The sequence below is a fragment of the Symsagittifera roscoffensis genome, chromosome 7, assembly GCF_963678635.1.
Source record: "Symsagittifera roscoffensis chromosome 7, txSymRosc1.1, whole genome shotgun sequence".
In the NCBI taxonomy this organism is placed as follows: Eukaryota; Metazoa; Xenacoelomorpha; order Acoela; family Convolutidae; genus Symsagittifera; species Symsagittifera roscoffensis.
The window spans coordinates 31887103-32031281 of NC_087068.1; the positions used below are offsets into that span (position 1 = coordinate 31887103).

The 144179-nt window shown below is 38.5% G+C and overlaps 6 protein-coding genes and 2 non-coding genes across 9 annotated transcripts in view; 3 read left to right on the forward strand and 5 right to left on the reverse strand.

Moving 5' to 3' along the window:
- LOC134851995 (uncharacterized protein DDB_G0271670-like) overlaps positions 1–1439 on the reverse strand; it is a 6680-nt gene extending 5241 nt beyond the window's left edge. Inside the window, exons 1-2 of the mRNA XM_063868271.1 lie at positions 711–1439; positions 83–455 (exon numbers count right to left, since the gene is read on the reverse strand). Of these exons, the coding sequence (XP_063724341.1) occupies positions 83–455; positions 711–1241 (904 nt within the window). The 5' untranslated portion in view covers positions 1242–1439. The remainder of the gene's footprint in view (positions 1–82; positions 456–710) is intronic.
- Positions 1440–3689: 2250 nt separating this feature from the next.
- Positions 3690–4793, forward strand: LOC134851996 (serpin B11-like). Its single transcript, XM_063868272.1, has one exon. The coding sequence runs from the start codon at positions 3690–3692 to the stop codon at positions 4791–4793; it is 1104 nt and encodes a 367-aa protein (XP_063724342.1).
- Positions 4794–40226: 35433 nt separating this feature from the next.
- On the reverse strand, positions 40227–42316 carry LOC134851146 (E3 ubiquitin-protein ligase RFWD3-like). Its single transcript, XM_063867100.1, has one exon. The coding sequence runs from the start codon at positions 42142–42144 to the stop codon at positions 40336–40338; it is 1809 nt and encodes a 602-aa protein (XP_063723170.1). The 5' UTR covers positions 42145–42316; the 3' UTR covers positions 40227–40335.
- Positions 42317–46451: 4135 nt separating this feature from the next.
- Positions 46452–96929, reverse strand: LOC134850896 (protein cereblon-like). 2 transcript variants are annotated; one of them, XM_063866673.1, is made up of 3 exons: positions 96180–96929; positions 95055–96107; positions 46452–46774 (listed from the first exon to the last, which is right to left on the reverse strand). In XM_063866673.1, exons 1-3 carry the CDS (start codon positions 96887–96889, stop codon positions 46579–46581), a joined length of 1959 nt encoding a protein of 652 aa, XP_063722743.1. In that variant the 5' UTR covers positions 96890–96929; the 3' UTR covers positions 46452–46578. The 2 variants fall into 2 exon arrangements, with proteins under 2 accessions (XP_063722743.1, XP_063722742.1); XM_063866672.1 differs by having other exon boundaries at positions 46453–46774; positions 95055–96929.
- Trnag-gcc (transfer RNA glycine (anticodon GCC)) lies at positions 46848–46918 on the forward strand. The gene has a single exon. It is a non-coding gene; the product is annotated as a tRNA-Gly (tRNA).
- On the forward strand, positions 47708–47789 carry Trnal-aag (transfer RNA leucine (anticodon AAG)). Its single transcript has one exon. It is a non-coding gene; the product is annotated as a tRNA-Leu (tRNA).
- Positions 78967–80851, reverse strand: LOC134851267 (protein cereblon-like). The gene is made up of 2 exons (XM_063867269.1): positions 80102–80851; positions 78967–80029 (listed from the first exon to the last, which is right to left on the reverse strand). Exons 1-2 carry the CDS (start codon positions 80809–80811, stop codon positions 78967–78969), a joined length of 1773 nt encoding a protein of 590 aa, XP_063723339.1. The 5' UTR covers positions 80812–80851.
- A 4527-nt stretch (positions 96930–101456) lies between the features above and the next one.
- Positions 101457–104898, reverse strand: LOC134851109 (EF-hand calcium-binding domain-containing protein 6-like). Its single transcript, XM_063867040.1, has one exon. It carries the CDS (start codon positions 104226–104228, stop codon positions 101523–101525), a length of 2706 nt encoding a protein of 901 aa, XP_063723110.1. The 5' UTR covers positions 104229–104898; the 3' UTR covers positions 101457–101522.
- Between the last annotated feature and the right edge of the window lie 39281 nt (positions 104899–144179).

Here is a 144179-nt window from a genome sequence, read left to right on the forward strand (position 1 = left end):
CTACAGTTCTCAAAGTACTTCGAAAAAAAATTAAAAGAAACAAAATACAGAACAATTGTTCAAGATGTAAATGACTTAGAACCTTCTGGCTTTGATGATGTATGGGACGTTGTGGCCATCATGTGTTGCGTGTGCTCGTAATGTATGGCTGCGGACAATGACATCATCTGCTGCTGCTGCTGGAGGTGATAATGTGCCAAAGAAGAAGAAGAAGAAGAAGAAGAAGAAGAAGAAGAAGAGCAAGAGGTGAGAAGAGGAAGAGCAGCAGCTGACATCTCATTCAGATGAGACTGTGCAATCTGACTCAGCTGCTCATCACTGATTGGTGAATGCAGACCCCCAAGTGTGTGACTTTGGTTCCTAGAGACAGCAGTGTTGGCGGCGGTGTTGCCTGTTATTGAGTTCACGAGACGACTCCATTCAAGCAGGTCCATGTTATTCGGCGATACCATCATCTAATGAACATTAATTTCAATGAACATTAACTTCTAATGAACAATAATTTCTAATGAACATGAGTTATAAAAAAGTTTATTTGGGAATACTTTTTCAGCAAAAGAATTTTCACGGAAGACGTTGAAATTCGGGATTTTTCTGGAATTTAGGATTGAAATCTATATAATCGAAAAAAGCAAGATGTTCAGAAAAACAACGCCATTTTTTTAATCTCTGATTTTGCAAGAATTCGTGCCCTAAATGATATAATTTACCTGATGATTACTGGCTATCTGATTTGAGATACTAGTAGGAACATTTGGAACAAAAGGTGCTGGAAGCGGTTGGCTGTGAAGACCCATGTTTATATTTGGAAGAAAATTAGAAGAGTTGTTGCTTGGAATGTCTCTTTGGAAAAGGCCCATCAGAGCCGTCAAATCGGAGATGCTTTTTTGTGGGTCGAGCCCTGGATTGACCCCAGATATCAACCCGGAGCTCGAATCTGGCATGAAATTGTTGAATGATTGTCCTGAAAATGATCCCTGCAGCAGATTTTGTAAATTGAGCAAGTTGAATATGGAATGCATGTTCGAAGAATCTGCGTCCAAGTTTTTCAAACTCTCAACCAGCAAACCGGCAACACTCACAGGAAGATTGAGAAGGTTGTCGACTACCTTCAAGTTCAGAGGCTTCGTCGGCGACAAGAATTCTGACTGGATGTTTCGAGGAGCCGGAGGATTTGATCCATTGTCCGAAATTCCCAGAAGATCTTTGATTCCAAACGATTTTATTGGACTGGCTGCCATGTTTCCAGGAGAGAATGTTTTATGACTTTGAACAATTTTTTGCGATAAAAAAATCGAAGTTTATCTGAGAAGTTTGGTGTAATTTTTATGAATGAGCAAAAGGAAAAATTGTTTTTATCGCTTATCAAGATCAACAACAATTTTTTGTTGTTAAAGTGAATTGAATGATTGTTTGCTTTGGTATCCAAAAAGTGATTTGACCAGTCCAAATTATCCGGACATGAAGATTTTTAGACTAAAATGCGCTAGTTAGACGAGAACAACTGACCAATCACAGCGCAGTATTCTCAACTGCCAATTATATGTCAAAGATTGCTAGTGGCAATGTCTTTGCATTGGACTATTTAGACGTGCATTCGTATCGTGGGGCGATTGTTTAATTGAAAAGGGCAAAAAACACAAGCTGAAATTAAACACAAGATTTCAGGCAGCTAATAATTACTTGCTTGTTTACAAATGCTGGCCCAAGTTGCAGTTAATTACAACACCTTGCCACTGCCAATGTAAATAGCCGCCATAACAGGACATAACCGGCTAGAAGGGGGGGGGGTTGGAAGGACCGATTCACACAAGGCAATTAAACATTGTTGCCATTCCCATTCAGACATTACAAACATAGATTCCAGAAGTAAACTCAACCCAATCTGCACGTGAAGTGGGTAATAGCAGGGCTGGGTCATGTTTTTAAAATAGCAACGAAAGAGATCAATGAACACTTTTCCAGTGGGAACAACGAAATATTTTTTCTTGCTATTGCAGCTAAGTTACTTATGCATCCTGCCTGCTTATTTACTAGACTAATAAACTTAATTGGAGCCACAAGTTAGACATGATAAAGATCTTTCAATCCTAAATGAATTAAGCTTTAAAGTTTGCATTGGACAGGAAAAAAGCGTTTAATTATTCGCTTAAAGATTCCATTTCCCGGTTTGAATATGAGCTTAAACGTAGGATGAGCGAAAAACTTTTTCGCTCAAAACAAAGCGTGGAAGGCGCAGAGCTTACGATTCCCTCGGCTTTTTTCAATCATTTCATTTTAAAATTATTCCTAAGTTAATTTTGTTTAATTTTACTTCAACAACCAAACAAACAAAAATTTCTTCACTTTTTTGTCGTTTTCTCCTGCAGCTATTTAAGATATTGGGTTCAAATCAAATTCTATTAGAAGGAACTAGCCAGATTAATAATTAGATTAATTGTGTTTTGAAGGCGTTACATAGTCAGAAAGTCATACCCAGTTCCATATGTGTGCTTTTTTCTGGAAATATTATCTTTAACACCAAAAAAACGAATTTACGTGCTCAAATTGGTTCTTTGGAAAATTTTGAGCAATTTTGTGCAGAAAATGCTCAGAAACTAGTAACACCTGTGAAACTAGTTATGATATTCTGGCTAGTTTACATTTTCAAAACACAATTTTTTATTTTTGGTCCGGCTAGCTCCCTCCAAAAGTCCAAATAGTTTTATCTAGCATGTATTAAAATTCCAAACCTATATAAAAAATTTCGCTCTTTGAAATCAACAAACTGATTTCAAAATCCCAAAAAAAAAAATTCTTTTTGTGATTGTACTTGTGATGAGCGGGTTCCAATTTTTTCATTAAAAAAAGCATTCTATCTCCCAAATTTTTAGACTGATTTAAGTGCAAGTGATTTTGGCTCTTTTTCAGTTTTCCACCCCGTTGTATATGTAGTTGTGTTTGAAAAGTGTTCATCTGTGTATCTGCAAGTTAGAAATTTGTTAATTTGTTTTTTTTTTTGCAATTAAGACGATCAAAAGTTATCTTAAATGGGCTTTCGTAAAGTGAATTTGGCTTTTTCCTTTCCCCACCACCTCATACGAGCTTCAATATATTATTGTAACGAGAGGTTTTACGAGGTTGAGTATGAAGACCAAATATGTTTGTCGTGCCCTTATTAGTCTGTATGTAAATTTTCATAATAATCGGACAATGTGGTCAACAAATTTACATGTAAAAATTTGCAGGTGGGGGGGGGGGGAAGGAAAAAGAGCCGTGAAAGAACCAATTTTTATATTTTTTATATCAACCGCAAAAATGGCAAAAAATACAGATAAAAAATATTGCAGGTGGGAGAAAATTAAAAAGAACCGCCGAGTGTTATATTGAGCGAAATAACCGTTTTTTGAAAATGAAAATTTCGTTTTTTCGTATGAAAATGAAAAGTCATTTAGAATGAACATTAATTTTCTGGCAAAATTATAGCTCAAAAACGGACCTTAAAGTTTTAGGAAGTTGAACCTTGAATCTAGCAATGGAGATTAATTGTCGAATAAAAACTGAGGAATTAAAAAATCACGTGCTGACTCATTGACTGTGACTTTAACTACGAAGCACGACGACAACACCAAGCAAGATAACAACAAAAAAGACCGACTCCAATTCAAAAAGTATTACAAAAATTAATGAATGACTAATAGACTATAACTATGTCAGACAAGAAAAGACCCAAGAGTGCGGACCCAGGTAAGTCCCAGCGCTCTCACAGATCCAAGAGACCCCACTCGGCCAGACCGGCGAGTGGAATGAGCGGGGGGAACGATACGAGTGTGAACACAAACTTCTCCAAGACCCCCGACTTCAATAAACCCAAATGCAACGTGGCAGGCTTCTCTAAGACCAGTGACTACGAAAGCTGGCTCCATCCGTCATTGCATAAATTCTGCCACGAGATTGTCGCTAAGTTATACAAAACCAACGCAAATAGGAATTTTCTTATGTCTCCAGTAACTGCTTATATTACGGTGGGTATGTTGAGTTGTGGCGCCAAAGGAAAAACAATGGAGGAAATTTGCGAGCTACTTTGTGTCAAGGACAATATTCAAAAATCGGTGAAGGAGTCTGCGACTATTTTAGAACATATTACAACCGATAAAGAGTTTCGAGTACATAACACTGATGGAGTATTTGTTCACACAAAATACCCGGTGATTCCCGAGTTTAAAAGAACCATTGAAAAAAAATTCAAGGCGGAAGCTCACCACGCAAATTTTGATTCGAGAACAGAAGCTGCCGAAACCATGAATACGTGGCTGAAAAGAGCGACAAGAGGGCGAATTCGAGAGATTGTCCACGAGACTCAGAGTGACTCCCTTTTGTATGTCTGCAACACAGTTTACATGAAATCGCAATGGGAAATGGAGTTTCCGAAGAAGATGACAAAACAAGGCACTTTTAACGCCTCTGGCAAAACTGTGTCTGTAATGTACATGAACAAAGCGGACACCTTTGAGTATGTGGATAACTCAAAACATGGGTTTGAGGTCATTTTCCTGCCTTATGAAGGACAAATTGAGAGAGATAGATGGCAGATGGCCATATTTCTACCCAATAGTCGCATCAACATGGCTCAGTTGTCACACTTCATTAAGTCAAAACACTTGAGACGACTGAAGAAGAAAGTGAAGCATACTGACTTGGATGTGAAGTTGCCTAAGTTCAAGATGACGACCACAATTGACCTGATGCCGCTTATGAAGCATTATGGGCTGAGAAATGCTTTCGACTCGAAAACTCGAAAACTGCAGATTTGAGTGGACTGAGGTATGCGTTTCAGTTGAATGCTCTCAATCTCTGTGACATTCAAATGAGGGTCTTTTCCAACCCCTACCCCGCGCCACCTTTCAAAAAATCGACTTTTATGTTTTTCATTATGGCTAAATAAGTGATGTTACGATTTGAAGTTTGAAGAACAAAGCTGTTCACAGTTTTCAGCTTGTTCCCATGCCAAATTTCATTGCATTAGGATACGCTAATTAAAACTTTCAAAACAGAAACTGAAAATTGTTTTTATCAATGCAATTATCTTTTTCTTTGGCTCTATTCCACTTTGCCCCATATTTGAAAAAATCACTTTTCCAAAAATTAATTTACCGTTGTCGTAAGCTATGAAAATTTGTAAGGTGAACATAATAACTACTTTTGGCTCTTTTCTTTTCTCCCCTTTCAAAATACCGAGTTTTATTGTTCCGACTTTCGATACGAAAGTAACGGAATATTTGTGCTCGGGGTGGGTTTTTTTCTTCAGACAAATTTCAACTTTTTAACTAGCCATTTTGGACGGAATTTTTTAAAAGATATTTTACCTGTGATCATTTTTTGTAAACTTATAGGGGTTTAAAAATTGCCATTTTGGCCAATTTGAGACAATTAACGCGCGATATATTTCGCGCTATTAACTAGTAAGCGGAGAGTTAATCCGTCTTAGAAATCGTTCCAAATTGGTTAAAGAAGCTAATTTGCTATAATTGATTTGTTACAAGGAGCGAAATCTATCTTTTTGTACTTTATATGGCGTGTGGGGGGATGATTTTCATAAAAAATTTCAATTTTTAGAAAAAAATTTTCATTTTGATTTTTCTTATATTTAATTTTTTAATGTTGTTACTGCTCCAGAAAACCTTAAAAGGCAGTCGGAACATTCAGGGCTTCGCCCTGATACGAGCAGTCTTGTATTTGTTATACGTGTTATTACGGCTAATAGCGTGATGTTACGCTGTAAAGTATGAAGAACAAATTTGTTCAGAATTGTTGGCTCTTTTCCAGTTCCCCCCCTTTCAAAATACCGAGTTTTATGTTTGTTTTACGTGTTATCACGGCTAAATGCGTGATGTTACGCTGTAAAATATGAAGAACAAATCTGTTCACAGTTGTCGATTTGTTCACCACGCCAAATTTCATTGCATTATAACAACGTTAAATAAGCTTTTCAAAATTGAATTTGAAAGGGGGGAACTGGAAAAGAGCCGAATTGTCGATTTGTTCTCCACGCCAAATTTCATTGCATTGTGACAACGTTAAGTAGACTTTTCAAAATTGAATATGAAAGTGGGGACTGGAAAAGAGCCTTACTTTTGTGTTTCTCCCCACCTGCAAAAATGTCAACTGTAAAAAATTGTGCTCATGGTAGCCGTTATTGAAATCAGTTAACGTGGGCATATTGCTATAAAAATCAGCAGTCATATATCAAAATTGTTTTAGTCACTTTTTGCTTTGATTTACTTTCATGGCGTGTTCCTTTTATTATCTAGGTATGTTTTATTTTCTTATTCGATTAGTTGTGTCTTTTGGGTCTGAGTGTATTTTGTTGTTCCGACTTTCGATACGAAAGTAACGGAATATTTGTGCTCGGGGTGGGGTTTTTTTTTCTTCAGACAAATGTCGATTTTTTAACTAACCATTTTTGATAGAATTTTTTAATATCATTCGAAAGCTATTGTTGTCCTAAGCTTAAATTTGAAAAGATATGTCACCTCTGATCATTTTTTGTAAAGTTATGAGGGTTTAAAGATTGCCATTTTGGCAATTTTGACCAATTTGGGACAATTAACGCGCGATATAATTCGCGCTATTAACGCGTAAGCGGAGATTTAATCCGTCTTATAAATCGTTCCAAATTGGTTGAAAGAAGCTTCTTCGCCATAATTGATTTGTTATAAGGAACGAAATCTCTCTTTTGTATTTTATATGGCGTGTGGGGAGATGATTTTCATAAAAATTTCAAATTTTAGAACAAAAATTTTTGTTTCATTTAATTTTTTAAATGTTATTACTGCTGCTCCATAAACCTTAAAGGCAGTCGGAACATTCAGGGCTTCGCCCTGATACGAGCAGTCTTGTTCTATTTCAAACGAATTAACGTGAGTACCACTCGTTATATGGCGCAGTCAGCATCTGAGAATTTGATGCGTAATATGATGAAAACGTTTGCTGAACAAATGGAATATCGAAATAAATTGATAGAGGGAATTTGGACAAGAGTCTGAAAAAAGTAAACGATTGTCAGCGAAAAGAGAAGAGACGCTGAAAAAACGTTTGAAAGACCTTACTCTTCAACAAATCCTCCGAAAAGAACTATGTCAGCGCGCCCAATAGAAAGTAGGGTTGCGCCTAAACTAAAGGCAAATGGTACTGTGATTGATTTTTTGGTTGTATCGGCGTTGGCTCGATTTTTATGCGTGCCAAAACTTAGACAACCAAGTGGAAGAAGCATATTGTTGTTGGCGTAGAGATAGCTGCCCAATCAATTGCTATTCGAAGACGCCTTTTTCTCAAAGAGGACTCTTATGGCGCTCAAGTTATTGCCTGAAAACTGGCTTTTCCACGAGCAGAGTCCAGCCAGATTAAATATTTCGAAAACAACTCTAAGCCAGCCTCCTTTGGTCTCTCAAGTGGAAGAGGACAGAAAAACTACTATCGGGTTCTACCGATGTTTTTGATGACAACGGTGATGACTTAGATGTGATGGCAAAGAAACCAGTTCACATCAATTCGAAGAAAATTGCAATGCTCTTTTAAATAACAGTGGCTAGAACAATTCCTTTTTCTACCGCGAGCAAATTAAATTTTAACTTGATCAAATGATTGAACAGAAAGTTTTTGCACCCAACGAAATCTGCACCCAACGAAGACGCCGAAAGCTGCCATCACAAATACGAATGGTACTGAATACTTTTCTACACTCGATGCTACAAAAGTTTCTGAAAAGCTCCTCTGCACGGTGAATCTAAAAAACTGATCACTTCCGTCACACCTTGGGGTTGATATTTGTTTCATGAATTACAATGGGTTGGTTATCAGTCAGCTGGCGTTGAGTTCAATCTACGTATGGATAATGCGTTAGAGGGAGTTCTCAGACTTGAAAAAGTTGTAGACTATTGCGTCGTGATTACTCATTCATAAGAAGATTACAATCAGCTGATGCGTGAAGCTCTAGAACGTTCCTGCAAACTCGAATTGACGTTATTGGTAAGGAAAGTTATCTTCAGAAAGCCGGAATTAAGTTTCTCTGACTTTATGTCGAATAAAGCTTGTTGGTCGATTGATCCGGCGAATACAGGACTCCGAGAATTTCCGACTCCCGCAATCAAACACGCTTGAGAAGCTTTTTTAGCCTTCTACTGCAGTTTTTTTTCTTCTTCAATTTTTAGGAGACATTGCGTCCTTTCGAACCTTTGCGTCCACTGATAGAGGACTCCAATTGTTTTAGGGAACCTAATGGGAACCTGTCTAACCAGAAGAATTCATAAAAGTATGCAAAGAGCTCACAAAGCCTCCAGTCTTGGCTGTTTTTAAAACCGGACTTGTATATCAAAAACATGTCGCGGATCATGTTATCAAAACTTTTCGGTATTAATTTTCCAATGTTGGAGTTGCTAGTTTTCTTATCACAGATGGATATGGAACAAAGTTTGTGTCTTTGTCGCAATTGGATTTTTTTTTGTACAGGCGTAGTTTACAGGCGTAACAGGAGAATTTTGAAGAACCGGTTGCTTCTGAACAATGTACCGAACCAAATTCAGCTAACTCTGAAAATGTGGCTCCAAACAAGAGCAGCTTAATTGGGGAAAAATTTGGTTCAGTCAGTGTTGGAAAAAGATACCCGAACGAGCCTTTAAAAAATTTTAATTTCAGGCCAATATTATATAGCGGCTTGACTGTGGGGAGGTGGTGGGCATTAACAAAATCAGTTAACGTACGCCGTTTACTATCAAAATCAGAAGCCGTATATCAAGGTGGATTCAGTAATTTTTAGGTTTGATTTAGTTTCCTTGTGCGTTACTTGGTAGATTTTACTCTTTCATTCGATTACTTGGGTCTAGTGGATCTGCTCTGAGAACTGGCGCAATGACTCACTAGCCCATGACTAACATGTTTAATCGTGTTTTCCCATTCTTCTCTACTACTAAATTGAGCGATGCATGTTACGAGCTATGTATAGATGAACAAGAGTGCTCGTATCAGGGACCATGCAGATCAAGAGATCAATCTCTCGAGTGACCAAAGAATTGTATGAATAAAGACAGAAAAAATTGCCCTGAGCATATTAGTTCCTCATTTTTTTCCGTGCTATTTTGCCGTGCTTGTATAGTTGTCTTTATCGGTATATAATCAAATGGGGCATTAGTAAGGGGTACACTTTTTCGCGCCCATATGTGCTAATTTAGAAGGGGAGCACTAGCCAAAAAAAACGCGATTTTTATCGATAGTGGGGTATGGCTGAACATTTTTTCTTTTTGTCCTTTTATGGCTGATTGAAAGTGTAATGAGTGATGTCGTGTATGCGTGGTTTTACAAGGGCATGTGCGGGTTTTTTCCACTTCCCCCCATATTCGGTTTTCATTTTTGAAAACTATTTAAGTATTGTCATAATGCAATGAAACTTGAACAACTTGAATAACCTAACCATTGTGATCAATAGTTCACTACATTGCATTGTAACATCACGCATTTAGTCATAATAGTCAGTTCAACAAACATAAAAAAAGACATTTTGAAACAGGGGCGGATCTAGGATTTTCTCGAGGGGGCGGATTTTCAACTTTTGTCGACCTTTTTATTGGAAAAAATTGACAAAAAAGTCCGCGCTTTTACCTCAAATTTAGTCTATTTTGGCGCCACAGGCGTTTTTAGAAAGTTTTTAGGGCTAGTCAACCAAAATTGGATATCTCAAAATAGTACGAAGGTGTGACCCTTTGGGTCGGCAAGGGGTCGAATCCCTGAAGAGGGCTCCGCCCCCCGCCCTTAACCCGCTGGTGTTTTGAAATGTGGGAGAAAGTGGAAAAGAGCCCATGTGCGAAGAGTAATTTGTACTCATTTAACGAGGACGCATACATTTTTTTGTTAATAATCGGAGACATTCAACCCAAATTTTTTCAATAAAAAACTGAAGTTGTGGGGGAAGAAAAACCATGTATAGCCATCACAGCAATTGATAATTTTGAATACAAGCGGAAAATTCACAACTCGAAAATTATTTGCCAATTGCAAAACAAAATATCAAACTTTCCATTTTTGCATGTTTTATGTCGCTCAATAGATCAACGCTAAAGCAGGTTTTGGCAATGAATCAATGAATACTATTATAGTACGTAGAACAATTATTTTTTTTGAGCTATTCTCTAGTTTCCTACTGACACGCTTGTTTTATATTGCTGTAAAAATACTGCTGGGTTTTGCTGTTTTAAATAAACGGTTTTAAACTTATGCTTTTCGTTATGCTTTTCGTTACTATCAGGGGCTGCATTGAGAACAAATAGCTGTAGCTATCTTTGCAAAAAAGAAAACCAATAGGAGGGGTAATTTTGGCTCTTTCCCATCATAGCCCCCTAGCCTAGCAACGAAAAAATATAGCCCAATCAAAGAAGGGTTCTTCTATTATTTGATAGCTCAAACAGGTCTTCAAACTAGGTCTCTTGTCCTTTTGATCTGTCAACTTTCAAGCATTTGCAAAAAAAGTTGCTTCCACATTTATTTTCCAAGAAAAAACTGATTTTGATTGTGAAAAAAACTGCTTGTTTCAAAAATACAATCATCTGCGTTTTTATCCAACTTTGTACGTTTTTGTTTAAGAAAACTGTAAAAAGTTTCTAGCATTTTCCCAGCCAGACGCTTTTTAAAGTCACAAGCTAAATAACTTGCAATTTAATATTCTCAAGTCGTGCAATTTCATGTCCCCATTTTTACATCAAACAATTCAAATTTAATTGTCTATTTTTGATTCGGAGCTCAAGTCATCCACAATTTTTTAGGATAGCAGGTTGGTGTGCAAGTGGCACAGAATCTTCCGACCATAGCGAACACAAAGAAGTTTTTTTTTCGAATATGTGTCGTTTTTTCTTCGTGTCGAGTAAAACTAATTCTTCACGGCTTAAAGTGGACATAAATAAGCTATTGTAAGCCTGCACGCTCACCTCATCAAATCTGCTCATGTTTTGCGGATTTTCAAAAAAATAAAATCTTCATTGATCTTTTTTTTAGGTCGGTCGAATTGTTTTTCAGAGCTCTCACAAATCACTAAAAGGAATAGCGACCCTATTTTGACTAAACTTTCTGCGCCGCAAGAAAATGTTTGAAAAAGGCCAACGAACGCAATTTTCTAATCTTTTTGTCTTTATTAGAAAAAAAAGAACTATAAAAAAGTCCTTTTAGTGTTTTCGGAGAGCTCGGAGAATATAATTAGTGGACATAAAAAAGAAGTCGACAAAATTTTCAAAATTTATTGTAAAAGTGTAACATGCTTCAGCACAAAGGCTGGTCTGCACGTGGACCACTTGATCCAGAAGTGCTACATCTCAGTGAGTGAGGACGGGACAGACGTGGCAGCGAGGCTGAAGCAGAGCCAGGCCACTCTGAGGGACACTCTGGAGATGAAGAAGCACTCCAGACCCTTCTACGTCACACACCCGTTCGCCTTCTGTGTCTTCCAGCCCCACAGCGGCTTCATCCTCTTTGCAGGCATAGTGGTGGACCCTCACATTGCACACCACAAGCCGGGACAGTCCAAGAAACGATAGTCATTGGGACAATTGAGTTTCTAGAAATTTAGACAGAATGTTATGAGAGGCATCCCTCTAACTCTCAGTTCCACTTTTATCAGCCCATTCTCTGGCTTTTGTGGATCAAACGTTATCAATCATAAATTGTTCATATCTTTCAGCTGTATTTTAAATGTTTCTCATTCAATTTGGGAAAATGGAAAGTGTATAGGAAAAGATTAATAAAAAGTTCTTCTGAAAGATTTTTTTTCGAAACAGGAAAGGGTAAAAAGCATGCGTTCCTATAAACATTTTTTACTTTCAATTAAAATAATACACAGAAATATACTTCATTAGAACGTCAGAGCAGATTTTATCTAAATTGAAATATATTAAATATAGGTTACGAGTTCCCATGCATTTAAAAACGAACTGATCATCATTAGCAAACTGATATTAATGGTTGGAACAAAATCTTGGACTATGTCGGGTTTTGCTGTATTGGGGGGTTTAGTTGTAATTTTTGAGCTTTTTGTTACTTTTGTTTTGTTTATTGTGGTTGTTTTTGTAGTTATAAGCGGTACGTCAGCGTCAATTTTGAAAATTTTCCACACTTCAATGGGAGTTTCGTCTCTTTTACAGATTCGAATACCCGAATAATTTCTAAACATGCTAATCCTAAATCGGGCAGCAACAGTTCTGGGAATTGGTTGAATTTCTCGCCAAAAACATCGCCTTTGTTAACCGGTTGGTGCATCAAACACCACTCGCATGTTTTTCCTGACAATTTGGTGCACTCATCTGATTCCATGTAATCTTTGAAGTTGAACAACGCGTCACATTCTACAAGTTGAAAAGATCCGAACTCTTTGTCGGGCAGTAAACATTTTGTTACAAAATTCCAAACAAACTGACTTCGAATAATAACTTAAATTTCTATTTGGACCAAAACTATACCTCAGCATTCCCTACTATATGTAATAGCTTATTTTTAAACATATATTTGCGCAAAAACAACAGCTTAAACTTTGAATAACTAGATTGCATTTTCAAATAATTCCGGCGGTTCGATAACGTGCATGACTGTTGGACATGGTCTGGTCATATTTTGTGGCCACTTCCATGCCAGATTCAAGGTATATTGACCCGAATTGCGTAGGTTTTGACCATCTTGACCAAAAGTGGGCATGTTTTGAGTTTCTCGAGCGATGAAAAAGTTACTTGACTTCGTTTGACCCCAGTCATATATGTTTCGACAGTGCTCGACCGAATTGTCTCGAAGCATCTTTTTTACTGCGTATGTTTTTTACTGCTTTGTAAATTTTTTTTTGATTAGTTCTTTTCCTACCCCACGACCCTTAGATATAAAAATCTCGGAAACAAACCCCTGATGCTCCTATTTGCGATTTAAAAAACTCAAGTAAAAATATTAATTTTTGCAGCATTCAGTTTTTTAAGCATCGACAGACATCTTAACTGAAACTTTCAACTAGGCGAGAAAAAACTGAATGGCACTGTGCTCGACTTTAAATACCTTTTACAATTTAATATATAGATGTTACATTGATTGTCTCAAAAAAGTAACTTCTTACAAGAAACTAAAGTTATCGTTCATCCCATACTCTAGACAAGAACAATATGGCCCTAAAGTCGGAAATACGTGCATTTTTTACTTTAAAAAAATGAATGAATAGGATTTAAAACTTCCAAAGCGGAGTAAAACTATTGGTCGGCAAAACAGACGCGATAGGAAACCTCACAATACCAAAGATTGTTTCAGAACTTCGCGCATTTTTCGTGACGATAAACCAATACTTCAATTTCGTTCCAATGTTTTTACTTCTTAGTTCCCACTCCGGCCTCGTTCGAACATAAAAATGTTTCACGGTTAATAAAACGGTACAAATTAGACTTATCATTGCCAACATCTCATTTATTTTTTGAGAACCGTTGCTCAATAAAACTTATCCAAATGATGACAAGGATAATAAAATCGATTAAGACTATTTTTGATAAAGAAAAGCGGCCGACTAAAACGAATTGACGGATTGTCAAAAAAAAATCTCGAAAAGGATCTCAACATCGAGGAAAGTTTCAAGGAGAACGCACTGGTTGCGCTGGCAGCTATTCGAGACGCTTTGACTTTAATACTCCAGAAGATCCATCCCGCCAATTTATTACCACGGCAAGTCTTGCAATCAGTGCTCTTAAAAACCGTTAGGAATTTCAAAGTACTGTAAATAACAATACAATATCTAGTTCTGTCATCTCAGTTTTGAACGACTATTGTCGTCTTCATAGGTTGGCAATAAAATTAGTTTCGATTATGGGTCAAGCTTTTTATCTCACAATTTTAAATACAAATTGTTTAAAAATTCAATATTGAAATTTTTTGTATGATGGGAGACCATAGATCCAATGGACTTATAAAACGCTCTATATTTTTGATAATTGTTTATAATTGCCATGTCATTTAAGTTCTTCAATCGAGAAATTTTTTGAAATTTGAGGATTACCAAACTACCATTCATCGGCTGAACCCCCTTCGAGAAACACTTCAGGATGCTAGCCCCACTCAGACGCCAGCTGGAACCACCGTTGTTACCGAATTGCCCGAGGACCTATCAAATTCCTCCACTTCACTAAATGTTGATATTTGGGATAGGTTAACCAATGACTACTTCGACGACGCACCCTTATTAGGAGAAACGATTGGCAATAGAGGAAACGATGTCAACCCGATATAAAATACACAGTAAGATGACATCGCGCTTGAAATCAAAAACAATTTTTTACTTTTGAACATTCCACATTAATAAAACAGAACAAGGTACATTTATAATCGCCACTTTTAAAATATCTTGACATTGTCTCATTTAATTTCTAAAAGCCATTCTGAAATAGGAATTGACGGATTTTTTTGAAAAATTTGGAGAAGGATAACTACATCGAGAAAAGTCCGTTTTTCGCGGAGAACAAAATAGTTGTACCGGCAGCCATTCGACGCGCTTTCAGCTTAATGCTCCAGAAGATGCATCCGGCCAATTTGGGAAAGATGATGGCAAAATACATTTAACGAAAGAATTATTACCATGGCAAGTCTTGCAATCAGAGCTTCAAAGCTGTTAAGAAACTTAAAGTAATGTAATTACCAATCTAGTGCTGTCATCGCATCTTTATAAGACTATTGCCGTCTTCATGGATTTGCAATAAAAATTAGAGTCGCCCATGGGTCAAGCTTTTTATCTCACGATTTTAAACTCAATCTTGAACTTTTTTGTACAGTGGGAGACCATAGAACCAATGGGCTTGTAAAAAAACTCTGTGCTTTTGTTTAATTGTAGTTCATTGCCATTTCATTTGAGTTACCACAAGCGACTCTTAAGTCCTCAACCAAAAAATTTATTCGAGATTCGAGGATCACCAAACAACCATCCATCGGCTGCACCACCTTTGAGAAACATTTTAATTGAACAGGTAATAGACGCTGTAAAAAAACTTGTTTTCTTTCGACAAAAACTTAGACAGGGAAAAATTTAGACAGGGAGTGGCACGATCGCATTTTAAAAAATGAGCTTCGCTTTAAAAGGCAAAATTCTTCCATATCTTTCAAAAACTGTAATAAAAGCGGCAACCAAGAGGGTAAAATACTAGAATTTCAACTGGTTTAGTTGGAAAAAAAGCTCGAGTATAACGGCCACAATTGCTAGCTCCACTCAGACTCCAGCTGTAACAACTGTTTTTCCCGAATCGCACGAGAACATTTCAGGTTCTTCCACTTTCCTAAATTTTGATACTTGGGAGATCTTAACCAATGACTACTTCGACGCCGTTTTGAACAATAATGCAGCTATTTGCCACATTCAGGACATAATACCAAAACCAAACTTTGATTAGAGTTTTACAGATGCCAACAAGATTACTCAGAACGACACAGCCCTGACAGCTCTGCAGGGGAACCATTGCTCATCTCCATCCTAACAAGGCCCTCTAGACCAAGAAAAAACACGAGACCCCACAGTTTTATGGCGAGCGCAGATTCGTGGACAATGTCTCCGAAAAGTTGTCTCTAATACTGGTAGCGGAGACAACTTGATTTTGGTAAAACACTAACACAGTTCCGTTGGATGCGATGCAAAAAACTTCTCTTCAACTAATATTGGACAAAACTCTTAAAGGATCTATTCCATCTTTACCTCCAGAACACCGATGTACGAGAAAGAATCAGTCACCTTAAGTAAGACTTTTTGTCAGCCATTAACGCAGAATTGAAATATAGGTTGAAAGATATCAATTCAAAGTTCAATTAGAATATTTCATCAATGAATTGTTTTTAAATTTTGAGAAAACTGGAAAACTTTTTGAGTTTGTTTTCTTTTAAACAATGGAAATGCACTGAACTTAAAATCACAAGTCAAACCGCGAAAAATCATATATGAGCGAAAACAATTTTTCAAATTTTTCCCTGAATTTATGGCACCATTTGCGCGAATTGTTGAAGTTCTGCGAATATGATATCAGTTTGTAAACAAAGCACGCGAAAAGAGCGCTGTTTTGAAACACCTTATCAAATTTTATTAAACTAAAACTTTGCAGAAAATGATACGTTCAAGTTTTGCCACACCAAGTGTTTTCACACCAAATGAAAGTTACTACTCGATCTTTTTGAAGGACCATTTTTTATAGGGTGAGGTGTTTTTCGAAGCTTTTGCAGTTAGGTATAGACTACAGCACTATAGAGTTTAAACTAGACTCTATATTTGGTTGCTAGACTTCAGCGTTTGTACGATAGTGGACCAAACTTAACGGAATTGCATGCTTGACATCTAAGCTATCTATTTTTTAGAACCATTTCGGTCAACATTGACTGGTAGTTAATTTATATGCACTGTTAAAATTTTATATGCAAAAAATTGTTAAGCGTCTAGTCAATTCTGAACAAAATTAAATAAAGTTTTGCATAAACAGAGAACGGCAAACAATCACAGTTAGACACTAGGTCTAAAAAAATATACGGGTACTTTATCGAGAAAACTACTGACACTCACATAGGGTAGCACTGATTACTTGCCCTCCTTTTTTTTTTTTATAAAAAAATGAAAAAAAAAGTTTTGTGAGAAAAACTGCATTTAATTGAGTCCACCATTTCTTTTGAAGTTAAAATTCATTTTCAACGATGAAAATTAATGCGGATGGCGAAGGAAAACTGTTATTTTTAAACACTCAATAAACTGAGACTCAAAAATTTTTAAGATAAAAATTTGATTATTTCGTAGACCAGATCATTTGCTTTTTTGGTCAATGTAAAATCTTTGATTCAACTCGACCAAAAAATGCATTTAATGCATTTAACTTATCATTTTAGTCTTATCTAAATTTCGGACCAGAGTGATTTTTTTTATGAAATGAGCGCAAAACGCCAAAAAGGACGAATAGAAGTGTTTTTTAGTCAAATAGCCGAAAAGCAAATTCTAATTTTTTGTGTGCATAACGTAGTCCTGGATACCCAAAAATGGGATTTTTTTCCGTTTCTCTGGATAACTTTTTTTTTTCGAAAACGCTAAAACTCTTTCAAAAACTATTTCTTTTGAATGCCATGTTTATGTATGCTTTGATCATTGTCTGATATTTTAAAAGTTTAATTTTTGAATACAATTATCTTTGAAAACGTTGGCCAAAATTTAAAAGTATGATGATTTCAGTATATCATTATGTGAAAGAACACGTTTATATATTTCAAGTCGTTTTCAATGCCTTGCAAATGCAAGACGATCAAACTTTTGGTGAATCTAGTTTTGAGTAAATCATGGTTTTTTTCACTTGTGTACGGTCACAAACACACTCCAAAATTTTTGATAAATGAAATTTTTTAAAAAATCAGTTTCTTTGGTTTATGGGAAAATGCTAGTCATACAAATTCCGCATACTACTAAAAAGCATTAATCATAGACCTTTCATGCAATTTTCTGTACTTATGAATTGCATGAAAAGTGTATGAATAGCATTTTTCCACATATGAAAATTGAATGCTTAGCAATTTTGTTCAACACGGGATGCTGCATGCTGAGCCAATTTAGTTACATTTCGTTACAAGGTTAATAAATCTCATTTAGTCCAAATTAGCAGACTAGAAGTATCTTCAAACGGGACAATTGTGCAACAGACAATTATAATTGTATTTCTACCGCCAACTCTCTTAAGGGCCTGTTTCCATCCCTTGTTCATGTCACCTGTTACACACTTATCTGACACTTATCCTGACGTGAACTTGTCTTGAGTTTAAAAACATTAAGAAAGTGTTCGCAAAACCACTGATCGCCTGCTTGATTCGCTCGTTTCTTAGAGGACGCAATGAATCGAAAACTTTCGATGAATCAAGCAACGAGAGTTTTTCTGCACGTTTTGGTACCTGGTTGAGAGCTGTTGTTTTCATATAGGAATATTGGGGCAATTTATACTTTTTATGGAGCAAATACCGGTAAGAGAATCGGCTGCTGCTGGGAAGGCACACGTATTGCTGGTAAGGCACACGAAGCAATGGATTCGGAATCTCGGTCAGTGGGATACATTGCACAACATTTGTTTATAGTGGTCTTGATCAAACTCTCGAAAGCTGCAGATTTCACTGCATGTAAGGCAGTGAAACAAATGGATAAGGTCTTTGAAAAACTCATCGAGTTGAACAAAACAGGAAGTCCAGTTGCTGGAATTGGTTTGAAAAAAAAAACTGGAAGAAGTGAGCGTAAAAAACGTTGTTTTACGATCAGTGGTTCAAAGAGCGAATTAAATAGATGTTCAAAGTCCAACAGACATTTGCTATGTATGCTTTTGTTCCGGGAACTTCGATGGATATCGAGCGACTGTTTTCTGTTCTACAAAATTTTCTCACTGATTGACCGAACATTCTTGAAGAAACTGCCAAAATAACTAATCTTTGTGCAGTATAATACTTCGTTATGAAATAAAAAGTATGGACCGATAAAACCCGGAGAAAATTGTCTCTCCAGGTAATGAGAAACATTCGCGATAAAATTTTCGAAAATTCGACTGTAACAAGAGGAAACTATTATTAATCAAGGCTGTTTTTCACAATTTCAAACCTTCAGAAAACTTAGGGTCATATGGTGAAAACTGGTGAAACCTTCAGGGTCATATGGTGAAAACTGGTATTTTCAAAGCCGCCTTATATGAGTAAGTCCTCAAAAACAAATGTTGATAACTTCGAAGAGCGTAGCTTTGATCATTTAACCAAGGTCTATGCTAAAATTGGGTGTAAATTCGATATAAATGTTTTCCAGAATCGAGTTGAGATGAAGCAATTTAGAGATTAAAAACTTATGTCACATAAAACTTTCATAACATAAAAATTTACACGACTTGCGCTTATAATTTTGCCCACTATTGTATCGAAGCGTACATTAGCACCGAAAGCATCCGGGCCATAGTTTTCTCAAACTGAATAGAGAAAAGCAGAAATATCTGGAATTTTGGATGTTGTACTCGATGTCATTCATAATGGTGGAGCATAAAAAAGTCTCCTTGGGTAGAATTGAGGGGTCACTTCCACTGGAAGACAAATGAACACATGCCAGATATCCATTGTTTCCTGTAGTCTGGTAACACTGAGGTGCCGATCTGAAGTCGTCCCCAAATGAAAGCTGCAAGTCTCTTTTCGAAGAATCCAGCACAAAGTAAAGGTGGTAGTTTTCAAATGGCATCAGATTGTAATTGATAGAATGCATTCCAGTGATGCATATGGACAATATCTTTCGCGTAGTAGAGCTTTGAGAATAAAGATTATTAATGACAATCTTCTCTGCAATATATCCTGTAATAACCAGTTTTGATACAAATAAGCTAGTTGAAAACAGATCTTCCAACTTGATCGATTGTTTAACTAGCAGATCGTCTGGCACTTCTTCTGCTGTGAATTGAGGAAGACTTCGCATCGTAACGGTTTTCATTTGTAATGCTGATTTTGCAGTTTCCTCAAATAAAGTGGAAATGCTTTTCAAGAGTGGCATGAAGAAAATGCTGACGTCTAAGGGCAAAGTTTGGAGCTTTGATGGTGTGTAACGATCAATTTACAACTAACAATTTCATCATATTGACATCTGCACAGATGTTGATGCGAAGCGTGCTCTTGCGAGGACGTACAGTCCAGTTGTCACAGTCAAAACAGAAGGAAAATCAGGGTTAGTTTTGCAAATAAGTTTGAAATCATTTTGAAGAAATCATTTTGAAGCGGTTCTAACAATGAGATCAAGTTTAATCTGTGAGTCCAATTTCAGTAAAGTATTTTAATTAGACCAAGAGCAAATCATCAGAGCTAGCATCTATGGTTTCAAAGACTTATCAATGTAACCCGGGTCTGAAAATGCCAGATTTCTTCATCTTCACTAATTTTTCCAATCCGCACTAAAAAATAAGAAACAATCGATTTCAATAAAAACTTCACACCGATTATTTCATTTTCTCGCTGAGAATGATTAGCGTCGCATGAACAATTGTTTTTTCTCCGTTTATTCAAAAAAGTGTTTTCTGTGATGCAAAACTTAGTGCAGATGAAGAAGCTCCGGTGATCTTGCTCTACGTAAAAATGGACACTGAAAAAAGACATTTACACAAAAAAGCCCGAATTTGCGTGTAATTTAGTCCCCTATTGTATTTTTTCATGTGACATCATTGAAAAATTTTAACTAATTCGAATTTGATATCAAACTTCAAGTCTCTTTTTTCTTGAAAATGAAGAAAGAATCACACTATCACAGAGTTACTCCATTTCTCGATAGTTGTTAAACTAAATCGCAAGTTTTAACAAATTCATGATATCGATTTCAATTTCGATAGCTCCTGTTTGATTGATATAAACAGGTATTTTGAAAATGTATGGGGTCGTTTTTTTTAATTTCTATAATTTTTTTAGAACCAATGGAAAGTCCATCCCTTTCCTTATGGGCCTGCATAACTAGTCTCTGATTGGCTTATCTCATTTTCTACAGCCTTTTAAAAAGTCTGTGGGCGGATAATTGACAAAAACATTTTGCTTTTTTTGTTTTCTCAAAAATCACGCTCTCAAATCTGAAATTTTGAGTCCAATGGTTAGAACGGCTTGTAAGGCGGCTCCCCTGTTGACAGGCATAAACGAAGTTTTGGTCTTCGGAAAAAAGTTTTCAATTTTTGAGAGTTTTTTTATAACTTTTTGACTTTTTTGAAATCATGAGCATCTAAGATCATGATTTCAATCGAAAGAGTGGATTTCTGAGAGCTACACTACATAAGTGGCTCCTCCCAAAATGTTACTCACAAAAAATATAAAGTTCCGAAAAGTCAAAATATTGTCGACTTCTGAGAGCTACACTACATAAATGGCTCCTCCCAAAATGTTACTCACAAAACATATAAAAATCCGAAAAGTCAAAATATTGTATTTTCGACCGTTATTTGAAATCGACTTTCAAAAAATATCCTCCCAAATATCAGATTATGAATTGATTCTAGTAAACGGGTTGTGAAAATTTTTGTTCAAATTTTTGATTTTATGACCAAATCTGAGATTACGATTGCTATAAAAAAAAACGGGTCTGAAAGCTGCCCAGCGTATAAAGTTGCCTTCGAATTTTCGATTTCTTGAACAATTTTTCAACTGTAGGATTTTCTCCCTCCTACCCTCCCAAATCTGAGATTTGGTTTTAATTGAGAGATTGCTTGTGGAAAACTTACTTGAATAACTAGCTAAGCCAATTTTTTCAGTTGCCAGTTTTTTGAAACTATTCCCAAAAATGCCCTCCTAAATCTGAGAATATGGCTTCAACCGTGCCTTCAATTGTGGAAAATGAGTTTTCACAAAAAGTCATGGTTTTCGAAAAAGTCGTCCAACTTTTGATTTTTGACAGTTTTTTTGAGACTCCTCCCAGAAAATGCCCTCCTAAATCTAAGAATATGGTTTCAATCGAAAAGGCAGGTTGTGGAAAGCTCCTTGCATAAGCAGCTACGCCCAAATTATTTTTCACTAAAATTTTGATTTTCGAAAAGTCCATTTTTGGTTTTTTGACCAAAACTGGGATGATTTTTGAACAAAAGTATATTTTAGAAAACATCAAAAATTCATTTGATTTGAGTCTTAATACACATAAAAGGCAAAAAACAATTCTCAACCAAGCATCTCAACAATACATAAAATAAAAATGATACAACTTTTAAAAGATATATCCAAAAAACTTTAAAAAATATTAGAACTAATTGAAAAAATATATATATTTTAATTTGATAGCAGCAAAAGTAACTGATAATTTTAGTTTAAAAAACTCAAACTGAATTTTTAAAGTTTTTTGTCCGATTTTGAGTTTTGTTTTTTATTTAAACAAAAATTAAGCAAAATTAAATCGGTTGGTTAAAAGAGAACTCTATTACTGGTTTTTCAATTTTCAAGTTTTAACAAATTCATGATATCGATTTCAATTTCGATAGCTCCTGTTTGATTGATATAAACAGGTATTTTGAAAATGTATGGGATCGGTTTTTTTTATTTCTATAATTTTTTTAGAACAAATGGAAAGTCCATCCCTTTCCTTATGGGCCTGCATAACTAGTCTCTGATTGGCTTATCTCATTTTCTACAGCCTTTAAAAAAGTCTGTGGGCGGATAATTGCCAAAAACATTTTGCTTTTTTTGTTTTCTCAAAAATCACGCTCTCAAATCTGAAATTTTGAGTCCAATGGTTAGAAAGGCTTGTAAGGCGGCTCCCCTGTTGACAGGCATTTTTTAACTGTAGGATTTTCTCCCTCCTACCCTCCCAAATCTGAGATTTGGTTTTAATTGAGGAAAAAATTAAGCAAAATTAAATCGGTTGGTTAAAAGAGAACTCTATTACTGGTTTTTCAATAATGATTCATGATGGAGCAAAAATATTGAAAACTTCTTATAAAAATATCGATTTTTTTGAGAGTTATCAGTGGCTGAATTGGTAGCTTTTAGCGAATCTAAAGAAAAAGTTTATTTAATTAAAATTTTTCAAATGAATCAAAAAAACATCTGTAAATATTTGTCTGACAGGTGAATTTTAGCCAAGTAAAATCGGTTCCAGCTATCTTAAATGTTTCTTTTTTTATTTGAACAGAATCTTGACATAAAAACGCTTGATATTCTTCTGGCCATACTCAAAATCATTTTGAGGTGAAATGTTTGATCTGAACAGTCCTATGTGGGCAACAGTAAACAGTAACGGCAAACTGTACAAAGTACCCATTAGCTGTGGAATGACATCATTAAATTCTTTGCCCTTTTTTCGTTTGTACTTGGACGACTTTTAAAAATGCTTTAAAGAAGTTCTTATCGCAAAGGATATTCATCTTAAACTCGTTTCATTCAGCCAAAACCTTGAAGGATAAATTATGGTTTCACAGTGAGCGTTCCGTCATAATTGCACATAAAAGCTAGCAAGATGTTGTAAACTGGCCAACAGTAGAAAAACTTTTTAAAAATTATTAAAACAATTGCAGACAATTGGACAAAAAGTAATGGCAAAATTTTTGGAGATGATTTAGATGACAAACTGAGCTTCAAAGATTCTACAAATAAATTTTAAACAAACAAAAAACGTATTTATTAAAGTCAGATACTTTTTGAGTAACTGTTAGTTCTATTTTATAACGCGCATGGAACACCAGTTATAAATTTGGAACTTAAGCTTTATAATTAGAATCAAATGATAACAAGCATTTTTTGAAGCAAAGCGAATAAACTTCAGGCGGATTTTGAAAAGCTTAAATTACAATGCTGATTTAAATTATTGGGTCAAAACGAACATCGGAAGTTTTCAACGCGTTTTTCTTAAATTGGGTTAAGATAAGACAAAAATTGAGAAGAACAAAAGTTGCATAAAATTTCACCAGAATTATTATGGTATAATTTTTTCTACGATTTTGTTAATTGCTGAGAAAATTATATCAAAGAAGCCTCTTACACAGCCCAACGTCGTTTGGAGGATTGAGTTTAATGAAAACGCCAATAACTGGAAAAGAAAGATCATGAAATTGAAAAACTTTTCAAAACAGTCTTCAATTTAATAATGTTAAATGAGTTTTTGAGAAAACGTTTGAGTTGAAGTCCTTAATTCTACAAACAATTCGGCTTGAAATCCCTTCAGCCTGATGCCCCCTTTCTTTACTTATGATAGCGAGATCTAATATAAATACAATTACTTAAAACTTTATTCCCAATTTTTCAGTATTTGCAGCTAGATTTCACCAAAGTTTACATTACGCGAGCACGGGTCACGGTGAACTTCGGTAAATTTGGAGCCACCAACATTTAGGTTCACATACAGAGCAGCCACCCGTTCCTCTAATCTCCGTTAAAAATATTAAAATTGACCGATGAAGTTGCCAAAATTAAAAATTAAATCAAACAACCACTTCTTGGAGGGGGAAAAATTGTTAAGTAATTGTATTTATATTAGATCTCGCTATCATTACTTAAAAACTTTTCCCCCTCCAAGAAGTGGTTGTTTTATTTAATTTTGGCAACTTCATCGGTAAATTTTAACATTTTTAACGGAGATTAGAGGAACGGGTGGCTGCTTAACAAATTCATGATATCGATTTCAATTTCGATAGCTCCTGTTTGATTGATATAAACAGGTATTTTGAAAATGTATGGGATCGGTTTTTTTTATTTCTATAATTTTTTTTAGAACCAATGGAAAGTCCATCCCTTTCCTTATGGGCCTGCATAACTAGTCTCTGATTGGCTTATCTCATTTTCTACAGCCTTTAAAAAAGTCTGTGGGCGGATAATTGACAAAAACATTTTGCTTTTTTTGTTTTCTCAAAAATCACGCTCTCAAATATGAAATTTTGAGTCCAATGGTTAGAAAGGCTTGTAAGGCGGCTCCCCTGTTGACAGGTATTTTTTAACTGTAGGATTCTCTCCCTCCTACCCTCCCAAATCTGAGATTTGGTTTTAATTGAGGAAAAAATTAAGCAAAATTAAATCGGTTGGTTAAAAGAGAACTCTATTACTGGTTTTTCAATAATGATTCATGATGGAGCAAAAATATTGAAAACTTCTTATAAAAATATCGAATTTTTTGAGAGTAATCAGTGGCTGAATTGGTAGCTTTTAGCAAATCTAAAGAAAGAGTTTATTTAATTAAAATTTTTCAAATGAATCAAAAAAACATCTGTAAATATTTGTCTGACAGGTGAATTTTAGCCAAGTAAAATCGGTTCCAGCTATCTTAAATGTTTCTTTTTTTATTTGAACAGAATCTTGACATAAAAACGCTTGATATTCTTCTGGCCATACTCAAAATCATTTTGAGGTGAAATGTTTGATCTAAACAGTCCTATATGGGCAACAGTAAACAGTAACGGCAAACTGTACAAAGTACCCATTAGCTGTGGAACGACATCATTAAATTCTTTGCCCTTTTTTCGTTTGTACTTGAACGACTTTTAAAAATGCTTTAAATAAGTTCTTATTGCAAAGGATATTCATCTTAAACTCGTTTCATTCAGCCAAAACCTTGAAGGATAAATTATGGTTTCACAGTGAGCGTTCCGTCATAATTGCACATAAAAGCTAGCAAGATGTTGTAAACTGGCCAACAGTAGAAAAACTTTTAAAAAATTATTAAAACAATTGCAGACAATTGGACAAAAAGTAATGGCAAAATTTTTGGAGATGATTTAGATGACAAACTGAGCTTCAAAGATTCTACAAATAAATTTTAAACAAACAAAAAACGTATTTATTAAAGTCAGATACTTTTTGAGTAACTGTTACTTCTATTTTATAACGCGCATGGAACACCAGTTATAAATTTGGAACTTAAGCTTTATAATTAGAATCAAATGATAACAAGCATTTTTTGAAGCAAAGCGAATAAACTTCAGGCGGATTTTGAAAAGCTTAAATTACAAGGCTGATTTAAATTATTGGGTCAAAACGAACATCGGAAGTTTTCAACGCGTTTTTCTTAAATTGGGTTAAGATAAGACAAAAATTGAGAAGAACAATAGTTGCTTAAAATTTCACCAGAATTATTATGGTATAATTTTTTCTACGATTTTGTTAATTGCTGAGAAAATTATATCAAAGAAGCCTCTTACACAGCCCAACGTGGTTTGGAGGATTGAGTTTAATGAAAACGCCAATAACTGGAAAAGAAAGATCATGAAATTGAAAAACTTTTCAAAACAGTCTTCAATTTAATAATGTTAAATGAGTTTTTGAGAAAACGTTTGAGTTGAAGTCCTTAATTCTACAAACAATTCGGCTTGAAATCCCTTCAGCCTGATGCCCCCTTTCTTTACTTATGATAGCGAGATCTAATATAAATACAATTACTTAAAACTTTATTCCTAATTTTTCAGTATTTGCAGCTAGATTTCACCAAAGTTTACATTACGCGAGCACGGGTCACGGTGAACTTCGGTAAATTTGGAGCCACCAACATTTAGGTTCACATCCAGAGCAGCCACCCGTTCCTCTAATCCTCTAAAAATTAAATCAAACAACCACTTCTTGGAGGGGGAAAAATTGTTAAGTAATTGTATTTATATTAGATCTCGCTATCATTACTTAAAAACTTTTCCCCCTCCAAGAAGTGGTTGTTTTATTTAATTTTGGCAACTTCATCGGTAAATTTTAATATTTTTAACGGAGATTAGAGGAACGGGTGGCTGCTCTGTATGTGAACCTAAATATAGGTGGCTCCAAATTTACCGAAATTCACCGTGACCCGTGCTCGCGTAATGTAAACTTTGGTGAAATCTAGCTGCAAATACTGAAAAATTAGGAATCCTCGAAGCCAAATTTGAAAGTGTTTCGCTGAAAAAAAATCAATGTTTATCTTTTTTTATTTTGTTTGTTCACTTCAAAACAATAAAACGCCGTTTTGCCGAATGACCATAAATTGAGTTAATTTGAGATTAGGATTAGATAGATATTGCACGAGACGGAAATCGAGGTCTATTAGGCTGATATTCAATCAATTGGTACACAAGATAAAACTGCCTTTTTCAACCCAAAATCTAAAACATTGTTTATTGTAAATTTTTCTCTGATGTGTTGATTGAAAATACTGAAAATACACCGGTTAAAGTAGAAATCAACGAAAAATGCGCGGAGTATATAAGCCAGCCAAACAGTTACATTATATGAATGAATTTGCATTTTTGCAACTGTTACATAATCGATACATAACTATTATGTAACACTTGCGTATTTTCGGCTGGTTGACACTTCGGCTGGTTTATAATTCGGCTGATTTATATACCACCGAAAATGCTGTGTGCAAATTCATTCATTGCTATTGATTATGATGTTTTTTAGGTTAACAGTTTTCTGATAATCGTTTGAAAAGTGTCTTTTTGAGAACCAAAAAAATTTTACTCCAAACTTTTTAAATGACAAATATATAGATTCTATATTACAAACAAGGTTTATAAACTTTCCATTATCAGTAGGTGCGGTGCAATCAGTTCGATTGAAGCAAAAACGAGTTTCGAAGGTCGAAATGGATGATAATTCTCTTTCAAGCACTGGAGCAATACCATGCTTATTAGTACAAACATTCTATCAACGACTCAACAAATTTTTCAAGAATTTGAAAAAGTTTGCAAGCAAAAAGTCAGTTGCTTGGCACCTAATTGACGAGAAAATTTTTACGTTTTTAAAAGCAAATCAAAACTTATCTGCTCTCTTGATTGCAAAAAGGTTGGCTGTATTGTTGTTTTTGATTGCATTGAACTTACATTGTTTGCTGAACCTATAATATATCCATCCGGCTTGAAATACATAAATATTTTTTTAATCTATCATAGTTTTGAGCAAAAAAATACTTACCATCCAAACACAGTGTATGGGAAAAACGCTGATCATACAATGTATATTTATGAAAATTGCATGATAAGCAATTTTTTCACCTTGCTGTAAATAAGTTAATAATTAAGATAAAAAAACCCAAATTTCAAGGAACAATTTTTTCTAACTGAAGTCGCAATATTTGCAAACAAATTTTTATGATTTTTGTCTATACCGTAGTCCAGGCTGAGCTTTTCATGCAGATAAAACGAAACTGTCAGGGATTTTAGGAGCGATCCAAACTTGATATTTATAAGCTTTTATATGGTAATCTACAAGTAAACCTGTCTAAAAATTAGGCCTTGATTACCGATAACTTTTTTTTACTAAAATGTTTCTAGCCATATACAAAAGCATACGGTTTTTTTTCGTAGTTCTGGGGGGGGAAAAATTGTTTCGCTGAAAAAAAAACAATGTTTATCTTTTTTTATTTTGTTTGTTCACTTCAAAACAATAAAACGCCGTTTTGCCGAATGACCATAAATTGAGTTAATTTGAGATTAGGATTAGATAGATATTGCACGAGACGGAAATCGAGGTCTATTAGGCTGATATTCAATCAATTGGTACACAAGATAAAACTGCCTTTTTCAACCCAAAATCTAAAACATTGTTTATTGTAAATTTTTCTCTGATGTGTTGATTGAAAATACTGAAAATACACCGGTTAAAGTAGAAATCAACGAAAAATGCGCGGAGTATATAAGCCAGCCAAACAGTTACATTATATGAATGAATTTGCATTTTTGCAACTGTTACATAATCGATACATAACTATTATGTAACACTTGCGTATTTTCGGCTGGTTGACACTTCGGCTGGTTTATAATTCGGCTGATTTATATACCACCGAAAATGCTGTGTGCAAATTCATTCATTGCTATTGATTATGATGTTTTTTAGGTTAACAGTTTTCTGATAATCGTTTGAAAAGTGTCTTTTTGAGAACCAAAAAAATTTTACTCCAAACTTTTTAAATGACAAATATATAGATTCTATATTACAAACAAGGTTTATAAACTTTCCATTATCAGTAGGTGCGGTGCAATCAGTTCGATTGAAGCAAAAACGAGTTTCGAAGGTCGAAATGGATGATAATTCTCTTTCAAGCACTGGAGCAATACCATGCTTATTAGTACAAACATTCTATCAACGACTCAACAAATTTTTCAAGAATTTGAAAAAGTTTGCAAGCAAAAAGTCAGTTGCTTGGCACCTAATTGACGAGAAAATTTTTACGTTTTTAAAAGCAAATCAAAACTTATCTGCTCTCTTGATTGCAAAAAGGTTGGCTGTATTGTTGTTTTTGATTGCATTGAACTTACATTGTTTGCTGAACCTATAATATATCCATCCGGCTTGAAATACATAAATATTTTTTTAATCTATCATAGTTTTGAGCAAAAAAATACTTACCATCCAAACACAGTGTATGGGAAAAACGCTGATCATACAATGTATATTTATGAAAATTGCATGATAAGCAATTTTTTCACCTTGCTGTAAATAAGTTAATAATTAAGATAAAAAAACCCAAATTTCAAGGAACAATTTTTTCTAACTGAAGTCGCAATATTTGCAAACAAATTTTTATGATTTTTGTCTATACCGTAGTCCAGGCTGAGCTTTTCATGCAGATAAAACGAAACTGTCAGGGATTTTAGGAGCGATCCAAACTTGATATTTATAAGCTTTTATATGGTAATCTACAAGTAAACCTGTCTAAAAATTAGGCCTTGATTACCGATAACTTTTTTTTACTAAAATGTTTCTAGCCATATACAAAAGCATACGGTTTTTTTTCGTAGTTCTGGGGGGGGGGGAAATTGTTTCGCTGAAAAAAAAACAATGTTTATCTTTTTTTATTTTGTTTGTTCACTTCAAAACAATAAAACGCCGTTTTGCCGAATGACCATAAATTGAGTTAATTTGAGATTAGGATTAGATAGATATTGCACGAGACGGAAATCGAGGTCTATTAGGCTGATATTCAATCAATTGGTACACAAGATAAAACTGCCTTTTTCAACCCAAAATCTGAAACATTGTTTATTGTAAATTTTTCTCTGATGTGTTGATTGAAAATACTGAAAATACACCGGTTAAAGTAGAAATCAACGAAAAATGCGCGGAGTATATAAGCCAGCCAAACAGTTACATTATATGAATGAATTTGCATTTTTGCAACTGTTACATAATCGATACATAACTATTATGTAACACTTGCGTATTTTCGGCTGGTTGACACTTCGGCTGGTTTATAATTCGGCTGATTTATATACCACCGAAAATGCTGTGTGCAAATTCATTCATTGCTATTGATTATGATGTTTTTTAGGTTAACAGTTTTCTGATAATCGTTTGAAAAGTGTCTTTTTGAGAACCAAAAAAATTTTACTCCAAACTTTTTAAATGACAAATATATAGATTCTATATTACAAACAAGGTTTATAAACTTTCCATTATCAGTAGGTGCGGTGCAATCAATTCGATTGAAGCAAAAACGAGTTTCGAAGGTCGAAATGGATGATAATTCTCTTTCAAGCACTGGAGCAATACCATGCTTATTAGTACAAACATTCTATCAACGACTCAACAAATTTTTCAAGAATTTGAAAAAGTTTGCAAGCAAAAAGTCAGTTGCTTGGCACCTAATTGACGAGAAAATTTTTACGTTTTTAAAAGCAAATCAAAACTTATCTGCTCTCTTGATAGCAAAAAGGTTGGCTGTATTGTTGTTTTTGATTGCATTGAACTTACATTGTTTGCTGAACCTATAATATATCCGGCTTGAAATACATAAATATTTTTTTTATCTATCATAGTTTTGAGCAAAAAAATACTTACCATCCAAACACAGTGTATGGGAAAAACGCTGATCATACAATGTATATTTATGAAAATTGCATGATAAGCAATTTTTTCACCTTGCTGTAAATAAGTTAATAATTAAGATAAAAAAACCCAAATTTCAAGGAACAATTTTTTCTAACTGAAGTCGCAATATTTGCAAACAAATTTTTATGATTTTTGTCTATACCGTAGTCCAGGCTGAGCTTTTCATGCAGATAAAACGAAACTGTCAGGGATTTTAGGAGCGATCCAAACTTGATATTTATAAGCTTTTATATGGTAATCTACAAGTAAACCTGTCTAAAAATTAGGCCTTGATTACCGATAACTTTTTTTACTAAAATGTTTCTAGCCATATACAAAAGCATACGGTTTTTTTTCGTAGTTCTGGGGGGGGGGGAATTGTTTCGCTGAAAAAAAACAATGTTTATCTTTTTTTATTTTGTTTGTTCACTTCAAAACAATAAAACGCCGTTTTGCCGAATGACCATAAATTGAGTTAATTTGAGATTAGGATTAGATAGATATTGCACGAGACGGAAATCGAGGTCTATTAGGCTGATATTCAATCAATTGGTACACAAGATAAAACTGCCTTTTTCAACCCAAAATCTGAAACATTGTTTATTGTAAATTTTTCTCTGATGTGTTGATTGAAAATACTGAAAATACACCGGTTAAAGTAGAAATCAACGAAAAATGCGCGGAGTATATAAGCCAGCCAAACAGTTACATTATATGAATGAATTTGCATTTTTGCAACTGTTACATAATCGATACATAACTATTATGTAACACTTGCGTATTTTCGGCTGGTTGACACTTCGGCTGGTTTATAATTCGGCTGATTTATATACCACCGAAAATGCTGTGTGCAAATTCATTCATTGCTATTGATTATGATGTTTTTTAGGTTAACAGTTTTCTGATAATCGTTTGAAAAGTGTCTTTTTGAGAACCAAAAAAATTTTACTCCAAACTTTTTAAATGACAAATATATAGATTCTATATTACAAACAAGGTTTATAAACTTTCCATTATCAGTAGGTGCGGTGCAATCAGTTCGATTGAAGCAAAAACGAGTTTCGAAGGTCGAAATGGATGATAATTCTCTTTCAAGCACTGGAGCAATACCATGCTTATTAGTACAAACATTCTATCAACGACTCAACAAATTTTTCAAGAATTTGAAAAAGTTTGCAAGCAAAAAGTCAGTTGCTTGGCACCTAATTGACGAGAAAATTTTTACGTTTTTAAAAGCAAATCAAAACTTATCTGCTCTCTTGATAGCAAAAAGGTTGGCTGTATTGTTGTTTTTGATTGCATTGAACTTACATTGTTTGCTGAACCTATAATATATCCGGCTTGAAATACATAAATATTTTTTTTATCTATCATAGTTTTGAGCAAAACCATCCAAACACAGTGCATGGGAAAAACGCTGATCATACAATGTATATTTATGAAAATTGCATGATAAGCAATTTTTTCACCTTGCTGTAAATAAGTTAATAATTAAGATAAAAAAACCCAAATTTCAAGGAACAATTTTTTCTAACTGAAGTCGCAATATTTGCAAACAAATTTTTATGATTTTTGTCTATACCGTAGTCCAGGCTGAGCTTTTCATGCAGATAAAACGAAACTGTCAGGGATTTTAGGAGCGATCCAAACTTGATATTTATAAGCTTTTATATGGTAATCTACAAGTAAACCTGTCTAAAAATTAGGCCTTGATTACCGATAACTTTTTTTTTACTAAAATGTTTCTAGCCATATACAAAAGCATACGGTTTTTTTTCGTAGTTCTGACTGAACTATGAAAGAAAATCTGATATACATTAGCTATTATTGCCCATTATTTGTGACATTCCTTACGTTAAAAATTCTTAGTTAATGCGTTTCGCCAAAAAACAAAAACATTATGCGAAATAAAAAATATGACAAAATTTTGATTTAAAGAAAAATGCTAATCATACAATTTTCATGAATGGAAAATTGTTTATTTTTGAGATTTGATATAATTTTTTATAGTAAAAGTCTGGAAAATTGTAATAGTAAAAGAATGGAAAATTGTTTATTTTTGAGATTTGATATAATTTTTTATAGAAAAATTTTATGATTATGGGCCCTAAACCCAGGACCACCAGATTGAACTCTGAGTCCAGTCCTAAATGTATCTGCAAGAAGCCCGTCAATGATGATGACAGCTCGGCTATTGGATGCTCTTCTTGTGGGAAATGGGTTCATGGCCCTTGTGTTGGACTTTCTATCGATGATGTGCGTTGGCTAGGGACAAAAGCAAATCTCCAGTGGCTATGTGACAACTGTCTGCAGAGAGGAGATAAGTCAACAATTTGCACCGAAGCTAAGTTGGATGCTTTATTTAATGACTTGAGCGATAAAATAAATACTACGGTTACAAATCTTGTCCCTAAACTTATCAGTGAAGTTATCCCTGGCGTGAATGAAAATGTCAAAGAAGCGGTCACTAAATCTTTACCTTCTTATAGTGATATAGTATCCGGCAGTAAGAAATCGTTACCTAATACTGAACTGCAGTTTGTTATTACTGGTATTCCTGAAAACGAAAGCTCTTATTTTAAGCAAATTGAAAACGACTCAATAGAAATTGATGGAATAATGCAACATATGGGATTGCATCCAGAGAATAATATCACTGCGATTCGACGCCTTGGAAAGATTACTAAATCTTCTCCAAATGAATTAGCTTCTGATAGACCAAGATGTCGACCCCTCCTTGTTACAACTTCTAATGACCGATTCTTAAATAACTGCTTTGCTCGTAGTCACTACCTTCAGAATTACATTAACCGAGTGTATATTAAAAAGTTCCTTTCACATTCGGATCGTCAAACTGAGAAAAATCTTCTGGCCAAACGATATCAAATGATTACTTCCGAGGCGAAAAACAAGAAAGATTTTCGAATCAAAAATCTTAAACTTTACTATAAAGGCGCGCCAGTTGACATATCCTCAAATTGACTAGAATCTACGAATTGCTTACTGTTAAATTGTCAATCTATATGTCCACTCGATAAGAGATACGAATTAATTAGTCTCTGTAATACTAATTTGATTTCTTTGGTGTTTCTTACAGAAACTTGGCTTAATCCCGACATTGATGATTCTGAAATTTTTCTTGGCTCTTCTTATATCACTATATGTAGAACAGATCGAGAACGAAGACAGCACGGTGGTCTACTTATTGCACAATCGGCCAACGACCCTCTCAAAGCTATGAATATTACCATTCCGTCATTTGAATTTGCCGTTTCATGTGTTGTATTAAGCGAACTACCCTCCTTCTTTGTTCTCATCTATAACCCTCCCATGTCTTCTATTTATTCTGTTAATATTCAACTCCTCCTAAATTGCATTGAGTCCTACTTGTTGAAGATTGAAGAAATTTTACAGCAATACGGATACGGAAATACCTATAATTTTTACCTTCTCGGGGACTTTAATTTTCCTTCTATTGATTGGAATACTTACTCCTCTTCTTCTACAAATGAACGCTCTTTTCTTGAAATCATTATCGAAAATGGTTTTCTGCAGTTTGTTACTGAAGCGACACATAAGAACAAAAATATCCTAGATCTCGTTATTTCTAATGAAATAAACTTACCTGTATCAGTTGGCAATCAAATTTTCTCTGACCACTACCCCATTTTCTTTAATTTTAATTCTGTCCATCCGACTTGTGAGCTGCAAAGTTCCTATTCCAAATCTTCTTTTAACATCCAAACTTTCAATACTTATCTTCAATCTATGTACAATTTGGTATCTCTTAATTCTTGCACAATAGAGTCCTATGCTGATAAGTGGTATAGTCTTCTCAATAGCTCGTTCAAGTCTGCCATTAAATTAAAACGTTCCAAAAGGAAGGTGTTGCCGATATTTTATTCTTCGCATACTGTTCATTTAATTAATCAGAAAGAAACAACACTTCGCAAATTAAAAAAAGAAAATTCTTATTTGCAGGCAATTAAATTGAAAGATATCACTAGATATCTTTCTGAATCAATTGAATTGGACAAAGAGGTCTTTATTAATCAGTTCAATCTTTCTTCTACGAGCGAATGTTTTAAGCTCCTCAAAACTCTCGGTTATAATTCTGCCCTTCCATCCATCATGTATCACGGCAATATTTCCTTGACAACTGAACTCGAAAAAGCTACTGGATTCAACAAGTTCTTCGCATCAGTTTTCAATGACCAAGAAATGTTCACACTGCCAGACTTGTTCTCCAATGTTTCGATTTGTTTAAACGATCTTAACTTATCATTACCTGATATTGAATCATTTTTGAATTACTGTCCCGACACTAGTAATACTGGTCCGGATAATATTCCCTCTTTCGTGTTATCTCACTGCTCTGATATCATATCACCCCTCGTTTACGATTTATATGCCTGGATATTGAAACACAAAAACTGGCCTAGTCAGTGGAAAACTTCTTTTGTTACCCCTTTATACAAATCTGATGCTCGCAATGACATTACTAACTACAGACCAATTAGTATTTTACCACGAATTTCCCTTATCCTGGAAAGAATTCTTTTCAACTTTACTTATCCAAAAGTTAGACATCTAATCAAACGTCAGCAACATGGTTTCATGAAGTCGCGCAGTACTATCAGCCAATTGATCATCTATCTCGACTCAATTTATTCCTCCTGCGATAAAAATTCTCCTGGACTAGCCATTTACTTTGATGTGAGAAAAGCTTTTGATTCAGTACCGCATCATTTGTTACTTGCTAAACTTGTTATACTCGGCTTTGATTTTGAATTTCTCCAGTTGTTTGAATCTTATCTGACAAACCGGTATCAGTGTGTGCTAATAAATCAATCAATTTCGTCTCCTCTGCCAGTTACCTCGGGCGTTCCTCAGGGGAGTGTTCTCGGCCCACTTCTGTTTATTCTATTTATAAATGATATGACCGATGATGTGTTAAATAGTGAATTTTATCTATTTGCAGACGACCTGAAGATTAATAGCTCATCTGCTCCATCATTAGTTCAAAAAGATATCGATTCTCTTTTTAATTGGTCAACTAACAATCACTTACAGTTTCATTCTGCCAAATGTAAAGTTCTGAACTTTGGTGGTTATGATGATTCTATCCAATTCTTGCTCGGGTCAGACATCTTACCATTTGTTGATGAAATTAAAGATCTTGGTATCATAGTCTCCAACAATCTTTTCTGGAAATCCCATCTGAATACTAAGTTGATAAAATGTTCCAGATTGTTTTATTTTCTGAAACGAAATATTCCTTTCTCGGTATCCTGCAGTCGAAAAAAGTTACTTTACAATACTCTCATTCTGTCAATCTTACTTTACGGTGCTCCTGCATGGTGCCCTTCTTTGACACTATTACATCAGCTTGAACTGTTCCAGTACAAAGTTCTAAGATGGATCAAGAAATGTTCATCGTATGTTTCAGGGCTACTAAATCTGAATATGCTTCCAATTAGCTATGTATTGATTAGAGTTGAAATTCTTCTACTTTGGAAGCTCCATAACAATGTTATTGATGTTGACTGCAAAAGTGCAACCAGCTCGCTTCCTACGCGTTCCGCTACGAGTGGCCTATTCGTCATACCGAACACGAGGAAATTGAAAACTGACGATAACTTCTTTGTACGAGCTCCCCGTGCTGCCAATGAACTTCTGCGTCTGAAAATTATATCTTTCGACATGCCCCTGGGAATGTTCAAATCAAAACTGAATAAATTTTTACTGCTTAAAACTTCAACTTTGTTTGATATAAACAGATCATGCACATTCTTTGTCAAATGTTTTTGTAAAAATTGTCGATCGTAAGTTCATTCAATATTTATATTAACCCTGTATCCACCAATGGAATTAAAGTCTTTTACTACTACTACTACTACTACTATGTATGTAACAGTCAGACAAGAAGCTTTTTGATATATGGAAATTGTATGATAAGCAAGTTTTAGTCAACCCAGGTAGGATTAATTTGGGCAGCAAAATAAATTTCACAGCTGCAATAGTAAGCAATTGGCTCAAAAAATTCATGAGTGACGAAATAGAAGTTCTCGATTGTTTTTTTTTCAACAATTTTTGACTTGTTGCGTTATTCAAAGTTTGAAGGAAAAAATCGTTTCTGGTGCGTTGAGCTATAAATGCATGGCTCCGAATAATGTTGCATGCAAGCGCTTCTTTGATTCATCAATAAGAGTCATTAAACTCGAACAAAAAAGCCCTGACACTTTTGAAGCTATTCCGGTGGACTGAAAACTTAAACCGAGTAGCAGCAAAAAATGTGTTCAAAGCCAACTAAAATTATTTTTGGATGCTATTTTGCTATTATTAATTTTGCAGAAATTCTCGGTTTTAATACAAGCATTTCGAAGAGACAAATATCGAAAAAATCAATTTGCGGATCAAATGATATGGATATTTCTGGTTGTTTATTGGAAGTGCATAATGCGCACAGGAAAAACGCAGGATTGAAAATGTACAAGGAAGATCAATTCCTCGTGAACATTGCAATGGCAGCAAAAAGTGGTATGATCAAAAACGGTTGTCGCAACAAAAGCTCGCCGGCAGGTCAAATTATATACAACTGGAATGCTCAATCTACTTTTAATGGTAGTTTTGACTGGATCGTTTATAATACTTTCAATTACAACTACAATAGTGCCACAAAACAGTATCAGTATCCCGGAGAAACATTCAGTGTCGGTGCTTGTCACAAGATCAACACTTCGAATACAAGTACCGGCGCAAATTCACTGGATAAATCAGTCAAAATAATAGATATTCTTCTCAACGAAAAACGTAGAAAATTTGGATGCGTTGTTACGAATTGCGGTACAAAGCGTTTTGTGCTGGTATGTCAATATGAGCTTTTGAAATCCCAGAAACGACTGTTCTCGAACCAAAACTTTGAAAATCTTTGTAACAATGAGCCGGGAAAATGGCGGAGCTGTAATAACAGTTTGGATATGCAATGCAAAAACAGCCTAAACCCTCAAACTACTAAAACACATGTTGCTTCACTAACCTCACCGCCTTATAATCCACCGAAACCACCAGCAAACAAGAATCCAGGAGCAGAAGACGAGAAACTGGCATACACAAAAGTTATTGACCTTCTGAGTGATATTGACAAAAACAATCCAACAAAAACATCCACAAAACCAAGTTCAGAAGCTGATAAAGAAGCCCCAACCTCTACCAAAAAAAAATTTTGTGAAAGCTTTGTGATAACTCCAACCCTCTTGGCATACAAAATGATTTTAAAGCTAATCGTTTCTCAAACTGATTGAAAAAAATCAATTCGCAAAAAAATATATCAAAATTTGCCTGATGTCATAAAAGAAAAGAAACACTACTGCTCAGATTTCAATTTAATGATTTGATGCTTCAAATAAATACTGTTTGATTTAGAAAAATAAAAACTTCTCTTCGAATCCTTTTTTTGAAAAATTAAGACGAAAAAATATAGACTCAATAACATCGAAATTCTAATTCTTACAAGAATAGCCGGTTCCTGCAAAATTAGCTTGATACACGTTTTTCATTTTTTTATTAAGAATTTTTTTAGTGAGATAAGAAAAGTAGGCAGGCGCTTCAACCACCTACTGCGTATCTTTAAGGTACCTGATTTTGCGTAAAAAAAACAACCGAACAGTAAGTTTGTTTCCACATCAAGATCAGAAATGAATTTTAAAAAGTTTCTTTCAAGCTGCAAAAAATTGTATGAAAAATCAGATTTTCGAAAAAGTCTATCAAAAACTGGTAAGGCTTGCCCAAAAAAAACCAGGGTGTGGTAAAACAGCATTCCTCCTAAATTATCAGTGCTGCTCGAGTTTCAACTGAAAGAGCTTTAAAATAAAAAAAAAATAATAGCAAAACTGTTTTTCCAAGATTGAATTGAGTTTATGTTCGTTTCTGCCTTTAATATGTCGACAAACAAAAAAAGAATATTGTGTTTCATGGTAGGGATAGCGGCAAAAAATTAGATCTTTTCAATCTCTCTTAATAATTCAAACTTTTAGTGCCAAGGATCTACTTTGAAGATTTTCCTAAATGTTTTCGATCATCCTCAAGTCTGATTCATTGGCGTTCCGCGAAATTGCCCCGTATGATGATTGGGACAATGTAGCTTCTGTAGAGATTATTTGTACAATTCGCGATATTTCATTTCTCGGTTTTCTTAAGCAGTGAACGTTCTTGTTTTGCGTCTTCGGCATTCAATTCCTTGCACACAAACACTATCTATATCAGTCAGTGAACAAATGATATATCACACAGCCCAATCTGACTTTCGAATTAGGTACATAAATTTGCGGTGCATATACAAAACAGTCCCATACAAAACAGTCCCAAACAAAAGAGTCCGAAACATCAAAAAAAGGTTCTAAAAAACAGTCCCATACAAAACAGTCCAAAACCAGTTGAATTTCATGACAGAATTAATCTACGCTTTGAAAACTCAAACAGTGGCAATTAAAGATCAAAGAGCCAAATTTGGAACAATAATTCGGATGAAAATCAAAGGACTCATGGTATAGTGGTTAAAGCGTTAGTCTCAAACTCTAGAGATCAAAGGATCGAATCTCCGGCGGCACAAAAAATTTTCCAATTTTCCGAAAAAAGTTGAAATTCGGGTAAATATGAAAACGGGTATATCTAGGGTTCAACCTTAAAGGGTTGCGCGGAGGGAAAAGAAAAATCAACACCTTGTATGTATTCATCATTTTGCCGGTTTCAAATCGACTCTAGCTCAATTTTGAAAAATCAAGGAAATTAATTAACTTGGAAAAATTTTATTGCTTGGCAATATGGAATAAATGTGAAAATTAAATAGAAAAGAAAAATCTGATTAAAATTTAATATTATAACTACATCCTTTCAAAAACCCAATGATATCGTTGGGTTGGTATGACTTAATCATAGTGATCAAGTTTTTGTCGAGTTTTTGGTATTTAGCTTTTTTGGGTCTCGCTACCTGCGCACATTTTTTCCAACAGTATTTCCGCATTTTTTTGCTCGTCCTGGAACTTCTCGATCAGTTTTGGGAATGATGGATGCTTACTATTGACCAGTTTCACGAAGTTGCTGTTCCAACCTTCTACAGCGTTGTTGGTGCGGGGAAGGTCGTTTTTTACTCTTTGATGGCAACTCCTTTGGTCTTTTTTCGCGTCGAACTCTATTTACAGCTTGCTGATTAGCAGAATAACTAGGTATATGAACAGCTGTCTCTCGGTTCACATCACGTTGGGCTGCGAAAATAGTCTGTCGCGGTGTTACATCGGATACTGCTGCTCGATCTTTAAGTGTTTTTCTGAACTTACGTTTTTCGATGTCAGCTGGATCGGGGAAGTGGCAGTGATTTTTAACGATCTCAACGGAGTCGTCCTTTGTACGCACACGGCCATTGCAGCTACTTTGTCCGCAGCGCCAGGAAAGGGAGTTGTCTGCTAGAATTTTTGTTTGTAAGTATGATTTCCATCGATAGATAGTGAATTTCGTTTCTATTGAGTGTTGTCAAGTGTTTGCAAATGAAACAGATTGAACAACTTGTCTCTTTTTGCTTAAATTAAAAAAAGAGTCCACTTTCTTAAATTGCGTTTACTTTAATGTTTCGAAGATTATTGCTTTTATTGAGTGGCCGCTGCTGTTATCTAGGTTGTTCTAATTTCTCTACTATACTACCTATTGTTATCCGGATTAGCTGGAATCAAAATGTGTTTAATGTGAGATAAATTTACTTATCAGCTTCTAGAACAATTATCACTTCGATCAATGGGACTGTTTTTTGGACTATTTTCGGGACTGTTTTGTATGGGACTGTTTTTTTGAACTTTGCTATGTTTTGTATTGGACTGTTTTGTATGGGACTGTTTTGTACAGACACGGAATTTGCGTACAAATAAAAACACATCTGAATCCGAAGTTCTTCCACAGTTCGGAAAAACACGTTTCACAAAACTCAATTCATCGTACGCTACATTGGCATCAAAATGTAAATAAAAATCCACTGAACAAATAACGCATTAAATTTAACTTAATAAACAGCTTGAGCTCTCATTAGGTGTATTTGAAAATTTTCAAGGAATTATCGGACAAAGCAGTCATGTAGTGTTCATTGTTTATTTCACTCGGACACAAATCAAGACAAACGAAGTCCTTTAATTTAAGATTTTGCACTTTGGAACCATCTAAGCTCTCCCAGAAAATCAAAGTCTCCGTTGATTGGTCAAAAGCTGACATAATCAACTGTCTCGGATTTCCGTTAGGTGATGGATAAATGCAACTTCTAGTCAATTGCTTCATGGAAGGTCCACCATATAACTCATGAATCTTTGTTGCTCTTATATCAGTCACTGAACAACCAATGCTCCCGGAAAAATTGGATAATTTCGAAGCTACATGTCTGACATTTTTACAATTGAGCCCAGGTCTAAAACTGGCCAATATGGTAGCGGAATTTGCGTCATAACTTAAACTGGTGCAGTTTCCTTTCAGTTCGTTGCCAAGTACATGCACAATTGGTTGATTTTGACCTTCGCTCATTTCAACCATTTTGCAACCATCGAAACCTCCGACAAGTAAGCCTGCAGTGTTAAACGTGGCAGAAGCGTCAAATGGGACGTAACTTAAAGATGTAATAGGTACTCTGCTTTTCTCGCTGGGTTCAAAATAGTTCACGTGAGTCGATAACTGTCTTGTATCGTATGTGTAAATTGACCCATTTTGGGTTCCCAGATACAAAATGTGGGGGTTTTTTCTGTTGAATTCACAAGCCCAAATCGATACATTACTAGGCATCGTCCATTGTTGAATTACTACGTCACTTTTGAGACACGTCAAGCAAAGTTTCTTATCGGCCGCGCCGCTCAACACCTTGGAATCGAAAGCAGCTAGAGCTTTGATGTTATCATCGTGGCATTTCAGCAGCTTCGAGCTTCTCATATCGAGTCCACTGATCTTACGTAATCCGTATCCTTGATTAGTAGACAAAAAGTCCAGAGATTGAGACGCAACGAGAACTTTTTGACCCGGGTCGAAAACAACTCGTCTAGAGCCTCCTTTTGTACTGAGCTGCAATTGCTGGAATGGTCTATACATTTTTGCTCGGTTAGAATTAGAACTATTTGCATTCAGTTGTTGTAACTTCAACTGCTCATTTGCCATTCTGCTTTTGAAACTGTCAAACTCAGTCGCTAAATTTGACAATTTCGTCCTCAATTCCATATTTTCAGCCTCTAATCTTGTTCTGTATGACCTTTCTGTTTCTAAATTCTCTAATGCCTTGTCTCTCTCTGCAACATCTAGAGCCACCAATCTAGAACAGTATATAGTCCTAATGTCTCTCTTCTTAGCTGCAGAATTGCATTGTGGGCATTTGGCATTTGCTCCGCGGTCCAACCATTTATGGATACAAGTCTCGCCGAAAACATGCCCACATTTCAGAGAGGCAATTCGATGTTTGCCGTAATTTTCAAACGGTTCCAAGCATATAACACATGAAGAGTCTGCTTCTGTAGTTAAGTTCACATCTGCTGGCTGTGCTTTCTTGGGTGTACTTCTAGCAGGACTCTTACTTTGGATGTTTTCACGACCTCGTTTCAGAGGTCTTGGCGTTCTACGATTAGTAATATTAGTTCTACTGCTACTTCTATTGTTACTTGTTAAACCTCTCCGACCACTGCTGGTTGCACTTGGCATTCTGACAGTTGTCTCCGGCTCATCCTCAATGATGACCGTGTAGTCCTGCGTTGTTTCATGGCTAATAATTTCTCCTTCAATTTGTTCATTTTCCACTTCATCAACATCTATAGCAGATGAATCCGTGGTACTATCTCCTAGTGTAATCACTTCTTCTTCGTCGTCCATCGTTCGTTCAGCAGAAATACTCACAGAAGGTGTATAAGGAATTCATATTTTCACCTTTTTCTGATTTTTGTTCCGAGTGATTCCAGCCATTAAAATGAGCGAAAACAAACAAAATAGCTGTTTACGAAAACAATCAATCTGGAAAAAACTATAGATATGAGTTTCACTATATTTGTTTATTAACCATAACAGAACAGCATTAATCAACTAAAAACAGAGGGGGCGGTTTTTTGAAGAAAAAAAATTGAAAATGACGTTTTGAGTGAGCTTTTTAAATAATAAATCAACAAAAAATGGATTTTTCTAGCGATGGCTACCCTCAAAATTATTATATTGGCGTCGCAATTGCACCACTTTTTCTTGAACTATCGAGTGAGCCTGAGGTGAATTAAAAAATGCTCAGTACCCGGAGATGCAAAAACTCCAAGATACTTCCACAAAGCATGGATACAAACGTCTCCGAGCAAACAGACCGGCAGGTCTCCGAGCAATTAACTTCAGTGAGGGGTAGAATAGTATCTGGAATAGATAAATTCGACGTCAATCCCTTAATTTCTGACTGGTTGTTCGGTTTTTGAAGCAACAGAAAAAAATTGTGGAGAATCCACTGGAGCTTATAAGAATGGGAGAGCGCGCTCCAAAACAGATCAGAAAATTGATAATATTTAATGAACGTGTCCAAGCTCTCAAAAATTTGTTGACAGTTGGCAACCGCGAAATAAAAAATTATTGGTATACAATGGCCGATTTGTGTGGAAGTATGTGCAGCTAATTTTAAAACTTTAAAACTAATCGATACCTTAATTTGGGACTGATTGTTTTTATTTTATATAATCATGACTGTATGATATTAGGGACTGATAATTGATTTTGGTACAATTGCACCTGTTTTTAATTTTTGGTACAAATGGGACTGCTTTTGAACTTTGGTACAAACGCGACTGTTTTCGCATTTTGGTACTCCTGAATTCCCAACCCTTTCACACTTGTACCTCTATCGCACTTGTCACATCCCAGAGCAAGAGTGACTTCAGCAGGAGTGGTCAAAAACTGATTGCAACCAGAAACATCAATTACTTCAAAACAATCAATTAAATTGATACTAGCGTGTACCGCACCTCCGGTGCTTTGAATTTTCAACAACTCAAAAAAGTATTATTTGAGTGTACTCTGACAGCACCCAATTACAGGGTTCAAAATTAAAAATGTTGCAAAGTTTTTTTAGACAAATTTTTGTGAGGTTTTATAAAAGTTCTTCGAAAAATTTAAAATGAACTAAGAATCGTCACATCTGAGAAACTGAAAGCAATTGAGCAGTCGCATTTGGACGCTAGATTTCCAACTCCAGAGAGTAACTTCAAATTTTGTAAAATTTTTCATTAGATTTTTTAATCATTCAAATTTTGAAAAACCATAAAAAGTTGTGACTTTTTTTTTATATTTAAGTTTGTAATGAATTAAGAAACGTCACATCTGGGAAACTGAAAGCAATTGAGCAGTCGCGTTTTGACGCAAGATTTGCAACTTCTGAGAATACCCTTACAGTACCCAACTACAAAGTTTGGAAATTCAGATTTTGAGAAATTTCACCCAAAGTTTTCTAAAAGAGGTATTTTTTTAAAACCAGAAAAATTCACATTTCGAAACTCATTATTTTGTAATTTGAGTTTTCTGAAAACTTCCAGAAAAATCACAAAAATTGTCTTATCTCTTAAACAAAAATGAGATATTTTTTTAAAACCAGAAAAATTCACATTTCGAAACTCATTATTTTGTAATTTGAGTTTTCTGAAAACTTCCAGAAAAATCACAAAAATTGTCTTATCTCTTAAACAAAAATGATATGATTTGGGCATTCTTAATTGAAGGCCGAATTTGCAACCCCTGAGATTACTGTGGCAGCCCCAAAAATACAGGTTAGGAATTTCAAACTTTGAAAAAAAAAATTAATTCAATTTTCATGAAAATTCTTTTGAAAAAATTACAAAAAACGTCTTATCTGGAAAACCGCAATATTTTGAGCAGTCTTATTCAGAGGCAATATTTGCAGCCCCCTGAGAGTACCCTCAAAGATTCCAATTACAGGATTGATATTTTCAAATTTTTGAAACTTTTTAACATTTAAGTTTTTTTTTTTGAAAACGCCTAATCTCGGAAACTAAAAGCAAAAGAGCAGTCGCATTGGAATGCAAAATTTGTAACTTCTGAGTTTTCTCACAGTACCCGACTTCAGAGTTGGGAACTTCAAAATTTGAGAAATTTCAGACTTAAATTTTCTAAAAAAAAATATTTTGAAAAAGCATATAAAACGTCATATCTCAAAAAGACAAAGATTGGAGCCATCATATTTGGAAGCAAGATTCGCAACCTCTGAGAATACTCTGACAGCCCCCAACTACAGCGTTAGGAATTTCAAGATTTAAAAAATCAATTTAAGTTTTCTGTAAAATTTTTTGAAAAACGATTAAAAAACCTCATGTCTCAGAAATACAAAGATTTGAGCTGTCACACTTGGAAGCAAGATTCAAAAGCCCTGAGAGTACTCGGAGCGCCCCCAACTACAGGGCTAGGAATTTCCAATTTTTTTAGAAGAAATGTACATATAATAAAAAAACCACATTTGTAGGCAAAGTTTGCAACCCCTGATAGCACGTTGATACTCCGCAACTACTGGGTTGGGAGCTTTAAAAATTGAAGAAAAAAAAATCAGAAAAAACGTCATATCTCGAAAACTACAAGAATTTGAGCAGTCATATTGGAAGGCAAAATTCGCAACTCCTGAGAGTACCCTGACAGAGCCTCACTACAGAGATGGTAATTTCAAGTTTTGTTAAATTCTTATATCTAAGTTTTCTGAAAAATTTTGAAAAAAAAATCCAGAAAAACGTCATATCTCAAAAACTACACGGGTTTGGGCAGCCAAAATCAAAGGCAAGATTCGCAACGCTTGAGAGAACCCTCACAATATCAAACAACAGGATTGGGATCTTCAACGTGTTGAAAATTTTTAATATCTAAGTTTTTGAAAATTTTTGAAAAAAATCATAAAAAACGTCATATCTCGAAAACTACAAGGATTTGAGAAGTGAGAATTGGAGGCAAGATTCGCAACCCTTGAGAGTACACTGACAGCACCCAACTACAGGGCGAGAAATCCAAAAAATGAGAAATTTTTTACAATTTAATTTTCTAGAAAAAACTTCTAGAAAAAACTTTGACAATATCCTACTATTGGGCTGCTTGGAAAAACAAAAAAAACCTCACCATTGCAATATACGATGAAAAATTAAACATGAAAAAATTAATTTGTTAAACATGCAAAAATAATACGTTGAAAAAGCTTAAACATGGCGAGATAGTGAAGCCCGCATTTAAATAATTAATAATAGATAGATAATAGATGAAAGTTAAAAACTTAGGCGACGGGTATACAGACAGACAGACTTAATTTGGCCTCGAAAAAAATACTAAAAAATTAATGACCTTGCGAAAAACTTATTGAAAAATTTTCAAGCATTGCAATATATGATATATCTTAAACATAAAAAAACTCTTTCGTTAAACATGCAAAGTTATTATGCTTAAACATGGAAGATAGCTGGCACTCGCATTTAAATATAGTACAGATAGATAGATATAGATAGATAGATATAGATAAGAAACAATCAATTAATTGCCAAGTTACAAAATCAGTTCAGCAGAGCTTAGAAACCATCTTTTTGTCCCAAACTTGTTGTTCGTCTTCAGAAAAAGCAGTTCTTCACGATGAATCGACAGAAGCGCTTGACGGCGATCATCGAAAGCAAATGTTGCGCTGCTAAAAAATCGCTCAAGAGGGTTCTGATGTCTGATGGTGGTGGTGTGTGTGTGTGTGTGTGTGTGTGTGTGTGTGGGGGGGGGGGGGGGTGAGATTGTGAAGTAGATCCAACTGCTGAACTAAACCTAGAAAATTTTCAAGAAATAAGTCGACTCCATTCCAATATAAAAACATTCAACTAATTGCAATTAATTGGTAATATCAATCAATTAATTGTAATTGGAAAAGTTCAGCAATCAATTAATTTAATTTGTAGCAGGGCTGGGCAAATCCGGACAGCCAATCGTGCCCTCCTTTCTGCAGCAAAAGTCAATACGGAAATTTTAGTTTCCCAACCGAGCCGGGCCGGGCCGGGCCGCAAATTCAGGCCCGGTTCCAACTCTATGCTACCGACCAGTCAATCATGGACTCGTAGTAGCACCAATTGGTCTGCTAAAAAAACTGACCCTTCCGAAAAGACCCTGTAGGCGTTGTCCTAAATAAATCAATTCATTTCCAAATATTTCTATTTTTCTAAATTGAACTACGTAATAGCGATATTATTTAGCCTCAAACTCATTTTTCAATACACAATTAGATGATTTTGTTTTTACAATTGCTGTCATTCTTTTAGTACTTTACATCGCAGAAGTCGGCATTCCGAGCAAGTATCTTTCTATGCTCGTGTCCAGCGAGAGGGCCGAGTGAGACAGACCCCAGAACCTGTTGGGCTTCAGGGTTACTGGCGCACCTTTTGCTTTTGTGAACAGCCAGCCCAAATGTGAATGGCAGCCATCGCACGAGGCTGGAGTCCACGCATAACCAGGGAACCAACTAAACAAAAACGCACATAGATATATAAGTTGGATAGAATCGAATATTAACAACTCTCATCATCTACATTTCAGCATCGGTGGTTCAGTGGTAGAATTGTCGCCTGCCACGCGATAGACCCGGGTTCGATTCCCGGCCGATGCATAATCTCTTTGCTCTCTTATTTCATTGTATTTGACAAACTATCAATTTGATCAATGCATAAAATCGACAATTTATTTAAGTTTCATTTTGTAATTTTGCGATACTTTTGGTGTGAAACTGGTTTAAGAGGTTACCAACCACAGGATTAATCCTCATGACCAGGACCGAATGCCCAAAAACTTTCAACCAATCAGTTGTGTCCCAAAAATGGTAGAAGTATGATAATTGAGTCCCAATCCCAAGAAAAAGCAAGTATGAAAGATGGGTTCAACAAAACTTCAAAAACATAAGTAAACAGTTGCGAAGTTCCAGTTTCCCTCCCCCCTCATAAAATAGCAACAAAAGCTGTTCAAAAACTGCTCACACGTTATTTTACATGTTATAAATGCTGTGAAAGTTTAGTCACCTCATTCACCTGTTCACGCTGACGCGTTTAGATGCAGTTTCTAACATGAAAGTAATTTTAAATTGACTTTCTGAAATTGACTTTCTAATTTTAAATGGGGAGGGAACTGGAAAAGAGCCTTGTCATGGCCTAATTAGTCCGCATGTCAATTTTCATAACAATCGGTTGGTGGGAACAGTAATTTTACTTGTGAAAATAATTTGCAGGTGGGGGTGGGTGAGGAAAAGAGCCTGATTTACATGTTTTACCGGTCATCTGTAGTCTTAATGGCCTGTTATCTTATTTAACTACCACCGGTGAAAACATATTCTATAATGACAAACTATACTTTACTCTATAGACATAGTGCTGTTCAATTTAACCTATACATGGGATCACAACAAGGTAGGATGGCCGAGCGGTCTAAGGCGCTGCGTTAAGGCCGCAGTATCTTCGGATGCGTGGGTTCGAATCCCACTCCTATCAATTCTTTTGTATTATTATTATTCTATTTCGTTTTTCAAATTTCCTAATTTCTAATTTGCACAATTACGGGGGCGTTAGACAGGGGTGCCGGACATCAAGCCGACGGGACTTCAAGCCGAATCGTAAAATTAGGGACTTCAAGCCGAAAATTTTCTCATTAATTCATGAAATAAGATTAATTTGAACACTTTTCTGAAGATTATCTCATTTTCATGATCTTTAGTCGGTATTTATCAGCGTTTTCATAAAATTTAAACCTCCAAATGATGTTTAGGAAAGTTGAAAAATAAAACACGGCTAAAGGCAAATTTCTTGTTTATAATTTATGCATTTCAAAAACCGGCTGATATTATTAACGGATGTCAATCCTAAGTGATTCATTGTCATAAATAACGCTTATTATGGACTAAACTAGCGTACGATTTTGAAAAGCAACGTTGTTTAGATGAAAAAATATTGATTTGAGGTGCTTGTAAAGTTTAATTTTCGGCCTCAAGTCCTTTCGGCTTGAAGTCCCGTCGGCTTGTTGTCCTAGACCCGTTAGACAGTGCCGAAGTTAGAGAGTGCCGAAAAAGGCGGGAAATATTGGAACGCAATTTAAGAGGCTAGCTTTTGGCGGGAAAATTAATAATGACACTTGAAACTTGTTCAGACTCAATTTTGGCGCCAAAATCGATGAGCAAACAAAACTTTCTTTTCTTTTGTTTTCGGCACCCTCGCTTGGGTGATAGAATGCTACTAAGTTCTTTAATTCCTGAAACACAGACCCTTAGACACAACTAGCACTCCTATCGGATTCAAGTGAGCGGAGCGAAGCGGAGCGAACGTATGGTCCTTGCCAAATATTAGCGGGCCATGCCTCGCTGAAAACACTAATTACACCCACCTCGGCACTCAATTTTCATTTTCGGCACTCTTTAACAAATTTTCATTTTCGGCACTCTTTAACAAATTTTCGTTTTCGGCACTCTCTTACTTCGGCACTGTCTTACCCAACCACAATTACGTGCTCTGGGTAAATTGCACAATTTCTTGATATGAACAATGAATTAATTACAATTTTCAATCTGAAAAGGGCTCGGTACTACTATGAAAGAGTGGTCCCTTGAAAATAACCAGGTTCCTTGAGAATAAGACACCTAGAGCTCTCAAATCGTTTCATAATTATGATTACGCCTTTCAGAAAGATGTCGCAGTATATTTTCAAACAAATTTCATGTTTTGTTAAACCTTAAAACCTCCCCTCACCAATTAAGGTTGAAAATTTAAAAAAAACCGCCAATAGTGGGTTTTGATGACAAATAAATCAACCTAATTATATGGTTGTTAAACCGTAAAATAAAGTAGAGCGAGCAAATTTCAATATATCAACAACAGTGATTACAATTTTTAATCTAAAAAATTTCTGGCTGAAAATATTTTGCAAGATTTTTGAAATGAATAATTTATACACCAATAAGTTTTCAAAATTATAACATGCGAAATGCATGCGGGACCTGTCTATCATAATTGCTTTTTCGGGGGACCACTCTATCATAGTAGTACCAAGGGCTCTTTTCCAATTCCCTACTTTCAAAATACCGAGTTTTATGTTTGTTTTACGTGTTATTACGGCTAAACGCGTGATGTTACGCTGTAAAGTATGAAGAACAAATCTGTTCAGAACTGTCGATGATTTGTTCACCACCTACGCCAAATTTCATTGCATTATGACAACGTTAAATAGACTTTTCAAAACTTAAATTGAAAGGGGGGAACTGGAAGAGCCCTGAAAAGTTTCTGACTACATATTTCGCAAGATTTTTGAAATGAATAATTTATACACAAATTAGTTTTCAAATTTATAACATGCTGAATTCATGCGAAAGCTGTCTTTCATAGTTGCCTTTTCGAGGCCCACTATCATAGTTGTACCCCTTTCCCCCACGCACGCAAATTTTTGAAAAATAGGCAAAAAAAAGCGTTTTTAGGCCCTTTTTGGAACATTTTGACGTAAAAGTAGCGTTTTTTTGGCGCCCCCCCCCCTCAAAGTTGGTATAAATTGGCGCCGACAGCGCTTTTAGAAAAATTATAGGGTATGTTACCAAAAATGGATATCTCAAATTAGTACAAAGGGGGAACTCTTTGGGTCGGCAGGGGGTCGAATCCCTGAGGGGGGGGGGGGGGGCGTGCACCTTCCCCCCACCAAATCAGCCCTTACCTTTAGGGTTGAGCGGATTTACTTACAAGAAAGTAAGTTACTAGTAAATGTACTAGTAACTTACTAGTAAGTAAAATAAGGCTTATTACTAGTAAGTTGAACCAAAATGAATTTTTTGAAAGAAATGAGGCTCAATTATCAGTCGAAAGAGCAGATAAACTTGTTTTCATATACTGCAACGCTGCTTTTACTTGATAATAATGATCATAATGATTATTTCGCGGATTTTGATTTTGTGTAAAATGAAGTCTTCAAACTTGCTAGTTTTCAAGCAGACCCTGAGTTTTTGAAACTTACTAGTAAGTAAAAGTAACTTACTAGTAAAAAAGTGTAACTTACTAGTAAACGAACTTTACTTACTAGTAACTGCACAACCCTACCTACCTTACATCGTAACATCACGCATTCAGCCTTAATAACTATAAAGCAACTGAAAAAATGGAAATTTGGAAAAGTGAGAGGAAAGTGGAAAGTTCAAAATAAATTGAACAATTTTGAGACCCTTATTTATATTAGGGACCCGGTTAAGTTTCTCGGAACCCCTCTATCACACTTGTACCACGCTCTGTTGTAATACTCCCCCTCCCACTTATATGCATATTGCTGTGTTTTGCTAGGAATTAGACTGCTGTGTGACCCCTCTTTGTCACTTGGTTTTTACAGGGACAACTATATCACACTTGTACCGGACTTATGTATAAGATCATAACATCATACGCATGCCCCAGACTGTCCTCGCCCGAAAGCAAGTGTGATAGAGGGGTCCTGCAAAAACCAAGTGTGAGATAGGGGTCCCAAATTACCCTTTTTAGGTGGAATTCCTCATAGGCGAACGACCAAATGGGCGAAAATAAAAATTAGTCAATCAGACTTCAGTATTCCAAAATTTGTAAAGAAAGCGTGAAAATCTTAAAGAAAGTAAACAATTCGGATCTACTTAACAATCTCTTTCCCCTATAGTATCTACTTAAGAATCTCCACCCCTATGAATAAATACAGTAAATTAGCACTAGAGCTTTGTATTGAGAATTATACTTTCGCTGCATTCTGATTGGTCGAAAATTCGACTAACTTAATCTAGCTAACAATCTCCCCCATCCCTTTCTGAAAATGGGAAAAGTTGTTAAGTAGATCCAACATTTACAGGGACTTGATATTAATATAGACCGAATACTAAAAACGCTAGCAATATGCAAATATTTCAAATTGTCACTGATCGCATGCGAATTGGAACTAATTTTTTATTTCAAGTGTTTCGTTACAGAATTAGATTAAAATTGCTTCATTTAATTCACTTTAGCTGAACGGCAATTAATCAATTGAGTTTCGACAGTTTTTCTTTTCTGTCGCCTCCAAGAAACTAACCGAGTCCCAATGAAATTATGGAAAAAGTAGCGGATATCATGCAGGTTGGAAATCGGCTTGAGAAAAAGTTTCGACGGACCGGCGCGAAGTGTGGTCTGTATTTAAACCAATGCGTATTCATACTCGTCACTAAGCAGACAAATACGATATTAACCAATCAGAATCGAGATAAGAAAGCAAATTTAAGAAATAAATTTTTATTACATATTCATTTCTTCCTTGTCTCGATTCTGATTGGTTTATACAGTATTTGTCTGCTCACTGACGAGTCTGAATACGCGGTTGTTTAAATACTGCTACGTAACCGACCGGCGCATATTGATTGAGTTAATTACTGTATTTGCGTAAAATAAGTGGTCTTTTCTCATGGGCGAAGGGCCAAATGGGCGAAAGAACGAAAACAAAAACTGTCCAAAGTTAATTGACAAAACGAATTAATTGCCGTTCAACAAAAGCGAATGAATAAATATTTTCAAATCCGATAATGAAAACCTTGAAAAATAAAGTTTGTTCAAATTCGATGGCGACCAGCCACATCTTGAAAGTTTTGCATATTTCTGCCATTTTTATATTCGGCCAATATTATTATCAAAACCCTGGAAATGTTTGTTTTGCGCCCTTTAAGACTTTCACGCTTTCTTTCTAAATTTTGGAAAACTGAAATCAGAGTGACTCAATTTTATTTTCGCTCATGAGTCCATCGTCCATTCGGTCCTTCCCCCATGAGAATAGTCCCCTTATTTTAAGCAAATAAAGTAATTAAATTAATCAATATGCGCCGGTCGGTCGTTTCAAAACTTTCTCAAACGTAATTCCAACCTGCCTCAATTCCACTGACTTATTCCATACTTGAATTGAATTAACGAAGCAAAAAAATTGTGAGGCAACAGTTGTGAGACACTTTCTTTGCATAAGGGACCCGGTTAGTTTCTTAATATCCCTCTATTACACTTGTTCTTGTTTTGTCAAGTTTGCAGACTGTCGCGACTTTACGATGAGAATAATTTACAGTAGTTTGAGACTAAGATTATTTTATGATAGGATGTTTTCTTGAAATTAGCCAGGTCCCTTAGAGAATGAAGCACCTAGAGCTCTCACATTGTTTAGTAATTGAGTTTGTTATCCAAAAAGATGTCCCACCAAAGTTTCAAAAAAAATTGTTGGGTTAATTCGTTCAATTTCCCCGTCTCACCTTTTCAAGGTGGAAAATCAAAAGGCCACCATTATGAATTTATATCCGTTCAACTTAAGGAAACGAAGCAATATTTTTCTAATTCGATAATGAAACCCTTGAAATATGAAATTTAATCCAGTTCGATGGCATTCAGTGTCAATTTGAAAGTTCTGCATATTTGTCATTTTTTTATTCATATTAATTTTAGAACCCAGGAAATGTTTACTTTCTTAAAGACTTTCATGCTTTCTTTCCGAATTTTGGAAAACTGAAATCAGACTGACTCAATTTTATTTTCGTCCATGAGTCCTTCGCCCATGAGAATAGTCCCCTTATTTAAAGCAAATAAACTAATTAACTTAATCTATATGCGCCTGTCGGTCGTTTCAAAACTTTTTCAAGTGTAATTTGAACTTAACTCAATTCCGCCAACTTATTCCATACTTAAATTGAATTACCGAAGCAAATAAATTGTGAAGCAACAGTTGCGAGACATTTTCTTTGCATAAGGGAAGCGGTTAGTTCTTAATATCCCTCTATCAAGTTTGTTCTTGTTTTGTCAAACATGCACAGACTGTCGCGACTTCATGTTGAGAATATTTCAAGTCAGTTTTACACTAATTTGCAACTTAGGTAATATTATGATAAGTTCTCTGGAAAATAATTAATTCCCTTAGAGAATGAAGCACCTAGAGCTCTCACATTGTTTTGTAATTGAGTTCACTACTCAAAAAAATGTCCGACTAATTTTTCAAAAAAAATTTGTTGCGTTATTTCGTTCAACTTCCCCACTTCACCTTTTCAAGGTGGAAAAATCATAAGACCACCAATATGAATTAGTTTCCGTTCAAATAAAGGAAAAGAAGCAAAATTTTGCTAATTCGATAATTAAACCCTTGAAATATAAAATTTAATCCAGTTCGATGGCGATCAATGACAACTTGAAAGGTTTGCATATTTCTGCCATTTTTATATTCGGACAATATTAATATTAAGACTCTGGAAATGTTTACTTTTTTTAAGACTTTCACGCTTTCTTTCCGAATTTTGGAAAACAGAAATCAGACTGATTCAATTTTATTTTCGTCCATGAGTCCTTCGCCCATGAGAATAGTCCCCTTATTTAAAGCAAATAAAGTAAATATATTAATCAATACCTCAAGCGTAATTTCAGCCTGTCTCAATTCCGCAAACTTATTCCATACTTTAATTGAATTACCGAAGCAAATAAATTGTGAGGCAACAGTTGCGAGACATTTTCTTTGCATAAGGGACCTGATTAGTTTCTTAATATCCCTCTATCACATTTGTTCTTGTTTTTTCAGACTTCCAGACTGTCGCGACTTTATGTTGAGAAAATTTCAAGTCAGTTTAAGACTTATTTGCAACTTAGGTAAAGTTATGATAGGTGTTCTCTTGAAAATAACCAATTCCCTTGGAGAAAGAAGCACCTAAAGCTCTCGCATTAATTAGTAATTGAGTTTGCTATTCAAAACGATGTCCCACCAAAATTTTAAAAAATATACTGTTGGGTTATTTCGTTCAACTTCCGCACCTCACCTTTTCAAGATGGAAAAATCATAAGACCACCAATATGAATTAGTTTCCGTTCAACTAAAGGAAACAAATTAAAATTTTGCTAATTCGATAATCAAACCCTTGAAATATAAAACTTAATCCAGTTCGATGACGATCAGTGACAACTTGAAAGTTTTGCATATTTCTGCCATTTTTATAATCGGTCAAAAATAATAATATTAAAACTCTGGAAATGTTCACTTTCTTTAAGACGTTCACGCGTTCTTTCCGACTTTTGGAAAACTGAAATCAGACTGATTCAATTTTATTTTCGTCCATGAGTCCTTCGCCCATGAGAATAGTCCCCTTATTTAAAGCAAATAAAGTAATTAACTTAACCTATATGCGCCGGTCGTTCGTTTCAAAAATTTCTCAAGCATAATTTCAGCCTGCCTCAATTCCGCTAACTTATTCCATACTTCAATTGAATTACCGAAGCAAATAAATTGTGAGGCAACAGCTGCGAGACATTGTCTTTGCATAAGGGACCCGGTTAGTTTCTTAATATACCTCAATCACATTTGTTCTTGTTTTGTCAAACTTGCAGACTGTCGCGACTTTCTGTTGAGAATATTTCAAGTCAGTTAAACACAAATTTGCAACTTAGGTAATATTATGATAGGTTGTTCTCTTGAAAATAACCAATTCCCTCGGGGAAAGAAGCACCTAGAGCTCTCGCATTGTTTAGTAATTGAGTTTGCTATTCAAAAAGATGTCCCATCAAAATTTCAGAAAAAAATGTTGTTGGGTTATTTCGTTCAACTTCCCCATCTCACCTTTTCAAGGTGGAAAAATCATAAGACCATCAATGAATTAAATTCCGTTCACCTTAAGGAAATGAAGCAATATTTTGTTAATTCGATAATGAAACCCTTGAAATATGAAATTTAATCCAGTTCGATGGCAATCAGTGAAAAATTGAAAGTTTTGCATATTTGTCATTTTTTTATTCGGCCAATATTAATTTTAGAACCCTGGAAATGTTTTCTTTCTTTAAGACTTTCACGCTTTCTTTCCGATTTTTGGAAAACTGAAATCAGACAGACTCATTTTTAATTTTGCCCATGAGAATTTTTATTTTTGCCCATCCTTTGCCCATGAGAATAGTCCCCTTATTTAAAGCAAATAAAGTAATTAACTTAATCTATATGCGCCGGTCGGTCGTTTCAAAACATTCTCAAGCGTATTTTCAACTTGCCTCAATTCCGCTAAGTTATTCCATACTTAAAATGAATTACCGAAGCAAATAAATTGTGAAGCGACAGTTGCGAGACATTTTCTTTGCATAAGCGACCCGGTTAGTTTCCTAATATATCTCTAGCACATTTGTTCTTGTTTTGTCAAACTTCCAGACTGTCGCGACTTTATGATGAGATTATTTCAAGTCAGTTTTACACTAATTTGCGACTTGGGTAAAATTATGATAGGATGTTCTCTTGAAAATAACCATTCCACTTAGAGAATGAAGCAACTAGAACTCTCACATTGTTTAGTAATTGACTTCGCCATTCAAAAAGATGTCCTACCAATTTTTCAAAAAAATTTTTTTTTGGTTTTTTCGTATAACTTCCCGTCATCACCATTTGCAGGGGGAAAATCATAATACCATCAAAATTGAATTTTAATATGAAGATTTTCTGACTCAACTTATTTCGCGAGATGTTTGAAATATATAATTTACACACAAATTAGCTTTCAAATTATTACAAGTGTGACCTGTCTATCATAAATGGTTTTTCACTCAATCATAGTAGTACCGCGATCATTTTCAGTTTATTGCCACTTACTTCCAGACTACCGATCCTGAAAACTGGGTCCCTTTCCCCGTTTGGCAAACACTAGATTTTGGTAAATTTATTTCAATTTTCCACCTTAAAATAGTGAGGGGGGAGGTTTTTTCAAATTAAAGAAACAAAAATCGTTTCAAAATATAATGGTACCTGTTTCTTATTTGTACGGTAGCTTATATTTGTACAGGGACCAGTTATAGTTTTCTCAAGAGAGCTGGTAATTTTCAAAGGACCAGTCTATTATAATATTTACAAAAATGAATAAGAACGAGCAATGAAAAAAATTATAAAAAAAGCAAAAAAGTGTACAAAATTTTTGAAAATCATGGAACAAACTAACTGTACCATAAAAAATTACAAAAAGCTTTCACAATGCTCACAAAAAAAAAACAAATCTTTCTGCGGGACCTCAGACGACAAAAGAAGCAGACACGAAGGTCTAAAATAGTCGAAAAGTTTCCACAAAATAGGGTTCTGTCTGGAAGCGAATTTCTGGGACTTGTCGTCTCAAGCAAGTGTGTATCAACTGCACCAAATGCACAAAACACCCTTTAATTTTATAACAAAAATTAATTCCAATAGTTTTGTGAAAAAACTTGAACAAAAAAAGATTAAAAAAACACCAAGAAAAAAGCAGAACTTCTTTGAACTACACCGGAATACACTGAAAAGACTTTAAAGTTATAAGAGAACCCTAAAAACTTAGACGAAATGTTGCTGCGGCAAGTAATTACTACTACATATGCGTTTATTGACCGTTTTCCAATTAAGATGGGGTTGGACATTCGGAAAGTGCGAAAGCAATGAAAAACCTCGACAGCTTGACAAATTCCAGCATTCAGATGAGCGCATTTCGCATAGCATTCACACTAATTAATGGAATATATAAGGTTTTTCTATGCCATTCGATCTAGGCAGCCTGTGGGTTTGAGGCTGAAAAAAAAACAGTTTACCACAATCGATCTAGCGTATTTTAGATCTTCCAGCTTGTCTTTTCCCTGGTACTGAAACACGGTCTGTTGATTTTAGCGCAAGGTCATTTTCTTCTCTTCGTTTAACATGTAAAACTATCGTAGCCAGAAGGGCACTTGTAGCTTGTCCAGGTCAACAAGAACTGGAATTTCAATTACTGCTTCGTTAGTAACTCTGTCTTTCAAGTGACTCCTGTAATCTTACGCAGAGCTTTTATATCAGCACTCTTATGAGCTCGATATTGTCTAGGGCTGCACCTAGGTTTCAGAGCAGCACATCAGAACTGACCCGAAACAAGCTCAAAAATTTTATTCGGCAGAAGAGACGCAATTTGCCGCCATTTCGTCCAGACAGCTTCTATTCTGACCGATGATGCACTTATTTCGCATTTTTTTCACCAAAACTCATGCCACCCCGATAGCAGAATTCTTTGACGGTAGCCAGGGTTTCACACTGACCGATGAGCAGGGTAGCAATCTAATCTAAGCGATAATTGGAAATACTATTGCATCTTCGACAAACAAATAGTATTGTTCAGGTACTTTTCTCAGACCACAGCGTTTTTTATGCACACATTGATTACAAAAATTGCGGCGTAATGAATCTGCACCAACTCACTTGAAACAACAAAATTTTGGATATGTTCCAGTTTTCTGAGCAATGCAGTTGTGGCATGAAATCAAAAGGTTTGTTTTAACCAAATTAACTTTCAAACCTCGCTTTTGTTTCAAATACTTACTTGTCAATTGACTGGAATTTGCTTTCAGCTGATATCCTAAGATCATCTTCCTGAAGCATATTCCATGGTACTGTGGAACGAAAATTTCTCGTAGCCTCTTCCATTACAATTATAAATAACAATGGACTAGGTCCTGATCCTTGCTGCACACATACTTTAATTTCTTGTGGCCGGCGAACTTGATTTTCGACTCGGCGCACAGACACATTATCAGTCGCACTAGAATGTCGGTAACTTTTTGTTGCCTCAGAGCCCATGGGATTGGTTCCCTGAGAACACGGTCAGAGACTTTATCGAGATCATCAAACCTGTGATTTCTGTGTTTTTTCTTTTCTGCAAATAGTTCTTTCAATCGTCTAATTAAAAAACGGCAGCGGTGGTTGATCTACCACCCTCAAAACCTAATTGCATGTCATCTATTTTTATTAATTGTCTCAGACGTTTTCTTTAACTTTTTCGGAAGTTTTGAATGCGTGTTCCAGTAATCGGATGCCTCTAGGATCGACGCTCTAACCGATTGCCTCTTTCTTTGTAAACACTAACAGTTTCACTTTCGTTCCTGGAAAGTTAGCCGATGGTCCTGCGCTTTTCTTAACAGCTAGCCATTGGTCCTGGGCTTTGCTTAAATTTTTTTTTCTCAGTGCCAGTGCTAACTTCTGGATAGCAATTTCCTCCAATGAGCCAGCCACTGTAAGACATCTTCCATTTCCAAAGGATTTGTCTCATTTAAGAGATGCAAAAAGTAGCTTTGATACTATGAGAGAACACCTTGGTCACAAGTCAGGAGTTTTCGTTCCCATTTATTGACTTTTGCTCCATCCACATCCTTTTGATCAATTTCAATTCGCTTGGCAAGGCAAAAAAAATCAAGTCGTCTCTTGGTTTTGAGAAAAATTGACACCATTCCTCGCTTTATTTGTTTTAGCTTCAGCAACCAGGTTTTTCACGGTACTTCTGTCTCCGGTATATCACCCGGTCTTCTACATTTCCAGTACTCAGCTGATTTTGAACAAATATCTCTTCATTTTTTCACTCTTTTGCCTATTTTTTTTTAACCCAATACCAATTTTTGTCTCGTGCTGTCAGCATGTGCGCTTTTCGCTTCTTCTAGAAGGATTGATTTTGATGAAAATTTTTCCAGTTCGTCTGTAATTGATTATTCTGTAGTTTTTTGTTATTGCTTCTTTGTAGTTGCTTAAGTTTTCTCTTTCATTTGATTCCACGATTTTATTCTTCTAACTGTTTTTGACTAATGGTGGTAAATGGGAAGTTCAAAAAGGGAATGACACACAACAAGTCTGTGTTTAGTACCACATTCTTCGCCTTTGACAATTTTCAAATTTTCGACACTTTTTCTCTGCGACGATCGTGTTAGGATGAAATCACCATTGTTAGAATTTTCTCCACTCTGAAACGCTGCAGCAACTACTTTTCTGCTGCGACAACTAAGCGGACAAAAATTAAGCAGTCAAAAATAGTCAGACAAGACTTTTTGAAAGCGCTGACTTTTTAACTTTCCGAAAAAACAGGTCCTGACCCGATTCGAACCATTGACTTTTGTCTTAACAAGAAGAAGCTCAAGTTCTTGCCACATATGCGAATTAAAGTCAGACTTTTAATTGAGCCAAAGGTAAATCGATTCAATTTAATCTGTTGTTAACCCAAAAAAGTCTATATTCCGGTTTGGTAACGCTTGCTAATCGCCAGCGTAATTCTCTTCACCCGAAAAGATTTTTAGAAACGCATCAAATAATACCTGGTAAAAATTTGAACAAGCCGACTTCCGTGAAAAGAAAAGAAAAACACTAAAAAAAAATTTTCCATAAAAAAACTGAAAATTTATAACTAATTTTTTGGTTTTACAAAGTGTCAGAGACGGCAGTTTTAAAATAATGAACATAAATTGTGAAACTTGAATTTCAATTTAAGATTTTTTTAAAATCTATTAGAAAAAACATATGATAAATAGGCCAACAATATTAACGCCGCGAACAAACTGAAAATAATCGAAACTTTTACAATGCCTATGTAATTAATCTAAGTAAAATGTAGGTGGTACATTTAAAGGATGTTATAAAAGTCAATTACTAAATTGACCATTCAGTGAACAAAACTATTTACGGGAAAAAGTCTAGTACCGCGACTTTAGTAGAAAAAGTCTATTTCGCGACCTTATTCCGAACAGATTTTTTCTTCGTATTTCACATCGTAACATCACGCAATTCAGAATCACAACATGAGCAAGGTGGCAAGTGTGAGAGAGGGTCTCAAATCACTATTTCTAAGCAAAAACAGCGATTAACTTAATCAATATGCGGCGGTCGGTTAGTCGTTTCAGAACAAACATTCTCTCACATGATTCAACTGCCTCATTTGAGATAACTTAATCTATAATTAGTATGACATCGAAGCAAAATTGAAAAAACATTGAGGTACTCTATCGACATTCACGACCAAGTTCCCATAAAACATCCATGAAAATAAAAAATTAAAAACACGGTGGAGGGAGAGTTAAAGAAGTAGTAGGATATATAAACCTATTCCAACTTATCCTAAGCCAAATTGATCTAAGCCGTTTAACAATGCAAGTTAAACCATCTAAATCTTCCCTCTGAGCTCGATATATTTATCCTACGCTCCAACTTATCCTCTGCCACTTTACCCTATGTTCTAATTCACCTTATGCCAGTAAGCCCTCAGCCAAATTATCTTGCAATTGAATTCATCCTTTAATGCGCCGATTCAATCTCGAGTTATAAATTGTAACTAGCACGAGTTAATTAACTTGACAAGAATTTGAAACTTGCATCAATCGATTTAGTAACAAGGATAGCCGGTTACTGTGCAAGTAGCACAGAATATTCCGACCATAGTCTTTAAAATCTACCAAACAACATTTTCAAATGAGTGAAGCTTTTTCTGCGTGGTGTGAAGACAGGATATGACAAAAAAACTATAACTAAGGCATATTGGAAGACAGTCATAGTATTATAGGCAAACCGGACAACAGTGTTTGAATAAAAATGACTAGAAGAACAAAAATCAAAAGTTTTTTTTTATGACCAAAATGGCATTAACCATATCCAAAAACTAATTTTAATCAAAAAAAAATTAAAATTATCTATAATTAAACTACTGTAAATGACCTAAATCAAGCATCAATAAGCCTGCTCGCTGGCTTTCTTCGCTCGAAGTTAGACGAAAAATGAAACACTTCACACCAGAAAAAAAAATTGGTTATTTTTAAAAAGGTTCGAACCCCGACTGAAAGGGCTTTAATATGATATATCACTCAGTCCAGTTCAATGATAACGTAAGGTACCTGATTATGCGTGAAAAAAAAACAATGATAGCCGGTTACTGTGCAAGTGGCGTCATAAAAGGAGCTGAAGAAAAAACCGGAGACTAGGTATATTCGACAGTCATAGTAAGAAAGCAAACTGGAAAACAATTTTAGTAGAAAAATTACTTGGAAAAAAATCAAAAAAATATTTTCTTCAAGTTTTGCAGTCTTTTTGAATTCTTGAAAATTTCGATTCCAAAAAGGCGCTAAAATACTCAAAGTAAACAAACTTTACTCAAGTAAATCTAAATTTTTACGTTTTAAATTAAGCTATTGTAAGCGATTAAGCAATTACACAGAGGCGAAATTAAACTTCGCATACACAACCAAAAATATGACCGATAATACTACTGGGAAAAACTGAAAGCGCAAAAATTTGAATCTAGAAAATTATGACTCATTAGCTTAGCAGTACAAGTCAATTTAAAAAAAAACATGCCTCAATTTATAGAGCAGTCTATGGAGCAGTAATAACATGAAAAATAAAATGAAATAAAAATGAAATTATCACCCCACACGCCATAGTAAGTAGAAAGTGATAAATTTCGCTTCTAGTAACAAATCAATTATGGCAAATAAGCTTCCTTTGACAAATTAGGAACGATTTCTATGACGGATTAAATCTCCGCTTCCGCGTTAATAGCGCGAAATACATCGCGCGTTAATTGTCCCAAATTGGCCAAAATGGCAATTTTCAAACCCCCATAACTTTACGAAAATTGATCAGAGATAAAATATTTTTCCAAATTTAAGCTCAAGACACCAATACCTTTTGAATGATATAAAAGAATCCCGTCAAAAATTGCGAGTTAAAAAGTCGAAATTTGTCTGAAAATAGCCACCCGAGCTTAAATATTCCGTTACTTTCGGTACGAAAGCCGGAACAATAATACTATGTTAAAATCCTTGGCATTGGCTGTACTTAATAGTTGGTTATTGATCAAAATGAACACTTTCAAAATGAACACATTTTATCGCAACAATATTTGCGACTTAGGTTCGAAAAAAAGATAGTGTATACTTATAACACAAGCACTGCTTGTGAAAAATAAGACTGCTTGCTCGCATTATTCGCTCGAAATAAGACGAAAATAAAAAAATCAATTTTTCTCGACACTGAAAATTTTTTTTAATGTGGTTCGAATCACAACTGTAAGGGCTTTTATATGATATATCACTCACCCAGTCCGATAATTATCTACAGTACCAAATTTTGCGTAGAAAACAAAAAAAAAACTAAAAAACACTGACGTACAAGTTTGAATTTTGAAACAAGCGAAGCGGAGCTTCGCACCACTTGCGATACAACACAAACATAAAAAAACAAACGTCAAAAAATTGTTGAAAAAACTAGGTGAACCAAAATTTCTTATGCCTCGATACAAAGCAGCAAAGAACCCAGCTAAAGCCGGAGGTACATGCTTGATATTGATCGAATTTGCTATACTGATGCGGCACGAAAAATGTGATTTCAACAATTGGACTTTGCCCAAAATCTTAGTTGTTTCTCTACTAAAATAAGTAAGAATAGAAACATTTTATGAAAATCAATTTTCCCAGGGAGATAATGTTTCTCTTGCAAAAAATTAAGAAGTCGCCGATTCTGCAGAAACAATTATCGCAACCGATTCTTTCATTTGAACTTTTCCTTTCAGATTTGACTGTAAATTTTAAGAAAATTCAAAGTTTCTAAAAAACGGTCAAATGACTTTACAAAATCCTTATTTTCTTCAGCAAACAGTAAGCTGTGGCCACTTGAGCAGAGAAAACTCCCAAAACCGGGTTTCTCGATTAAACACAATCTGAGAATTTGCACGGTAGCTTTCGCGTAAAGTCAAAAGTTTCCAAAAACTGTCAAACTTTCAAAACTTTGAGTTGTTGGAAGGCCATAACGTGTTTCTGAAATAAACTGGGCATAGTAATTTATAACGGTAGTCTCTCAACAACCGGTTGTTTTGGTTAAACGTATGATATCAGGTTTGGCAGAATAGTTAGCGAAAAAGTCCAAAAAACGGTCAACAAATCAAAAATTTGACATTTCCGCAAACCATAGCTTTTTGTGTGAAAAAATGTGCGTAGCCGCTTATGCATAAAGGATTCACGCAACCTTCAATTTCGATTCAACCCAAAATCTCAGATTTGGGAGAGAGGTTCTCGAGAAAAGACAAAAACTTTCAAAAACGATCAAAATGAAAAACTTGACTTTTCCGAGGGGCATACTTTTCAGTGTCAGAAAAAATTGGTCGTAGTCTCATAACCAAAAGAGCTTCCCTCAACTTGCTCTTTGAATTTAACCCTAAATATCAGATATTGCAGGGTAGTTTTCAAAAATCTTCAAAATTTTTGAAAAACGGTCAAAAAATCAATAATTAGACTTTTCCGAGGGCGATAACTTTATGTGTAAAAACTTTGTGAAAGGCCGCTAATGCAGGCTAGCTTTTACTACCTGTTATCTCCATGGAATCCACAATATCAGATTTGAGAGACTAATTTTTGAGAAAATTCAAAAAGGATCACAACGGTCAAAAAAATGACTATTTCGAGGCAAAATTTTAGCCTAATTGTTGTGATAAACTTATCAAATAGGTTTCAGATGGATGAAACGAGTAAGGCCACACCGAGGGCCACAAACAATACCGGTCATGGTTGCATTGACGAGCCGCTATGACGAAGGGTGCCCCTCTCAATTCTTCAAATGGCGTTCACTCGAACCTCCTCTGGCCACCCCCAAGTGCTGGTGAAGTGGAACTCTGGCAAACAACACTGGTCCAACATCCGACATGTGACAGTACGAGATGACGGATCGGGATTCTGGAAGAAAGAAGAAAGGATCCAAGCCCACCGGCTTGATCGAGGAACGACCACCCGACAAGCAACGAGCACAGTGGTTTGACTCAAACTTTCAGCCGCATGGCAATCTCACCTGCCCCAGATTCCGGTTTGGACTTTCATAACTCTTGTGTTGGTGCTAATTCCGATGCAAATGCCAATGCTGTTCATATTGGTGCTACTTGTTCTGTCTGTTTACAGTGTGTCACTTTGTGTTCTACCGGTAAAGTCAAAGTTCACAAGGTTCACTACTCCAGGTGCGACGGGTTGGGTCTTGTACCGAAACTCAGCAGTTCTCAGCCCAGTCTGCCTTTTCTGTCCGACATTCACAAGTTTTCCATTCCCACTCGGAAGCACGTACCTGTCTCTTGCCGCAACCTTTGGGCCAATGTGTCTCATTCTTTCGAGAAACTGAAACGTGCGCCCGGTGTTATTGACAACTGGATCGAAGTTTTCATTCTGAGTCAGTGTGTTCTTCGCTCACCCCCGCGGGGCGGTTCCAGGCATCTTAGGTACGAGGAAGCCAACGCGCAAAAGACGTCTTCACAGATGGTTAGACGGGGATGTGGCTCAGCTCTGGCACGAAGCAACAGCCAGTCTTAAAGGCTCTAGCAGCCCAGTTGCTAACAGTGAGACCGACATCAAGCGGGCACGCCAACTCGGACATGATGTCAGCTGTAGAAAGGCTCTTGCCGCCTTGCGTCCTGAGAGTCTTTCCTTCGAAGACTCCGCTCTTTCTGTTCTGAGAGAAGCACCGTCTTCCTACGGTTGTCAACATTCCCGATAGCGCTGATGAGACACCGCCTTGTGTCATTAGCCAAACGACGTTTCTGGAGTGCGTCAGAAGTTTTCCCAGAGACTCCACGGCTGGTGTTTCTAAGCTGTACGCTTCTCAATGTTTTTAAGTGTCCTTGCCCAGTGTATGGTGACCGCGCAGCGTCTTCTATTCTTGACATTGTTAACCTTCTCGCTCACAGAGAAGCTCTCCCGAAGTTGCCCCTCCTTGTGCGGTGCCAGCCTTCTTTCCCTGAAGAAAAAAGACGGCGGCATTGCCGTTGAAAAACTCTTGAGACGGCTTGTTTCCAAGTGTATTTGTCGCCTTTCCAGTGCTAAAGCGGCCACTCTTCTGGTTCCCCTGCAGGTTGGGGTAGACATTTCAGGAGGTTGCTAAGCCGTGTCGCATGCTCTCAACGGTCAGGTCAGCTCCCTCAACGTCTCCACCGACCTCGCCGTTCTCCAATTCGACCTGGAGAACGCCTTCAACAGTTTGAATAGGTCAGCCTTCTTTACCGGGTGGCTGAACTGTTTCGGGAACTGCTTGCTTGGATCAAATTTTGCAACAGCCAGCCGTCTTGGCTAAGTGTGGTGATTTTCTCATGCTCTCCGCTTGTGGTGTTCAACAGGGCGACCCCCCTCGCCCCGCTTCTTTTTGCCATTACCATCCAGCCGATCATTGAGTCGCTGAAGTCCCAGTTCCCTAAGCTCCTCTGCAACGTCTGGTACCTCAACGACGGCTCGCTTGTGGCTAAAGTGAACGTACTCGCTCAGGCCTTTACCTTCATTTGTTCTTCATGTCTAGTATTGGTCCTCAGGTCAGCGTTGAGAAATGTGAGTTGTGGTCCCCCAACCCTGAGTTGGATACCAGTCTTCTCCCGCCGGAAATCACTGTCCAAAAGCTTGGCTTGAAGAACCTCGGCGCTCCAGTTTCCGGCAACCATGATTTTGTTCAGCGGATGTTTTCCAGGCGTGTCGAGATGGGCAAGGAACTCATGGAGTCTAACCGCTTGCTCGAAGACCCCCAGTTGGAGCTTCAACTTCTTCGCAGCTGCGCTGCACTTCCGAAGATCATCTTCAGCCTTCGGACCTGCGAACCCAGTTCCGTCTACTCGCCCCTCTCAGATTTCGACAGCGTTGTTCACAGTGCTTTTGAGGCAAAAACCGGCTCCGTTGTTTTCGAGTCAACATTTGCAGTCTTCACTGCCAGTTTCGAAGGGAGGCATTGGGCTGCCCATCGCCTCCAAGCTCTGCCATGCCGCGTTTCTAGGCAGTTATGTCGACACCAAGACCCTCGCTGACCAGATCATGAACAACTCGTCCCAGCAAGCCCCCATCTCTGAGCAAAACTGTCTCCGTCCTCCAAGGCCACGAACCAACTATTCAGCCTGTCCCGTTCGCCCCTAAAGCTCAAACCAAGCTCACCGACATCGTCAATAGCTCCAGCTGGCGCGAGTGTCTTGCTACCACGGAACGGGAAAAAGGCGAGTTGTTGTCCTGCTCTCTGGCCAGTAGCGGCGACTGGCTTTAGGCACTCCCTTTGAAGGCCTCGGTCTCTCCTTGTCTGACGCTGAGATCAGAGTCGCCTTGAGTTTTCGACTAGGCATACCTCTGTTAAGCGAACGTCCTCATGCCTTGAGTGCTCCAAGAGCTTGGATGTCTTCGGCGACCACGCCCTCGTCTGTTCCTCCGGTGGTGACCGCATCCACCGTCAGGACCGTTTACGCGACGCTTTAAAACCTTGCCTCCAAAGCCGCCCTTTCTCCAGTCCTTGAGAAAGCCCATCTCACAGAATCGCATTCTTGTCCAGGTGATATTTTCCTACCTTGCTGGTCATCCCGCCGCTCTGGAAGTCTCTGTTATAATTTCCCAGCAGCCTGCCACCCTCTCTCATGCTGTAACTTCTGCCGGTTACTGACGACCGAAAGATTGCCAAGCATGCCTCAGCCTGCAATGAGGTAGGTGTCGCTTTCATTCCTCTATCCGCTGAAGCTCTCGGTGGCTGGTCCCCCTTGGCCGCCAAGAACCTCTGCGGAGTCGCCTCTAGGGCTGCCTTCCAATCCGCCAACCGTGACCAGCTGCTAGCTGCTAAGTACCTTTTACAGCAGCTGTCCGTCATTTTGCAAAAAGGTAATGCGACGTTACTGATGGCCAGGTAATGGTGTTAACGGTCTAACTCCTCACTACCCACTCACTATTTTCTCACTTGAATTTTGTTAAAATTTGCTAAATTGTGCAGTTATACAATTTCTCGGGTCACTGATCTATACAACTTTGGATACCTGATACTTGTTTCGAATTTATTCCGAGGTCCATAACTTTAAGTGTACAAAATCTCGGCATAACTGCTTATAAAGGGAGCTTTTCAAAACTTTTCTATTCATTGAAACGAAATAAGTCAGATTTGAAACGAAATAAGTCAGATTTGAAAGAGAAGTTTTCGAGAAAACGAAAAAAATATATAGGTCAAATATTCCCCCACGGGCTTTTTCGAAGGAGTCAAGTTAAAAAAAACTCTAGGGGAGTATGCAAGTAAGCAGGTAAGTAGGCAGCCTTTCAAATGATAACCCTTTGCTAAAATCAGTAGAGGTTTGAGAAAACTAAAAATTTTTCAATAAGGTTGAAGTAAACTTCTATAACGAAAACAAAAATTTCAACGAACCGATTTGTAAACATACAATCAACTTGAAAAAAGCTGAGAAGAGGAATAAAATTGTGTTTCCCTTGATAAAAATTAAAGTTAAGTCATTAAGTCGATAAAAAATAGTCCGAAATAATTGGGCGGAGGAATTGTTTAGCGAGAGAACGAAATACAAAGTCAAGGTTAGTGAAATTACATATTGTAGGAGTTAAAACAACACAAACAGCAAAATTCCGAAAAAAAATGGTAGCAGCAAAAAAACGATTCTTGGATGCGGCAACTTAGCCGGAAAAAAAAATCAGCAGACAAATAATAGGCCGAAAGGTTTTTGAACAGGAAAACTTACCGTTTGAGTAAAACAGGTCGTAGTCAGATTTCAACTCAGGACCTTTGTCGTCCACGGCATACTCGTCGCCTCCAAGCTAAGTTGGCTGGAGACGCATAGAAGTTTGAATTAATTATGAGCCAAAATGCAAGTGATTCTGTTAAACAAGTTGTTAACCCGAAAAAAATTATAAATTCTTGTTTGATAACGTTTGCTTATCGAGAGCATGTCAAGGAAAACAATCTTCTCCATTGAAAAAAAGCATTCAAGAGCATTTACCGTACTTTGTCAACTTAAGTATGGGGGTTAAATCAATTTGGAAGAAAGCATAGCTTCAAAAAAATTCGACCTACGTAAAGACGACAGAAATCGACAGAAGGACAATAGCTTGAAAAAACACAAAATGTAGTTTGCTAAAAAAAATAAAACAGGTCCCTGACGGACTCCAACAACAACCCTTTGCGATATCAAGGTTTATCTTTACTCCAGATGCGCCGGATGATTGATTGAATTTGAACTTAAAAGAACCAAGCGCTAACAAAGCCGAAAATGTCTGAGCAGAAACCTTTCACACCGAAAAAAAATTTAATTCTAAGTTCCTTTTCCCCTGAGAACACACGCACGCAACCAAAACTTTTTTAGATCCCCAATCGATGCAACAGGATCTCACTAGGTCAAAATAAATCAAACCGAAACATACTAAGCCGATAAAAAAGTCAAAATATGAAAGAAAAAAAGTTTTCACATATCGAGTTAGTAAAGGGCGGAGGAGATGTTTAACGAAACACAGAAAAAAAAGTAAAGGGCGAGCTAGTAAAGGGCGGAGGAATTGTTTAGCGAAACACAGAAAAAAACTAAGAACGAAATACGAAGTCAAGGTTAGTAAAATTACATATTGTAGGAGTTAAAACAACACAAACAGCAAAATTCCGAAAAAAATGGTAGCAGCAAAAAAACGATTCTTGGATGCGGCAACTACGCCGAAAAAAAATCAGCAGACAAATAATAGGCCGAAAGACTTGAACAGGAAAACTTACCGTTTGAGAAAAAAAGGTCGTAGTCAGATTTCAACTCAGGACCTTGTCGTCCACGGCATACTCGTCGCCTCCAGGCTAAGTTGGCTGGAAACACATAGAAATTTGAATTAATTATGAGCCAAAATGCAAGTGATTCTGTTGAACAAGTTGTTAACCCGAAAAAAGTATAAACTCTTGTTTGATAACGTTTGCTTATCGAGAGCATGTCAAGGAAAACAATCTTCTCCATTGAAAAAAAAGCATTCAAGAGCATTTACCGTACTTTGTCAACTTAAGTATGGGGGTTAAATCAATTTGGAAGAAAGCTTAAGCTTCAAAAAAATTCGACCTACGTAAAAACGACAGAAATCGACAGAAGGACGATCGCTTGAAAAAGCACAAACTGTAGTTTGCTAAAAAAAAACAGGTCCCTGACGGATTCCAACTACAACCCTTTGCGAAATCAAGGTTTATCTCTACTCCAGATGCGCCGGATGATTGATTGAATTTGAACTTAAAAGAACCAAGCGCTAACAAAGCCGAAAATGTCTGAGCAGAAACCTTTCACACCGAAAAAAATTTAATTTTAAGTTCCTTTTCCCCTGAGAACACACGCACGCAACCAAAACTTTTTTAGATCCCCAATCGATGCAACAGGATCTCACTAGGTCAAAATAAATCAAACCGAAACATACTAAGCCGATAAAAAAGTCAAAATATGAAACAAAAAAAGTTTTCACATATCGAGCTAGTAAAGGGCGGAAGAATTGTTTAGCGAAACACAGAAAAAAACTAAGAACGAAATACGAAGTCAAGGTTAGTAAAATTACATATTGTAGGAGTTAAAACAACACAAACAGCAAAATTCCGGAAAAAAAATGGTAGCAGCAAAAAAACGATTCTTGGATGCGGCAACTAAGCCGAAAAAAAATCAGCAGACAAATAATAGGCCGAAAGACTTGAACAGGAAAACTTACCGTTTGAGAAAAACAGGTCGTAGTCAGATTTGAACTCAGGACCTTTGTCGTCCACGGCATACTCGTCCCCTCCAGGCTAAGTTGGCTGGAGACACATAGAATTTTGAATTAATTATGAGCCAAAATGCAAGTGATTCTGTTAAACAAGTTGTTAACCCGAAAAAAGTATAAATTCTTGTTTGATAACGTTTGCTTATCGAGAGCATGTCAAGGAAAACAATCTTCTCCGTTGAAAAAAAGCAATCAAGAGCATTTACCGTACTTTGTCAACTTAAGTATGGGGGTTAAATCAATTTGGAAGAAAGCTTAAGCTTCAAAAAAATTCGACCTACGTAAAAACGACAGAAATCGACAGAAGGACGATCGCTTGAAAAAGCACAAACTGTAGTTTGCTAAAAAAAAAACAGGTCCCTGACGGATTCCAACTACAACCCTTTGCGAAATCAAGGTTTATCTCTACTCCAGATGCGCCGGATGATTGATTGAATTTGAACTTAAAAGAACCAAGCGCTAACAAAGCCGAAAATGTCTGAGCAGAAACCTTTCACACCGAAAAAAAATTTAATTCTAAGTTCCTTTTCCCCTGAGAACACACGCACGCAACCAAAACTTTTTTAGATCCCCAATCGATGCAACAGGATCTCACTAGGTCAAAATAAATCAAACCGAAACATACTAAGCCGATAAAAAAGTCAAAATATGAAAGAAAAAAAGTTTTCACATATCGAGTTAGTAAAGGGCGGAGGAGATGTTTAACGAAACACAGAAAAAAAAGTAAAGGGCGAGCTAGTAAAGGGCGGAGGAATTGTTTAGCGAAACACAGAAAAAAACTAAGAACGAAATACGAAGTCAAGGTTAGTAAAATTACATATTGTAGGAGTTAAAACAACACAAACAGCAAAATTCCGAAAAAAATGGTAGCAGCAAAAAAACGATTCTTGGATGCGGCAACTACGCCGAAAAAAAATCAGCAGACAAATAATAGGCCGAAAGACTTGAACAGGAAAACTTACCGTTTGAGAAAAAAAGGTCGTAGTCAGATTTCAACTCAGGACCTTGTCGTCCACGGCATACTCGTCGCCTCCAGGCTAAGTTGGCTGGAAACACATAGAAATTTGAATTAATTATGAGCCAAAATGCAAGTGATTCTGTTGAACAAGTTGTTAACCCGAAAAAAGTATAAACTCTTGTTTGATAACGTTTGCTTATCGAGAGCATGTCAAGGAAAACAATCTTCTCCATTGAAAAAAAAGCATTCAAGAGCATTTACCGTACTTTGTCAACTTAAGTATGGGGGTTAAATCAATTTGGAAGAAAGCTTAAGCTTCAAAAAAATTCGACCTACGTAAAAACGACAGAAATCGACAGAAGGACGATCGCTTGAAAAAGCACAAACTGTAGTTTGCTAAAAAAAAACAGGTCCCTGACGGATTCCAACTACAACCCTTTGCGAAATCAAGGTTTATCTCTACTCCAGATGCGCCGGATGATTGATTGAATTTGAACTTAAAAGAACCAAGCGCTAACAAAGCCGAAAATGTCTGAGCAGAAACCTTTCACACCGAAAAAAATTTAATTTTAAGTTCCTTTTCCCCTGAGAACACACGCACGCAACCAAAACTTTTTTAGATCCCCAATCGATGCAACAGGATCTCACTAGGTCAAAATAAATCAAACCGAAACATACTAAGCCGATAAAAAAGTCAAAATATGAAACAAAAAAAGTTTTCACATATCGAGCTAGTAAAGGGCGGAAGAATTGTTTAGCGAAACACAGAAAAAAACTAAGAACGAAATACGAAGTCAAGGTTAGTAAAATTACATATTGTAGGAGTTAAAACAACACAAACAGCAAAATTCCGGAAAAAAAATGGTAGCAGCAAAAAAACGATTCTTGGATGCGGCAACTAAGCCGAAAAAAAATCAGCAGACAAATAATAGGCCGAAAGACTTGAACAGGAAAACTTACCGTTTGAGAAAAACAGGTCGTAGTCAGATTTGAACTCAGGACCTTTGTCGTCCACGGCATACTCGTCCCCTCCAGGCTAAGTTGGCTGGAGACACATAGAATTTTGAATTAATTATGAGCCAAAATGCAAGTGATTCTGTTAAACAAGTTGTTAACCCGAAAAAAGTATAAATTCTTGTTTGATAACGTTTGCTTATCGAGAGCATGTCAAGGAAAACAATCTTCTCCGTTGAAAAAAAGCAATCAAGAGCATTTACCGTACTTTGTCAACTTAAGTATGGGGGTTAAATCAATTTGGAAGAAAGCTTAAGCTTCAAAAAAATTCGACCTACGTAAAGACGACAGAAATCGACAGAAGGACGATAGCTTGAAAAAGCACAAACTGTAGTTTGCTAAAAAAAAACAGGTCCCTGACGGATTCCAACTACAACCCTTTGCGAAATCAAGGTTTATCTCTACTCCAGATGCGCCGGATGATTGATTGAATTTGAACTTAAAAGAAACAAGCGCTAAGAAAGCCGAAAATGCCTGAGCAGAAACCTTTCACACCGAAAAAAAAGCTCCTTTTCCCCTGAGAACACACGCACGCTACCAAAACTTTTTAAGATCCCCAATCGATGCAATAGGATCTCACTAGGTCAAAATAAATCAAACCGAAACATACTAAGCCGATAAAAAAGTCAAAATATGAAAGAAAAAAAGTTTTCACATATCGAGCTAGTAAAAATAAAACCAATGTAGGAAACCAATTTCGATTCGGCCGCAATTTTAAAACGCTAAAACACTTAAAGCAATTATAGTGAAAATTGTTTGCAGCAAAAAAACTACTCTTAGATGCGGCAACTAAGCCAAAAAAAACATAAGCAGACAAATTATAGGCCGAAGCTTATTTAACCAGAATATTTACCGTTTGAAAATGAAAAACAGGTTCTGGTCAGATTCGAACCCTGGACCATTGCTGTCCCAGACGTATTCCTTACCTCCAGGCTAAGTGTGCAGGTGACACATAAAAATGTCAAACCAATACTAACCAAGGTACTACCAAGAGTCCGGATGAGTCCTGTGAACAAAGTTTTTACGGGAAAAAGGCTAGTACCCGTTTGCAATACCCTTGCTTATTGCAAAGCTAAAGGAATCAGAAATCAAAGCGCAAAAAAGTGATTTTGAGCATGAATGAAGTTTAAGACTTTTTCTGTAAGGAAAAAAGAAAAAATTATCGCGACCGATATAACTATGATCATCGACTCTTAAAAAAAACTGACATGATTTCGAATTCGGAAATTTAATCCTTCGCGACATAACCCCTCTGTTTACCACCACATCACTGCACCCACATATTCATGAAAGTTTTGCGTCCCTGGATGAGCATGAAAGATGGGTGCCACTGTTTTCACTATATTTTTTGCACATGCGGTTTCGATCGTTTTGAACCTGAAAATTTGGTTTCACCAATTCCTTATCCCTTTGATTTTATTTTTCGCTGCGAATTCCGAGAATAAGGGCTCAAACCAAGGCTGCGGAGTCTATGCTCAAAATTGGGACCAAAAGTGAGGATTCCGCGACCAAATTTTTTACAATGCGGAAGCAAGTCCACGGAATCCGAAAAAGACGGATACGGATTCCGTGGATTTCGCTTATGACTAGAATTGTTCACTGGTACTGGAAATTTGATCCTTCGCAATATAATCCCTCTCTTTACCACCACACCACTGCACCCACATATTCATGAAAAATAACTTCATTAATAAAGCTAGCAATCAAATAATTCAAGTGATTCTGTTACACTAGTTGTTAACCCGAAAAAAGTCTATATTCTAGTTTGATAATGCTTGCTAGTCGCAAGCGTAATAAACAATTATTTAGACTCTCCGCTTCCTGACATTTTTCTTTTCTAGTGTAAGTATGGCACTTGGGTCCCTGGAAGAGCATGAAAGATGGGTGCCACAGTTTTCACTATTTTTTTTGCATATGCGGTTTCGATCGTTTTGAACCTGAAAATTTGGTTTCACCAATTCCTTATCCTTTTGATTTTATTTTCGCTGCGAATTCCGAAAATAAGGGCTCAAACCAAGGTTGTGGAGTCCATGCTCAAAATTGGGACCAAAAGTGAGGCTTCCGCGACCAAATATTTTACAATGCGGAAGCAAGTTCACGGAATCCGAAACAGACGGACACGGATTCTGTGGATCTCGTTTATGACTAGAATTGTTCACTGGTACTGGAAATTTGATCCTTCGCGACATAACCCCTCTCTTTACCACCGCACCACTGGACCCACATATACATGAAATTTAACTTCAATTAAAGAGCGAGCAATCAAAAAATTCAAGTGATTCTGTTAAACTAGTTGTAAACCCGGAAAAAAGTCTATATTTTAGTTTGATAACGCTTGCTAGTCGCAAGCGTAATAAACAATTATTTTTTACTTAAACTTTGAAAAACATAAAATTCTTTGAAACATTTCAAAATGACATTAAAAAACGGAAACTAAAAGCAAAGGAAACTAAAAGCAAAGGAGCAGTCGCATTGAAACATTTGTAACTTCTGAGTTTTCTCACAGTACCCGACTTCAGAGTTGGGAATTTCAAATTTTGAGAAATTTCAGACTTAAATTTTCCAAAAAAAAATATTTTAAAAAATCATATAAAACGTCATATCTCAAAAAGACAAAAATTGGAGCCATCATATTTGGAAGCAAGATTCGCAACCTCTGAGAATACTCTGACAGCCCCCAACTACAGGGTTAGGAATTTCAAATTTTTTAATTTACATTTAATTTAATTTTTCTGTAAAAATTTTGACAAAAAATAAAAAAACCACATTTGTAGGCAAAGTTTGCAACCCCTGAGAGCACGTCGATACTCCACAACTACTGGGTTAGGAGTTTTAAAAATTGAAGAAAAAAAATTGTTTTTTTAAATTTTTTAAAAAAATCACAAAAAACGTCATATCTCGAAAACTACAAGGATTTGAGCAGTCATATTTGGAGGCAAATTTCGAAACTCCTGGGAGTAATCTGACAAAGCCTCACTAAAGAGATAGAATCCTCAAATTTTGTGAAATTTTCTATATCTAAGTTTTTTGAAAAACTTTGAAAAAATCCTAAAAAACGCGTCAAATCGCAAAAACTATAAGGATTTGAGTAGTGAGATTTGGAGGCAAGATTCGCAATACCTGAGAGTACTCTGGCAGCACCCAACTACAGGGTTGAGAATATCAAATTTTGCTAAATTCAAAACTGATGAAATAATCTTGGACATCTAAAAAATCGAAAAAAAAATCTTAACCATTGCAATGTACGATATAGCTTAAACGTGCAAAAATAGAACAGTAGTACTATTTTGAACTGAATCGTCGAAACCAAATTCAAAGTCGAAAAATTAGGAGACGGGTAGAGAGGAACAAACAATTGAATAAAAAAACAGGTATACAGTCAGACAGACTTAATTTGGCCTCAAAAAATACTAAAAAATTAATGACCTTGCGGAAAACTAATGCAAAAATATTACGCTTAAACATGGGAGATAGCTGTCACATGCATTTAAATATTGTATAGATAGATATAGATAGATAGATAGATAGATAGATAGATAGATAGATAGATAGATAGATAGATAGATAGATAGATAGATAGATAGAGATATAGATAGATAAATAGTTTTAACCTTAAGGTTAACATTGTTTGGAGTTTATTCTTTCAACTTTCCTTAGGTTTCCTCCCTCAAATACTTTCAACCAAATCTATTTCAAATAGGGTTGTGCGCGTTAAAATAAAACATTCCAAACAACCGGTTAATTCTCATAACTAACGTAGTTTTAAAATAGTCTTCGATTATACAAATTTTTGGTTGTCGGTTTAACTTCTTACGTCTAAATTTTTAAATTTTAAACGTGCAGTTTGAGCTTATGCAGAACCTTATTAAAGTCACATAATGATAATTAGAATGAACTCAGACGAAACCTCACTGCTCATAAGACATAATCTAGACCCGACGTACCTGTTTTCCGTTTGAGGTCTTGATGTTATTGAAAAGAAACTTGATGTTGTTGTTGAGAAGCTTGAAAAGACCGATCCCCAATTACCCCGAATCAAAGTTTCATCTGTTTCGTCACCGGAGCTACTTGAGAAGTTGGACGAGATCAGGATTCAAGGCATACCTGAAAGCTCTGCCAATTCTGCTAACAAGCGCTTTGAGGATGATGGGAAATCAGTGACTGATATACTTGAATATCTCGAGGCAAATTCTTCTACGGGGATTCAGGAGGTCTTCCGCGTGGGAAAACCCAATACGGATCCAAATAAGCCGAGACCTGTTATAATCAAATTCAATTCTGTTTGGTCTACAAGGAAGATTCTAAGCAAGAGTTACAATCTGAAAGAGTATTGTGATGCTGTCTATATTTCCAAGTCCCTAACCAAAGCTGGCCAGGAACTTGAAAGGCAGCTCCTGAAACGACGTCGTGAACTAATCGAAGGCGGCTATGATCGCAAGCAGATCAAAATTCGTGACCTGAAGCTTTATCTTGATGACGAGTTGCAACAACTTGAGCCAAAGCAAAATTGACTAGAGAAAAAGTTATCGATTGTCTTTTTCAATTGCCAAAGTATGCTCTCTTTGGAAAGAAGATTGAAGTTTGTTAATATGTTATACAAATGGAATTGTGATATTATTTGCTTGACTGAAACCTGGTTGACCAGCACGGTTGAATCATCGTTTGTTTTCCCGTATGCTGATTACACTGTTCTTGCTCGCTCTGATCGTAAAAATGGTGAACACGGAGGTAGCCTTATTGCTATAAAGGGCTCAATTCCTTCTACGTTCCATATTCAACCGGTTGTTTGCGAATCCCCTGTTGGCTGTGCAGTTTTATTGGTTTCAGCTTCGCTCCTTATTTGCATTGCTGTCATCTATAATCCTCCCGCTTCTTCGCATTTCAGATTATCCGTTATAAGCATTAGTGAGTTTTTGGAAACTGCACATATTGCATTCAAATCTGAATGTGCTAAGCGCGGATCTCTGCACGACAGCTACTTCCTTGTCTCGGGTGATATGAATCTTCCCAATATTGACTGGTACTCTTGCTACAGCTCCTCGAGCTATGACGCAAACTTGCTTTCTTTGTTTCATGATTATGATCTAGAGCAGCACATCTTTGAACCAACACATTGCAGTGGGAGCATTCTCGATATCCTATTGCTTAACCGTGCTAATCCTGGTGATATTGAAGTTTTGGAGTCCGATTTCTCTGATCACAAGCCTGTCAGCATTACGTTTCCTACTAAATCAGACGATGAAATTCGACCAGTAGCCTACTCCAAATCCTCCTTTGACTATACTACGTTCTCCGTGATGCTTAATTCTGGTTATAATGCTCTGCAGTATGCCCATTTGTATGATGACTTCAGCGTGGTGATTTTCTCAATTCTAAATGAGAGTGTGCGTGTTTCTTCCTACCGTAAAAGACTCAAACGTCAAAATCTGCCGTTTTATTATTCTTCACATACGGTCCACCTTTTAAATAAACTTGGCACCCAGAAAAAGCGCAATCCCATGCACGATCATAGCACTCTTGTAGACAGTCTAAATGTGTCAATGGAACTTGACAAGGTCTGCTTCCTGCAATCCTATGAGACTATGGACGTCAATTCTTGCTTCAAGATTTTGAAAAGCTTGAGCAATTCTTCTCCCTACCCAGGCACAATGCATTTTGCAAAAAGATCTGCTTCCACTACTATTGAGAAGGCCAATCTTTTTAATGACTTTTTTGCGTCTGTCTTCAAGACCTCCGGGGAGATTCAGATTACCAGCCTTAGTACTTCTTCTACCATTGAGTTGTGCAAGGTGTCTGTTAGTCATGAAAAAGTCTTACATTTTCTTCAGTCGGCAAATGACTCTGCTTCTGTCTGCTGTGACGATGTCCCGCCGGCTTTCCTAAAACATTGTGCATTTCAACTGAGTCCTCTAGTGGCTGCTCTCTATGAAGACATTTTAAAGCGAAAAAAGTGGCCCGATGTTTGGAAAACTGCGTACATAACTCCTCTTTACAAGAAGGATAGCCACAGTGATGTGTCCAATTATCGTCCCATCAGCCTGCTACCGAAACTTTCCCTCGGTCTGGAGCGTATCTTATTTGATTACATTTACACTAGCATTAGGCCGAAAATTACGAAATACCAATCCGGCTTTATGTCAAGGCGTTCAACTGTCACGCAACTGTTAAACTTCTGTGATGAGCTTTATAGGAATCACGAACTTGGTATTTCGTCTTTTGTTTTTTATGCGGATATCAAAAAGGCGTTTGACTCGGTTCCTCACCATAAATTGCTCAAAAAACTTGCGGATTTCGGTTTGGATGTTAGCTTTCTCCAATTACTTAAAAGTTATCTTTCTGGACGCTTTCAACGTGTGCGAATCAATGGTGTGCTCTCTGATTTTGTGAGCATTATGAGTGGTGTCCCGCAAGGTAGTATTCTGGGGCCGTTATTGTTCTTGTTATTTGTGAACGATCTTCCTGATTATCTCTTATCCAAGCCATCCCTCTTTGCTGATGATCTGAAATGCTGCAGTACCTCTGTTCCCGTACTTCAACGCGATCTAGATGCTGTTATCAATTGGTGTGGCGAAAATTCTCTCGATTTACATCCTGACAAATGTAAAGTCCTGAAGTTTTTTAACCACAGCTCTGAAAACCCAGATCTCTATATTGGTGATCACAAAATCGATGAATCTTTAGACGTCAAAGATCTTGGGATCATTTTCAGTTCTGATTTATCGTGGTCGCACCATGTTTCTGAAAAGTTATTCAAGTGCAACAAAGTGTACTTTATGTTAAAGCGAAATGTTCCGAGCAGTACTCCGAGACAAACGAAGGTTCGGCTCTACAAAGCATGTATTCTATCTGTGCTTACTTATGGTTCTTCTATCTGGATACCTAACAAGACCGACTTATCCAAGCTCGAAGCTTTCAACAGAAGATGCGTGAGATGGATCGGTCTGTCAGGTGATTATAAAACGTCACTGATAAAGTTAGGAATCTATCCTCTGCCATATCATATTGAAATCTCAAATCTTCTGTTTTTCCATAAACTGTTTCAGGACAAGTACGATTTAAACCCCTTCGATTTTGTTGATATAAATGACCCATCTGTATCATTACGGAGTGTTGATATATACTCTTTCAAATTAAAGAAGCGAAAATACGAGAAGACAAAGTCCTTTTATTTTGACCGTATTCCTAGACTATTGAATTTCATGAAGCTTGATGTCCGTCTATCATTCCCCCGGTACAAGCGTGAAGTTATGAAGTTCTATGATACGAAGCTACGTCAAACATTCGAAGAAAACATTCCGTGTACTTGGTATGGAAAGTGCTGCTGTACCTTCTGCCGGTCATAGTTTATTTTATATATTTATATTTTTGTTTTTTTTTTTGTTTTATGTTTGCATTTCATTATTTGTGATTGTAAACTCCCCACGGGGTAAATTAAGCCTTCCTCTCTCTCTCTCTCTCTCTCCCCACACAATTGACCCTGACCGAAAGCTTATTCAGAGTCAAAGTCTCGTAGATCACTCCCCCTGGGTTGACATAACTGGCCAGTGCCCCTGTATTCGACATGACAATCACTTCCGACACACTGGCCAGTTTATCCCCACATTGGGAACAATAGAGGAATTCACACCTTCTCAGGAACTCTCGTTCTAATTTCAGTCGATGCAAGGCACAGCTGCTTTCAAGTAGTTTGTGCTTCACTCGGTTCGATAGAGGCAGAAAACTGGCAACAAGAAACGAGAAGTCACTCGGATCATCGTAAACCAACTTCGCCATACCACTTTCATTTTTAAATAACGAGCACAAAATGTTTCTAATTTGAGCCATCAAAGCGTAGACATTATTCGCTTCAATAATCCATGGGTGATATTTTGGAGAAATGGAGTATGGACTGTGTATGTGTTTAGAGTTCGAAAGGGTAAGGTATTGCAAAGAAAGGTGCCTGTCAATATCTTGGAACAAGTTATATTGCAGGTTGTTGTCCGGCAGAATCTGCACCCTTAGAGACTTCACACCATCGCCATGATAAGTGCCCAAGTATTCAAGCACGCGACACCTCTGCCGTCCTTCCGCTATGACCTTAAAATTATCCAGGTCATCTTCGGAAGACATCACAACTTCGGCTATGACAGCAATTTTTCCGACAGCTTCAGAGTGCACAAAGTTTCGAACTGATACTCGATCCAAAAGGGGAAGTATAACAAATGTTTTGTCACCCGACAACACACGACGCAGAAGCGCCACGTCTGTCTGGCGATTGAAGTACATCGGCATCGACTGTTTAGGAAGCAAAACATGGGCAACCTGGCGCATGAAAGGGAGGACCAAAACATCCTTTTCCTCGTGCACTGTTCTCCCAGCTAATACTTCCATATCATCGCCTAAGTACTGGTGCCTATCCGGCAAACTCAGGTCAAAATTCATGCTTTGGATCTGGTCTGAAGATAGACCAGGGACATTTGCATCATCAATTTGTCGCACCCTCTCGCCAGGATGTCTGAAAGCACCTCGTCTAATATAGGTGAACAGATTTTGAAAACCTATGCCTCTACGACGTGTTTCTACGTACATGTTAGCACCAGTTCCCGTGAGCACAGCCAGTTCAGCCAGATTCGTAGCCATGATTCCGACTCCATTTGGACCCCCTTCCGCATTCTCGGCCTCTTCTCCCTCATCCTCATCTTCAGTGTTGGAATCCACCTCCTCGTTGTCTTCGTTGTAGTCCAGAATATCTTCATCGTCTTCTTCTGATTGGTCCATTACCATCACTTCTTGCTGCTCGTCTTCTGCGACTTGTGAAACAGAAACTGTACTGGCCTCAGAATGACGAGATGCTCTGGATATCTCATAAGGGAACTGAACTTCTTCTGATTCATTGTTCGAACTTCTCACAACACTTGGACTACCAACACTGCTTGAGGGTGAATGGAATGAATAGCTTGTGCTGTTCGCCAGAGAAGAAGTTGCAGTACCTGGAGCGTTGACTGAGGCTGTACTTTCTTCGTGACGCCCGAAAAATGTGCCAATTTGCGCAGAGGCTGTACCGGAATCATCAACTGGTTGCGTATGTGAAGAGCTATTTAGGGTGTTTACAGAGTTTGCCGTACCATCATAAACATTGTTGGAAAGGTTAATCGTGTTCGGTATTATGACCTCCTGGTATGATTGTCTGGTTTCATTTTGCGACAACTCAGAGTCGGATATGATGGATGAGATGGAGTCTTCGTAGTATGCGTCCTCCGCACTGTAAAAATTCTCATCTGAGTCTTGCTGGGACATTATGACATTTTTCAACTTGCCTTGATTTTAATCATTCTCAACCTAAAAAAATGAAACCATAAAATGCTCATCAGTGATCTCAAAACGGCATGCAGCGAGCAAAAAAACCGACAACGCCACTTTTATTACTCCGGGTCACTACAACAGCACTTTTATAAAAGATTCCGAGTCACTTTAGAGTGAGTAAAACTGTACCTGAATAATGAATGACTTGACTATTGGAACTTTGTTTGCTGAACTCCCAAGCACCTTCGGATGGATGAAAACACTGTACAATTCACGCAATTGACGACGACTGTGTCAAGCTCTGCCCCTAACGTATTTTGCTCCACTCAATTTCATTCAGGCAGTCCACTCAAACACTTCGCTCCTTATAACTCAAACACGAAGTCCCGTAACGAATGAAGGGCGAAACAAGTGTGCTATTAAAATGTAATAAAAAGTGTGAGGGAAATGAGCGACGGATGAAATGTGTAAATGGCTTTAATTAAAATAAAGATTTTTTTCATTTGTAGAATATTTATCTTTCGAGTTACTACTGATCAGCCAAACTTTGATTAACCAGCTAGTCATAAAATCAAGATGAATAATATTAATAAGTAAGGCTTTTCCTAACTGAGTAGCGGATGAGTCATGACAACTGCCAGTGATAGTTATAGAATTTCGCCAACAGGTAAAATTCGTTACCTTTGTCTAACATACTGTAGACAACCTTAAAGAAGCGCCAAATTTTGCATTTGCGAACTTGCCGAGCTTTAAATAGCAAATTATTTCACCAGCTTTTTTTACTCAGCTTTGGTCTGCAATATTACCCAGATGCGAAGCGAAGTTCCAAAACATTTGTGAAGCAACATAGCATTGTAAGACAGCAGACAGAAACTGAGGAAAACCATAGGCCAAAAAAAAATATTTTTGAAAAACTAGATCTACAAAAAATTTACAAATTCGTCTCGATTGATGTTCAATCGAAACGAAAACATGTCAGGAAAAACAATACTGCCAGCCGTGTAAAAAAGCATCTAAAAATACTTACTCAGGGGCAACTAAGCCGAAAATACTTCGGTAGACACTATTTGAGCTAAAAACAGCATGTTGTCAGGGTAAAAATTGAGCTACAAAATTTTGAAAATCAAAATTTTTACGCCCCGTTCCTATTAAAACAAAAAAAACATTAAAATCTATTTTTCAGTTTGAACCACGCAATCTAAGGTAACTAAGTTGATATAACATCAGCCGAACCCACTTAAGCTTAAAAAAACTAAGCACAGATTAAGAGTCTCATGTCCTCGCATCTGCACTATAGTCGCTTGAAAATACTCAAACACTAGCCACCGAAAAGTCGACAGAACAGATGCTATCAAACTGCCACTGGTACGTTTATATGCGCGTGGGTTAGAAATCTTTTTTTTTGTTATTTAACACTGCTCACTAGCTCACTTGAGTAAATATTTAAGCCTCGTTCCTCTTCAAACACAAAAGCATAACAACCTATTTTTCATTTTGAACGACGCAATCTAAGGTAACTAAGTTAATATAACATCAGCCGAACCCACTTAAGCTAAAAAAAACTAAGCACAAATTAAAAGTCTCATGTCCTCGCATCTGCACTATTGCCGCTTGAAAATACTCAAACACAAGCCACCGAAAAGTCGACAGAACAGATGCTATCAAACTGCCACTGGTACGTTTATATGCGGATGGGTTAGAATTCTTTTTTTTTTGTTATTTAACACTGCTCACTAGCTCACTTGAGTAAATATTTAAGCCTCGTTACTCTTCAAACACAGAAGCATAACAATCTATCTTTCATTTTGAACGACGCAATCTAAGGTAACTAAGTTGATATAACATCAGCCGAACCCACTTAAGCTAAAAAAAACTAAGCACAAATTAAAAGTCTCATGTCCTCGCATCTGCACTATTGCCGCTTGAAAATACTCAAACACAAGCCAAAAAAAACATGCCTCAATTTATAGAGCAGTCTATGGAGCAGTAATAACATGAAAAATAAAATGAAATAAAAATGAAATTATCACCCCACACGCCATAGTAAGTAGAAAGTGATAAATTTCGCTTCTAGTAACAAATCAATTATGGCAAATAAGCTTCCTTTGACAAATTAGGAACGATTTCTATGACGGATTAAATCTCCGCTTCCGCGTTAATAGCGCGAAATACATCGCGCGTTAATTGTCCCAAATTGGCCAAAATGGCAATTTTCAAACCCCCATAACTTTACGAAAATTGATCAGAGATAAAATATTTTTCCAAATTTAAGCTCAAGACACCAATACCTTTTGAATGATATAAAAGAATCCCGTCAAAAATTGCGAGTTAAAAAGTCGAAATTTGTCTGAAAATAGCCACCCGAGCTTAAATATTCCGTTACTTTCGGTACGAAAGCCGGAACAATAATACTATGTTAAAATCCTTGGCATTGGCTGTACTTAATAGTTGGTTATTGATCAAAATGAACACTTTCAAAATGAACACATTTTATCGCAACAATATTTGCGACTTAGGTTCGAAAAAAAGATAGTGTATACTTATAACACAAGCACTGCTTGTGAAAAATAAGACTGCTTGCTCGCATTATTCGCTCGAAATAAGACGAAAATAAAAAAATCAATTTTTCTCGACACTGAAAATTTTTTTTAATGTGGTTCGAATCACAACTGTAAGGGCTTTTATATGATATATCACTCACCCAGTCCGATAATTATCTACAGTACCAAATTTTGCGTAGAAAACAAAAAAAAAACTAAAAAACACTGACGTACAAGTTTGAATTTTGAAACAAGCGAAGCGGAGCTTCGCACCACTTGCGATACAACACAAACATAAAAAAACAAACGTCAAAAAATTGTTGAAAAAACTAGGTGAACCAAAATTTCTTATGCCTCGATACAAAGCAGCAAAGAACCCAGCTAAAGCCGGAGGTACATGCTTGATATTGATCGAATTTGCTATACTGATGCGGCACGAAAAATGTGATTTCAACAATTGGACTTTGCCCAAAATCTTAGTTGTTTCTCTACTAAAATAAGTAAGAATAGAAACATTTTATGAAAATCAATTTTCCCAGGGAGATAATGTTTCTCTTGCAAAAAATTAAGAAGTCGCCGATTCTGCAGAAACAATTATCGCAACCGATTCTTTCATTTGAACTTTTCCTTTCAGATTTGACTGTAAATTTTAAGAAAATTCAAAGTTTCTAAAAAACGGTCAAATGACTTTACAAAATCCTTATTTTCTTCAGCAAACAGTAAGCTGTGGCCACTTGAGCAGAGAAAACTCCCAAAACCGGGTTTCTCGATTAAACACAATCTGAGAATTTGCACGGTAGCTTTCGCGTAAAGTCAAAAGTTTCCAAAAACTGTCAAACTTTCAAAACTTTGAGTTGTTGGAAGGCCATAACGTGTTTCTGAAATAAACTGGGCATAGTAATTTATAACGGTAGTCTCTCAACAACCGGTTGTTTTGGTTAAACGTATGATATCAGGTTTGGCAGAATAGTTAGCGAAAAAGTCCAAAAAACGGTCAACAAATCAAAAATTTGACATTTCCGCAAACCATAGCTTTTTGTGTGAAAAAATGTGCGTAGCCGCTTATGCATAAAGGATTCACGCAACCTTCAATTTCGATTCAACCCAAAATCTCAGATTTGGGAGAGAGGTTCTCGAGAAAAGACAAAAACTTTCAAAAACGATCAAAATGAAAAACTTGACTTTTCCGAGGGGCATACTTTTCAGTGTCAGAAAAAATTGGTCGTAGTCTCATAACCAAAAGAGCTTCCCTCAACTTGCTCTTTGAATTTAACCCTAAATATCAGATATTGCAGGGTAGTTTTCAAAAATCTTCAAAATTTTTGAAAAACGGTCAAAAAATCAATAATTAGACTTTTCCGAGGGCGATAACTTTATGTGTAAAAACTTTGTGAAAGGCCGCTAATGCAGGCTAGCTTTTACTACCTGTTATCTCCATGGAATCCACAATATCAGATTTGAGAGACTAATTTTTGAGAAAATTCAAAAAGGATCACAACGGTCAAAAAAATGACTATTTCGAGGCAAAATTTTAGCCTAATTGTTGTGATAAACTTATCAAATAGGTTTCAGATGGATGAAACGAGTAAGGCCACACCGAGGGCCACAAACAATACCGGTCATGGTTGCATTGACGAGCCGCTATGGCGAAGGGTGCCCCTCTCAATTCTTCAAATGGCGTTCACTCGAACCTCCTCTGGCCACCCCCAAGTGCTGGTGAAGTGGAACTCTGGCAAACAACACTGGTCCAACATCCGACATGTGACAGTACGAGATGACGGATCGGGATTCTGGAAGAAAGAAGAAAGGATCCAAGCCCACCGGCTTGATCGAGGAACGACCACCCGACAAGCAACGAGCACAGTGGTTTGACTCAAACTTTCAGCCGCATGGCAATCTCACCTGCCCCAGATTCCGGTTTGGACTTTCATAACTCTTGTGTTGGTGCTAATTCCGATGCAAATGCCAATGCTGTTCATATTGGTGCTACTTGTTCTGTCTGTTTACAGTGTGTCACTTTGTGTTCTACCGGTAAAGTCAAAGTTCACAAGGTTCACTACTCCAGGTGCGACGGGTTGGGTCTTGTACCGAAACTCAGCAGTTCTCAGCCCAGTCTGCCTTTTCTGTCCGACATTCACAAGTTTTCCATTCCCACTCGGAAGCACGTACCTGTCTCTTGCCGCAACCTTTGGGCCAATGTGTCTCATTCTTTCGAGAAACTGAAACGTGCGCCCGGTGTTATTGACAACTGGATCGAAGTTTTCATTCTGAGTCAGTGTGTTCTTCGCTCACCCCCGCGGGGCGGTTCCAGGCATCTTAGGTACGAGGAAGCCAACGCGCAAAAGACGTCTTCACAGATGGTTAGACGGGGATGTGGCTCAGCTCTGGCACGAAGCAACAGCCAGTCTTAAAGGCTCTAGCAGCCCAGTTGCTAACAGTGAGACCGACATCAAGCGGGCACGCCAACTCGGACATGATGTCAGCTGTAGAAAGGCTCTTGCCGCCTTGCGTCCTGAGAGTCTTTCCTTCGAAGACTCCGCTCTTTCTGTTCTGAGAGAAGCACCGTCTTCCTACGGTTGTCAACATTCCCGATAGCGCTGATGAGACACCGCCTTGTGTCATTAGCCAAACGACGTTTCTGGAGTGCGTCAGAAGTTTTCCCAGAGACTCCACGGCTGGTGTTTCTAAGCTGTACGCTTCTCAATGTTTTTAAGTGTCCTTGCCCAGTGTATGGTGACCGCGCAGCGTCTTCTATTCTTGACATTGTTAACCTTCTCGCTCACAGAGAAGCTCTCCCGAAGTTGCCCCTCCTTGTGCGGTGCCAGCCTTCTTTCCCTGAAGAAAAAAGACGGCGGCATTGCCGTTGAAAAACTCTTGAGACGGCTTGTTTCCAAGTGTATTTGTCGCCTTTCCAGTGCTAAAGCGGCCACTCTTCTGGTTCCCCTGCAGGTTGGGGTAGACATTTCAGGAGGTTGCTAAGCCGTGTCGCATGCTCTCAACGGTCAGGTCAGCTCCCTCAACGTCTCCACCGACCTCGCCGTTCTCCAATTCGACCTGGAGAACGCCTTCAACAGTTTGAATAGGTCAGCCTTCTTTACCGGGTGGCTGAACTGTTTCGGGAACTGCTTCCTTGGATCAAATTTTGCAACAGCCAGCCGTCTTGGCTAAGTGTGGTGATTTTCTCATGCTCTCCGCTTGTGGTGTTCAACAGGGCGACCCCCCTCGCCCCGCTTCTTTTTGCCATTACCATCCAGCCGATCATTGAGTCGCTGAAGTCCCAGTTCCCTAAGCTCCTCTGCAACGTCTGGTACCTCAACGACGGCTCGCTTGTGGCTAAAGTGAACGTACTCGCTCAGGCCTTTACCTTCATTTGTTCTTCATGTCTAGTATTGGTCCTCAGGTCAGCGTTGAGAAATGTGAGTTGTGGTCCCCCAACCCTGAGTTGGATACCAGTCTTCTCCCGCCGGAAATCACTGTCCAAAAGCTTGGCTTGAAGAACCTCGGCGCTCCAGTTTCCGGCAACCATGATTTTGTTCAGCGGATGTTTTCCAGGCGTGTCGAGATGGGCAAGGAACTCATGGAGTCTAACCGCTTGCTCGAAGACCCCCAGTTGGAGCTTCAACTTCTTCGCAGCTGCGCTGCACTTCCGAAGATCATCTTCAGCCTTCGGACCTGCGAACCCAGTTCCGTCTACTCGCCCCTCTCAGATTTCGACAGCGTTGTTCACAGTGCTTTTGAGGCAAAAACCGGCTCCGTTGTTTTCGAGTCAACATTTGCAGTCTTCACTGCCAGTTTCGAAGGGAGGCATTGGGCTGCCCATCGCCTCCAAGCTCTGCCATGCCGCGTTTCTAGGCAGTTATGTCGACACCAAGACCCTCGCTGACCAGATCATGAACAACTCGTCCCAGCAAGCCCCCATCTCTGAGCAAAACTGTCTCCGTCCTCCAAGGCCACGAACCAACTATTCAGCCTGTCCCGTTCGCCCCTAAAGCTCAAACCAAGCTCACCGACATCGTCAATAGCTCCAGCTGGCGCGAGTGTCTTGCTACCACGGAACGGGAAAAAGGCGAGTTGTTGTCCTGCTCTCTGGCCAGTAGCGGCGACTGGCTTTAGGCACTCCCTTTGAAGGCCTCGGTCTCTCCTTGTCTGACGCTGAGATCAGAGTCGCCTTGAGTTTTCGACTAGGCATACCTCTGTTAAGCGGACGTCCTCATGCCTTGAGTGCTCCAAGAGCTTGGATGTCTTCGGCGACCACGCCCTCGTCTGTTCCTCCGGTGGTGACCGCATCCACCGTCAGGACCGTTTACGCGACGCTTTAAAACCTTGCCTCCAAAGCCGCCCTTTCTCCAGTCCTTGAGAAAGCCCATCTCACAGAATCGCATTCTTGTCCAGGTGATATTTTCCTACCTTGCTGGTCATCCCGCCGCTCTGGAAGTCTCTGTTATAATTTCCCAGCAGCCTGCCACCCTCTCTCATGCTGTAACTTCTGCCGGTTACTGACGACCGAAAGATTGCCAAGCATGCCTCAGCCTGCAATGAGGTAGGTGTCGCTTTCATTCCTCTATCCGCTGAAGCTCTCGGTGGCTGGTCCCCCTTGGCCGCCAAGAACCTCTGCGGAGTCGCCTCTAGGGCTGCCTTCCAATCCGCCAACCGTGACCAGCTGCTAGCTGCTAAGTACCTTTTACAGCAGCTGTCCGTCATTTTGCAAAAAGGTAATGCGACGTTACTGATGGCCAGGTAATGGTGTTAACGGTCTAACTCCTCACTACCCACTCACTATTTTCTCACTTGAATTTTGTTAAAATTTGCTAAATTGTGCAGTTATACAATTTCTCGGGTCACTGATCTATACAACTTTGGATACCTGATACTTGTTTCGAATTTATTCCGAGGTCCATAACTTTAAGTGTACAAAATCTCGGCATAACTGCTTATAAAGGGAGCTTTTCAAAACTTTTCTATTCATTGAAACGAAATAAGTCAGATTTGAAACGAAATAAGTCAGATTTGAAAGAGAAGTTTTCGAGAAAACGAAAAAAATATATAGGTCAAATATTCCCCCACGGGCTTTTTCGAAGGAGTCAAGTTAAAAAAAACTCTAGGGGAGTATGCAAGTAAGCAGGTAAGTAGGCAGCCTTTCAAATGATAACCCTTTGCTAAAATCAGTAGAGGTTTGAGAAAACTAAAAATTTTTCAATAAGGTTGAAGTAAACTTCTATAACGAAAACAAAAATTTCAACGAACCGATTTGTAAACATACAATCAACTTGAAAAAAGCTGAGAAGAGGAATAAAATTGTGTTTCCCTTGATAAAAATTAAAGTTAAGTCATTAAGTCGATAAAAAATAGTCCGAAATAATTGGGCGGAGGAATTGTTTAGCGAGAGAACGAAATACAAAGTCAAGGTTAGTGAAATTACATATTGTAGGAGTTAAAACAACACAAACAGCAAAATTCCGAAAAAAATGGTAGCAGCAAAAAAACGATTCTTGGATGCGGCAACTTAGCCGGAAAAAAAAAATCAGCAGACAAATAATAGGCCGAAAGGTTTTTGAACAGGAAAACTTACCGTTTGAGTAAAACAGGTCGTAGTCAGATTTCAACTCAGGACCTTTGTCGTCCACGGCATACTCGTCGCCTCCAAGCTAAGTTGGCTGGAGACGCATAGAAGTTTGAATTAATTATGAGCCAAAATGCAAGTGATTCTGTTAAACAAGTTGTTAACCCGAAAAAAATTATAAATTCTTGTTTGATAACGTTTGCTTATCGAGAGCATGTCAAGGAAAACAATCTTCTCCATTGAAAAAAAGCATTCAAGAGCATTTACCGTACTTTGTCAACTTAAGTATGGGGGTTAAATCAATTTGGAAGAAAGCATAGCTTCAAAAAAATTCGACCTACGTAAAGACGACAGAAATCGACAGAAGGACAATAGCTTGAAAAAACACAAAATGTAGTTTGCTAAAAATAATAAAACAGGTCCCTGACGGACTCCAACAACAACCCTTTGCGATATCAAGGTTTATCTTTACTCCAGATGCGCCGGATGATTGATTGAATTTGAACTTAAAAGAACCAAGCGCTAACAAAGCCGAAAATGTCTGAGCAGAAACCTTTCACACCGAAAAAAAATTTAATTCTAAGTTCCTTTTCCCCTGAGAACACACGCACGCAACCAAAACTTTTTTAGATCCCCAATCGATGCAACAGGATCTCACTAGGTCAAAATAAATCAAACCGAAACATACTAAGCCGATAAAAAAGTCAAAATATGAAAGAAAAAAAGTTTTCACATATCGAGTTAGTAAAGGGCGGAGGAGATGTTTAACGAAACACAGAAAAAAAAGTAAAGGGCGAGCTAGTAAAGGGCGGAGGAATTGTTTAGCGAAACACAGAAAAAAACTAAGAACGAAATACGAAGTCAAGGTTAGTAAAATTACATATTGTAGGAGTTAAAACAACACAAACAGCAAAATTCCGAAAAAAATGGTAGCAGCAAAAAAACGATTCTTGGATGCGGCAACTACGCCGAAAAAAAATCAGCAGACAAATAATAGGCCGAAAGACTTGAACAGGAAAACTTACCGTTTGAGAAAAAAAGGTCGTAGTCAGATTTCAACTCAGGACCTTGTCGTCCACGGCATACTCGTCGCCTCCAGGCTAAGTTGGCTGGAAACACATAGAAATTTGAATTAATTATGAGCCAAAATGCAAGTGATTCTGTTGAACAAGTTGTTAACCCGAAAAAAGTATAAACTCTTGTTTGATAACGTTTGCTTATCGAGAGCATGTCAAGGAAAACAATCTTCTCCATTGAAAAAAAAGCATTCAAGAGCATTTACCGTACTTTGTCAACTTAAGTATGGGGGTTAAATCAATTTGGAAGAAAGCTTAAGCTTCAAAAAAATTCGACCTACGTAAAAACGACAGAAATCGACAGAAGGACGATCGCTTGAAAAAGCACAAACTGTAGTTTGCTAAAAAAAAACAGGTCCCTGACGGATTCCAACTACAACCCTTTGCGAAATCAAGGTTTATCTCTACTCCAGATGCGCCGGATGATTGATTGAATTTGAACTTAAAAGAACCAAGCGCTAACAAAGCCGAAAATGTCTGAGCAGAAACCTTTCACACCGAAAAAAATTTAATTTTAAGTTCCTTTTCCCCTGAGAACACACGCACGCAACCAAAACTTTTTTAGATCCCCAATCGATGCAACAGGATCTCACTAGGTCAAAATAAATCAAACCGAAACATACTAAGCCGATAAAAAAGTCAAAATATGAAACAAAAAAAGTTTTCACATATCGAGCTAGTAAAGGGCGGAAGAATTGTTTAGCGAAACACAGAAAAAAACTAAGAACGAAATACGAAGTCAAGGTTAGTAAAATTACATATTGTAGGAGTTAAAACAACACAAACAGCAAAATTCCGGAAAAAAAATGGTAGCAGCAAAAAAACGATTCTTGGATGCGGCAACTAAGCCGAAAAAAAATCAGCAGACAAATAATAGGCCGAAAGACTTGAACAGGAAAACTTACCGTTTGAGAAAAACAGGTCGTAGTCAGATTTGAACTCAGGACCTTTGTCGTCCACGGCATACTCGTCCCCTCCAGGCTAAGTTGGCTGGAGACACATAGAATTTTGAATTAATTATGAGCCAAAATGCAAGTGATTCTGTTAAACAAGTTGTTAACCCGAAAAAAGTATAAATTCTTGTTTGATAACGTTTGCTTATCGAGAGCATGTCAAGGAAAACAATCTTCTCCGTTGAAAAAAAGCAATCAAGAGCATTTACCGTACTTTGTCAACTTAAGTATGGGGGTTAAATCAATTTGGAAGAAAGCTTAAGCTTCAAAAAAATTCGACCTACGTAAAGACGACAGAAATCGACAGAAGGACGATAGCTTGAAAAAGCACAAACTGTAGTTTGCTAAAAAAAAAACAGGTCCCTGACGGATTCCAACTACAACCCTTTGCGAAATCAAGGTTTATCTCTACTCCAGATGCGCCGGATGATTGATTGAATTTGAACTTAAAAGAAACAAGCGCTAAGAAAGCCGAAAATGCCTGAGCAGAAACCTTTCACACCGAAAAAAAAGCTCCTTTTCCCCTGAGAACACACGCACGCTACCAAAACTTTTTAAGATCCCCAATCGATGCAATAGGATCTCACTAGGTCAAAATAAATCAAACCGAAACATACTAAGCCGATAAAAAAGTCAAAATATGAAAGAAAAAAAGTTTTCACATATCGAGCTAGTAAAAATAAAACCAATGTAGGAAACCAATTTCGATTCGGCCGCAATTTTAAAACGCTAAAACACTTAAAGCAATTATAGTGAAAATTGTTTGCAGCAAAAAAACTACTCTTAGATGCGGCAACTAAGCCAAAAAAAACATAAGCAGACAAATTATAGGCCGAAGCTTATTTAACCAGAATATTTACCGTTTGAAAATGAAAAACAGGTTCTGGTCAGATTCGAACCCTGGACCATTGCTGTCCCAGACGTATTCCTTACCTCCAGGCTAAGTGTGCAGGTGACACATAAAAATGTCAAACCAATACTAACCAAGGTACTACCAAGAGTCCGGATGAGTCCTGTGAACAAAGTTTTTACGGGAAAAAGGCTAGTACCCGTTTGCAATACCCTTGCTTATTGCAAAGCTAAAGGAATCAGAAATCAAAGCGCAAAAAAGTGATTTTGAGCATGAATGAAGTTTAAGACTTTTTCTGTAAGGAAAAAAGAAAAAATTATCGCGACCGATATAACTATGATCATCGACTCTTAAAAAAAACTGACATGATTTCGAATTCGGAAATTTAATCCTTCGCGACATAACCCCTCTGTTTACCACCACATCACTGCACCCACATATTCATGAAAGTTAACTTCGATAATAAAGCGAGCGATCAAATAATTCAAGTGATTCTGTTACACTAGTTGTTAACCAGAAAAAAGTCTATATTCTAGTTTGATAACGCTTGCTAGTCGCAAGCGTATCAAACTATTATTTAGACTCTCCGCTTCCTGGCATTTTTCTTTTCTAGTGTAAGTATGGCACTTGCGTCCCTGGATGAGCATGAAAGATGGGTGCCACTGTTTTCACTATATTTTTTGCACATGCGGTTTCGATCGTTTTGAACCTGAAAATTTGGTTTCACCAATTCCTTATCCCTTTGATTTTATTTTTCGCTGCGAATTCCGAGAATAAGGGCTCAAACCAAGGCTGCGGAGTCTATGCTCAAAATTGGGACCAAAAGTGAGGATTCCGCGACCAAATTTTTTACAATGCGGAAGCAAGTCCACGGAATCCGAAAAAGACGGATACGGATTCCGTGGATTTCGCTTATGACTAGAATTGTTCACTGGTACTGGAAATTTGATCCTTCGCAATATAATCCCTCTCTTTACCACCACACCACTGCACCCACATATTCATGAAAAATAACTTCATTAATAAAGCTAGCAATCAAATAATTCAAGTGATTCTGTTACACTAGTTGTTAACCCGAAAAAAGTCTATATTCTAGTTTGATAATGCTTGCTAGTCGCAAGCGTAATAAACAATTATTTAGACTCTCCGCTTCCTGACATTTTTCTTTTCTAGTGTAAGTATGGCACTTGGGTCCCTGGAAGAGCATGAAAGATGGGTGCCACAGTTTTCACTATTTTTTTGCATATGCGGTTTCGATCGTTTTGAACCTGAAAATTTGGTTTCACCAATTCCTTATCCTTTTGATTTTATTTTCGCTGCGAATTCCGAAAATAAGGGCTCAAACCAAGGTTGTGGAGTCCATGCTCAAAATTGGGACCAAAAGTGAGGCTTCCGCGACCAAATAATTTACAATGCGGAAGCAAGTTCACGGAATCCGAAACAGACGGACACGGATTCTGTGGATCTCGTTTATGACTAGAATTGTTCACTGGTACTGGAAATTTGATCCTTCGCGACATAACCCCTCTCTTTACCACCGCACCACTGGACCCACATATACATGAAATTTAACTTCAATTAAAGAGCGAGCAATCAAAAAATTCAAGTGATTCTGTTAAACTAGTTGTAAACCCGGAAAAAAGTCTATATTTTAGTTTGATAACGCTTGCTAGTCGCAAGCGTAATAAACAATTATTTTTTACTTAAACTTTGAAAAACATAAAATTCTTTGAAACATTTCAAAATGACATTAAAAAACGGAAACTAAAAGCAAAGGAAACTAAAAGCAAAGGAGCAGTCGCATTGAAACATTTGTAACTTCTGAGTTTTCTCACAGTACCCGACTTCAGAGTTGGGAATTTCAAATTTTGAGAAATTTCAGACTTAAATTTTCCAAAAAAAAATATTTTAAAAAATCATATAAAACGTCATATCTCAAAAAGACAAAAATTGGAGCCATCATATTTGGAAGCAAGATTCGCAACCTCTGAGAATACTCTGACAGCCCCCAACTACAGGGTTAGGAATTTCAAATTTTTTAAAAGAAATTTACATTTAATTTAATTTTTCTGTAAAAATTTTGACAAAAAATAAAAAAACCACATTTGTAGGCAAAGTTTGCAACCCCTGAGAGCACGTCGATACTCCACAACTACTGGGTTAGGAGTTTTAAAAATTGAAGAAAAAAAATTGTTTTTTTAAATTTTTTAAAAAAATCACAAAAAACGTCATATCTCGAAAACTACAAGGATTTGAGCAGTCATATTTGGAGGCAAATTTCGAAACTCCTGGGAGTAATCTGACAAAGCCTCACTAAAGAGATAGAATCCTCAAATTTTGTGAAATTTTCTATATCTAAGTTTTTTGAAAAACTTTGAAAAAATCCTAAAAAACGCGTCAAATCGCAAAAACTATAAGGATTTGAGTAGTGAGATTTGGAGGCAAGATTCGCAATACCTGAGAGTACTCTGGCAGCACCCAACTACAGGGTTGAGAATATCAAATTTTGCTAAATTCAAAACTGATGAAATAATCTTGGACATCTAAAAAAATCGAAAAAAAAATCTTAACCATTGCAATGTACGATATAGCTTAAACGTGCAAAAATAGAACAGTAGTACTATTTTGAACTGAATCGTCGAAACCAAATTCAAAGTCGAAAAATTAGGAGACGGGTAGAGAGGAACAAACAATTGAATAAAAAAACAGGTATACAGTCAGACAGACTTAATTTGGCCTCAAAAAATACTAAAAAATTAATGACCTTGCGGAAAACTAATGCAAAAATATTACGCTTAAACATGGGAGATAGCTGTCACATGCATTTAAATATTGTATAGATAGATATAGATAGATAGATAGATAGATAGATAGATAGATAGATAGATAGATAGATAGAGATATAGATAGATAAATAGTTTTAACCTTAAGGTTAACATTGTTTGGAGTTTATTCTTTCAACTTTCCTTAGGTTTCCTCCCTCAAATACTTTCAACCAAATCTATTTCAAATAGGGTTGTGCGCGTTAAAATAAAACATTCCAAACAACCGGTTAATTCTCATAACTAACGTAGTTTTAAAATAGTCTTCGATTATACAAATTTTTGGTTGTCGGTTTAACTTCTTACGTCTAAACTTTTAAATTTTAAACGTGCAGTTTGAGCTTATGCAGAACCTTATTAAAGTCACATAATGATAATTAGAATGAACTCAGACGAAACCTCACTGCTCATAAGACATAATCTAGACCCGACGTACCTGTTTTCCGTTTGAGGTCGACCCACACAATTGACCCTGACCGAAAGCTTATTCAGAGTCAAAGTCTCGTAGATCACTCCCACTGGGTTGACATAACTGGCCAGTGCCCCTGTATTCGACATGACAATCACTTCCGACACACTGGCCAGTTTATCCCCACATTGGGAACAATAGAGGAATTCACACCTTCTCAGGAACTCTCGTTCTAATTTCAGTCGATGCAAGGCACAGCTGCTTTCAAGTAGTTTGTGCTTCACTCGGTTCGATAGAGGCAGAAAACTGGCAACAAGAAACGAGAAGTCACTCGGATCATCGTAAACCAACTTCGCCATACCACTTTCATTTTTAAATAACGAGCACAAAATGTTTCTAATTTGAGCCATCAAAGCGTAGACATTATTCGCTTCAATAATCCATGGGTGATATTTTGGAGAAATGGAGTATGGACTGTGTATGTGTTTAGAGTTCGAAAGGGTAAGGTATTGCAAAGAAAGGTGCCTGTCAATATCTTGGAACAAGTTATATTGCAGGTTGTTGTCCGGCAGAATCTGCACCCTTAGAGACTTCACACCATCGCCATGATAAGTGCCCAAGTATTCAAGCACGCGACACCTCTGCCGTCCTTCCGCTATGACCTTAAAATTATCCAGGTCATCTTCGGAAGACATCACAACTTCGGCTATGACAGCAATTTTTCCGACAGCTTCAGAGTGCACAAAGTTTCGAACTGATACTCGATCCAAAAGGGGAAGTATAACAAATGTTTTGTCACCCGACAACACACGACGCAGAAGCGCCACGTCTGTCTGGCGATTGAAGTACATCGGCATCGACTGTTTAGGAAGCAAAACATGGGCAACCTGGCGCATGAAAGGGAGGACCAAAACATCCTTTTCCTCGTGCACTGTTCTCCCAGCTAATACTTCCATATCATCGCCTAAGTACTGGTGTCTATCCGGCAAACTCAGGTCAAAATTCATGCTTTGGATCTGGTCTGAAGATAGACCAGGGACATTTGCATCATCAATTTGTCGCACCCTCTCGCCAGGATGTCTGAAAGCACCTCGTCTAATATAGGTGAACAGATTTTGAAAACCTATGCCTCTACGACGTGTTTCTACGTACATGTTAGCACCAGTTCCCGTGAGCACAGCCAGTTCAGCCAGATTCGTAGCCATGATTCCGACTCCATTTGGACCCCCTTCCGCATTCTCGGCCTCTTCTCCCTCATCCTCATCTTCAGTGTTGGAATCCACCTCCTCGTTGTCTTCGTTGTAGTCCAGAATATCTTCATCGTCTTCTTCTGATTGGTCCATTACCATCACTTCTTGCTGCTCGTCTTCTGCGACTTGTGAAACAGAAACTGTACTGGCCTCAGAATGACGAGATGCTCTGGATATCTCATAATGGAACTGAACTTCTTCTGATTCATTGTTCGAACTTCTCACAACACTTGGACTACCAACACTGCTTGAGGGTGAATGGAATGAATAGCTTGTGCTGTTCGCCAGAGAAGAAGTTGCAGTACCTGGAGCGTTGACTGAGGCTGTACTTTCTTCGTGACGCCCGAAAAATGTGCCAATTTGCGCAGAGGCTGTACCGGAATCATCAACTGGTTGCGTATGTGAAGAGCTATTTAGGGTGTTTACAGAGTTTGCCGTACCATCATAAACATTGTTGGAAAGGTTAATCGTGTTCGGTATTATGACCTCCTGGTATGATTGTCTGGTTTCATTTTGCGACAACTCAGAGTCGGATATGATGGATGAGATGGAGTCTTCGTAGTATGCGTCCTCCGCACTGTAAAAATTCTCATCTGAGTCTTGCTGGGACATTATGACATTTTTCAACTTGCCTTGATTTTAATCATTCTCAACCTAAAAAAATGAAACCATAAAATGCTCATCAGTGATCTCAAAACGGCATGCAGCGAGCAAAAAAACCAACAACGCCACTTTTATTACTCCGGGTCACTACAACAGCACTTTTATAAAAGATTCCGAGTCACTTTAGAGTGAGTAAAACTGTACCTGAATAATGAATGACTTGACTATTGGAACTTTGTTTGCTGAACTCCCAAGCACCTTCGGATGGATGAAAACACTGTACAATTCACGCAATTGACGACGACTGTGTCAAGCTCTGCCCCTAACGTATTTTGCCCCACTCAATTTCATTCAGGCAGTCCACTCAAACACTTCGCTCCTTATAACTCAAACACGAAGTCCCGTAACGAATGAAGGGCGAAACAAGTGTGCTATTAAAATGTAATAAAAAGTGTGAGGGAAATGAGCGACGGATGAAATGTGTAAATGGCTTTAATTAAAATAAAGATTTTTTTCATTTGTAGAATATTTATCTTTCGAGTTACTACTGATCAGCCAAACTTTGATTAACCAGCTAGTCATAAAATCAAGATGAATAATATTAATAAGTAAGGCTTTTCCTAACTGAGTAGCGGATGAGTCATGACAACTGCCAGTGATAGTTATAGAATTTCGCCAACAGGTAAAATTCGTTACCTTTGTCTAACATACTGTAGACAACCTTAAAGAAGCGCCAAATTTTGCATTTGCGAACTTGCCGAGCTTTAAATAGCAAATTATTTCACCAGCTTTTTTTACTCAGCTTTGGTCTGCAATATTACCCAGATGCGAAGCGAAGTTCCAAAACATTTGTGAAGCAACATAGCATTGTAAGACAGCAGACAGAAACTGAGGAAAACCATAGGCCAAAAAAAAATATTTTTGAAAAACTAGATCTACAAAAAATTTACAAATTCGTCTCGATTGATGTTCAATCGAAACGAAAACATGTCAGGAAAAACAATACTGCCAGCCGTGTAAAAAAGCATCTAAAAATACTTACTCAGGGGCAACTAAGCCGAAAATACTTCGGTAGACACTATTTGAGCTAAAAACAGCATGTTGTCAGGGTAAAAATTGAGCTACAAAATTTTGAAAATCAAAATTTTTACGCCCCGTTCCTATTAAAACAAAAAAAAACATTAAAATCTATTTTTCAGTTTGAACCACGCAATCTAAGGTAACTAAGTTGATATAACATCAGCCGAACCCACTTAAGCTTAAAAAAACTAAGCACAGATTATGAGTCTCATGTCCTCGCATCTGCACTATTGTCGCTTGAAAATACTCAAACACTAGCCACCGAAAAGTCGACAGAACAGATGCTATCAAACTGCCACTGGTACGTTTATATGCGCGTGGGTTAGAAATCTTTTTTTTTGTTATTTAACACTGCTCACTAGCTCACTTGAGTAAATATTTAAGCCTCGTTCCTCTTCAAGCACAAAAGCATAACAACCTATTTTTCATTTTGAACGACGCAATCTAAGGTAACTAAGTTAATATAACATCAGCCGAACCCACTTAAGCTAAAAAAAACTAAGCACAAATTAAAAGTCTCATGTCCTCGCATCTGCACTATTGCCGCTTGAAAATACTCAAACACAAGCCACCGAAAAGTCGACAGAACAGATGCTATCAAACTGCCACTGGTACGTTTATATGCGGATGGGTTAGAATTTTTTTTTTTGTTATTTAACACTGCTCACTAGCTCACTTGAGTAAATATTTAAGCCTCGTTACTCTTCAAACACAGAAGCATAACAATCTATCTTTCATTTTGAACGACGCAATCTAAGGTAACTAAGTTGATATAACATCAGCCGAACCCACTTAAGCTAAAAAAAAACTAAGCACAGATTAAGAGTCTCATGTCCTCGCATCTGCACTATAGTCGCTTGAAAATACTCAAACACTAGCCACCGAAAAGTCGACAGAACAGATGCTATCAAACTGCCACTGGTACGTTTATTTGCGAGTGGGTTAGAATTCTTTTTTTTGTTATTTAACACTGCTCACTAGCTCACTTGAGTAAATATTTAAGCCTCGTTCCTCTTCAAACACAAAAGCATAACAACCTATTTTTCATTTTGAACGACGCAATCTAAAGTAACTAAGTTAATATAACATCAGCCGAACCCACTTAAGCTAAAAAAAAAACTAAGCACAGATTAAGAGTCTCATGTCCTCGCATCTGCACTATTGTCGCTTGAAAATACTCAAACTCTAGTTACCAAAAAAGGCGATAGAACATGCTATCAAACGGCCACCGGCACATTTATTTGCGAGTTGGGTAAGGAAATAAATTATTCGTTATTCGATACAACGCTCACTTGAGTAAAGGTAAGCAAAAAATAAGATTTGGTTAACAAAACAAAACGACTTTGAGTGATAATTAAAATATCTTATATTAGAAAAAAAGATGCGTCGAAGAGATTATTCATACTTTGGAAAATAAGCTGGCAAAAAGTAAGTAAACAAAATTAGTCCACAAATTCAAGTCTTCCCAAAATCATTTTAAGTTCCACACATCGGGGAAAAACAAGGTCAGAACGTGACTGACCCCAGATCCTATGCATTACTTCTAGACCAAGCGAGAAGAGGCCTCAAAGGTTAAAACAAACGTTACGCAAAAAACCAGATCACTTTTTAACTGATTTCCTAGGAAAGTTGAGGGGAAAAATTGGTTGAGTACGTTGACTTCAAAAACGCATATCACTTTTTTTCAGCCGCATGAATTTCTTTTCCAAATAAAGGCGAAGCAAAAAGGGAAAAAACGCATCAGGTTTTGATTACCAAAAACAAAAGTCTAATAATCAAGCGCATGGTTTACTCTCAAAGCCCAATAGAAATATTCTGCTAGAAACTTTCCACTTCTGGAATTTCATACTAGACATTTTAATTTCGGAGAATTTGACGTGGAAATCGCCAAAAAGCTATTGGAGCGTTGAGCTCACATTGACTAAATTAGAGCGGTGTCTTGACCAACACATCTTGTTTCGAATATGAATCAAACAAATATAGCCAACAGACAATTTTGAAAACGCCAAGAAAACCACAAAACACTATCCACTTTTTGAAAAAATTGTTCTTTTGAGTTTCAAAGACACATAAACCACTATAACGCTCTTTCATTATGAAAAATTACAGATGACTGACTCTTGAAAAACTTCTACTTAATGAGAAAACTTGACCAATAAGCATTTTTTTATTCCGCTGGAATAAAAATTCATACCAACGTTTTGAACTAAAAATTAATTCCTAGTTTTGAAACCAAAGTTCAAGACGTTTAACTGCGCCATTTGCTTTTTGTTTGGTTATTGTACAGCGTAATTTACCTTCAACTTAGCAAAAGAAGTGCACTCCAAAAGAAACCAAAGTCAAAACTCGAAAACATTTTTTACACATTTTAATAGTGAACATTTTTTTAAAAAACCACAGGACCTAAATAACTGTCTTCACTTCGTTCATCAGTACTTACTATTGAGCTGTCAGTTCTTCAAATATTTACAGCCAAAAACTGAAAACCCTCATATGTTTTTAAACCACCTCCCCATACGCCCACAAGCAAAACTCAATTTCCCCTTCTTTAACATATTATGAGGCAACAAGGCCAAAAATCTTCAGCCACAAAAATTGTATCAACAAAATCAATTTTAACTCGAGTTGTTTATTAATTTACTTTCAAGTAAATGATCAAGGTTTGAGTCAGGATGTGTAAAGGTAACTAAAACTGAACTTTAATGAAATTGAGGATGTCAGCGCTGAGTGACCTTTGAAGCGTGAACTGATGAACATGTAACAAACGCTGTTTACTGAAAATAAAGGCTTGTTCTCGATAACGAGACACTTGCCCTCATAAGTGTACCAAAGCCCGTTCCTTAACATTCTCGAGCACCTCGCTGGAAGCAGCAAGCATGTCAAAGGAAGGCTGAAACTGCATCATGCTTCTATTGTATTTCTCCAATGTTATGTAAATGCGGCAAACAATACGTTGAGATAGATTTTAGCTTTAGTTAAGCAAAAAGTGGGATCAATTGATTCACATTTTAAAAAAATAATAATTACTAATATGCATTGAGTGTTTTCTTGGACGTTTGCTACATTTTCTCTGACTCCGCCCGATTTTTACTCAGACGTTGCTTGAATTCCTACAATACATGTTTTTAGCAAGAGGCATAATCAAAATACTTGAAACCAGTTATTCTACTCAGACTTAAATGATAGATTTTTCACGTGATTTTCTTGGCATGTGATTATCTTGAAAGTGTCATAACTTCAACTACTCAGACTTGCCTAATTGATTTTGAGTGTAGTAAAATGATATCTGAGATTATATACGTTAGCTGTAAAATATAAAAATGACGTACATGTAATTTTTAAATATCAGTTACAAACGGGTATCGGGCAGAAATATTGATTCAGGATTGTGACCTATTTGTAAATTGCTCCTTAATTTTGCTATCAAAGTTGCAAGTCTATTAGTAAGATTTTTGAAGCTTGATTTTCATTGCCAGTCTCAGTGGAAAAAGTAGAATGAAACGACAAACTTTATTGACAAAGCAGATACTTTTAGTTGAAACCTAAATTAAAATTTTCGAGTTCATTGCATATTAGTAGAGATTAGAGGCTTTTCCTTGAGGTATTTAGGAGTCTTTTGTAGATCTTTTAAGAAATTGTCATATTTCAACTTTCCACTTAATTCATCATCATATCTGGCGGCAAGCTGGAACGATTCTTCTTCGTCTAAGACCACATTGCATAATTCCAGCACAGATCTGAATTCTGAGATCGATAGGTATCCTGATTTGGAATCGTCAAGTTTCTTAAAAGCCTTTCTAAGGTTCTTGACGTCACTCAGAAGTCTTTCACGTAACCTCTTTGTCATTTCTGTCATTTTATCAACCACAACATCGCTGTCGTCGGCCGGTTTACTCGGATGTTGGTTGAAGACTTCTGCAATGTTGCTGGTTTTAACTCGTCCAGCGAACTGTTGAAGCAACGCGATATAATTCACACGTTTATCATTTGTAGTGTCAAACTTTTCACACAGCAGACTTAGTTCGTATGGGTCCAGCTCAACTTGTAGTTCGCTCATTACATTTTTGAATTGCTGGTAAGACACAAATCCAGTTCCATAAGGATCCAAATACTTCATTTCGCCTCTCACTTGGTCCCAGTGAACATCTAACTTCCTATGCAGCATGTTGAACACCAGGTCACGTGAACTGTTCACCATGTTTGACCTCTTGATCAGGTCTGAGTCTCCAATCTGAGGAGGCAGTATCCTTTGATTGGGGTACGCAGCAGTCCTTTTATCGTACAGAAAGTGCCTCACTAGCGTCTGGTAGTCGAGCGTTTTGTTCTGATTGAGATGGAACGTTTTCCACAATGATCTAATCTCGCCGAGGGTCAATTCAGGGACCATGAACGAATTTAGCATAGCTTGTAGTTGGACTTGGTTGAGCTTTCCAGTATCAGTGTTGTAATCTATGTTTGTTTTGTAATAGCGTTCCATGTCAAAGAAATGGTCACAGAGTGCCATTTTTATCTGCTTGGTCAACTCTTGAATTGAACGTCCCTTCTCAAATTGATCCCATGCCTCTGTGCTTTCTTCTTCCTCTGGTTCCTCAATGATTGCCCCTGAAAGAGCTCTGAAGTTGAACTGGTCTAAGAATTTGTTATAGAAAACGTTTCCATCTTCGTCAAGTGGCAACCTTTCTGACAAAGTTTCCATTTCCTTGTCCTCGATTTTCATACCCAATTCAGTTTCCAGTACTTTTTTGAACTCTTCTTTCGACAAGAACATCAAATGTAGCCTGTCTGCTTTGTCAAATGCTTCGAGAAGCTTCTGCAAATGAGGTTGGAACAATTCTTTTAGTGTGTGCTCCACTTTGGTGATGTTTTGCGTCATTTCGTTCCCTCGGATTTCGTTCACAAGCTTGCTAAAGGCATCGTCGTCTTTATGTGCCTGTATTTTGCTCAACAAATCATCATATGGTACTGAATTATTGGTCGCGTCGCACATAATGCCATGACGATGGAGCATCTCCATAAGAACTTCTTTCGATATCTCGATTCCCATAGCTGACATAGCTTTGAGCACCTCTTCAAATGGAAGACTTCCCGATTGATCGGGGTCCAAGTTAGCAAATGCATCTCTGACCAACACGTGACTCTTATGTAACTCACCGAGTAGCTTCCGCTCAACTTCATGACCTCCTAGGACTTTTCTTTTACGTCCGCCTGTTTTGACTTCGCTTTCTTGAGGATGCGAACCATCCTTCGTGAAATGAATGCCAAGCTTCTTTATCATGACTTTCGAGTCAATAACTCCTAAATTTTGCTCATCGTAGCGCGCCCATAGTTTGTCGAACTCCGCTTCAGACATGTCGAACCCATGTTGTCTCAAGGCTACCTGTAGTTCGGGTTTCATGATTCTCCCTTTATCGTTCGGATCATCAGATACCACAAAATTCGGAATGATGTCTCCTAGTTCCAACACTCGTTTGCGTGCTTTCTCCTTTAGTAAGGCGTTAACCTGGGCTGCAGTTAACATGCTCTTATCCTGTGCAAAATGTTTGAACTGAGTGTCAAATATAGCTGGTGGTTCGGAGCTATCTTTCTCTCTGAATGCAGTGTAGAACTGGGTATAGCTTATGATCGCTTTTTCAGCAAGTCCCGCTCGCGCTAGGAGATGATTAAAATGCTTCATACTAATTGTTCGTCCCATTATTGTCATCAAAACTCTGTGGCACTGATCCCTCGAAGTGGTCCCTTGTCCATCCAAATCAGCGGTCACAAATGCACTTCTGACATCGTAGAAATTGTCATTCACTTTCTTTGTAACAGCAGCTAACAGCTCGTCAACTTCTATTTTCAGTTTTGATTGGTAATCAGGAATGTTTGAAGTTGCGCTAAAGTGAGACTGAGCACTATCTAACCTTGGTTGCGCCTCCGTCTTCTCTCCCAGTACTGGCATGCTGGGCCGGGCTCCGGAAGCAGTAATTACCGCACTTCCTCTGGATATAGGCGGGAGGTGGACCCCACTTGCAGATGATGCTATTCTTGGAGTGGCTGCAGCACTTCGGGCGACTCGAAAAGGAACATCGCCGGAAGAACGGACCAAACTTCGGTCCGTAATAAGACCCGACGCCAAGGCATTGTGAGGCGCCGAAGAGGCAACTTGAATATCCGCGGGATTTCCTAGTTTTGAAGCAGGATGTGCAATGTCAGGTAAACTCGACATCATACGCTCCTGCATAACCAGAGCTTGGCTCTGTGGCCTAGAGACCCGAGCTGTTGACATTTTGAGTACTCAATGTGGTTATATGATTTTTTTCTAGATATTTGTTACAAAATCAACTCTAATCAAATACACATTGATGCGAAAATATTGAATTATAATATAAACTTGTCTGCGTTCAGATGAACGTTCAAAATAGCTGCGCAGCGAAGACAAGCACAACTTTGAACAAAGCGTACATTACGACAGGTCGATCAAAAATGTTACCAAGCAACTTTAATATCAAAAATTAAAATGAGAAACTTCAATGTTAGATCGAGTGTAAAATTTTGAATAAATATACATTGGTCGAAGGCTTACAAACTATCAAATCAAACATGCGTTCTTTCTCATCAGCTAATAAAAAATGGACCACCTTGTAGACAATAAAAGAGAAAAGATAATTAATTAACTGCATACCAAATTTTCTACCTGTAAACGATAGAAGGGGCTCAGAAGGAAGCCGACTGCGAGAAAAAACGCTGCAGTTATGCTTAACTGGTCTTTTAAAATTCAAAATACGCATGCGGGTAAAACCAGATTATCATAGCAGCAGAAACAACCGATTGCGACGTATTTGTGATTAAAACGAATTAAGAGCTCTGATAACTTTTTTGATAGTTTTTTTGTAAGAGTAAAGAACAGCGTCTAAAATTAGGCATCCAACTAATTATTTAATTATTTTGTCTACACAAGTGGACAAAATTAAGCGCAAATTTAGGATTTTACTCAGTAAAATGCCTGTTTTCAATGTACATTTTGGACAACGTTTCCTTCAAAAAAAATTTATTGACCAAGAGCAAAATAATCAGAGCTACCATCTGTGGTAAATTTTTCACAACGAGTGTTTACAATTTCTCGCTAAGAATGTTTCACAATGCATGAACAAATTTTTTACTCCGCTTATTCAAGAAAGATTTAACTACGAAGCAAAAACTAGTGCAGATGAGGAAAATTGGCATTTTCAGACCCGGATTACATTGGCAAGTCATTGAAACCAAATATTGATACTTTCATTGATGGTAGCTCTGCTCATTTGCTCCAGGTCATGTAAAAATTTAACTGAATTTCGAAGGAAATGTTGTCCAAAATGTACAATGAGAGTGCCAACAGTGCCAATGTTCAAGCCAACAGAGTGAAATCCTTATTTTGCGTTTAACTTTGTCGACTAGTGTATTACGTTGCGTGTAATTAATTTCCAAGACAGCCTACAAAAACTATTTCTTTAATGTAGATATTGATTAAAACACATGGTAAAAAGGGCACTTCAAAAGTAACAAGCAGACAGTTTTCAAGCCAATAAAAATTGAGTCACCTACTCTGCAGTCGTAAGAAATTCGAAAACAATTGAGTTTCTTGAGGTTCGAATGGCGCAACGTAACCGGACAAAAATGAAACAAAAACTGCAAGCTACTTATTCTGAAACATCACGGTTGAAAAAAGACCATGATTGTTATGTTACTTGATGAATAGGAAAAGCTTGGAGCAACTACGTAAATGCCTTTATTTTCCAAAACAAATATCATCGTTATATCATAAGAGGGGGTCAATTAATATGGGACCTTCCGTCATGTGACCGTCCGTGCACAGGTTGGATAGGGCCACACCAACGCTGTATAAATAAATCGGCAAAAATTTACGAACAAATGAAGTCGATTTTACGGCATCCAGAGAATTAAAATCTAGCCTCCTCGATTGTAGCACAGATTGAATTGTTATGTTGGATGTATTTTTAAGTTTTTTGCAGACCCTGAGGCAGAAGATTGCACTCCTCAGAAATGCAAACTTATTTTGGTTCTTGTAAAATTTATTGTCTCGGAGTATAAATCCTTCCGTTTTTCGCTTAGTTTCTCTTCTAGTTTCAGAACGGTTCTTGTAGAGTCCGGTCCTGCTCCTCCAGTACACGCAAAAATTAGTGGAACAAAGCTGCTGTGTTCCACATAAAAAAACTCTTTGTTGGTATTTTACTGTTTTGACACTCTCATGATATTTATAGGCGTCAGACATAGTTTTATGCCAGGATTTAGCACGGCGGTTGAAAAGTTTAACATCGAAAAACCGAATTGCGACATCAGACTACAAACCGTGTTAGCCTAATTGTTGTGATAAACTTATTAAATAGCTTCATATTTTGAGTATGCGAACCAGACGTGCAGACTCAATATCCACAACGGATGTTGTCACAACGGATAGCGGAAACTGTGCGAAATGCAAGAAGACTGGAGAACCTGGATCACAATGGATACAGTGCGACATTTGTGATGAGTGGTTTCACAATGCCTGTTGCGGTCTACCAACTGATCTTATCCCGCAAATTACTAAATTTAAGTTACTGTTATTCAGATGCAATATTTGTTTATCAAAGAAAGCTTTACCTGTTTCTCATGTTATTGTTCAACATGCTATCAAGGAAGCTCTTTCAGAGTTACCTAATACTGTTGATAAATTAGTGAAGGACAACTTATCTACTATTTTACCTGCTTTTAACACTCAGTCAAGAGTATCTACTGAGAAACTTGAACGCAAACTTGAAATTCGCATTCAGAACCTTCCTGATCCAACTGATAATTTTTTTTTTAGTAAAAAGTTAATTAAATTTGTATCTGAAAAATACAGAACAGAAACAGACAATTTCAATATAGTAAAAATGCACAGCATCAAACCATCCAAAACGGTGTGCAACGACAGGCCGAGTTGTGGTACTCGGGAACCAACTGATAATACACAGTTCAAACGGATGGAGTTTGATGAAAACCTTGTATCTGATGTGCTTAAGCATTTGAATGAGTGGGATCGATATAATGTATCCTCAATTAAACGTTTGGGTCAATTCAATCCACTAATACACGACCTCGGTCTGTTTTGGTGAAATTTTCCAATGAATGGACTGCTAGCAAAGTTCTGAAAAAAGCACAACTTCTCAAAGAATTTCGCATCGCACACCAGTGTTTATATCGAAGTCTCTAACAAGGAATGAACTTGCATTGGAAAAACTAATTCTCAAGAAACGCTGGGAAGTAATCAATAGCGGAACTCCAAAGCAAGATCTGAAAATTCGGAATTTACAACTCTTTCACAAAGACATTGTCGTGGATATTACTGCATGACTGACCAGTGTAACAGTTGTATCTTGGAATTCTCGTAGTTTGGTCAGCCTTGACAAACGTTTATCCTGTATCAAACTTTTAAATTTCATGTCTCCTGATCTTTTGTGTTTATGCGAAACTTGGTTAAGCTCCAATGACACAAACATTTTACCTAATACAGGTTATTACACAAATTCACAAGCTACCCAAAAAAAATGGCAATCCCGGCGGAGTTGCAATACTTGTGCGTGATGGTTTGAACCTGGCGGCTTGGGACTGCACTTTACCTGATTTTGATTTTGCTTGCGGCACTGTCTTAAGTACAGATCCTTAAATCCTTATCTTATCGGTTTATAATCCCCCCGCCACATCAAATTATAGAGTATCATCCACACATTTATCTCAGTGTCTGGAGTTATACACTTCAAAGTTTCTGCATGATTTTCCCTGTGGTATTATTTCTATTTTTGGTGATTTCAATATGCCAGACGCGTGTTGGATATCTCACTCTGCCACTACCGCTAGTTCACAGGCTGTGATCGACAATTTCGATTCATTGAATTGTGTCCAACTAGTGACTGAGCCGACGCATATTAGCGGCAACACGCTAGATATTTTTGTTACAAGTCAACCTGAGCTGTGCTCAATGAATGTGGAACCAGACCATTTTACATCCGATCATTATCCTGTTACAGTTATTTTCCATGTGTCGAATTCTGAAAGCATCACTTCTGATTTACCTAATGACTTTCCAATTGATTCTAAAAACACTTTTAACATCGATATTTTCATGAATTTTTTAGTTATATTTGGTTGCCTTTTCCAAGTTTATTTTCAAATGATTCCCACTGATTTTTATCTTGCGTGGTATGATGCTATGATAAAGTCGGTTTAGACTTCTATTTGACTGAAACGAAAGAAAAGATCAAGGTTACCATTCTATTTTTCTAGCCATTCCGTACATCTCAGTAACAAAGTCTCTACTGAGAAGCGTAAATTGGCGAAATTCAATTTGCTCTATTCGACATTGTTGTCTGATCTTCAACGAGATTTGAATAACTCGATTGAGCTAGACAAAATTACATTACTGTCTTCTTTTCATTCACTTGATACTAACGACTGTTTCAAGTTACTTCACAAACTTTCTGGCAGCACACCAATTCCTTCTGTTGTTAAATTGGGAGCCTCATAAGCTTCTACTGATAACACCAAAGCCGATTTGTTTAAATACTTTTTCTGTTCTGTGTACAAAAGCGAAACGTTTACGTATAACGGTTGTTCTGATAATACTTCCATTAACTTGCGCGATTTATCGTTTGGTGAAAGTGATGTAAATAGTTAACTTAAAAAGGTAGCAGATACCACAGCAGTTGCAGCTGATGGCATTCCACCATTTGTTCTCAAATATAATGCTGATGCACTCACGCCTATGGTATATATTCTATTCAGTCAAAATGTTACCTGCTGTCTTTGGCCCGATTTTTGGAATGAGGCGTTTATCATGCCTTTTCATAAGTCCGGGCCAAAATCTGACAATACAAATTATCGTGGAATTAGTTTTTTACCGCGCTTATCGCTTTGCTTGGAAAAACTGCTTTTTTATTTTCATTTATTCTAATGTTCAACACAAATTTTCTCGTAGACAGCATGGCTTTGTTAAAAAGCGCAGCACGTTTACACAATTGTTGGAATATGTTGAAAATATTTACAAATGTATTGATGCCAATGAAAATTTTTGTTCTGTATAATTTGACATTCAAAAGGCTTTTGACTCTGTGTCACACAAACAGTTGCTGAACAAGCTGTCTTCTTTTGGTTTTGACAAAAATTTTATCATGTTAATTTCATCTTATCTTTCCAATCGCTCACAAAGAGTACGTATTAACAATATTCTATCTTACAAAAGTTACATCTCTAGCGGTGTACCACAAGGAAGCATTTCAGGACCACTTTTATTCCTTATTTATATCAATGATCTCCCGGATGTTGTCAAGTATTCCTCACTGTCTTCATTTGCTGATGACCTGAAACTGCTTTATCGAGACAACTGTCATGACAATTTTCAGTCTGATTTAGATTCGGTAGAGACCTGGGCAACCCAAAACGGTCTTGATTTTCATCCAGACAAAACTAAATTCATTTCAAACAATAGCTCTATTTTCAACCTTTATCTTAACGGGTCAGAAATATGCTCTGTTGATCATATCAAAGACTTGGGTGTTTATATCTCGCCTACTTTGTCTTGGAATCACCATGTTTCTGCGAAACTTGGTAAAGCTACAAAGTGTTTTCATTATTTAAAGCGTAATGTTCCTTTCAGCTCACCTGTTAAAACTAAGCTTCAAATGTACATTTCTTGTGTGAGGTCCATTTTACTTTATAACTCTTGTATTTGGTACCCAAATTTATCAAAGCTACGTGATTTGGAAAAATTTCAGAAAAAGGCAGTAAAGTGGATACTTGGTTCCACTAATTATACTGACAGTCTTGTGATGTTAAACATACTGCCTATTTGCTATCAAATTATTTTTACTGATTGTCTTCTCGTCTTCAAACTGTTACATAACTGTTACGACTTCGATATTAATGACTATGTTACTGTTAGTGAATCGAGACCGGGTAACAGATCCAATCAGAGAATGGTATTCTCTGTACCTCTTACCCGCAAATTCTGTTCCCTTGGGAGCTTTTTCCATAGAACAATTCATAGCGTCAATAGTGTTTTAGCAAAAGTCGAAATCAACTCTACAACTACAGTCTCACAAACCAAGACTCTACTCTTCAATTTCCTTAAACAGCAACTTCAATCAACCTTCAATCTCGACAATCCATGCACTTTCTTCATCAAATGCCGTTGCAACACATGTCGTTCCTGAACATTAACAATTTAACTCAAAGCTTGAATTACGCAAACTCAAAATTTCACTTTTGTATGTAGTATCATTCACTAATAAAGTTTGTTTCTTCTCTTCTTCTTCTTCTTCTTCTTCTTCTTCTCTTACAGCTTAAAAGCTACTACCAAAATAACCCCCCCCCCCCACTCTAGAAGTGAGAACGTCCCCATGGTCAGGTCTCTAAATACCTCAAACACAGGAACGCGATTAAAAACAGGGTCGTAAACTTAAGTATACCGTTAGTTTTCATTGGACAGAGGACCTTTGGTCCATTTCAGATGGATCAACCTAAAAACTCGCCTTAACTCAAAATAAATACATAGAATGCACTCAAGAAACTGAAATTGAGTACTCACATACCGACTCGACTTCAAGAATTAGGTAAATATTAACCGTATAGCAACTCTAGAGTTGATTTAAAGTAATTAAGTTTAAGTCGAGAAATTTTGAAGAAGTAAGTTTTAACCAAGAAAAGTTATGCTCTTTTGATCATTGGACAGCTTCAGCTGTCTACCCTCCCACTCAAGTGTCCCTCTGGTCCATTCAAGTGTCAATTGTTCTTTATTTTTCTTCCTGAACTCTTGATTTTCTGTCAGCAACAAGACAGCTCTACTCGTGTCGAATTATTCCGGTAAAACTGCAAATAGCAATTATACTATCGTATTTTTCTAGCGACTTTCCCGCGATTGTAACTCGAATTTTCTTTATAATTTCATTTGCCTTTCCAGTTGACGCGAGAAACTTGATCATGACAGGCTTCATTCGAATTTTTAAAAAGTTACTTTTGTCCCCAAAATTGAGATTAAACTTTTAATTCAAGGTCAAACTTCCAAATATGACCGACTGGTACTTACTCCCCGATGACTCAAGATCGATGTCCTCATGGCGCGTCGTCGTCATGTCAGTGAGCCTCCAGATTGTTGAGTGCTTCTCAAGATACAGTGCCAGTGGTCATTTACAGAAGTTTGCAGCAGATTCAACTTTATCTACATCCCCAAAGTTTCACAGCCATGCAAAATTGTCACATTATAGCTAAACAGCCATCAAAATCTGCATCCACCTGTACCCTGAATTCCAGCTTTATGAGACATCCTTTAAAATTTCTTTTGTTCAACCCAGCCACAAAAATGTCATGCAGCATTTTGATTTAAATAAATAGATATAGTATATGAAAAACAATATTTTGTACACTAAAATTTTTTTCCGTGAATTCAGATTTTATGTGAATTCACACTCAAGACTCAAGAATTTATCCCTGAGCATCCTGCTCAAATCACGCCCCCGTCTTCGAAGTACTGGGTCCAGGCACACTCGACACAGTGATCTGCCTCATTAATTCCTTTTCATCCTCGGAATTGATCATGATTTCCACCCATGCCTTCAGCTGTTCATAGGATCGCATCCATTCCCTTTGCTCTTGCAATCTTCTCGTTTGACTTGGTAGGCTCTTCACCTTGGACTCTCTGTTCAAGCAAAAAGAGTTCTGCAAGCTCAAGCTCACGTTCTTTGCCAGGTCTTCTTCCAGTATTGATCCCCTCGGATAGGTATTATCTCTAGACACCCTGCCAACTCTTTTCCAGCCTGTGGTTATCCCGTTACGATGGATGAGCAGAGGTCTCTCGAAGGCTACCGGCCCTATATCGGCCTGGAATTGACGGTACTCCTTCTGATGTTTCTTCATGTGATTCTTTGTCGAAGTGTATATCCAAGAAGTCAGTGTCGCCCCAAACCATGAAAAGAATCGTATGCGGCTCCACACGTGCCTCACTTCCATGGGTACAGCGAATAATTTGCACGCAGTCTCAAACAACTCAAGCCTCCTGCTATAGTCAATGGCATGCATCCCATCCACTGTTGGTGCCTTCGATTCCCGATAATTTGTTATATTCTCCTCAAGCCATCGCAGTGCCAACATCGAGCTCACCACGAAGAGAGTAACTACCTGTTGATGATCAGGTAGTCTAATCGACCGAATTTTTTCGACATCCCATATCAAGCATAGGTTTGACTGCTCTGGATACCACACCGTCTGTGCCAGACAATGACATGGGTATTCTCCGTGTGTCAAGTTGATGCTCCGGATGTTAGGTTCTCCAGAAGCCTCGTGCAAAGGTTCAAACTCCATCATTTTGGCGTGTGCCACATCATTCTCTCCACAGCTTGTATGTTGCTTGTCGCCTTCCCGCTTGCGCCTTACCTCTCGAAATCACTGGTGCTCTCCGTTTCCAAACTCAAGAGTTCCCTTCATCAGATCTCGCTCAAGTCCTCCCTTCGATCCCCTGGCACCATTCCCAGCATCTTCCGAAACAACCTTTGCGAGTGATGTGGCATTCGCGCCAAGCGCACGCATTTGGGCACCGAGAAAGCCTTGTCAATTAGCAACCTCTGACTAGAAGCCTCCACCATCGCCATGTGCAGCTGATAGTGACTTCCGCACAAGTTCGCCATGACTGATCCCACCAGAGACTTCGCATTCATCGGCAGACCGTAGGCCTCACTCACGGGAACACCCATATCTGCCTCAAGACCGACCTTACATCCTCTGATATGCTTCTGGATCAATTATAGTACTCAAGGCCATTACCTACACTCAACGCTGTCACCACATGATGTTCGGATTCTAGCATCTCCAGTGACAACAGACTACACATTCTTGAGAAAAATCCCAACGCCGTCTCTAAATTCCCCGTTGTGCTCGCGTAGCAATCAGCCTTTATTTGCACCTCACTTTTTCCTTCTCAGTAAAATCACCAAACCAAGTGGCTAGATCTTTCCTTTGAAAAGACTGTTTCCTGACACGAGGCCGTTCATCACAAGAATGTTCTCCACCTCCACTCGCTAGATCAAGACAACTGCCTGGCTCCAGCTTCTCAGGCGACTCGTTCGACTTGCTCATGACTTCTTCAGGTTCTTTTCGATGAGGTAGGATCAAATTGTGTATCACGTTCAGATTTCCCAGATCCTCATCCTTCCCTGGTGACAGTCTCACTGGTGACAGCTCCGTGACTTCGTTCATATTTGCCTGAGGATGTGGACACCAAGATGGCCTCAGCAACTTCCAAATAGTTACCAAGTTCTTAGACAAAATGTCATCTTTGTCTCCCAGCCTCAGCTCCACCTGCCTCTCAGAGAGCGGCACGCTGACGACTTTTGGAACATTCTCAAGCAGCAAACCCAGGCTCAGTTTCTTCCTCTCAGTCGGATCAATCTCGATTATCTTCTCTGTCCAGAATTTCAGCAGCGCCGTAACTTCAAAAATCATATAGGCAGCTCCTGCTTCCGCATCCAAGAAAGGGTTGTATGATATCCCCATTACGACGGACACATACTCATACTCCACTCGCTTCGTGGGTCTCGAGTAATCTTCCGCCAAAGCCAGGCTACGATGCACGTCATGACTCTCATCAAACTTCTTGTTCGAGAACCGTCGGGTTTTGCATGGTTCTCCAGGGACTGCCTCGAACCATCCTCCTTCTCAATCCCAGTACTCTGATACACTTTCAGGATGACGCTCGAGACTCTCTTCTCCAATGCTTGACCTCCCGCCGCACTTTGATAGCATGCCTGGATGGTAGCATCAGGTATCACCGATATGATCCACCTAAAGAAAAAGGTGGCAGATGGCATCTTTTATCCTTGCAAGACTCAACACTGAATTGTCTCGAGCATCATGCTGAGTCAGCATTCGATACAGGTGCAAATCTTTGTCGCCCAGTTTTAGTTTATCGTATGAAGTCAATGCTTCTAGCGCCACTCCTGCCAAGATCCACGTAAACATCAACTGCCCCGCCGTCCTGACAAAAGGATTCGCCAAGAAATGTTTTGAAGACGAGGGTACCCTCATTTCGTCTCCAAATACTCCAACAGCATTTTATCCCAGTTTCGTCCAAACTGGTTCTTCAACTCTAGTTTATTCACTTCCGCCCTCTGTTGGGTAGTCCAATTTTGACGTTTCCTAGTTACCCCGCGATCAAAATTTTATAGGCAGCTCTCCGGTTCTTTCGCAGTATCCAGGGCTATCCAACAGGTGCGAGCAGTATTTTTTGTCAGTCCTCTTTCGAGCGGGTCATTTGCTACTTGTTTTCCAATGCCCTGGTTTCACTTCGAGATCGATTCTTTGCCAATATCCACTTCCCACAATTGACCACTGATGGAGCGTTTCTTCGCTTTCGCCTCTTGTGGTTTGAAATCTTTTTTCCGATCCCGGACTTGTCGCGTTTTCTATCTCGATCAATACTTCAGCCAACTTTCGCGTCACTGAATTGCCTTTGTAGGCTGTCGTTTTCCATCTCATTAGAACTATTGGAGCCATCTCCTTCAAATTATTCCCTGAAACCGCCTCCACCGAGCAACTCGCTTCTTCTACCTCCCGTTTCCTTTTCCCTGACCTCACTACTTTACTCGGGGGCATAGCTATGATCATCATTGGATCCCCTTCTTTGTCCAGGTCTTCCTCATTCGAGTCTTGTCTCCCCCCTCCTTAGGAATCGTAATATCTTTAATTATAATACTAGATTTATTTTTAATTATCAATAATGGCCTTAACTTTTTCATTCTTGATTTTTTCACTCAGAGTAGAGCTGTCTTTACATGATTTAGGCCCGGAGTTCGGCTTAATTTCCCGCAAGTGAATCATCTTGCCAAGCAATTCTCCTCACGCCTTCTCGTCCAGTCCAGTGGCCATCAAGAAAGGTTCTCCAAATCCTACTACACTGTCCCAGAGCACTTCTTTGAATTCACACATTTTCACTTCCCTTTCCACCTTTTGATTAAAATCGCTCAAGAAATCCTGCCACCCTTTCTGATCTAGCGTGTCCAAGAACGTCCATTTGTTTCTTCCGAAGGTGTTCGTTCCCCTCGCTCCATCACTCAAGATTACCATGCCCATATTCGAGGGCTCGCTCGCCTGTGGCAACTCTTGATTCTGCCGGGGGATCCCAAATGTGTTATTGTGAGTTCCATGCTCCGAAACCACAGACTGGCGGTCAAGTGGCATATCACGGGGTGGTCATCCCCACTTCCGTACTGAACTTCAGTTGCCGAGCCAAATTCGGTATATCAAGACAAAGCGCCTCGTCCAACACATTCAAGGTGTCTGCGAATTCATAAAAACCCCTCAGGGCATGAGGCACTTCTGCCCATGCCATCGCCACTTCCGACTTCAGAAGTCTCAAGTTTACCGGCTCGAGTTCTCGATTCGGGGCTGCCATTAGCATCCGCAACCCGTTGCCTTCTGCTATCAACATCCACATCGCGTACTTGAACTGTAGAGCTGCTGGCATACCTGCATAACCTGGCGCTGATGCGAATACCACCTTCGTTTTTGACCCCAATCGAGAAGCCACCAACTCCTGCGCCTCATTCATTGCTGCAAACAAGGTCTGAATTGCCTCACAGATCTTCTTTGGCGTTGGTTCACCAATTCTCAAGTGCTAAAGTAATCCCGCTGCATGCAGTCAATCGTTCATCCCCGCGAACAACAACAACTCCGACTCACACGGTCTTTCCGATTTCAACGCCACAATCAGAGTCAACATCTGATTTAGTTCCGCGCCTGGTAGCAGATACACCAACGCCTCTGCTCTGGCCAAAATAATTTCGGGGAGGTTCCATCGAAAACTGACCTCGCTGCTCCAGGGTGAGCGATCAGAAACTGCCAGAGTCTTGGCCAGCTGTGAGGTCCCATGGAAATTCCCGTATCTTAGATTTTCTGACAATTTCGGGCCCAAATAGGCAGTAGGAGTCCCATGCTTTTCGGCTCAAGAAATTTTTCTACGGCTCTTAACTGCGCAGGAATTTCCACTCTAACTCTGGCTACACTCGTAAGATGCTTCAGTGGTTCCACTATGAGGCTTGGGCTTCCCAATTACTTGAGAGGCCGGTATTTGAATGGTCCAGTGATTGATTTCTGAGGAATCCCAGTCGAGTCCGCCGTTTCCAGGGTTTAGTCTCGAGAAAAGTGCGCTTCATGCGCCTTCAGCCAATCCACGCAGAAGTGATTGCTCAGGTCCTCGTGTGAGAGGCTCTTGAGTCCCATGACCTCCCTTAGCTCTTGCCTGCAGGCCAGATCTTCAAGATCCAAGTCGTTCACTCGTTTCATATACCTAGCCTTGCTTGATTTTTCACGGCCTCCTGCCGGTGCTCGGTCATTCTACTTCTTCTCCACCATTGGTACTTGTGACACCCCAGAGCTTTGTGGTGTAGAAGACTCTACCTCATCCCTCTCCATGGGTGTCGAACCCAGTTGCCAGATTCTGCTGCTCCTCGAACTCCCTCTAGAATCAATTCTACCTCCCAATGGGTCAGCCACTGGCCTACCTGAAAAGAAGGAAGGCCTCGGGGGCGGACCAAGGGTGAATTGATTAGTCTCCACCAGATCCGACTCTACATTGTTGATATGTCCCTGAAACGTACCATTCAACCACCCCGCGCCCTTGGGCTTATTGAAGTGGATGCCGTCCGAAGATGAGTTTAGCGGCAGGGAGTACTCCATCATTCTCGCGACATGGAGCAGCCTCACGGGCAGGAGGCTTCTCTTCTGCATTTGCCTGATTATATCATTGAAGTGGCGCACCCTCTCATTCATGTTCATCGCCTTCTGGTCTGCCATCCTATTGTAGGGAAACGTACAAATCGTGAGCACCGTAGGTTCCAAGTAGATCCTCAGCTCCTCAAGAAAGCAGTTCTCCTTGTCCTGAAGCCTCACCATCTTCCGCGATTCGCCTTTAGAAGCATTCTTAGTTCCCATCATTAGGGTGACCGTGTACACCTTTCCCATTTCCAGCATCTCTAGCGACGCCAATATCTGGGGCATTGCTGCACCCCAGAAACTCAAGGTTCCCACCTGCCAGGGCGCCTGGATCCTCGTCAGGACCCTGACAAGACTGTCCCCAATGATCAAGTAGACCGTGCCTTCAGATATTCTGGGCTGCGTGAAGTATTGCACACAAGATGCGTCATGGAACTCGTCCCTCCTCTCGCGTTGCCCCGACGTCCAATCATCCCGTTTGTGTCGGTGGTATGCGCCATCTGTGTTCTTTTTGCTACTTGTTTTCCAATGCCCTGGTTTCACTTCGAGATCGATTCTTTGCCAATATCCACTTCCCACAATTGACCACTGATGGAGCGTTTCTTCGCTTTCGCCTCTTGTGGTTTGAAATCTTTTTTCCGATCCCGGACTTGTCGCGTTTTCTATCTCGATCAATACTTCAGCCAACTTTCGCGTCACTGAATTGCCTTTGTAGGCTGTCGTTTTCCATCTCATTAGAACTATTGGAGCCATCTCCTTCAAATTATTCCCTGAAACCGCCTCCACCGAGCAACTCGCTTCTTCTACCTCCCGTTTCCTTTTCCCTGACCTCACTACTTTACTCGGGGGCATAGCTATGATCATCATTGGATCCCCTTCTTTGTCCAGGTCTTCCTCATTCGAGTCTTGTCTCCCCCCTCCTTAGGAATCGTAATATCTTTAATTATAATACTAGATTTATTTTTAATTATCAATAATGGCCTTAACTTTTTCATTCTTGATTTTTTCACTCAGAGTAGAGCTGTCTTTACATGATTTAGGCCCGGAGTTCGGCTTAATTTCCCGCAAGTGAATCATCTTGCCAAGCAATTCTCCTCACGCCTTCTCGTCCAGTCCAGTGGCCATCAAGAAAGGTTCTCCAAATCCTACTACACTGTCCCAGAGCACTTCTTTGAATTCACACATTTTCACTTCCCTTTCCACCTTTTGATTAAAATCGCTCAAGAAATCCTGCCACCCTTTCTGATCTAGCGTGTCCAAGAACGTCCATTTGTTTCCTCCGAAGGTGTTCGTTCCCCTCGCTCCATCACTCAAAATTACCATGCCCATATTCGAGGGCTCGCTCGCCTGTGGCAACTCTTGATTCTGCCGGGGGATCCCAAATGTGTTATTGTGAGTTCCATGCTCCGAAACCACAGACTGGCGGTCAAGTGGCATATCACGGGGTGGTCATCCCCACTTCCGTACTGAACTTCAGTTGCCGAGCCAAATTCGGTATATCAAGACAAAGCGCCTCGTCCAACACATTCAAGGTGTCTGCGAATTCATAAAAACCCCTCAGGGCATGAGGCACTTCTGCCCATGCCATCGCCACTTCCGACTTCAGAAGTCTCAAGTTTACCGGCTCGAGTTCTCGATTCGGGGCTGCCATTAGCATCCGCAACCCGTTGCCTTCTGCTATCAACATCCACATCGCGTACTTGAACTGTAGAGCTGCTGGCATACCTGCATAACCTGGCGCTGATGCGAATACCACCTTCGTTTTTGACCCCAATCGAGAAGCCACCAACTCCTGCGCCTCATTCATTGCTGCAAACAAGGTCTGAATTGCCTCACAGATCTTCTTTGGCGTTGGTTCACCAATTCTCAAGTGCTAAAGTAATCCCGCTGCATGCAGTCAATCGTTCATCCCCGCGAACAACAACAACTCCGACTCACACGGTCTTTCCGATTTCAACGCCACAATCAGAGTCAACATCTGATTTAGTTCCGCGCCTGGTAGCAGATACACCAACGCCTCTGCTCTGGCCAAAATAATTTCGGGGAGGTTCCATCGAAAACTGACCTCGCTGCTCCAGGGTGAGCGATCAGAAACTGCCAGAGTCTTGGCCAGCTGTGAGGTCCCATGGAAATTCCCGTATCTTAGATTTTCTGACAATTTCGGGCCCAAATAGGCAGTAGGAGTCCCATGCTTTTCGGCTCAAGAAATTTTTCTACGGCTCTTAACTGCGCAGGAATTTCCACTCTAACTCTGGCTACACTCGTAAGATGCTTCAGTGGTTCCACTATGAGGCTTGGGCTTCCCAATTACTTGAGAGGCCGGTATTTGAATGGTCCAGTGATTGATTTCTGAGGAATCCCAGTCGAGTCCGCCGTTTCCAGGGTTTAGTCTCGAGAAAAGTGCGCTTCATGCGCCTTCAGCCAATCCACGCAGAAGTGATTGCTCAGGTCCTCGTGTGAGAGGCTCTTGAGTCCCATGACCTCCCTTAGCTCTTGCCTGCAGGCCAGATCTTCAAGATCCAAGTCGTTCACTCGTTTCATATACCTAGCCTTGCTTGATTTTTCACGGCCTCCTGCCGGTGCTCGGTCATTCTACTTCTTCTCCACCATTGGTACTTGTGACACCCCAGAGCTTTGTGGTGTAGAAGACTCTACCTCATCCCTCTCCATGGGTGTCGAACCCAGTTGCCAGATTCTGCTGCTCCTCGAACTCCCTCTAGAATCAATTCTACCTCCCAATGGGTCAGCCACTGGCCTACCTGAAAAGAAGGAAGGCCTCGGGGGCGGACCAAGGGTGAATTGATTAGTCTCCACCAGATCCGACTCTACATTGTTGATATGTCCCTGAAACGTACCATTCAACCACCCCGCGCCCTTGGGCTTATTGAAGTGGATGCCGTCCGAAGATGAGTTTAGCGGCAGGGAGTACTCCATCATTCTCGCGACATGGAGCAGCCTCACGGGCAGGAGGCTTCTCTTCTGCATTTGCCTGATTATATCATTGAAGTGGCGCACCCTCTCATTCATGTTCATCGCCTTCTGGTCTGCCATCCTATTGTAGGGAAACGTACAAATCGTGAGCACCGTAGGTTCCAAGTAGATCCTCAGCTCCTCAAGAAAGCAGTTCTCCTTGTCCTGAAGCCTCACCATCTTCCGCGATTCGCCTTTAGAAGCATTCTTAGTTCCCATCATTAGGGTGACCGTGTACACCTTTCCCATTTCCAGCATCTCTAGCGACGCCAATATCTGGGGCATTGCTGCACCCCAGAAACTCAAGGTTCCCACCTGCCAGGGCGCCTGGATCCTCGTCAGGACCCTGACAAGACTGTCCCCAATGATCAAGTAGACCGTGCCTTCAGATATTCTGGGCTGCGTGAAGTATTGCACACAAGATGCGTCATGGAACTCGTCCCTCCTCTCGCGTTGCCCCGACGTCCAATCATCCCGTTTGTGTCGGTGGTATGCGCCATCTGTGTTCTTTTTGTAGTTGGCAAACATGGAACTCCTCATTGGGTATTCCCTCCAAGTGCGTGCCTCAACCTCGCGTGCCGGACTCTCAGGAGTCCTTGCCTGCAGCCTCTTTTGCAACTCCTTAAGACGTGACGTCCCCGCGCCAGCCTGACTACCACTAGTTGAGCGGGGTGACAGACCCAGCAGTTTAATATCCATTAGTGTTTTGATCCGACCCGACTCAAGATCTCTCGAGGATGGGACGGGTTTTGGTGGCATCCATGTGTTCAGGCCCTCATTCATTTGCTCTTGGGCCACGCGGTCCAGGTTAAAACGGCCAGCCGACCTAAAAGTCTCATCAACTTCCATCCTAAAATCTGGTCTCGATCGCGTCATTAAGGATTCAGTCAACGTCTTCACCTTCCGTTCTGTGCCACTCGCGAGTTCTTGCTGTTTCCTCTGCAGCCGCTCAACTTCTGATTTTACTTGGTCGCAGTTCGCCGCGCTCTGTTGTAGTTTTTGGGCTTGGTCCCGCTCCACGTTCAACAGATCCCGCTCAAGTATCACCTTGTTCCTGTCATGATTGGCCTGGTCTCTATCGAGATTCGCTTGGTCCCTTTCCCTTTGGATTCTTTCCAATTCCCATTTCAAGTTGCTGAGATCAGGGTAAGACTCTTCTGTTTGCTGGGATTGTATCATCGATAGCACCTTGCTGCTATTCTGGGTCCCAGTCCCCGCCGTCGGTTTGGTCGGAAGGGGAAATTCCCCTGCACCATACTCTGTCGTATTGTTCAAGCCGGGGTTTCTCGCCAGGTCGAATCCCCTCACGCCTCCATCGATGTTCCAGGACAGTCAACTGGTCTGCTCTCCGTCCGATGTGTAGCCCACCATCAACACAGCCTCGGTCGCTGACTCCCTGCACTCGCCTTGCGGCTCTAGTTGCAGAACAGCATTAAGCATCCGTGCCAGTCTCTCGTCCATTTGCGTGTAGTCGAGATCCCTCAAGCGCTTGTATAGCTCACCGAGCGCGGGCTTCTTGAATGCTGCTGGCGCAGATTTACAAAAACGATCTGACATTGCTTCTTGCTCAAAAGATTTTCTCTATTCGTCCAACACTCAAGAAAAACCTTACCTAGATCAATACCCAAGAAATACTTTATCTAGATCAATACTCAAGAATTACCTTGCTCCGGTGCCAATTGTAGAATACTGAGTGATGTTTTTGTTAACGTTCTCGTGTCGTTCAACCCAGTTATTCAGTTATTGCTTTTGTTTTTACGATTCAAAATCGATGTGAAAATAAAGGCTAAATTTTGGACCAAGAATGTTTTTGTTCATGACCAATCTAAACCTCCCCCGTTAGTACCGTTAAAATATTATTTGAACAATTTTTGATAAAATGATGCAATTAGGTATTTCAAAATAATGCAGGTCCATTTTATGTTTTAGCACCTTACAGTTCAGAAAAGAGTAAAAATTCAGTTTTAATTGTCATGCCAGTTATACTAAAACCAATTTCCTGTCGTGTGCCTCCTTTTCAGCTAGCTCAAGACTCTCGTGACCCCAACTCAAGACCCTCGTGTCAAGCCGAGTATTTCAGGCGATGCCCAAGTATTAATTCTTGTGCAGGCGTACCATTATCTGTATTTCAGCGAAGACCACGTGCAGGATAGCCTATAGTTTAGCCCTAGGGTTCAATCTGCCCCTGTCTGGATCGTAGACTGGCATCGAAACCTCTTTTATCCATCTTTCCACCAGGAAGTCCCTCAACCGTGTCAATGCCAGCATCACGTGCTCGGGATCTATCATATTTCTCTCACTGACTCTTGTCACCAGAAAGCAGAGGTATTTGTCATTAACTTGTGAAAATGAAGGAGGAAGTGCCGCCAGACCTCCAAGTCCTGGTCTCAGCCTGAACAGAAATTCCACGTATTAGTACTCTCTCTTAAAATCGGCTTCTAATCTGGTGTTGAAACTCATATCCGCTGTTATGCATATTGCGCTGGTCCTATCTGACAAGATGTGATCAGGATGTTCTCTGAGTACTCATTTGGTTTTTCGAACTTGGTCTCGAAATTTCTTCCAATGGTAGGCTCGACTTCTTCTTGATCCAGCTCCAGTCCGTTAATCTCTCTCACTTCCCTGAGTTTCGTTATCATTAAATTTTTGGTGCGGGTAAGTTCAGCCCCCACTCCCCGGACAAAAATATTTATCGACGTCCCCGTCGATGGTGCTGGGCTCAAATGGTTAGATGGTATGTTTAATGTCCGGTCTGTCGGCGTCCAACCCAACAACGAGTTTTCTCCTTTCACATAGTTTCCTGCTGATATGTCGACTTGTTGGATGCTTTGCGTTTCTTTGTCGTCAGCCTGCAGACCAAGAATCCACTCTAGTATCCTCAGGTTTGTATTCTCTCTTCTTTCTATCTCGCTTTGTGCCAGATCCATTTCTTTTGCTGGTAAGGTGTGGTCCTCCTGCCACGAGTGCTGACTATCATTGATGATTCGCCACTCCTCATCCGCTACTAGGTCGCCCTTGTTCACCATCTCTGCACCTAGCTCTTCTGGTTGTATCTTGTCAATTAAAAAGTCATCGCTATACCTATTGTACCTTATCATTGTTTTCCTACCCCCACCCCTTCTTGTTTCTCTTGTCATGGGCTGATCTGGCTCTGTCCATTTTGGCACCTCGTCCTGCTCTGTTTCGTTCCAGTTCTCTTCTGCAAAAGATCTTTCGTCCGAGCCTACCTCTATCTTTTCATTGTCGTCCATACTCATGCAATCGTTGCCCTCATTTTTCTCTCTGGTGCCCTTCCCGTTTACCTCGCACGCGGGCACCACCAACAGGTACTCGAGTCGTTCCATGTTTTGTGGCACACACCAGTATTCCCAGTCCTGGTCTCTGCCTGAACAGAAATTCCACGTATTGGTACTCTCTCTTAAAATCGGCTTCCAATCTGGTGTTGAAACGCATATCCGCTGTTATGCATATTGCGCTGGTCCTATCTGACAAGATGTGATCAGGATGTTCTCTGAGTACTCATTTGGTTTTTCAAACTTGGTCTCGAATTTTCTTCCAATGGTAGGCTCGACTTCTATTGTACGCTCCCACCGCTTGTGGCAAATACTTGTCGCAGTCCGTCATATACCTCGAGCAATATACCCAGAGCTTATTCACCAGCGTTCAATTTTGCCTCTCTACTAGTCCATTCGTCTGTGGATGGTAAGTCGTCGAGTGTGCTTGTGCAATGTGATATCTTCCCATGAGTTCTTTTGTCAGATCTCCAACGAAGGCTTTCCCGTTATCTGATTGAAAGGTCATCGCACAGCCATATCGCGATACCATATGCGATACCAAGTGGTCGCAAGTTTCCTCTGCCGAAGCTGTCTGACATGGTTTTGCTTCCGCCAGTTTCGTGAAGTGATGTATGATTGCCAGTGTCTGGTTATACCCCGAATCTCTCATGCAGAGCTCTCCACCAAAAAGCCATTCTGAGCTTTCCACGGATTTGAGCGGGAACTTTATTTTTCTTGGGTCTTTCACTTGCAAGCACAACAAACACGCATTCTCCCATCTCTCACAAGCCTTCCTCATTCCTGGCCAATCAAATCAGTGTAGTATTTTTGTTGCACCTTGTCTATTCCTTGATTATCCATCTGATCGTGCGATCTGAACAACATTTCCTTTTGATAAAGCTGTGGTAATATGATGAGATTATGTTTGTGTAGTATTCTCTTCGTCTCTTCGTGTTTTCTCCTGCAGGCCACCACGCTATCAGCCGTGTGGTAGAGCAAGTCCTCACGTTCCTTGAAGAACTGGCTCAAAATCTTGTAGCTATCTTCCTTCAGGTCTCCTTTTTCCTTCACTCCCGCTCGTATTCATTTGGAAAGGTTGCTTGTCATTTTGTCGTTTTTCTGTGCTCGTATCAGGTCCGATAGCCTCTACCTCGCCTTAACGTGTTTCTTTAGCGCCATCATTTGCCCGTTCAGTTCTCCCGGCTTATGGATATCGTCTTTAAGCTTGACGCATACTATGCCTCTCAAGACCACCCGATCATCGTCCGGCTCCAGATTCGTTCTGATGTTTGAGTTGCATGATAACTCCCTGAAAGGTCTCCTTGGCACCTCTGTCATCTCTAGTTCTTCTCCTTTATTGACGTCATGATGCTCAAGTTGTATGTCTCTGACGAAGGATCGGTTTGTAGTTCCCTGTCATAATTCCTCTTTTTTTTTCAGCCAATTTCATGCAAAGACGATCTTATTCACCATCACTTTCTACTGAATCTTCGTCCCATTCTTCTGACTCCCAGGACAAATTTTCCTCTTCGCCATCCCTTTCTTGTGGCGGCCACTCCCCGTACTCCTGACCTAGTCCCAGATCCTCAACTTCTTCTTTGAATAAAACTTTCTTCCTTCGTAGCGTTGTTCGCCTGAGTATGCCCTCCGGGATTTTCTCGACCAATGTTCGTACCACATCTTTGATCTCTGGTTCCCCGTCTTTCATTGAGTCTCCATCACGTGAGACTTCTTCCGTTCTCATTCATCATTTCCTCTGGTCGAGACCACGGGTCTGTCATCGGCCAATCTCTCCAGCAATCTCATCAAATCCTGCCCTACCGTCGCCTTTCCTGTTTCCTCATCGTCGGGGTCATAACCTTTTGCCTTCAGCGTCTCTCTTTGACTTGAGCATGATTATCTTTGACTTGAGCATGATTTGGATCGGCATAGCGGATTTTCTCTTCAGAATTGCGGTTTCCCGATGCTCTGTGGGTAATTCGGGATGGTCTTCGATCGGTTTGCCTGATTTATCGAGTCATTTCGTGATCGGTAAGTTATCATCCGTTTCCTTGTCCATAAATGAGAAAGCATCTTTGATCTCAGGCCTATCAGCCTCCCTCTGCTCCTGTCTCTCGCAGAATTCCTTTTCTTAATCAAGCTGTCGGCGTTTTGGTGTTGGGTGATGTTCAAATATCATATTGTAACCATCCAACCGCACTCTCCATCTCCCAATGTAGCTTTGGTTCATTGAGTACGTCTTCAGCCAACTGAGTGCCGTGCTGTCGACCCGTAGTTTGAAAGAGTTGCTGCCCAGATATGTCCTATACTTTTCCACAAAGGTGGCAACCGCAAACATCTCTGCCTTGGGTGCCCCGTACTTCATTTCCGTGACGCTAAAGACTTTGCTCCCGTATGCTATTGGTCTCAAGACTATTCTCTCGTTCATTTTCTCTTCCTGGTGGAGTATGTCGGAGATTGCAACCACCGATGCGTCAGTGTCCATTACGTACATTCCTTTCTCTGTAGGCATGCCTAGCACCGGTGCTTCACACAATTCTTTTTTTTTCTGTGAAATGACTCGTCCGCCGCGTTATTCCATTTGAACTTCTTGCCTTTATGCCTCATGAGTTGTTGGATCGGATATATTTTGTCCGCATAGCCTCCCATGAACTCTCTGTAGTCTCTCTGTATCCAAGAAAGCTCGTCAACTGATGTTCGATTACTGGCGACTTCCAAGTCAGCACTGGTTCTATCGCATCTGTATGTGGTCAGATGCCATGCTTATATACCACCCTCCCCAGGTATTTTATCGAGTTTTTTAGAATTCTATATTTCGAGGGTTTACATTTCAGTCCTGCCCTTTTCATGCATGCAAACACTTCGTCCAGTCGCTCGATATGGTCCTATAGGGTAGGTGTCGCGATCACCACGTCACCCACGTAACAATCATCAAGTTGCCCTACTTCTTTGTCACACTCGTTAGTGACTGCGCCATCAGTCGCTGAATTGTGGCTGTCGCGTTGCAGAGGCCAAAGGGCATCCTCTTCCATTGGAACAGACCCAGCTTGCAAGCAAACCCTAATTTGTCCCTATCTTGTTTCCTAATTGAAACCTGCCAAAAGGCGTACCCCAGATCAAGAGTTATAAAAATTTTGCGTCACCTAATTTCGAAAGGCTCTCATCTGTACTAGGTTGGGATAGGCATTTTTCACCGTGAAGAAGTTCAGATATCGAAAGTCACAACAAAACCTTTGTTGGTCTCCTTTCTTTTTGGCCATCACTACTTCACACGCCCACGGTGATTTGGATGGTTCTATCATATTATACTCTAGTAAGGTCTCTATCTCTTTTCTGCAAGCAACTGAGTTGTTTGGGGTCATACGCATCGCCCCCTCCCCATGCGGTACCGCCGACTCTTTTAATTTTATCTCATATTCTAGGGAATTACAGAACCCGATGTCCGCTTTATGTATCGAAAAAAACTTCCTGATTTGTATCTACGTTCTTGATGGCTTCGAGCAAATCGTCCGTTACTTTCCCCCTTAAATTAAATGTTTAATTTTTGGCAACACTGGTTTAACCATTTCTAATTCCTCTGGTGTGGATTTTTCTAAAAACATGAACAGCTCGAACATCCATCGTCCGTTTCTGACTTAAGTGAATTCACAAGACCTGATAAAATTTCAAGACCTGAGTCAAGAACTTCATTTTCTTTTACATTTTTAGTCATTTCGTATCTAGTTTTTACGGGCAGTGCGTATCCCAGCTTCCTTCCCCCTCTGGATTGTGATTGGTATATCAAGAGTATTCAACAAAACACTGACGCAGAGATCACTCCTGGTGATCTGGAATGATCTTCCTAACATAGCAGCACTTTGACTCTTCGGATTCGGTACTATAGACACTTATTTGTTGTCACTTAGTCCATAATAATCCTTCATTATGCTATTGCCGCCTCGTTCGCTTTCAACCTCACCCTCCTACTCAAGAAAACTGGAGATTTATTCTTGTTCGTCGTTATCAAACTCACCGGTTTAGTTACGTACTTCCTTTCCGGGTTTCGAATCCTGAACATCGCTTTGTTAAGATCAATCGTTACATCAAAATTCTTGATGAGAACTCTTCCTAAAATGAATTGATCAGACTCATCTAGATTCTCCACGACCAGAAAACTCATTCACAATTTGCGTTCCCCCAGATTCAGAGCTATGATCGGTGTTCTACCTAGGACCCTTAATGCCCCCTTGTTTGCCGCTGACAGCCGTATCCTTGAGTCTATCAGGTCGCCTTTGTCGAATCCCATCGTTTTTCATGTTTCTATTGGTAATACAATCAAGACAGCCCCTGTATCCAACAATCCTTGTAGTTGGGTCTTCTTTCCACTTATGTCTAGTACATGTGCTGATACGTCTGCTTTTCTTCCCAGATTTATGGAATCTTCCTCCAGCATGGCCCTATCTCACCTTGAGTTCTTCTCGACCTACGTAGATTTGACCGGCAAGATCTTCGTCACACGTTATCATTGTTTTTTTTGTATAGATATTTATTCCATCTATGTTCAACATGACCTCGTCATGTGAACCATAGGCTTCCGTGTACCTGCTGTCTATCCTAGTCGATTTACCACCAACTCTCGTGAGTGCTCTTGAAGGAGTTAGTGGGCTGATGGTGCGTAAGTAGTCAGCATACCCATCTATGTGTATTAGTGTTTGATCCTTGGGCTCACTCAGATTCCTCGTTACCTCATGGCCACCGCCGTGATTATTGACATGATTCTTGCCCCATTCTTCGTGATTCCGAAGAGTTTCCCGGTAACCATTCTCAAGGTGTTGCAGTTACTCTTGGTTGTCAGATAGTCACCGGTCTCTAATTCCGGTTTTGTCATAGAGTGTCTCATTCCTCTTCTGTCTGTCTATCTCTTGTTTTAGCGGTTGTTCAATTTTTTTGGTCGCCAACTCCTTTTTCACCTTGTTGATAGCCTCTACAGCTGCTTTCTCGTAATCTGTTCCCAGTGAACTACTTCACTCAGCCCCCGGCCTCTCTCACTTCGGTTACGGCCTTTACAGTCTTAGTCGTGAATTCACCGCCTGTCGCTTCTTTGGTATGCAAGTCATTCTCCGCTTGTCTAATCCTAGTGTTTTGCACCGCAGCAAGTGCTAGTTTGTGTTTTGGGTGATTTTAATTCTTCACTGCTTCCCAAAACAGGGGACAGTCCATCCTGAAGTGTCCCTCTTGATTGCAGAAAGAACACCTGGCGCCTATTTTAATAATCAAGCCACTATAAAATTCGAGCTCTTCCAAGTGACTCAAGTCCTCTTCATCAGGCGTGTATCCCAAGCTCTTCACGTCCTGCTTTTAAGTGGTGCAATCGGCTACATATTGATCTGCCGAGCCACGATTTGCACATGAACTTCGTTTGTCCATATCGTCTCTTGGCTTCTACCATGACGATCTCTGCTGTTTGCTTCCTCCTTGTAGGTTCCTGTTGTCTGAAAATGAAGATTTCTTCGGTTTTATCAAGATGTACTCTCTAGACTTCTGTCTCGTCTCTTCCGTGGTTGGTGCAATGTCTTTCGAAAGTGTGTAGTATGTTGCCAACATTGTTCTTAAGTCATCACTCTTCACCCCATCAATAAACTTTGAGGCAATGCTAAAGTTCCTCCTGTTAGTCGATTCCTCTGGATCTCTTCTCCTTCTCAAGCTCTCAAGATAATCTACAAATCGGTCAGTTGATTCATTATCTCTCTGTCTCTTTTTCTCAAATCTCATCATGGCTTGATGTCCCTTCATTCCGGATCCAAAGCAATTTATCAGAATTTCAAAAATTTTATCTGCAATGTTACGTTTCTCTTCCTTTTTGGCTACCACGCACTTCAGAGCCAGGCCCTCCAGCTTGCTTACTATCGCTGTGCAGGCCTATCTTTTATCATTCAGGTTGTACTGCTCCATATGTGGTCGCATCACCTCAACCCAGGTATCTATCCAATCGTCTGAGTCGTCCATGAATTCTTTTGGTTTCTAGAAGGTCTTTTTCTTTTTACCTCTTCCTTTATTGCCCGACTCTGTATTTCTTGTGAGAGTGCTTCAAGCGCCCTGTTCATAATTTCCCCATTATTTGCCCACGTCATGGCACCAGTTGTTACACTCATGTGTGCGCTCGATTCTCTCGGTATCCTTGTTGTGTTCGACACTCTTCTTTTTGTAGCCAATTTACTCATCCCTGATCCTATGTTGTTCTTGATCAGTGGTAACGATGTCGATTCCTGCTTCTTACGTAGAGTTCCACAAAGTCCACCCTTAATTCGGTCTTCCTTTCTGTTTTGTCCGGTTTTGTTTTCTCTTGAACAATAGAGTTTCTCAGGAGCGTGTCTAATTTCGATTAAATGGCACACAAATTTGCTGCTTGTTCTTTGCTCATCGTATCCATTCTCGTCTCTAGATTCCATAACTTATCACTAACGGTCTCGGACCGCTTCTTCATTTCTTCCATATCTGTTTTGATATGTTTCTCTTGCTCCTTATCCGTTGTTTCCACCTTGTCCGCCATCTGTTGTAGCTTTTCTTCAGTGATCCTCGCTAAGACGAAAGAGTTGTCTGGATACTCTATTTTGTTATGCCGTAATTCTTTCCTCAATTGCTGGCTGTTCTCCTCTCTGCACCTCAGTGTTTTGTCTATCTGTTCCAACTTTGACATCAGTTCCCTTAACTCAACTAGCGGTAATTTTGTTTCCGCTGCTTGACCGTATTGGTGACCCACTGCGCCCTCCACTGTTTGTTCCTTCCCCTGGTCAGCTTCTGTGTTTATCGAGGAAACTGCACAAAAGGTTCTGCCTTTTTCGGTCGTTGTTGTCACCTCCTCCTTTTCTCTTGGTTTCATTCCGACCATTGCCTCAAATTTCTCCGTGAACGATTTTCTCTTTGTTTGCGAATCGTCCCTTACCATCTCCGGCTGTTGTCAGTATTTTTGTCTCCATTGCCTATTGGTGAGGACTCAATTGTCTTTTTTCCTTGTTCTTCTACAATCGGCTTAGGCGTCAATTCCGTCGTTTTTTGCTCCTCTCCATCTCGGCTCTGCTCTGACGTCTCAAGATCAATTTACGTTCTGGGCATATTCTTTTTATTGGTTTGCTTTTCTTCAGTCTTTCAGTCCCTTGTTGCTTCTGGTGTAGACCATGTTAACTGAAATATTTTTTCTCATTACTCTAGGGTTTGTTGACGCTTGTTTCCTTTGCGTTGACTGTTGGCTTTGCTTAAGTCCTACCCCTTTTCTCTCTGATAATGACAATCTTGTTCTCTTCTGATTGTTTATATACAATTTTTATTTAATGTACAAATCTGACTATGTACAGTTTTGGCTTTAAAAAAGCAATTAAAATGTAAAAAAAATCCACTAAGTTTTAAATACTGATAAATCAATTACAGGCTAATATTATTCCACAATTCGAATTCCAATTTGCCAATCCTAATTGTATTTGCTAATCCCAAGAATTTAGGGTTTTTCGGACCCTTAGATGAAGTGTTGGGACCCTTAGCTTAAGTGTTGGGACCCTTAGCTCAAGTGTTGGGAACTTTCGCTCAAGTGTTTGGACCCTTAGATCAAGTGCTCGGACCCTTAGATCAAGTGTTGGGACCCTTAGCTCACGTGTTGGGACCCTTAGCTCAAAAGCTGCGACCCTTAGATTAAGTGTTGGGACCCTTAGCACAAGTCTTGGGACCTTTAGATCAAGTGTTGGGACCCTCAGCTTAAGTGTTGGGACACTTAGCTCAAGTGTTGGGAACCTTCGCTCAAGTGTTGGGACCCTTAGCTCGAGTGTTGGGACCCTTAGATCAAGTGTTGGGACCCTTAGCGCAAGCGTTGGGACCTTTAGCTCAAGTGCTGGGACCCTTAGATCAAATGTTGGGACCCTTAGCCCAAGTGTTGGGACCTTTAGATCAAGTGTTGAGACCCTTAGATCAAATGTTGCGACCCTTAGCTCAGGTGCTGGGGCCCTTAGATCAAGTGTTGGGACCCTTAGCCCAGCTGTTGGGACCTTTAGATCAAGTGTTGGGACACTTAGATCAAATGTTGGGACTCTTAGCTCAGGTGCTGGGACCCTTAGCTCAAGTATTGGGACGCTTAGATCAGGTGTTGAGAACCTTAGATCAAGCGTTGGGACCCTTGAATCACTATCCCAGGACTCATGTGTTGGGATCCTTAGATCTCTATCCCCGGACTGCCTCCAAAACTCTTGTTAACTTCTCCACCACAGTAGTTCGAGTGTCTGGACGCTTTATCCACCATCCCAGTACCACCTCCGGAACTCGTGTGAAGAACTTCCCAAAACCCAATTTTCCTACCAAAACTTTATCAAGTTTCCCTAAAAATTCCTTCCTATCCTAAATCTAATGCAAGTTGATATACAACTTGTTTCTAAATCTTTTGTGGTCGCAAATGCACCAATTCTCCGTAGAACTTTAAAACCTGTCTCAAAAATGGTAAAAATTGATAAGGAAAAACACTAAAACGAGAAAATTGTATATATTCAAAATGAAAAATCGACAAGGTCTGTCTTTCAAAAAAAATGTGTGGTAACTAACTGTCACGCGTTTTTCTAACGTTATTATGGGGCGTTCACCTACTGGGTTCCAAAAACGGTCTATTTCCGATCCCCCCAACCGATCCGGCCAGGTTACCTACCTGTATTATCGGGTACCTTTGAGTTCCAACTCTTGTTTTGAGACTCTAGTTTATCTATTGTAACTAAATCGTTGATATCGATTTATAGTTACTGTAACGAAGCCCTCCTTTACAATTTCCAACCATCAGACTCTATCTGAACCAGCCCTCTTCTAATCTGCCCCTATCTAGCCCCCACTTAAGTCGAAAAATACCCTGAGCGCGATGGCTGCTAAAGCTCTCGAGAGAAAGTCCGTAGAACCTGTTTCCAAGCTCTGCTCAAATAAAAACGTTTCCTCAAAACTGTGGGGCCCGCTTTATCACTTTTACAATTATCTCCTAAAGACTAGAGTGAATTTTAACGATCCCTGTGATTCATTCTCGCTGCTGCACTGCTCTCGCTACGTTGTTGGTAGTCTCTTCCCAGTCGAGTGTCTTCTGTTTCTCAGATCCCAGTCCTGAGAAACACTTTGCCACCGGCCCGGTCACCTGTTTCAGTCTAGTCTCCCAGTGGTCCTCACAGGTTGCAAGGCTATCTGAAAACCCATTCAACGCCCCGTGCCCGGCACCTGCTGAAAATTTGCTATTTTGATCAAAATGATCGGTCTTATTGAAAACAGTATGAATATACTATTTTAATTAATATAAAGGTTTGATCCACCTAATCTGAAAACCAAAGGCACTGTCTTTTTTCAAATTTTTTATGGCTTTTTCTTCCTATTTCTAATCTTTGCCGTTTTTTGTTTCGCATTTTGTCTTTTACCCAATTTTTTGTCCCTCTAGTGGCCCCCTTACTCGGTTAGCTAGGCCTCGTATCGAGCTTTCTTAAAAAGCTACCGCGGTACAACCAGAAAGTGGACACGTTCCGTTGAACCGTACCACCGGTACACTAGAAAGGGCATGTAGCCTGGAGCTGTGTCAAGTGGGTTCAATCCCGCAGTCAAGATGTTGTAAAAAAACACCCAGGATTGCCACAAAAACACTAAGTAACTGTCGCCTACTTAAGTCACATATGAGGCTAAGAAAAATCGGCCATATAACAACTGGCTCAAGAGTCAGGGACAATATCTCTTGTGTTTTTCTACCTCATGCGGTCGGAGCCAATTCGGTTTGCTTGCGACATGAGACTACAAACCGTTTTACAGCTTAAAGGCCACTACCAAAACACCCCCACTCTGTAAATAAGAACGCCCCCATGGTCAGGTCTCTAAATACCTGAATTACTTGAAAGCCATTAAAAACAGGGTCGTAAACTTAAGAGAACTGTTAGTTTTTATTGGACAGAGGACCTTTGATCCATTTCAGATAGATCAACCTAAGAACTCGCCTTAACTCAACATAAGCACATAAAAATCACTCAATAAATTTAAACTGAGTACTAACATACCGACTCGATTTCTAGAATTACATAAATAATAATCGTATAGCAACTCTAGAATTGATTTAAAGTAATTAAATTTAATTCGAGAAGCTTCGAAGAAGTAAGTTGTAACTTCTTCTCAAGAAAAGTTTTGCTCTTTTGACAATTGGGCAGCTTCAGCTGTCCACCCTCCCACCCAAGTGTCACTCTGGTCCAGTCAATCGTTCTTTATTTCTCTACCTGAATTCTTGATTTTTTGTCGGGAACAAGACAGCTCTACTCGTGTCGAACTATTCCGGTAATATTGTGCATAGCAATTTTACTCTCTTATTTTTCTACCGACTTTCCATCGATTCTTACTCGAATCTGCTGTGTAGTTTTATTTGCATTTTCAGTTGTCGCGAGATACTTGAGCATGACAGGCTTCAATCGAAATTTAAAAAAATTAATTTTGTCCTCGAAATCGAGATTAAACTTCTAATTTATGGTCAAACTTCCAAACATGACCGACTGGCACACTTTCAACGATTGAAGGTTTTTTAAACTCTCAGATTTAAATTAAAATCTTTGATTCATTGCCCAACCATCCCCTCAACTTTCTACGTAAGAGCTTCTCCGTTGCCCTCGCTGTCTGTGTTTCAGGTGGATGCCCCGATTCTAGACAAGGCGAATCCCTGACTTTGCACAGAAGCTTGTAATTAGCACATCAAGGACAAAATATATCAAACCAGCTAAGGTATAATCTGCAATTCACTCTTACCACGGCGCCTCACTCCAAGATCTGTATGAAGCAGTATTACAATACAGACCAAATCGCCTTAATACAGTTACCATTATCGCCGGGCTTAATGATTATAGGCTGCATCCACGAGAACTTGAGCAAAAGTGGGAAAACATAATCAATCTAATTACAAACAAGTTCCAGCCCAAAACCCTAGTTATCCCCAAAACAATCCAAAGCTCCAATAACAATGATATTAATCGCAAATTCATCATTCATAACCATATACTGTTTACCTTAATTAATAAATTTGTTCATCCATTCACACTCATGTTTTCGCCCGAAACTTAAATCTAACCCCTCAAACGTTCTGCAGAGACGGCATCCACTTTTCGTTCTTTGATAATGAATTCTTTGCAAATTTTCTTGCCTATAATATTTATAAATTCTCTGGATAATCTGACGATACCGTTCCTCCTCAAATAATGTCCGATCAAACGCATTGTATATAACAACCCTCTACGCGTCCGCCGTGGAATTTGGTTTACAACATGCGAAGCCTACTTGCATGTAAAATGCAGCGACCTTAACCGAGCCATTGACAACGACGAAAATTTCAGCTGCATTCGCTGCAACTCCCTGATTACAGACAACACTACAACTGACATTCAAGTCCTTCCAGCTCAATCTCAACAAGCTCCTTTGACCAACGATCAAAATCCTGCCATTGGAAACAGCAACGAAACTGTAACAGCCACACCTGAACCCTGGTTAAATCCCACACCTGAACTAAAACATAAACTAAGAACAATCTACAGCCAAGTAGCGTACTGGAAACTAGTCTTCATGTTCCTCGCAAGAAACAGAATTGGGTTTAACTTTATAAAAACTCTAAATAGAACCATCAACTCGGTAATTGAAACGCATGAAAACTCATACGCAATGCACGCAATAGTGAAATTCCCTCACCTCATTCTATGCGAAACCAAATTGGAGCGCGATGGTTTGAACTCCAAAACTATAGCAAGAAGGCTTAAGCAATGGCAGAAGGACAAGATGGACGAACTTTTAACGAGGGAAAGCGCTGCGCTTGGCAAAGAGTAAGAAAAAGAAAGAAGAAACTTAAGCACAGCAATTTAATAAATTAAGGAGCACCGGAAAAGTATTGAGTGATATTGCTAAATTAACTGACACCTCTAATGGAGTTCTCTCACTCGAGGAAACCGTCACTTGTGAATTTGTTGAGCAAATCCTCAACGAGAAACACCCTCCCGCAGTGCCAGTAAACAGCAAGTATATAGCATCGTGCTCCGAAGATACAATCCCTTTCCACTCATTCACATTTGACCAAATATACGCCCAGAAAATTAGAAAGGCTGCCATGACAACAGATGGTTGTCATGGACCCTCAGATCTGGATGCAGATGAGTGGAGATGCATACTATCGCACTTTGGTCAACAGTCAGTTGAAATACCAAACTCACTATCCAAAACTGCTCAAAACATATCGACAGAAATACTAAGTCATGAGCTTCTTGAACCATATAATGCCTGTCGACTAATTCCACTTGATAAAAACCCAGGAGTTCGACCAATTGGCATAGGCGAAGTCATCCGCAGAAAAATAGGTAGAACGATCATCACAAAGTACTTGAAAAACAAAATTATGCTACTTGGATAAAATTACCAACTATACCTTGGCCAAAAATGTGGCATCGAACATGCATTTTGTACGCTTAAGAGGCAATACGAGAAAACAGATTCCGATGGAATGATACTGATTGACGCAGAAATTGCGTTTAACTACCTAAACCGTAACCTGGCTTTCAAATACTTTGCAAATACATGCCCTTTTGTACTAACCGCAATACAGAACTCAAACTCTAAACATCCAAACATCTAAACATCTAAACATCTAAATAAAAAAGTTATTCTATCTAGACAAGGAACCACACAAGGATTGGCGATGTACTTACTTTTAATAAAACTAGTCAACGATAACAGCCTAACACAGAAATGGTATGCAGACGATGGGAAAGCAGTCGGAAATTTGAAAAACCGGCCAAGAGTTCTTGACGACATTGTCAAACACGGAAAACATTTCGGGTATCATGTAAAGGCATCAAAATGCCAGCTCAATGTAAGAGATGAAAAATACAAGGAGGCAAAAAAGTATTCAAAACTCCCAAAATTGAAATGAAGAAAAGGGCGAGAGTACTTGGTTCTGTCATACGATCCGAGACTGAATGTAAAACCTTCTTAGAAACTCAGTTAGAAGAACATAATAAAATACTGAAAAACTTGGCAAGATCGCAAAAACATCACCACAAAACGTGCGTTCCTGTTACACCAAAGGGGTACAGAAAAATTATGGTTTTTACTTAGAACTATCCCCAATGCCACAGAAAACAAGCAGGCCTGCGAGAAGATAACGCAGGAAAATCTCATTCCAAATTTAATGGCTAAGGATAACATCAGCCATCAACTTAGAGACATCGCTTTATTGCTACTGAAAATGTGTGGTTTAAATATCAAGCTACATTCTGACTATGAGAATTGTCAATTAAAACATCATCAGTCCTAGGCTCATACGACCCATTAACAGCTGTATCTTGGCAAGAAAAAAGAAAAAAAATTTTCAAAATTAAAACACTTAAAACCGAAAGAACAAACCAAAAGAGAACTAACATTTTGAACAACTTGAGTGGCAATGAAAAGCACGCACATGAGCAGGTCTCCCAAAAAAGAGCTTCAAATTGGTTAAATGCACTACCACATCGCAGATAAAATTTTAACCTGGATAAATCTGAATTTCGGAATGAAATTTATCTCAAATATGGATGGGAAACAATCAACATTCCACTCACATAAGCATGTGGTCAATCTTTTGACCTCACCCACGCCCTTCACTGTGCAAAGGGTGGATACACCCACATGAGGCATAACGAAATCAAAGATACATTTGCCAAACTCATGAGCGATGTTTGCTTTGATGTTGAAATCAAGCGGAAACTTCAGTCGTTGCAAGGCGAAAGCTTTGTCAACAATTCAACCACAACTGAGGAAGGCGCTCGACTAGATGTGAAAGCACACAGTTTATGGGGCTAAATGTTTAGCCGATCCGTCTTTGATGTCATAGTCTTCAACCCGCACGCAAGAACTCCACGGAGACTACTGAAAGACGCCTATAAGTACAATGAAACACTAGAAAAACTCAAAATACCAACATAGAGTTCGGAGTCGAACAGAGCCGACTCTGCCCGCTCATTTTTGGCTGCACTGGTGGTGCCGCACCAGCAGCTATTCGGACAATGCTGCGCATAGCTGAAAAAAGGAATGAAAGTTACTCGGAAACAATAAACTATATAAGAACTAAGACAAGCTTTGCGCTGCTCAGGAGCGCTTTATTTTGTGTACGGGGTGCATATCACTGCGTGTGACGTGGTGCAAATCATGTGACGTGTGACGTTTGTGTACGGGGTGCAAATCATAGACAATTCAATTAGCGCTGTTGTAGAGGAGGGACGGTTGAAGTAAATACATTAAATGACAAGGAATTAAATGCTGACTGACTTAATCCCGCAATATTGTTCTTTGATGTATGTTTATGATGCTGGTATGCGCCCTATCCAGTTTGTGCACGACCGTACCTAAAGGGACGGGCCCCTTTTAAAATTTAGTTTTTTGTTGAAGTTTTGGCTCTATTTCAACATCATGGCATACTTTATCCAGGAGTGTCGCAAAGGTATCACGACTTTCATTAGGTTTTAGGTGAGTGTGTCCAACTTTGGAGCAGTGAAGAGAGCAGGTCAAGGAGAACAGTTGTCCACATGGTCAAGCATGTGGATTGTTTGGTGTTTCCATCCATATCACAGATTAAACCAACTTTAAACTCTGATTTGTTGAGAGAAAATTTGTAGTTTTTTGAGGGTAGCTCGCTTTTCGATGCACCTTTCTGTGATGCTAAATTTTTTTTCAGCTTATTTTTCTGAAGAGCAACTATCAATAATTTTAGCATTTTTATAGTGTACGATGTCTCTTAGTTTTGATATTTCGATTCATCAGGTTTTGTTCCGTTTCAGCTATTTCTGGATCGCTGTTTTCTAAGGGATCAAAAATGGCTCATGACCACTCACAATTACTGGAAAGGTCTAATCCTCCCATTATGAATGGTAGTTCAAAAACAATGCGATCTTCATTGGTTATATGGTTTTTACCAGTGATTCTAGGAATAAGCTGCTTCTCAATTTCATCCATTTTCTTGAATGCTTGCGGAGTTGTTCTGGTTCAAAAGCTTAATTTATTTTCAACTCCCTTTGTTTAGCAAGAGTACGCAATTTGTTTTGACGTTTTTGAACTGATTTTTTTAAAAGATTTTTTTTGTTAGGGTATTTGTCTTTTCATTTTCGCTTTTTCGTAATTATTGCATGCTGATGGTGTTCCGATAACCGATCCAAGGACTCTGAAACCGTCTACCATTGCAATACTTGTGCCTTCGGATACTTTCATGACGCTTTCCCGGCGTCTTTCTTTTCCTCAGAAATGACAATTGGTAGGCTTAAAGTTGTTGCTAAAAGCCTTTCCATAGCCATCCAGGTTTTCCAGTATTACGCGGTGACTCTTAGGATCATCTGCAGCGCTTCCGTCATCTGCATATCATTTTTGGGTGATATTTGGTGTTTGCAGGAGCTCGATTAGTGGGATTATCCGAAATCCGTACATAGCCATTGCAAGGGGATCACCTTGCGTTGTGCCTTTGGTAGATCTCAAAACCGTGTCCAGCCGCATGTTGTAGTGCCGGACACGTCAGTTTCTGGTTTCTCAAACTCGTTCCCCAAGCTGTGGATAGCATATTCGATTCCACACTTCTGGCTGAATCAAAATTGGAAAGTCTTTCCGAGATTTTTAAGTTCTCATTTTATCTGATCTGGGTGGTTTTTTGCCAAGTAGTTTTCTCCGAACCTCAACTTTACCAATGAGCCGTACGTTTGGATTTTTTCCAGAAGTATCAGACGACACATGTTGTACGACGTTTTCTTATGGGAGAACATTAATATCCTTCCCCATTCGCGCGCATCTAGACCTGAGGGACCGTGGCTTCCGCGGTTTCAGGATTGATTTTCGAACTCTCGTGGCGTTTACTTGTTCGAATAGAGAGGGGTGGTATGGCATTGTGTCTTCACTTACGTCAGTTAAATAGTTATTTTTCGCTGTTTTGGCTTGGGGATGTTATATTTTCAGGATACTAAGGACTGTTTTTCCTTCAATGACTTCATCTAGGGGAGGTACCCATTTTGTTTTCTTGTCTGAAAAGCAGCCAACGGCGGCAGATATTTTGCCTGTACTCATTAGTTTATCGAGTCTTGTATCTTCCTCAATTAATTCGCCTCCTTCTGTTTGGATGTCTAATTTGTAGAGCTTTCGCTTCAGTGAAAAGATCGTCTAGTAGGCTTCCATAAAAAAATGAGATGGCTCAGAGTTTTGGAATTAAAACCGTTTGTTATTGATTTAATTTTGGGGAGCAGCAGATGTGGGAGAATCATTGCTGCTTTCAATGCGGCGCTAGAGTTTGGTTTTTTTCTACTAATGACAGCAGCTGCTGTTTCAGTAATTATAAAAAATGGAAACCGGTTTGGTCTAGCTTAGAACTATGAAGCGCGGTTTCGAAACTTTTATAAATGTGGTATTTTTTAAATTCAAGTTCTTGGTTGATAAAATTCCAGTGTTCAGAGGGGACTGTAGTGATTGGTGTATGCGATGGATAAGATTGTATTGCATTGGGAAGTACATTTGTTTCGGGTTTTGCCGGTGAAGTTTCTTCTTGAGTTGTGATGGAGGCTGTGCTTGGTGGTCTGTTGGTGTTGATAAACCGTTTTGCAAAGTTCTAAGGGGTGCATTGTATGCAAGATAACCCATCGAAATACAATTTGCTGCTCGGTGAGACATATTTGTATGCTTTGCAAATGACACACCATTTGCCTCATTTTCGGAGTTGGCGTTTGCAAATATTGCAGTGCGCTTGATCGACCATATTTTGGCAGCGAGGAGGAAAATTTTATGGTGAATATATAAAAGTTAGCTGAGCGAGCAAAAAACTGATAAATTTATTTTTATAGGAAGAAAAGTGAATACCATCTGTACGAAAAGTATCAGCTTTAAAATTAACGTTTACAATGGGGGAAACAATTCGGATTCTTGATTGTTAAAATGAATATATGAGAAAAAAAAACAAATAATTTTTCGAAGCACCAAGTTTTCTGTTTGTAAATTGATGATTTGCAATGAGTTTGATTTTGGGGATAATAAACACATTTGGGTGAAACTTATGAAATGTCAAACTCTTTGAAAATCTCCAACCACTGGTCTGGAACCGTAGATGAGTTCTCAGTAAAGCCGGCTACTATGATAACAATTCAGTTTTTGCAAGAAGAAGCGCGAGACAGTAGTGGAAAGGTCGGCCAGCTTTGCACCTCTATACGAGTGAACCAAGGCTCCGACATCTTTCGGGCTGCAGTACTTAGTCCTTGAGATTCCTATTACCAGTTTCCTGCTCCGTCTGGGTAGCCAATTTGACCTGTACTTCGGCACGTACATTAACTAAAAAGGGTAGAAAAGAGGTAAAAAAATAGAATAGATTGAAGCTGGATTACCGAAAAATGGATTCAAAAACAAATTACTAAAAAGAAATGAAAGCAATTACAAATGGTTTTTCACGGCTGGAGGCTCTGGCGGGGTAACAGGGGGGGGGGGGGGGGGTGGTGGGAGCGAATATCTCGGCTTGAGGAGTTTGTCTTTGAAATCTCGTCCCGGTCCTTCTTTTTACAAGCAAAACCTTGACGTCATTTAACATGAAACTATTTAATAAGTTCATCACAACAATTAGGTTTATCTCAGAGAAGTAGATGTTGAGGCTAAAGTGGTGGGGGGCATCGCTGACCCCATGTATTAGGATACGTCATAGATTTCGGTCAGCCATGCTATGTATTAAGATTAGGTATAGAGTCTACAAGATATTAAGATAGAGAACAGAAAAGGTAAGGTTCATGTTTTGTGTGATGGTAAGAGAATGGTAAGAGAAACGAAATTTTTTTTGGATTTTGTATGGAAATGTCTAGTTTTTTCGCAAACGTTTCGGGCGCGTTATCTAATTGGTGACTACCCTAGTTGTATTAGGTGTAGCGTTTTATATGGTGTTTTAAATGCTTTTATGCTCTATGCTGAAACCTACTGAAATTTCGAAAAACCAAATTTTTGAGAAAAAAAAAACTAAATTACAGAGAAAGTATATAAATCACTGCATTTTATATCAAATTTAACGCAATAATTTACCTTTTATAATCATAAAACCAATATAATACGACTTCATAAATAAAAATACTATATCAGAACAGTTATTATAAGTTCAGTGGTTTTGTTTGAATTCCATCATCTTGAACTTGTCTTTTTGGATAAAAACAATTAATTTTTTTCTTTGTTTGCTCATATGTGGCCACCATGTGATTTACAGTTCTGAATCCTCTGTTAGTAGGTGTAAATTTAGCTGCTTCATAGAGTACTCTTCTGTACTTTGTCATGAGACCGTCTCCAGAATCTTCTAGAACCTGTTTGCTTAATCCCTTGCTGCTAAATTTGAACTAATCGGCCTTGTTGTCATAGCAGCAATATGTCTTGCTACACAAACATAGAACTTCTGTACATCTAAATTCCTCTTTGAAAAAACCCGGCTCCCGTTTATCATGATTTTTATGGATACTGCAACAAGTTCGAGGTAAGAAATGGATACTGCAACAAGTTCGAGGTAAGGAAAGAGTCTCTGCAGTCATTTTCCCTCATTTTTTTTTAAACAGCTCTCTTATCTGGTCGGATACAGTCGTAAAATTTTTCTTCAGCAACAGCTAAGAAAAGCAAGTCTGTATCCATCTGCAACTCTTCAAACCTATTTACATCACAGAATTTGTCAAAGAAGTTATAGTCGAGCTCAACATTCTCATTTTTGCAGACTGCAGTATGAAAAATCCGACAATGTAGGCTTCTCTGTCTTCAATGGTTGACTTCAACAACTCCACTTCATACAAGTCCTTCTCAAATGTGTTCAGTCTTTAAAACAGTGGTTCATTGATCGCTTTATGAGTTTTTCATCGTTAAGTTACTTCGTATTCGTATGCCTGAATCTATCCATGATCTGATATCCATTACCTAAAAGCTTCATAGTTTTTGCTACAACTCCTGACAAAGGGTTTTCATCTCCTTCTCTTCTAGCATCAACCACTGACTGAACGAAATTATTAAAGCATTTCCGTGGAGAATATTGAACAAAACAGTAAATTTTAGTGCACTGCAATCCAAATCCATATAAAAAATGAAGAGAGCAGTTATAACTGTTCAATATTCTAGCTTGAAACTAGATATCAGCATTCTCTGAGGAAGTTTTAACATTTCGTTCTCGATTGAATAATTCTTCATTTAGTCTCCAATATCATTTCTTCCAACCTCAAAATTTTTGAAAATTGGAGGAAAGTTGGGACAACCAAATTGCATTGTACATAGCCAAAAAGTGATCCATCTTTTTTGCGCTTGAAAGAGTTTGTAGAAAGAGATCTCCTGCAATGAAAATGGGTTCTGACATAATTATTGATCTTTTCATTGGTTTTGAAACTATCCCACCACTCGCATTCCCACATTTTTTCAACTTTGTATCATTTTCCTTTTTTGTATTCCCGTCTCATATCATCCATCTCTCTCTTCTTCTTTCCTCATTCAATATCCTGGTCTGTTAAGGAGGGACGAGCTTCTTGACAAGAACAGAAGTGGTAGTTTCATCTCATTGCTTCGAACACTGTCCTACACTGATCACAATAACCGTCCACATTAAAACAGTCGATTTTTTTCTGTTTTCCAGATTTAAAAAAGCTCTCAATTTTACAATTTGTTCTTGTTTGCTGGTAAAAAGACATGACTGTACTCTCAAAGTTGCGAGTTTGATTATGTCTAGCCTTGAACTTCTGCATATCAATGTCAAACTCCCATCTTGTGTACAGTCCTATTGGCAAATCTTGACACAATGAGAAGGGTACAGCTGGCTTGCATCAATTCCAACGATTGATTTACAAACATTTGATAAATTTCTGATCAACCACAGCTTTTTGAGTGAATAAAAACGGAAAATCCACCGGTCATGTCTTCTCGTATTTTTTACACAAGTCTTTATCATTTTCGCAAAATGGATAAAACTTGTAATTTGTAGACTTAAAAAGACATATGTTTGCTAGATTTGGAAGTGTGGATTCAAGCTTCAAGATATCAATTCCCTTGTTATGATTGAGTCATTTTTTGCATGGCCTCCAGGATTGGAACTACGTCCTTGTTATTGTAACACTGCAAAAAATCTTTGAATACAGTCATTCCATTTTTCTTCCATGTTTCTCGTAAGTAATTGTAATTATCCAAACCAGATGGAGGCAAAATCTTGACTTGAAGCTTTTTCAGTGCTTATTGCTGGTCAAGCCCACTCTTTCTCAGCTTTTCATAATCATTGAAGTCTTTGTCTAGAGGGTTACTATTTCTAAGTTTACTGAAGAAAGCTTCATACGGTGGCAATTCGGGAAACTCAAAATTGTCTGGAAGGGAAAGAATCCTTTCGTTTCGCTAGCCACTCATAGGGAAAGAATCCTCTCGTTTCGCTAGCCTTATGAGCTTTGAGAAAAGAATCCAGAGTTGTTGCTCCACCCAGAAACTTCATTATGTCAAGAAACTGTACATCTCCAAACTTGAAAGATATAAAATCATTTGTTTTTGTGATGACTGATGTTTCTAGTTCTTTATCGCGAATCAAATAGAAAATTAGGTAGAACTTGATCAAATTCAAATCATATCTACCACTAATAAATCCTAAAAAATGTAAAGTATTTACATATTCTCCAGATGTTGCTTCAATTTGATGTGTTGATTTTTCTGAATTCGCAAGAATTGTGTTGACATATCTGCTTCTTCCGAATCTTCAATGCATTCGTATTCGTACTCAAATTTGTAACTTGAATAATTTTTACCTCGCTCGTTTAGCTGATCAAAGTTTTTTTTCATTCTTTCATTGACAGCTAATTCAGTATCTTGAAACTTCGTTCTCATTTCTAGCTTTCTAAGCCAACATATCGAGGTTGCTTACAAAATCGATTATCAAGTTCTGTGGATCCTTCTTGTACAAAAAGATGGGTTCACCAATCAGATTCGATGATATAGAGACTGAAATTGGAACATGTTTTCCAATTCAGGTTGTAGTTTGCGTCTCTTTTAGTTCTTCTGTAGGAACGCAAATGGACTCAAAATCGAACATAGCTAGATTATTTAAAAAAAGTTTGTTTTCTTCAGAAACTGGAAGACTGAATCCTTCTAAAATTTTCAAACCAGATTTCGCGAAGCTCATAAACGTTCTTTGTGTAGATATGTCTCACTCGATCCTTACATCTCAGGAGATGCTGATTTAAGTGGTCCGATTTGTGGAAAAA

Coding starts and splice junctions, on each gene's coding strand:
- LOC134851146 (XM_063867100.1), bottom strand. CDS start 42,144: ATGGACGACGAAGAAGAAGTGATTACACTAGGAGATAGTACCACGGAT.
- LOC134850896 (XM_063866672.1), bottom strand. CDS start 96,889: ATGTCCCAGCAAGACTCAGATGAGAATTTTTACAGTGCGGAGGACGCA. Junction 46,775..95,054: donor CGACCTCAAACGGAAAACAG/GTACGTCGGGTC, acceptor GTTTTTGTTTAG/TTGGTTCCCTGGTTATGCGT.
- LOC134851109 (XM_063867040.1), bottom strand. CDS start 104,228: ATGTCAACAGCTCGGGTCTCTAGGCCACAGAGCCAAGCTCTGGTTATG.
- LOC134851996 (XM_063868272.1), top strand. CDS start 3,690: ATGTCAGACAAGAAAAGACCCAAGAGTGCGGACCCAGGTAAGTCCCAG.
- LOC134851267 (XM_063867269.1), bottom strand. CDS start 80,811: ATGTCCCAGCAAGACTCAGATGAGAATTTTTACAGTGCGGAGGACGCA. Junction 80,030..80,101: donor ACGGGAACTGGTGCTAACAT/GTACGTAGAAAC, acceptor AGGTGCTTTCAG/ACATCCTGGCGAGAGGGTGC.